Raw genomic sequence first — 144,179 nt, forward strand, 5'->3', positions numbered from 1 at the left:
ATACACCACCACCCGCCATACATGCGTCACCAGCAGAACTTTGATTCGCTCATCCCTTAAATGACCACTTACCAAACCCTACAAAATTTCGCCACGAATGGTTGGAACTCGCCAACATGTGTGAGAGGGCAATCAACCAGTGGTTCATAAACAACACCAAACATACTGAGAACAAGCAACAGCTTGACCCATTAAGTGTTGGGGAACACATATCTATTCAAAATCAACACAGACACAAACCTCTGCATTGGGACAACACTGACACAGTTGTTGAAACTCATCCTGCATATAATACCTTATATTAGTTGATGGCAGCTGAAGAACTACACTCTGAAACCACCATTTTCTCCACAGGATAAACATGAAACCTGCAACATGCCTTATGAAAACACCTTACCAGACAACAAGATGAACAACCATGTCCCACAATCGCTTGTCCTACCCAAGCCAATACACCTAGAAAGTCAACACTCTAAAACACAAATAACACTGACACCGTCTACCACACCAAAAACACCAATAGGGAAGAAACATCTGCAAATGACAGAGCAATACAAAACAAAGAACTAGAGACTAGGTCTAGACCCACCCGTAACAAATGACTACTGACTAGGTTCAAGGACTTCCAACTTGGATGACATTTTTCTTTCTTTTTTTTTTTCTTTTTTTTAAAATAATATAATATAATATGTTAATATAATTCCTGAGTTATGTGCTCTTGACACTTTTGCATTGGGGTAACTACTCCACACAGAGGTTCACTGTTATGGCGACCTAACAAAAGCATTATTTTAAGTTAATATCAAAATGTAGAGTCCTGTTGTCATTCCCACACATATAATATTTCATATTATAACCGAATCTGATTGTAACCTTAGATATAATTATACACTAAGTTTCGTATTAACCACTCCAGGTGGTGAAGAGAGGGTTAGAGCTTCAAAAAATCAAGTTTTCAGAAATCAAGGGGCCCACTACCTGGAGCTAACACTTAAACTCTATATGAGATACATAGATATTCGAATGTTCCATTAAATTTCTTTATCTCTCAAACACTGAGTTAGTAAAGAAATTGAGAACATAATTTTCCTCTCCCCAATTAACCATTTTTATACGTTGTAGTATATCTTTTGTTTTGATCTCTTGGTTTTACTGGATTTCAGAACGAGATTTTATCTAGTCTGGTGGAGTATCCAGCTGTGTGCTGTTAATTGAGATAACATCACTTGGAGAACGTGCACCATTCCTTGTAAAAACTAATGTGAGTTAATCATCGTGAGATCTTATTTGGGCAGCGAATACGAAATGTGATTTTTAATATTTGGTCAGAGTTTATTTCTATGGAAAAGTATTCTCATGTCAGGTTGTTCTGGCGAACCCCTGTACAGAGAGACCTTAGACAATCGAGGATAGTGTCTAGCAGAGATTCACACAAGCTTGCTACTTTAATCCATCTTCTTTCAAAAACTATGAGATGTAACCTTTCCTATCACGTCTGATCTTGACCTTCAATTGGTGTTCGAAGAACATAATCAAATCCTGGTCAGTAAAAGATTCAACCTCTTGGTTCTCATTCAGATGTTACGTCCACACCACCATTCTCACTACGGCCAGGATTACAAGAAACACCGTTTCTCCCTGTTCCACAGCAGCCAGTTGTGGATAATATAGAATAAATTGATTGGGCAAGGATACTGAGAATCGAAACGAGCCATCACTTCACTGACATACCCCCAGTACCTCTGGAGTTTACTACATTCAAAGACAGTGTGTTCTGGCGTTTCTTTTGCTGGGCTTCCACAACGGGGACACCCGGGCGAATTCACTAATTCCAAACCAATCGTCAGGTCAAGAAAAAGTCAGAGTTGTTGAGATGACTCGAACTTCGTGCACAACTCTACTGGGAGCGGACAACTGCTCCGATAGCCCCAACTGCTCGACAAATGGATCATCGGAAACCTCCCTCACTAATCTCTATGGAGTTCTTTTCTCAAAGCCAGAGAAAGATCGTTGGAACTTGGAAGCTTCTTAAGTGCAGTTCGGCACTCTTTCAATCCTCAATCTACAATAACAGGCTGCAGTCGATCCATATCTGTAAATTATTCTGATAAAAAATTATGTAACCAGTAGAAAAGGGTGAAGCTAAAATTGTCTGGAAGTCTCGTCTAACTGCAGTCATAGGATAGATCAGACATGGTATTAGTAGTATAAAGACCATGTAAAAATGTAGAACTCACATATATTCAAGCCCAAGCATCAATTTCGAAGCACACACACACACACATATATTATATATGCACACACATAATATTATATATACACACACACATTACTAGTGCAGGCCTCCTTTGTATTTAAAAATTATAGAATTCATATCCTCTTAATGCAGTTATAATTCAAGGGAAATAACTTGAATGTGGTTCAATAGAAATAACTCTGAATATACTGAGTCGTCAGTTCCATGTAATCTTTGAAAAAAATTTACTTGTTAGAAATTTGCTACAAGCGCTGCAAGAAAGAAAATAAAGAAAAATAATTAGCATATCTTAGTTCATTTCTCTTCCTTTATTTTTCAGTTAAGAACATATTTTTCTGAATATAACATTATTTACTTTTACGATGTGTTAATGAGTCATTTTTCATATTTCTATGTCCAATCAAAATTGCTATGAATGCAATCGATATAAATTTGTTAGCATGTTTCACATGCTAACAAATTGAGCCACCAAATCAATTCTCTAATTGAATTAAAATGACTTTGAGATTAATGAATTCATACGATACAGTCGACCTACATGTTGATTCCTTTTTATATCTATTCTTGGCTCAATGAGAAATCCTTCCGACTGAGGAAGTCATTGGCTGTCAGTTTCCGATGTCCTGTGAACTTAAGCCCCGAGTTCTAACGGGAATATAAGCACTTTAGCCTATACTCAACTCTGTATCATATGAGGATCTCTTTCCCCATAGGCCAAACATTTGATGGGTGGCTCATTTCCAATAGTGAACTTCCCTGCCCTTGACCAAGCTGAAACAGAGTGAAACTATACCTAAATCTTAGTGGTGGGATTGGGGTTAATCCAGAATATTTGAGACTGGATTGGAGATGTAATAAAATGCATGTAACAAAAAAGGCCTCGGCCAGGAGGATAACAACAAATGGGCCGACGTATATGTTCCAAGATATGACCTTACATAAAAGCTTTGGAGTCGCCCACACATTGATCTTAAATTATTAAGGACATATATGACACATATTTTTCAAGGTTCGGTGAATTAAAAGATTTTTTTTTTATTTTTTAATGAAAGAAATCAGTTAAAAAAAAAAGATACATGATGAAACATAGGACTGTATAGTATGCAGCGAGAATGTTCAACTTTGACAATTCTTTAAATTTTAAAAAGGTCGACTCTGGCTCCTAATGAAATGCTAACTTTAAACTCTGGTTGTAATAAAACAATAGTAAACAGGCCTGTTTTTACTTTAGGGTGGCAAAATAAGAGGGATAAATTATCTCAATAATGATGAAATATAGGGAAACTTCAATAGACTTCATTTTCCATTAGTTTTGGTATATAGAAGGACATACAAAAACAGCTACCAACGAAAAATAAAAGATGAGTCGAACCTTTAATCTTGACTAGAGTGAATTTATGGTCTACAATATATTCCTTAATCTAAAGTCTGAATTTTTAACCAATGAAATCATTTTAGTGTTGTTTTCCTTTAATTAGTCAATGAAATATTTTGGAAATTTTCATTTAAGAACAAATAAAACAATCATTGTTGTTTTTTGTAAGTAAAAATAAAGTGACAAAAAATGTAAAAATAAGTTGAGATAAGCAAACAACCAATTATAATTGAAAACATTTCAAAGCAAAGATTATTTTCGATTACCTCTACAATTTACTGAACTGTTTACACAAACAACATTGTACCAGATTGCCCGCTAAAAGTAGAAAATAAACTTTGGACTTAAGTTCAGAGAAGTTATACATTTTATCATTGATCAATTCGAGTTTCTTATTCTTATCTGTTTCATGCAAAATAAAATATTTAAGTACTAAGAGGAACCCCAGCATTGCTTGGAAACATACAAAAGGAAAGGAAAATGTTTAAGAAAGACAAAACTAATAAGGCGTAGTAAAAAATGATTTTTTTTTAATTTGCCCTCCTCCCACACGCACAAAAACTGTTAATCAATGTTTGGCAAAACATTATTCTTCATAAAATTTATAGTAAGATTGAGACCTGATTCATAGTAGTCTAACACTAAAATACAATGGCTTGAATAACTACCATATGATTTCCATTTCATTTCCAAAAGCAAATTAGTTTTCACAGGAACGTGATTACTCAAAATATTTCCATCTAATGGAAGTTTTAAACTCCAAATCTAGCAAACCTATGTTAAATTAACTAACTCTATAAAAATGTGACTCATTTTTAGGGCTGATAGGATTGCCCCAGTTCTCTCCAAATTCTACAACAAATGTCTTGCTTTCCTGTAGTTTTTTTTTTTTTTTTGTAGTACTATAACATGGCCGTTACTTTTTATCTGTGTCGTTACTCTTCAAACCTCTCAGACCCACATATTGTATGGTACCGCTGAAAAAGAACAAGCAAATAAAACAAAAAAAATAAATAAATAAATAAAAACCCAACTCAGCATTTTTTTAAAAAGTGCAAATCAAACACATTTATTCATGGTTCTTCCAAAATAACGCATTTCGTTATTTTTCCAAAGTCTTTTCACACATGGGCTTTTTAAAAGTCTCTGTCCTATAACCATTTTTTAAAAAAGTTTCTCTCTCCTCACTACTTTCTAACCAGCGCTTTCTCATCCTTGACTTTATACATCCATCTTGCCTGACATGCAACTTGCTTCTCTCTCGACCATGTGAAGTATTTTTCTTTCCTTTTCTTGTGATACAAGCTCGTACACACTTGCTAATTTGCATACGTGTTTTAACAGCTGCTGCTATTTTTATTAGGCAGCTATCCTTCAGCTGCAGCTGATATTTTCACATGCACCCATACACGCTCTTTTACAGTGCCAGTTTACAAGAATTCTGGTGAAAGAATTGACCCACTAAACTATCACCATATTAGCCCCTCTTCACCAGAATGAGATAAATAATGTGTATAGGCGAGATTTTTTTTATGTCTTATTTTTTAAGAAACTTCTGATTATTATATTTACCTTCTTTATTTTTTGCAAGCTATGCCATGAATCAGCACAGCTTGTGTCCAACATGAGAGGTAAACTACGCAATTTGAAGTTTGTCGTAGGAGAGTCTAGTGTCCGATATTCAGTGATTCCCCCTCATCAGATAATTTGAATTTCACAGCTTTCTTAAGAGATTCAAATTTTGTTCGTAAAGCTGCTCCTGTTAAAATCTAAATTATTGGGCAAGGCAGTTGACCTTTTTGCCAACTTTGACATGAACCCTGAAAATCACGATCAAGCGTTGTCTTATTTAAAAGAGAAATTTCTTAAACCTTACTTGATTAAAAATAGAAATTTTGAGGAAATTATTCCTCAGTCAGAATGTGTTACTTCGTTAACAAACCTTAGAACAATGCTTGAGCATGTCAAACTAGACTTATGTGAAATGGATAAATCATTTAGCATGGACTTCTTTTTAGAGAATTCTACATCTGGAGCTATAATAGCACATATTTTATTTGTGAAATTCCCAAACAGTGTATATAGAGAATTAATGAACGTTTTCCTTCACTTTCCTCTATAATGTCATATAGTATCGACATTTTGGAAATGTTAATGGCAGCTCCATTAGGCGCCACAAGGTGGAAAATAGCCTGTCTAAAATAATAGTTTCTCCTTCATTAGAAGCTAAGTCCAATATGGCAACCAAGTCCTTTTCCAAATCCATTAATATTAAGAAGAGTATGAATACCTTCAAAATGCTCATTAATAATAGCGAAACTAATAAAATTAGCAAATTATGCAAGAGTACAGACCACTTTGTAAAGGACTGTCCCAAATATTTGAATTTTGACAATAAATTTCAAAGGGATAAGGAATTAAAATTATGTGTCAGGTGACTTGGTGGGCACTCCGGAATTAATTGCAAGGGCATTAAGGGTTTTCCTTATCCTTGTGCTGTTTGTAGACTAAAGAACCACTATTCTATGATGTGTCCTAAAAGTCCCAAATCTTTTGAGGGATGTACCTCTTTAACGGGACAGGGAAATTGCATTTTTCCCATAATTAAAATCTCGATGAGGCTAAGGGGCTATCCTGTTTATTTATATTTCCTGTTATATACGGGCAGTCAGAGGTCATTCTTTTCACAGGCAGTTTTAAACCATTTAAGTCCTCCCCAAAAATTAAAGTCAAGGACGGTTGAGATGCCTGTAAACACTCTTATTGGGTGTAATTATTTGAAACTTAAGGCAGTTGAAGTCTCTCTTAAATTTGGATATCAAAAACTCTTCCTATTTTCTGTCTTATTTGTAAACAACCTAAAGCTGAAATTTCACATTCAAATCACGTCAAAATTGACTAATGAGGGTTTCCATCTTTGTCCAAGATACACTGAATTAAATGGCTTATTAGGTTGAATTTTGGGAGTTAGAATCAGTAATGATTGAAGTTGGCTGATCCTTGCGTGACCTCATGATGCATTTCTGGATATGGATCCGTTTGGACATGTCACCTGGGAGGACGCTGGGGAGGGGGGGCGCATGGCTAGCTCGCTGTAGTTTTTTATTAGTAACCATCTATAAGGAGACAGATCAATTATGTTGGAATTGAGGTCATTGTCGGCATGAGCCTGTGTGTGTCACACGTAGAGAGAAGTTTATTATGGGAACGTGTTTTGAAAAATCGAAAGTGTTATAAGGGACATAATTACATATCGAACCGAATACGAAACAGGATATAAAAGAAGTACCATTTTAAGGTGGGTGTGTCTTGTCTTGTTTGCAGTCTAGTCTTACGTTTTAGTCTTGCAGTCTTGCCCTGCAGCCTTGTGTCATACCAGTCTCGTGTCTTACACTCTACAAGTGTACTCCAGTTAACCAAGCTTCCCAGGGACGAGCATTTAGCTCTCACACCCTAAGTTCCTTTTTCTTTACCTTCACTTACATTTATCTAACTTCAAAAGTAAGTAGCCATTTTATATTTGTATCATTGCAAAGTACTAATAAACCTTTTTGTTACGCATTCCACTCAGCATATTTTCTCATATTATTATGTACCGTTGAAACCGGATATAACAGAAAGGAATGCGATGAACTCAGGGGCATATCTAGCCCCTGTAGTTTTTTTTATTTGGTCAACCATCCATGAGAGTACGGATTAATTCTATTGAGAGTGAATTGGTTGTTTAAACAGCCTGTGACAAAAGGTACTTAACTTTTTGTAAATAGTTGTGTACTGATAGAAGGGATTTTCCTCGCTTTATTCCGGGGATGGGTGTGATCAAGCTGGTGTATCTGTGGAGACCAGGAGAGATGGTCTGATAGTGGAGCAGCGAAAGGTAGCTGGCAGGAGGAGGGAGCTGTATAATGCAACGTGGACCCGGATGTGGGCAGAATCGCGAATTGTTGACCCTTGGTGGCCTTGAGCACTACGTTTGCTTTGCTTGTGGTTAGGAAAAATACCATTGATGAACACTCCGCATGGAGGACAGTCGGATAGATCGATGGCTGTCAGTCATGGCTGCGTTAATGAATATAAGAGATATTTGGGGGAGTGGAATAGTATATAAAATATTAGTGTTTGTGTCTGTACCCGTCTGGGATTGAGGAACCAAGTACAAGGTTTATCAAGTTATTACTCCACCCGTTCCCTATCCACTAGACACACCCAAGTTGGGGTTGGTAGCCAGTTATAGAGTGAAGTCGAAATATGTAGCATTTAATATGGCAAGGGATAGATTCATGCTATTGAATCAGCGAGAGGCAGGAAAATGGTCTTGGAATTTGCCGGTTACAGAGTCCGTTATATGTAACTGGAGATCATGAGTTGTGTGTGTTATTTCAAGGGGATGAGCAATTAATAAATTGCGTCTGCAAGGTTGAGGTGGCAAGTGAAGGTCTTTTGCCACTGGCTGTAAGAGTAGCTGAAGGCACCTGGTTGGTATCCACTCAACAGAAGATGGAATTGTCCAAAGTATGCGGTAACACGACTGCTGGGATAATTAAGGTGAGTCTGCCTTTAACTATGGTAGAACTGGACAGGGGATGTGAAGCTCGGGGAAAGGGCATAGGGTTACCTGCGTATTATCAGGTTGAGGAACGGTATTTATTAAAAGCTCCTGAAGTAAAGTGTCCAATTGAATAACCTTACTAACCTATGGGACCGCCTGATCCGTCGTTCACTGCTGCATACTTGACTTAGGTTACCAAAAGCTATGGGAGGAGTTAGACGAATAGATTTGAGTGAATTGCAGGCCTGATTAAACGGTCTGGAGAATATGGAATCTAGGGATGGACTTCATAAAGTAGTAATAAAGTAAATAGTGAGCATCCTGGTAATGGTATGTTGTTATTGGCGATTGTATGGTGTATGAAAAGGACGAATGCGAGGAGGAAGCGAGGTGATAAGTATCTCGAGGTTGATTGCACAAATGGCAAGGGAGACTTTGGTTTGAACTTGCTGGTGATTCTGGAAAATGCGACTGTTGGTGCTGACGAAACTGAAGTGCATCCTGAGAACCTCCCTGGTGCTGAAATCCAAAGGAACTCAAGACGACTTGAAGATTCTCTTCCTTTCCTTTCTTTTCTCTCTGTTTTATCAAAATTCTTGCAAGATGCTGAAGCTGAGAATCGTCGAAAGAAGATTCCCAACGATAACCTGAATGGCCATCTATTGAGGTGAGAAGAAGTCCTCAATTCAGCAAGATGCTTATAAAGAACCTGAACTGTAAATCAAAAGGTGAAATTTCAACTACGACTGCTTAAGATGAGAAAGATTCACCCTAGTTTAATAAAAAGCGGATCCTTTGAGTACCCTGATTAGGGCTGTATACCCTCTATTTGAAAGACTGTGTTATTAATATCAAAGTGGAAAAAGTCTTGTAAATTGTGACTGAAACTCTGTGAAAAAAATTTTTTTTTATGAATTGTGACTGAATTTGTGAAAAAAAAAAATGGAAAAAAGGGGAATAACTCTTATAAAACCCTTGAAAAAAAGATTGAGTAACTTTTTTTTAGTAAAAACAAAACTTTGTTAACAGGGGAAATAACTCTTATGCATTGAAAAAAATGAACTTTTGCAATTATTAAGTGACATTTCTAAATGGTGATTTTGTTTTGAGTTATTGTTATAGATTGTGAAAAAAAAAACCCCAAAAAAAACGGGAACCAACAAAAACTTGCATGTGAAAAGAAAAACAGAATTGATTACCTGATGATGAACTGCATTTTATTATTCTTATGAACTTATAAACTTTTGAGTTTCCTTAAACCAATGAACTTTCTTTCTTATGAACATTTGTATGGAAAAAGGGGGAGAACACTGATTGAAGGGTGCTTACTAGACTGTGTATATGCTATCTTTTCTTGACAGGTAAATTGATGATGGAGACAGGGAGTGTGAAAAAAATTCTGATGTCGAACTGTGGAAAGGATGGAGCGGTGTTTTGAGGAATAAGAATCCATTAGTTCTATCGAAGCAAGGGAGTCTAAGGGAGCGAGTGTAACATGATCGACCTGAGGAAGACTGGGTAAATATGCTAAAATTGTTAAATTAATCATGGACGACAGTGGATATCGAAAAGACTTGAATTGAAAGATATAGATATATTTTGTTTTATCCTTTGAAAAATCAGATATATATTTTGTGTTATTGTCAAACTCAGAGATATAATTGTTATTTTGTGTAAGATAACAGGAAATGCCAGACAATGTAGAAACAAGAGTGTAATTGCTGGCCTGAAGAACCACAGGCCAGGTGTTCTGACTGACAGCTGTCGACCTCTAAGGGTCGTGGGAAGGGATATCATTTTGGGTCTCAGATTTCAAAACTGGTAATATTGACTGAACTGCACACACACAATTTAAGATTGGAAATCCCCAAACACGTGGCGTGCTCTGATTGGTTGAGCAGATCGTCTCCTCAATGCCTGACCTTACTATATAAACCAAGCACCCAAGTTTTCTAACCAGATTCCATATTGGCGCAGAATCTCGAGATAATAATATCTCTCCCTGAAAACATGACCACCTCCCCTCTCCATTTCGCCTGAGTGCCATCTCCGAAGAAGAAGAATAATTGTGAATCGAAAACGGACTAAGAACTTGAAGTGTATATATATATATATATATATATATATATATATATACATATATGTATGTAAAAAGACTGTAAATCTTTTGTGAAATTAATTTTAGTAGAATAGAATTTCAATTGTCTGTTTTCCTTCTGACCTATGCGAGCTTCATCTTTCTGCTTCCAGAGAATTTGTTTTCAGCATACCTGGATTTCATGTAATAGCCTTTCAAAGAACCAGACATCACAAACAGAAGTTTTTCATAAACGATCAGGGGTCCTTGCGTGACCTCACCAAGAAAGGCGGGGTCACATATTGGTAGCCGCGATGAGCACGGGTGCCATATGGTGTCAATTTAACAGCTCAAGTATTACTAGCCTTCAGAAAAAACAATTATGTTCTTCTAGGCGATTTGCATATGGCCTTTCTTCAGATTTGTCTAAAATCTATTCAAGACAAGAATAGATTTTATTTTTTTATTAGTTGGACGATAAATTGTACACCTTTAGATACAATACTATTATATTTGGCTTCAATGCCAGGCTTTTTATTTCGAGTTTTATTCTCAAATTCCATGCTGAAAAATATAAGGCTGATTTGGCCTATTATACTATTTCCAACAAGTTTTATGCTGACAATTAGGTCACCACTAGTTGTGATTGTGATTCCTTGCTTTCAGAATATAGCAATGTCTGTGACAGGTTAAGTGAAGCAGGGTTCGAGCTTTGGTCCTGTAATTCCAACTGCGTGAACTTGCAAGTTAAAATGTTGGAAGAGGATTCTATTAGATCCCCACTTCCACCCATGAAAAGGTGTTGAATTATCAATATCCCCCTCAATCATGATTCCTTTAAACTTACTTTCTCAGCTATGGATGATAATGTCAAAACTAAACGTGGGATACTATCACAGATTTTGAGTGTATACAACCCATTATTGTTGCTTCTCCATTACTATTCAGGGGAAGATTTTAGTCAGTCAAATACAATTTATCTTGACATCAGCAGATCCCTGAAAGTTTTCTTACTTTGTGGCAACTGTATGCCAAAGAATTAAATAAATTATGGGACTTTGAGTGCACGCCTGTGGAATTCTCTTCCATTTGCCTGTTTCCCACCTGACTACAACTTGGACGTCTTCAAGTCCAACATAAACAAATTCCTGATTAATTGCCCCCTTAAGTAAGACACTTTATCAAATCTCCAATACCAACTATTACTACGATATTATCCCATTGATTATTGTACACAAAATAACCCTTATCCCCGAGTGGCTTACGGGCCTTGATAAGTGGTGATCCCCATATAAAAAAAAAAGTCTACATCTCCCGCTCCGGATGCTCGATCTGAAACCTGTCGACAAGACCGCATCTAGCCATCAGATCAGCCAGGCTGGACTCGCACCTCTCCGACTCTCTAGCTTTGCCTCCTACCTTATCTATCTCAGGGTGTAAGATAGCGTTGCAATCCCCCATTAGCACTACCCGCTTCCGACAATCTACAAACACGCCGAGCTGACCGAAGAATGAGACCCTCTCACGAGCGGTGCTGGGCGCATGAACCGCAATCACCCAAAACACAGAATCTTTTATGGCAACATCGGCCATGATCAGGCTGCTCTCCACATCCCTATGAACAACATCGACCGTCGCGGACAGGGTACTTTTAACTAACAAGGAGATTCCCTTCCCTCGTGGGCTGCCATATGCTGAGAAGACCTCAACATCGGTGGATATATGTACTAGCAGAATATACAGTGTTGCCCGGGATAGGATGAAATAGGTGGAATGTTTCCTAGCAGAATACCTGGCGTTGCTGGGGATTGGGTAAAATAAGTGGATATATATACTATTGAATGATATAGGTGGATATATGTACTAGCAGAATAACCGGCTATGCTCGGTATTAGATGACATAGGTGGATATATGTACTAGCAGAATACCCGGCGTCACCCGGGATTGGATGAAATAGGTGGGATGTTTCCTAGCAGAATACCCAGCATTGACAGAGATTGGATAAGATAGGTGAAATGTTTCCTAGCAGATTAACCGGCGTCACCTGGGATCTGACAAGAAAGGTGGATATATGTATTAGCAAAATACCTGGCGTCACCTGGTATTTGGATGACATAGGAAAGGTGGATATATGTACTAGCAGAATATCCGGTGTCGCCCAGGATTAAATGAGAGAGGTCGATATATGTACTAGCAGAATACCCCGCATCGCCCTGGATCGGATGAAATAGGTGGATATATATACTAACAGAATACCCGCCGTTGCCCAGGATCGAGAGAGATAGGTATATATATGTACTAGCAGAATACCCGGCGTTGCTCGGGATTAGATGAAATAGGTAGATATGTATACTAGCAGAATACCCAGTGTTGCTCGGGATTGGATGGCATAGGTGCATATATGTACTAGCAAAATTTCAATGCGCCTAGGGGTCATGTACCTTCTTTGAGCTCACCAAAGAAAACTGTTTTTGGTAGTCTATTGTCTGATGCTGTATGACATGCGTGTGACATGTCCATCTCAGTTGGTTTGTTATGATTATTTCTTCAGCACTGGGCATTTTAACCTTTTCTAGTACTGTGGCCTGACTCCTGTGTTGAGGTCAAGCAACTGATCTCTGATCGTCTTCGGAAACTGTGGCTCGGGATGTCTAGTTTTCCGAGAGTCTCCACATGAAATTCTAAACGTCTCTGTGTTGAATTCTTCTGAAAGCACACAGTGAAGCTCATATACTTAGTAAAGAAGAAAAAAGACAGACAAGATTCTATCTACTAAAAATTAATTTAACAAAAATTACAGTCTTTTTACATATACATACACGTTCAGTTCTTAAACATTTTAAATTCACAAATCTCTCTAGGCAGATGGAAGGGGAGGGGTCAGGAGTTCAGAGCTGGTTCCTCTTGAGGTTGGCACAAATGTCTCTGGCTAAAAAAAACTAGGCACTTGGTTTTATATTCAGGTACGTGTTGGAGTGTGATGGTCCATTCAACCAATCAGAGCCAGCCACGTATCTGGGGAAACCCCGGATACAATTGCGCATGTGCACTTTAGCAATATTTAGTCAACCTTTTCTAGAACCCTTCCCAGATTGGGGCAGGCAGTGCACCTCTCAATAGAGCTGCCTGGTTACCGGAGCTGATGCCTTGCAATGCTGTCACTCTTCAGCAAGAGCACGATCACCATACTCCAATCGCCTGAGTGCAGAGATCACGCTGCGGCTTCCAGTCCATCAAACCAGCCGGTATGCCCTCCCTCCATCGCCACAGGACTTTCACCTCTCCCCCAGCCTAGATAAAGTAGGAATAAGCAGCTTGCCCAGTACTGCTAGCACCCTCTCCGCTGAAAGCAAAAGTACAGAGGCAAGTATGGACCAGGACAGTCTGTACACATGCAATCAGCCGCATCCGATGGCTGAGGCAGACCCGAGTCGAGTTGTACATCACCCTTGTTGACCACGTCGGCACTGCGGTGCTGGTTCATCTGCTGCGCAAGTTGTTGGGATTCCTTTTCATCCGCCAAGAGCATCGTTGACCAGGCTTGGATTTTTGTGACCCTAAATAGGGGGGCTAGTGGGTACTACACCTTGCCCAAGGATGACACAGCACTGCAACGACTAAGGGGTAGTGACATTCTCTCCAAAACATTGGAGCTCCTACACCAGGGCCTTGTTGACGGATGTAGTTTTACGTCATACCCAGGACTAATATGGGTGGATATATGTACTAGCAGAATATCCGACTAAGCTGGAGATTTGATGAATTAGGTGGAATGTTTCCTAGCAGAATACCAGGCGTCATCTGGGATCAGAAAAATAGTTGGATATATGTACTAGCAAAATATCTGGCGTCACCCGGGATTGGATGACGTAGGTGGATATATGTACTAGCAAAATACCCAGAATCGCTCGGGATTGGATGACATAGGTGGATATATGTACTAGCAAAATACCCGGCGTTGCCCAGGATTCGATGACATAGGTGCATATATGTACTAGCAGAATACCCAGCTACATCCAGGATTGGATGAAATCGGTGGAATTTTTCATTACAGAATATCCGGCATCACCTGGGATTAAATAAAATAGGTGGATATTTGTACTAGTAGAATGCCCTGCGTCGCATAGGATTGTATGATGTAGGTGGATATATATACTACCAAATGTCCGGCGTTGCTCGGGACTGGGTCACATATGTAGATATTTGTACTAGCAGAATACCCGGCGTTGTCCGAGATTGGATGAGAGACATGTATATATGTATTAGCAGAATACCCGGCATCACCCTGGATTGGATGAGATAGGTGGATATATGTACTAGCAGAGTACCTGGCGGTGTCCTGGATTGGATGTGATAGGTGGATATATGTACTAGCAGAACACCCGCCGTTGCCCAGGATCGGATAAGATAGGTGGATATATGTACTAGCAGAATATTCGGCTTGGGATTGGATGAAATAGGTGGATATACATTCTAGCAGAATACCCGGCACCACCTGGGATTAAATGTCATCGGTGATTATATGTACTAGCAGAATACCCGGCCACACCTGGAATTGGATGACATACATGGATATATGTGCAAGCAGAATACCTGGCGCCGCCCAGGATTGGATGAAATAGGTGGAATGCTTCCTAGCAGAATACACAGTGTCACCTGGAATTGGATGACATAGGTGGATATATGTACTAGCAGAATACCCGGTTTTGCCAAGGATTGGATTAGATAGGTTGATATATGTAATAGAAGAATACCCGGTATCGCTCAGGATTTGATGAATTAGATGGAATGTTTCCTAGCACAATACCCGGCACAACCTGGGTTTGGAAAAGTTAGGTCGATATATATACTAGCAGAATGCCCGAGTCACCCGGGATTGTATGAGATAGGTGGATATATGTACTAGCAAAATACCTTGCATCATCCAGGATTGGATGACATAGGCAGATATATGTACTAGCAGAATACCTAGCATCGCCTGGGATTGTATGAGATAGGTGGATATATATACTAGTGGAATGCCTGGCGCCATCTGGTATTGGAGGACATAGGTTGATATGTTTACTAGCAGAATACCTGGCATTGCATGGATTGGATAAAATAGGTGGATATATATACTAGCAGGATACCTGGCATCGCCCGGGATTGAATGAAATAGGTGGATATATGTACTAGCAGAATACCTGGCTTCACCTGGAATTGGATGACACAGGTGGATATATGTACTAGCAAAATATCCGCCGTCGCCCAGGATTAGATGACATAGGTGGATATATGTACTAGCAGAATACCCGGCTACACCCAGGATTGGATGAAATAGGTGGAATGTTTCCGAGCAGAATACCCGGCATCGCCTGGGATCGGAAAAGATAGGTGGATATATGTACTAGCATAATACCTGACGTCACTTAGGATTGGGTGACATAGGTAGATATATGTATGAGCAAAATACCCAGCATCGCCCAGGATTGGATGATATAGGTGGGTATATGTACTAGCAAAATACTGGGTGTTGCCCGGGATTGGATGAAATAGGTGGAATGTTTGCTAGCAGAATACCGGATGTCGCCTAGTATTGGATAAAATATGTGGATATTTATACTATCAGAATGCCCGGCATTGCACAGGTTAGTATGAGATAGGTGGATATGTGTACTATCAAAATGCCTGGCGTTGCCTGCGACTAGATGATGTAGGTCGATATTTGTACTAGCAGAATACCCGGCTACGCCCGAGATTGGATGAGATAGGTGGATATATGTACTAGAAGAATACCCAGCGTCATCCAGGATTGAATGAGATATGTGGATATATGAACTAGCAGAATACTTGGCGTTGCCCAGGATTGGATGAGAGAAGGGAATAAATGTACTAGCGGAATACCCGGCGTCGCTCTGGATTAGATAAGATAGGTAGATATATGTATTAGCACAATACCAGGCGTCGTTCTGGTTCAGATAAGATAGGTGGATATATGTACTAGCAAAATACTCGGCGTTGCTTGTGATTCGATGACATAGATTGATATATATACTAGCAAAATACCCGGGGTCGCCCAGGATTGGATTACATAGGTTGAATATACTAGCAGAATACCTAGTTATGCCCGGGATTGGATGAAATAGGTGGAATGTTTCCTAGCAGAATACCCGGCGTTGCCCAGGATTGGATTGCATTGGTGGATATTTTCAAAGTACCCGGTGTCGCCCGAGATTGGAGTACATAGGTCGATATTTGTACTAGCAGAATACCCGGCGTTGCCCGGGATGGGATGGGATAGTTTGATATATGTACTAGCAGAATACCTGTCATTGCCAAGGATTGGATTTGAAAGGTTGATATATGTACTAGCAGAATACCCGGTGTCACCCAGGATTGGATGATATAGGTGGAATGCTTCCTAGCACAATACACTGTATTGCCTGGGATTGGATAAGATAGGTGGAATGTTTCCTAGCAGAATACCCGGTGCAATCTAGGATCGGATGAGATAGGTTCATATATGTACTAGCATAATACCATGCATCGCCAGGGATTGTATTATATAGATGGATAAAAGTACTAGCAAAATACACAGCGTTGCCTGGGATTGGATGACATAGGTAGATATATGTACTAGCAGAATACCCGGCGTGGCCCGGGATTTGATGAAATAGGTTGAATGTTTCCTAGCAGAATACCCTGCGTCGCCTGGGATCAGATAAGATGGGATAAGATCGGACGAGATATGTACTAAGATCGGGTAACATTGGATAAGATATGTACTAGCAGAATACCCAGCTTTACCTGAGATTCTATGAGATTAGGTGGATATATGTACTAGCAACATACTCAGAGTCGCCCGAGATTGTATGATGTAGGTGGATATATGTACTAGCAGAATACCCAGCTTCCCCGGGATTGGATGACATAGGTGGATATATGTACTAACAGAATACCCACCATTGCTCAAGATTGGATGGAATAGGTGGAATGTTTCCTAGCAGAATACACAGCATAGCCTGGGATTGGATAACATAGGCAGATATTTGTACTAGCAGAATACCCAGTGTCGCCCGAGATTGTGTGAGATAGGTGGATATATGTACTAACCAAATATCCGGCGTTGCCTGGGTTTGGATGAGATAGGATGATATATGTACTAGCAGAATACCCGCCATTGCCCGGAATTGGATGAGATAGGTGGATATATGTACTAGCGGAATACCCTGTGTGCCTGGATGAGATAGGTGGAAATATGTACTAGCAGAATACCTGGTGTCGGCCGGGATTAGATGAAATAGGTGTATACATGTACCAGCAGAATATTCGGCATTGCCCAGGATTGGATGAGATAGGTGGGATATATATACTAGCAGAATAACAGACGTTTACCGGGATTGGATGAAATATGTGGAAATATGTACTAGTAGTATACCCTGTGCTACCTGGGATTGGATGAGATAGGTGAAAATATGGACTAGCAGAATACCCAGTGTTGCTTGCATTTGGATTAGATAGGTGGAAATGTATATTAACAGAATACCTGGCATCACCTTGTATTGTATTACATATGATGAAATATATACAAACAGAATACCCAATGTTGCCCAGGATTGAATGAGATAGGTGGAATTATACTAGCAGAATACCTGGCGCTGCACAGGATTGAATAAGCCAGGTGTTAATACATACTAACAGAATACCCAGAATCGCTCTTGAATGGATTAAATAGGTGGAAATATATAATAGAAGAGTATGTGGTATGGCCTGGGATTGAATAACCTTGCTGGAAATATATATTAGCAGAATGTATCAAAGTTATTATTTTGATAAAGTGGGTCGATAATGTAGGTTAAATCATTTAAAATGATTGTCGAAATCAGTAACATTTCACTATTTTGAAAAATAATGAAATGTGAGTTATTTTATTGGTGTGTTTGTGTGTTTGTAATGAAATAACCAGTCTAGACAATGTTTCAAAGTTATTATTTTAGTAAGGGGGGAGGCGATAATGTGAAAAATAATTGTCGAAATTAGTAACATATCCAAGAATTATGAAAAATGATGGAATATGAGTTATTTGATTGGTGTGTTTTTACTGAAAAACCAGCCCAGACAATATTTCAAATTATTATTTTAGTAATGGGGGGGGGGGATCATGTGTGTTAAATCATGAAAAATGATTGTGTAAATTCGTAACATATCCAAGAATTATGAAAAATTATTAGATGTGAGCTATTTGGTTAGTGTGTTAATAATGAAATAAACAGTCAAGACAATGTATCAAAGTTATTATTTTAGTAAGGGGGGGCGGTAATGTGGGTTAAATTATGATAAATGATTTTCGAAATTAATAACATATCAAAGAATTATGGGATTCAATGAGATACGTCAAAATATATACTAGAAGATTACCCGGAGGCACTCAGAATTGAATAAGATACATGCAAATGTATGCAAGCAGAATACACAGGTGCCTGGGATCCAATGAGATAGATGCAAATATATACTAGCAGAATACCTGGCGTTGCCTTGGATTGAATGAAATTGATTGAAATATATACTAACAGAATATCTAGCATTGCCCAGGATGTAATGAGATTGATTGAGATATATACTAACCGAATACCCGGCATTTCCTGGGATTGAATGAAGTAGGTGAGAATATATACTAGCAAAATTCCCAGCGTCGCTTGGGATTGAATGAGATAGGTGGAAATATATATTAGCAGAATACCCTGCATTGCCCCAGATTGAATTATATTGGTGGAAATATATAGAAGCAGAATACCAGGCATTGCCGGGATTCACTAATGTAGGTGCAAATAAATACTAACAGAATACCTGGCAGTGCCTGGGGATGAATGAGATAGGAACAAATACAGAATAGACGAATACTTGATGTTGCCCCGGATTGTATTATATAGCTGCACATATACACTAGCAGAATACCCCGTGTTGCGCAAGATTGAATGAGATAGGTGGGAAAATTTACTAGCAATATCCTCAGTCTCGCCTGGAATTGAAGGAAATTAATGGAAATATATATTAGCAAAATTCCTGGCATTGCTTGGGATTGAATGAGATAGAGGCAAATATATACTAGCAGAATAATCAGCATCGCTCTAAATTAAATGAAGGTGGCAAAATATAAAGTCTGTACCGTAAATGGTTTAAACAATGTTTTATCTTAAAATTACTTCATTTGTGAAGTCGATTCCGGATATGGTTTAAACAGTTTACAATCTCAAAATTAGATTAATACATATATATTGTTGGTTTTCTAGGCCAGTTTCTTTAGGGGGTAATCTATATTTTTTGAATTTTTTATATTATTATCCGGGAATGATGTGATAGTTGTAGTGGTAGGTAGAAAGAAGCATGATTACGTTAATTTTAAACGTGCTCTTGCGTTTTCTTTTGGAGGTTGGGTTGGAGAGAGTAATGTCCGTTTTAAGGTAAAAAAAAGTATGTGAAATTGTTTCATATATGTATTTAAATTACCCATCTTAGTATAGGTAAAATTATTTTAAGTATGTGTTGTATATTACCCGTCCTTGCAAAAATAAAATTATTTCATATACATGCTGTAAATTACCTACCCTAGTAAGATACAATTATTTCATATGTGTAATACCCGTCCTAGGTAGGTAAAATATTCTTTTGCTTGAAATAGCAAATGATACATAGACATTAAAAATTCCTCTCTCCTAAGAATAAAAAATATATTCAAAATCAAATTCAATTTTTTCATTGTTTATATGGTCCCGAGCAACGCCGGGTAGCCCCACTAGTTTTACATATTTCTTTTCCAAAGGACCATTTGAATACATTGATTTAAAGTTAAAGTGCTTCAGCTTAGTGTCTAATTAATAATCTGATTAAAAACAAAAGTAAACAGAAACGAAAAGAAAAGATAAATTCAAGTTATACAATATATTTTCGTGGCGAAATACTTTTCTTTTACACGCAAATTCATTCAACATTACAGAAACAAAGCATAAGCGCAACTGAAAATTTTTTTTATAATTACTAGGTACGGGCAAAAATTCAGGTAATTTCGACTGCATAATTTAAAAACTAACATTGTAATTTATTAGGATTGACGAAAAAAATCAGTAGAAACCACTGTTTTTTCTCTGAAAGCTCCATTTATTAACTACAAAATTTTATTCTGATAGTGTAGAAGCGCCTCCTTATTTCGTTTTTTTTGTTTTTGTTTAACGTTTGAAACAATATAAATAGAACTTTTTTTTATAATTTTAAACAATATAAACCTTTTTTTTAATTTTTTTTATTTAATTTTCACGAATATAAACATATTTTTTTTGTATTTTTTATGTTTAATTTTTAACAACATAAATAGAACTTTGGTGCCTATGTATTTTTGGTACCGCACTATTTTAAAATAGTTTTTTTCAGGCTAAATTCAAATTTCACAATATCTTTTATATTATCATTAAATTATTAGGTAGAAGCAAAGAATAGTTACAAAACACCCACTCCCTCCCTATGTTAAGAATTGCTTTCGAAATAATGTTATAGCATGGTACCATGAATACATAAGTTCTGTACTTTTCATAATTTTACATGGTAAATTTTTATTTGGTTGTCATCTTAACATTTTCCTGTTCATTTACAACTTTGATAGGTTTTCGGATATGCTGAAAACGAATATTGCATTTAAATTTTCAGCAAATAAGTAGTTTTATAAATATTGAGCAATATAATATTTTTTTGTTAAAAGTGGTGGCCATAGTTTTTAACTTTTAATTTTACACAACAGAAGTAGATTTTTTTTTTTTTAATTTTGAAAGAAATATTGTTCACAAACGTTTTTCAATATTAATTTTTAATAAACAATATACCAAAGCTTTTTACATTTAAATTTTGAAAAAAGGAAAAACTAATAAATTTCAATTTTTTTTTTTTTTTTTTTTTTCCAAAAAAATTGAAAATAATTAAAAGATAGGTACGGGCAAAAATGGACGGACAAAAATGGCGGACCTAGTTTTGAAAGCCGATTTATCATAATTTTTTGTAGGTTTCCGACTACTTTTTGATTGTATTTGAAAGATTAAGGACGAAACTTAATTTCCTAAAAGGAAAAAATATTTGTACACGTGAAAAAAAAAAAAAAGTTATAAAAATGTTTTCACGGCGAGCTACCCAATTCAGCTAAATTTTGAAGTTAAATAAATTCATTGTAAAAAATCCTTTAAAAGATAAATATTAGTTTTCTGGATCTATTTCAAAGATAATTAGTAAAGTCCTAAGATACTGAATTAAATTAAAAAACAAAACAAAAACACCTTGTTTGTACAAAACATAAATTAATTGGCCCAAAACCGAGTGATTCTGGCGTTCGCAAAACGCAACAAACTAAAATTTTGTAAACACGAGAATTACAAAGGCCCAAAATTTCAGGCAGTCGAAAGACTGTGAAAATGACGTCATGTAATTAAAAGTGAGGAAGTTCTTTATTTTGTCCCAGTCACGCATCCATACATTCCTTTCTTGAACGTTTGTATTAATTTTTGCATTTTTTAATTTAATTGTTTTTCTATGTTTCTATTTTTAAATTAATTTTTCTTAATTATTATATAAAAAATATGTTACGCCGAAAGTTTCACATTCTTGCGAGCAAGGAAATTATTAAAATCTTGCATATAAAAATTATGCGAAACCCGTAAAAAAAAAAAGTAGAAATATTTTTTGCAATTCTAATTTTTTTTGTGTGAAAATATTAAATAAGCAATGATTAATTCAATGGTAATATCGGTAGTTCGAGAAATTCATTTTCCTTCGAGTTATATAGAATTCATTAATACGGATTTATAGGTATCTCCAAAACAATGTGAAAAACGGAGCGTATGTTCCCGTGACGTCAGAATTATGTTAACTATACGAACTATGAAAAAGCAGAAGCGTCTTAATGATTTTTTAAAACCTTTGTTTATCTTCTTCAAACTGCAATTAATAATTAATCTTTGTTATAATTTTGTTAGGTTTTAAGATTTACAGAGTTTAATGATTAATAATATAAATATTTGTATATTAAATATGAAATACGGTTTTACTGAATATTCTTTTGGTTACTTACGGGCTTCTATATTTTGTTCGGTAAAAAGAGACGAAGAAAATATGAGGGGGGGGACTACAAAATGCTTAATATTTGTGCAATAATATTTTCAAATCTGTTTAAATCTGGCGATAAAATAGCTGACACGACCCATGTTTATGTAAAAACTTAATATTAAAAAAAAAAAAAAATTAAACACAATTAATTAAAAATCTGTGTTGTAACGGAACATTGTGAAATAATGGAATTTTAATCGTTTTAATCTTTTAAAAATTAAGTAATGGGTAAATTTATACAAACACCGTGACAGCGAATTAACCCTAACCCTAACCCCTAACCCTAACCCTAAACCCAACGCTGTCACGGTGTTTGTATAATAATACCAAGTAATGTTTACGAAGTTTCTTTTTCTTGGCAATTCAATCGATTTAATTCGAAAAAACGCTATTTAAAAAAAAAAACAATAATATGAAATTTATATCATTTTTTTAATTGCAACTTCCAGGTAAATTTTTGTTCAATACGTGTAGTTACACTTTTAAAAAATAAATATTTTTTACTCATTTGAACTCTTATGTTTCATAATAAATAGAAATTTCAATAGATTTAAATATATTTTGGTCGAATTTCGAAAAAAAAAAAAAATATGGGGGGGGGGACACGCACTAAAAAAAAAAAATTCCCCTCGTATATTTTACAGAAACTGGATTTTATATGTAATTTCATTCTAAAATGGATAAGTATCGAACATTTCACGAAAATCTGACCATTAGTTGATTTTTGCTAAATTTATTAAACACGGGTATGTTTTCACGTTCGGAATGTCTACTACATGGGAACGTTATTTTAAAGCGCCAATTATGTAAACACGATGTTCGTTTCGCAATTTCATTATTTTCGTTCGATCAAAAAATTAAAAACATTATTACTGGTTTATTTTGCCCTTCTTGTTTTAAATGGTACAAAAGTTATACTGATAATATTAATTTATAATAAAGTTACATCGTGTTAGGGTGGGGCATTTAAGAACTTTTTTCGTAATGTTCCTATAAAAATGATTTTATTTTATTTTTATTGTTACAAATTACGATGCTTTATTTATATAAAAGAAGCAAAAATAAAGTCTTGCGTTTTTTATTTCTACTGAAAACCATAACTTTAGTAAAGGCATTTTTTGTTTAAACAAAATAATACATTCGGATTTAAATAAAAATAATTAGTTCATTATAATCTGCGATCATCATTTGATAAATACTGAAAATTTCATTAAAATTGGTTAATTTCCTGATTTTTGGTGATTTTTTTTTAGTAAAGCGAGGGGTCAAAATGTTTATATATTTTGAGCATCGCCATTCATTTTACACAACAGTTTAAATTTAAATCACTGTATACAAACAAAAAGAAATATGGATTTAGCTAAATCATTCAGCTAAATCCATAACAAGCGCCACTTGGTTTATTTTATGGACTTTCTCGGTGGTCGTGACACTACACGTGACTAAAATTTTAGCAGACGAAAAATTGGGAGTCAAAAGAGTCACAGATTCCAAATTAGCATACGCACTATTAAATTTTTAGGCACTTTGTACAGTTTAATCAAGACATAAAAAAAATGAAAATATCGACAAAAGGTTATATTGTACGTATCCGTTTTGAACTGAAGATCTAAGAAAAAAAATTTCGCTTCGAGTAGATTTTTTTACAGTACGTTGTTGCACGTTGCAGGTAGACATCTTTGAATTTTTTAAATTTTTGTTTGGATTTTGAGAACACGCCACGGGGCGATAACTCAATTTAAAGCGCCAATACTCCATCCCCATCTTTAATACTAGCTTTTCTTCCTAAATGTCTTGATTAAACTGTACAAGTACAAGTTTTTATGTTTAATTTGACAAAAGTTACTTCGGTTCAAATTCTGTAGAAGTACCTAACAAAGTTTTAAATTTATTTTTTTCTTTCTCTTCAGTGCTTCACACATAAACAAATCAAGTTTGTTAAAAGTAAACATTGGCAAAAAGATATATGTATTGTTTATGAATTTAAATTCCGTAATATTGTTATGTGGTTTGGAATTTTCATAATTTGCTTACATCGCTAACTCAAGTCCTGATGAAAGAAAAACATCGACCTACATTTTGACCAGATCGAATGGAGAAATATTTTAGTCCGCAGCAAATAAAAATTCTGATTCATAGTTTCGCAGACAATTTATAAAATAATTTCGAAAATATGCATAAGCAATTTATACCAATAATGATTAAAAATGAAAGATTAAAAAATAAAATCGAATAAAAAAAAAACAACGCATAAATTACGTAACATTATTTGTACATTTAACCTTTGATCTAGACAAAATCAAAAATTACTTCATTTCCCATTTCGTTGTGGTCCGGATCGTGTCTGCAATACCAACACATTATGGCGAGTTTATTTTCACAGGTGAGATATTTAATTATAAGTGATCTTATAACATTATCAAAATACATTACAAACTAGAAATCGTATGTAACACTTAATAAAGCTGTCCATATATCTTATTTGTTTATACACGTTTCTTTAATTAACTCGACTTCAAAGTTGTTTACACATTATCCCGTTCAATTAAAACGAACAATTTATTTTCGAAAAATTTTTAAACGCTTTTTCACTGGCAAAAACATTAAATTGAATATTTTTAATGCAATTCCTTGAATTTTTGGAGGTTGCTATTTTATCTACTGGATCATTTTAAAAATATATAATTGCTAGTTCTGAAATTTATTATATATTTTAATTTCAAACAGCTAACTGCATCCTCTGCTATAAATCTAACCAGGTTGTGCATTTTGGGTTTGTATTACTGTACACATAGATTCGAAAAAGTTGTCAAAAAACAAATATATAACAAATAAATGTTATCAAAGGCAAGATAAGTTACTTTTCTGCCAAACTGGATGTATTTTTTGTGTTTTTATTCAATGTAACATATTTATTCAGCTCGAAAAACATAGTGTTTACCGATGTATTGGAAAATTCAAGATGGCGTCTCACACCCTCTTTAACACCGTAAGTTTGGGAAAAGGTGTTATAAATAAAAAACTATACAAAATACTATTAAAAACCCGCCGAATATATGTCAACCTATGTCACGGTAACATATATTGAGCGAGTTTTTAACAGTATTTTATCCGGTTTTTTATTTATAACACCTTTTCCCAAACTTACCGTGTTAAAGAGAGAATCAGACGCCATCTTGAATGTTCCAATACATCGGTAAACACTATGGTTTTCGAGCTGAATAAACATGTTACATTGAATTAAAACACGAAAAATATATCCAGTTTGGTAGAAAAGTAACTTATCTTGTTTTTGATAACATTTATTTGTTATATATTTGTTTTTTGACAACTTTTTCGAATCTATGTGTACAGTAATACAAACCCAAAATAATACATTCGCACTAGGATTTAAATAAAAATGATGGGTTAATTATATTCCGTGATCATTATTTGATGAATAGTGAAAATTTCATTAAAATTGGTTAATTTCCTGATTTTTGGTGGATTTTTAAGTGAAGGGAAGGAAGGGTAAAAATGTTTATTCGGTACTTGTACAGTTTAATCATTAAAAAATGAAAATATCGAAAAAAGGGTAAATATGAAGAATTACTCGAAAATTCCTTTAAAATTAACCACTCTTAGAGGTTTTTGGGGTCGCTGAAAAAACGAAAATAACGTTTAAAATTACGGCAAATGAGTAGTTTCCAAGATATGAAGAAATGTTAGTTTTAAAAAAGTGGGGGATCACTTTTCTATATTAATTTAACGTAAAATGAGCACCCTGTTTGTGGTCACGATTTTTTTGCTTCTTTCCACCCTCGGAAAATCCTTTTAAAATTCCACGAAACAAGTAGTTTCCAAGATATGAAGAAATGCACTCACTTTATGGTCACCTTTTTTTTATTTACTTATTTATTTTTTTTTTAGTGGTGGGGGGGGGACTGCCGGTTTGTTTTTCGTTCTATTTTTGGAGGGGGATATTCAATTATAGAACTTGTATAGTTTTTTTAACAGGTGCTTATGCAGTTTAATTAACTGTTTTGAGCAGAAGAACTGTTTAATATTTTACAGAAATTCTGTTTTAGATTTGGTGGGAGGCGGTGGAGGGGCGCCACAACACCCCCGCCCCTCCAACCAAATGTAAACAGAATTTGTGTGAAATATTAAACAGATCTTCTGCTCAAAACAGTTAATTAAACTGCATAAGCACCTGTTAAAAAAACTATACAAGTTCTATAATTGAATATCCCCCTCCAAAAATAGAATAATAAATAAAACTTTTCTCTCTGAGTATTTTAAATATTTTAAAGTAAGCATTTTTTTTTTTTTTTTTTGTTATACGGTTGGTGAATTATCAATATTATCACGGGGCGTAATTCATTTCTTTGAAATATATTTAAAACTTCAATTTTTTGTTTTTTATAACATTTTAACTGTAAATAATTTACATAACGAGTTTGTTTTCTGTACACATAGATTCGAAAAAGTTGTCAAAAAACAAATATAACAAATAAATGTTATCAAAGGCAAGATAAGTTACAAACATGCCGATATTTTTCTTTTTAAAATATATTGATAAACATTGAATGATTTTCGAAGCGATTAAACGTTTTAAAGTGAGTAAAACCACTAAAAACCTTCCCAGATAGGTAGAAGAGTAACTTATCTTGCCTTTGATAACATTTATTTGTGATATATTGTTTTTTGACAACTTTTTCGAATCTGTGTACAGTAATACAAACCTAAAATTTAATTTAACTTGAAAATAATATTTAAAATACACGTGCATACACTGCACAAGCACCCTTATTATTATCATAATAATAATAGTAATAATAATAAAAAAATTGGTCTGGTGTAGATGACATCGACTGGCGCCACACCACACCAACTAGTTTTTTTTTTTTTTTACACAGTGATCACCACTTATCAAGGCCCGGAAGCCACTCAGGGATAAGGGTTATTGCAAGTACATTACGTTTGTGTGGAGATTTGATGAAGTGTTTAATTAGGGGGGCGGTTCATTAGGAATTTGTTAACATTGGACTTGAAGACATCCAAGTTGTAGTCCGGTGTTCCACAGCCGTGCAGTTCTAAGAAAGAAGCTTTGTTCATGGAATCTGCGTTTTGATTTAGGCACAGATATAGAGTGGGGGAAATTTTTCACAGTGGATTCAGCTAGACGGGTGTTTTTCGTGAAAGATTGGCGAGGGGTGACCAGGGATTGAAGTTCAGATGAGCACCTGCCATGAAAATAACGATAAAACAAGGATAGGCTTGCAACGTCTCTTCTGTGGGAGAGAGGTTGCAGGGTAGAGAAAAGGGCATCCCCCACTAAACCACGAAGTCTATTTTGTACTCTGTCAAGGCATGATAGGCTGTTTTTGGCCGCTCCTGCCAGATATGGCAACAGTATTCCATCCTAGTTGTGAAGGGTCAGGGAGGATGGAAAGATCGAGGTGAGAGAGTACTGACCAAATCTCCACTGGAAGTGTGCAGTTCAAATCTGGTACCTTGGGGAGGCATTTTGTCACCCAAACCCCAGGAAACACCAATGGAAATCAGTGACAACAGCTGTTGCGATAACATGCAATCATCTGCACAAGTGGTCAAAAGGTGGCGAACACTGGAAATCTGGGGAGACTTGTCACTTCGTCTCCAGGGAACACCACAGGTTACTGCCAGTGAGCAATCACTGATGATGGCTTTTGAGACAACTAATATGCTACACATTTTGATGAAAAACATGGGGAAAAAATGGACATAGAAGAACAGAAAACCAAAACTTTAAATATAATTTCTGTATTTAAAGTAATAGTTATTTAAATATTTCAACATATAATCTTGTGGAGAAAATCCAGCTTCCCAATAAGGGGCACTCTGGATAGGAACAAAAATAATCTCAATTATGAAAGATTTCTCGTCCACCGACTGAAGACAGAAAAGGTCAAGTGTAGCATCAAAACAGATACTACACTGATCTGGTTCCGAAGGCCAAAAAATATTTGTTTAATGTTTCTTTAATTGTTTGTTCCCTAAATTCATAATTCAGTTTTATCAGTATCAAATTGTATATTGCTTTAAAATTTACTTAATTTTACGTAGATAATATTTATATTGAATAAAGTTCAGTTTCAGTATTAATCGAACTGTGTTCCTTTTTCTTTTTAAAAATGTTTTATTGCTCTTTTTCAAATGGCCCTCATATAGTACTGACAGTCTGATAAATCTTACCTACATTGCCTGAGATATTTTTCAGTTAACAGGGCTTCTTCTTACTCTCTGTAGCCGTGCTTCAATGCGCTCTCATAAAAACATGTTTTTCCGCTGTAAAAAAAACCCCAAAAAACAAAAAATCTAATCGATCAAAGTGAAATTTTTTTTCGGAGATCTTCAGTTCAGAACGGATATATACAATATAACGATTTTTCGATATTTTCATTTTTTAATGTCTTGATTAAACTGTACAAGTGCCGTTTATTCCTTATTTTGCATGTAGTTTTTGTTCAGTTTAAAACTTTTTTAGTCATTTTGGATAATTTAACAGATTTTTTTGTAGTTTAAACATAATTATCTTTCTTGGCCTTCGGGACAAGATCATAGTATCTGTTCTTCAGATGCTGCACTTCAATTTTTTGTTCTCTGTCAGTGGAGAAGAAATCCTTCACGACTGAGACAATTTTTATTTTTGTTTCTTTTCTCCACGTTAAAAAACGACCCTGGTGTCTAACTGTCCCATGGGGAGGCATTGTAAATAGGAACATATGTTGTATGAAGGATGCTCTTGGCCTTCGAGCCATTGTGATCAAATTTGTTCTTCAGATACTGCAGTTTGCTGCACTTCAATTATTTGTTCTCTCTCAGTGGAGGAGAAATCCTTCACGACTGAGACAATTTTTACTTTTTATTCTTTTTCTCCACATTAAAAAAAACGATGCAAGACTAGAGTTTAGGTGGAAAAATAATCTCGAACCCTTTATTACTTGAAATTCCCTAATCACTGTTAAGTTTACTTTGTCAACAATATAAAAGCCATAATATCGGTATTTCAGAAGTTATCAGTTTTAAATAAGCAGAACTTCTTTTTTTAAAAATAAACATTATGAAACAACTTTTTTTAAGGAATAACACTTATTTTTAACAATATATATACAGAACTTTTTAAATTTTTAACTATTTTAAAACTATTCTAAACAGAACTTTTTTGGACGCTTCTACACTATCAGAACGAAATTTTAGAACTGAATTTTACATGAAAACAATGGTATCTACGTTTTCCTTGTATTAAGATAATTATACACCACACCAAAATTACGCAAATCGACAAGGTGGAAAATTATTTATTAAATAAAATAAAATAGAATTTCAAGAAAACTATCGTATTTGCTCATATAAGACACAGGAGAGTTCAAAAAGGAGGTAATTTTCCGTATCGATTTAAAAAAAATGGCTGCAATTTTTCACCTACTTACATGATTACAGTTGTTTAGTTTAATAATTCAGTAATATTCAGGTAATTTCGACTGCATAATTTGGAAACTAACATTGTAATTTATTAGGATTGACGAAAAAAATCAGTAGAAACCACTGTTTTTTCTCTGAAAGCTCCATTTATTGACTACAAAATTTTATTCTGATAGTGTAGAAGCGCCCCCTTATTTCGTTTTTTTTTTGTTTAACGTTTGAAACAATATAAATAGAACTTTTTTTTATAATTTTAAACAATATAAACCTTTTTTTTAATTTAATTTTCACGAATATAAACATATTTTTTTTGTATCTTTTATGTTTAATTTTTAACAACATAAATAGAACTTTGGTGCCTATGTATTTTTGGTACCGCACTATTTTAAAATAGTTTTTTTCAGGTTAAATTCAAATTTCACAAATTCTTTTTTATTATTAAATTGTTAGGTAGAAGCAAAGAATAGTTACAAAACACCCACTCCCTCCCTATGTTAAGAATTGCTTTCGAAATAATAACGTTAAATACATAAGTACTGAACTTTTCATAATTTTACATGGTAAATTTTTACTTGGTTGTCATCTTAACATTTTCCTTTTCATTTACAACTTTGATAGGGTTTCAGATATGCTGAAAACGAATATTGCATTTAAATTTTCAGCAAATAAGTAGTTTTATAAATATTGAGCAATATAATATTTTTTTGTTAAAAGTGGTGGCCATAGTTTTTAACTTTTAATTTTACACAACAGAAGTAGATTTTTTTTTTTAATTTTGAAAGAAATATTGTTCACAAACGTTTTTCAATATTAATTTTTAATAAACAATATACCAAAGCTTTTTACATTTAAATTTTGAAAAAAGGAAAAACTAATAAATTTCAATTTTTTTTTTTTTTTTTTTTTTTTTCCAAAAAAATTGAAAATAATTAAAAGATAGGTACGGGCAAAAATGGACGGACAAAAATGGCGGACCTAGTTTTGAAAGCCGATTTATCATAATTTTTTTGAAGGTTTTCAACTACTTTTTGATTGTATTTGAAAGATTAAGGACTAGACTTAATTTCCAAAAGGAAAAAAATATTTGTACATGTAAAAAAAAAGTTATAAAAATGTTTTCACAGCGAGCTACTCAATTCAGCTAAATTTTGAAGTTAAATAAATTCATTGTAAAAAATCCTTTAAAAGATAAATATTAGTTTTCTGGATCTATTTCAAAAATATTTAGTAAAGTCCTAAGATATTGAATTAAATAAAATAAAATTTAAAAACACCTTGTTTGTACAAAACATACATTAATTGGCCCAAAACCGAGTGAGTGGCGTTCGCAAAACACAACAAACTAAACTTTTGTAAACACGAAAATTACGAAGGCCCAAAATTACAAGCAGTTGAAAGACTGTAAAAATGACGTCATGTAATTAAAAGTGAGGAAGCTTCTTTTTTTTTTTCTTTTTTTTCCCCTCGTTGCGCATTTGTACATTCCTTTTTTGAACCATTGTATTAATTTTTGCATTTTTTAATTTAATTATTTTTCTATGTTCCTATTTTTAAATTAATTTTTTCTTAATTATTGTTCAATATTATATAAAAAATGTGTTATGCCGAAAGGTTCACATTCTTGCAAGCAAGGAAATTATTAAAATCTTGCATATAAAAATTATGCGAAACCTGTAATTTAGAAAAAAAAAAGTAGAAATATTTTTTGCAATTCTAATTTTTTTTTGTGTGAAAATATTAAATAAGCAATGCTTAATTCAATGGTAATATTGGTAGTTCGAGAAATTCATTTTTCTTCGAGTTATATAGAATTCATTAATACGGATTTAGGGGCCTTTTTCATAATGTTCCTATAAAAATTATTATATTTAGTAAATGTATTTTTTGTTTAAACAAAAAATACATTTCCACTCGAATTTAAATAAAAATAATTAGTTCATTATATTCTGCGATCATCATTTGATAAATACTGAAAATTTCATTAAAATTGGTTAATCTCCTGATTTTTTGGTGATTTTTTTTTTTTTTTTTTTTTTTTTTTTTTTTCTTAAGTAAAGGGAGGGGTCAAAATGTTTATACATTTTGAGCATCGCTATTCATTTTGCCCGTACCTATTAAAAGAGAATACACATGGAAATTAATAAATTGCAATAGAATATGTGTGTTTAAACTAAACTACTCGTGATTTAATAATAATCACATGATTCAATTTTGAATTAAAAATTTTTTACATTACTTAAAATTCTAAATAGTTCTATTTATATTGTTTAAACTTAAACTTAAAAAAAGTTCTTCATAGTTTAAAATTAGAAAAAAGTTCTTCATAGTTTAAAATTAGAAAAAAGTTCTATTTATATTGCTTTTAATTAAAATAAAAAAAAGGTTTTCATAGGTTACAATTATAAAAAGTTCTATTCATATTTAAATGTTTTATATGTTCCGATAATTTAATATTTCTATTAATATTTTTTATCATTATAAAAAAGGTATTCATTCTTTAAAATTATTAAAAAAATTGATTACATGGTAACGTAAAGGTGACTACAGTAATTTTGTTCCTTTTATGCCATAAAGGGTTCGAGATTATTTTTCCACCGAAACTCGTCTTGCCAAAAACGACCTGGGTGTCTCTGTCCCGTGGGGAAGCATTGTAAATAGATACTATCACCAAGAAACCCTCTTTCTCTGCGGGGCCATGTCATGACCATTGTATTACGATAGTTGTGGCCATATCCTCCAAAAACCTAGAGTTGTCATCTGCTTCTCGAGCCTTCTGATTAGCTAAGCACTTTGGCATCTCTTAGCTGTTAATGTAAACAGCCTTTTGACCAAACATGCCAAACAAATTTTTTATTCTCTTTTTCCCACTACTTACGTAATGTCGGCAAAAGTTTGTTTTGTATGATTATGTATAATAATAAAAATAGCGTTGGGGTTATTTTTTCTTTGGGAGAATAATCGGTGGCAAAAAAAAAAACAAAAAAAAAAACAGGAAGAGAAAAATACCCCCACCCAGTGTTTTTTTTTTTTTTTTTTTTTCTTGAGGAAAAACAGAAAACAAAATATGTATGTTAAAACAGTAAATCGTGTTTGCACGTTTTATTTTAGTGTGACAAAAATAAGTACCCACACCCCCCTCTTAAGAGAAAAAGATAAGCCTTAGTAACCACTCCCATCTTGCACCTCATTCCCCTCCAAATATTGTAAAAAAAAAAAAAAAAAAAAAAAAAAAAATGGGCGTGGGGGGGGGGTTATATGCTTTTAACTGAATCTGTAGTGGTAGCTCATTTTATGTTAAATTTATGGCAGTCTTGCAGTTAATTCCCGGTAAAGTTCGACAACTCTAGAAGGGTCACATCAGTATTTTACTCTGTCAAATCACGAATATTACGAATTATTAGTTTTAAAATAAAAAAATATTTTAATATTGGAAGTAAATAACGTAAACGAACGACATATACATTTTAGGGTTCATGCTTTTAGGGTACAACCTAAGAAAATAAATAATTCAACACAAGCTTCTGAAATGACGAACATAACAACTTCAATAAATGTAACAAAGAAAAGGTTTATTCAGGCGAATGTTCACAGGGTGATATATTCCTGGTCAAAAACTGGATTCTGTCCATCTGTTGCTATCGCGGTAGTTATTCCCAGTGGGAATCGTTGATGAAATAGCACAAAGGTGGAGAGAGAGCGAGGAAAAGGGTCCATTCTGTTTGCCATCTCTCTCGGTAAGAAAGAGTTTTTTTTCCTTCAAACCAGAAGCTGTCCAATTTCCTTAGGGGAGAGAAAGGATCAATGCAACGCACCCCTCATTGGTCAGTATATGGCCAAATAACACAGGGGAGAGGCATTGACTTGCGAAAGAAAAGTTCTATTTGTTTCTGCTACATAACCCCCTGCTTAGGCTGAAAGCCAACAGAGAAAAAGGTAGCATAACAAATAGCGAAAAATAAAATATCTTACTTTTCTGTGAAAAGTTGGGGAATATTTGCATCATTTTTTTTTTTTTTTTTTTTTTTTTGTAATAGAACGTTCTTTTTTTTTTGTTTTTTTTGGAAAGAAGGGAAAACAAGGAAAAAATTTTTTTTTTTTCTTAACAGAAATACAAAGTCTCTTCGGCCAATGTACCCGTCGACCACTATTTGTAGTAGTGACATAATTGTCTTCACTTGGAGCATTTACTTCAGTTGTATGCATATTTTGATGCTGTGTGTAAGTAGGGAGAATGTGTGGCTCGTGTGCTTTTATGTGAAGAAAGTCTTTTTTTACTCTATCAATAGAGACGGTTTCTCTTTTACCACTGATATTGAAGGTAAAAAGTTTATCAGTATAAGGTGAAGTTACGGGGGGGGGGGCTTTCACAGCGTCATTTCTAAGAAAAACAGGAGTCCAAGATGAAATATCCTTTGGGACCGAAGATCTAATGGTCTGTTCCCTAGTGTGCATCGGTGGGAGCTTACTAAAATAAGCTCGCAGTCTGTCAACATACAGAGCTAAATCAGTTGTTGTTAACTCTATCGGGCTCAGCATTTGGCCTGGCAACGATAAAGGTAATCCATAGACAAGTTCGGCTGGAGAGTATCCCAGGTCCTCTTTGATAGCAGCGTGACAGCCAAGAAGGACAACCGGTACATAATCGCTCCATCGCACGTAATGCTGCTTTCAATTGACGATGGAAGCGTTCTACCATCCTGTTAGAAGCAGGGTGATAACTTGTAGTATGAATACATTGGGTCCCTAGAATCCGAGAAAGTTCCTGGAAGAGGTGGGATTCAAACTGTACGCCACAATCAGTGGTGATGGTGGTGGGAAATCCGTAATGCGATATCCAGCCTGCTATAAGGGGTCATGCTACGACTTAGCCGAAATGTCTGTGAGGGGAATGGCCTCAGGCCACCGTGCGAAATGGTCTATACAGGTCAGGAAATAAGTAAATCTCTGATTGACCAGCTAGGGTCCAACCAGGTCGATGTGAGCATGGCTAAACCAAGCATCTGGGGTGGTGAATGTTCCAAGGGGTACACGGATATGCTTGTGCACCTTTGACTTTTGGCAGGATACACAGGAACGTGTCCAGGCAGTGATATCATGCCTCATATTTGGCCAGAAAAATCTAGCTGTAATCAGCTTCACTGTGGCTTTGTATCTGGGGTGTGCCAAATTGTGTAGGGTGTCAAAAACAACTCTATGATGAGTCAATGGAACAAATGGTCAAGGTGAATCCATTGAAGTGTCATAAATGATATGAGGTAGGCACGGGCATGTATGCGAATTTGCAAGTTGCAAATTCAGATGACGACGTATCTAACGTGTCCAGACTTGGCTGGTCTAAGGCCATCTGATGTAAGTTGATATCCGATGGTGAGGACAGAGAATTAATGGGAAGGCAGGACAAAGCGTCTGCCGCTGCATTCTGCTCACCTGAGATATGTCGGATATCGATTGTAAATTGCGAAACAAAATCCAAGTGGCACGTTTCGCAGGGAGAGTATTTGTTCGGCTTAGAACGCAGTGTGTATGTAAGCGGACGGTGATCAGTGTAGATCACAAATTGACGGCCTTCGAGTGAATGTTGGAAGTGTTTCACCGCGAGATACATTGCTAGGAGTCCACGGCCAAACGTGCTGTAACGTTGTTCTGCCGGTTTCAGCTGTCTCGAAAAGTATGCAAGAGGTTGTAACTGTTGTTGGTGCTGCTGTTGCAACACTGCACCTACAGCTGTGCCTGATGTGTCAACGACCAGTGAAAACTGGGCATCAGGTACATGATGTGCAAGTAGAGATGTTGTTGCCAGTTTTATTTTCACTTCACTAAAAGCTTTAAGCTGAATCTCATAAAGTGAGATTTGTTCATTTTTCTTCTTCCTGTTACGTAACAGGTCGGAAAGAGGAGCTAGGAGATCCGTACAGTGTGGGATAAAGCATCTGTAATAGTTTAACAGACCAAGAAGTGCCTTAGTTGGTGAAGTCAAGTGGGTGGTCGAAGGTCTTGTAGAGCCTTTACCTTTTCCGGTAATGGAGATATACCATCTGGGCTGATAATGTGGCCCAAGAAAACTAGTGATGAAGCACCGAAAACACATTTACCAGGGTTAATCCTCACCTGGTATCGCTGAAATCGTTCGAATAGTAGGCGGAGATGAGCGAGATGTTCCTCAGGTGAGGCACTTGCCACGAGAATGTCGTCTATATAGTTATAGACAAAGTCCAAGTCACGCACTACTTCGTCCATGAAGCACTGAAAGGTACTAGCCGTGTTTTGTAAACCAAAGGGCATAGTTAAAAATTCAAACGCTCCAAACGGGGTTGTTACTGCAGTCTTGGGTATGTCGGCCGGATTCACTGGAATCTGATGGTAAGCCTTAACTAGGTCTAATTTGGAGAAGGTCTTACAACCATGCAGAGTCTTGTATATGTGGGATTGGGTAACGATCAGGTACTGTCATGGCATTGAGTCATCAGTAGTACCCAGTCAGACGACAATCTCCGTCTCGTTTTGGGACCATATGCAAAGGGGGAAGCCCATGGACTGGACAAGGGGCATATTATCGTGGCTACCGTAATATGATGGCCTAGCGACGACTATAATTTAGTCTGGTGACGTCATGAACATCAGTCTGTTGAAATTTGGTCATGTGTCTCATGACTAAACCGGAAGTTGGTTTAAAGTTTTAAACATGTCGTCGAGATGTATAGTTCCAAAATGCCGAGGTAACTACAAAAATGGACCAAAAGTTACCGTGTTTTTATTTCCCCCCAAAAAAGGAAATAATTTACCAGTCGATTAATGCAATAAAAAGAAAGGATTTTACTCCATCTAAATATAGCAGAGTAAGTGTTAAAATGTTTGAGATATTTAAAAAAGAAAACAAAAACAAAAAAAAACGCATCTTTTTTTATTTATTTATTTTTTAGAACGTATTTTAAAATAAAAATGAAAGTATGTATATAAAAAATGAATTTTATATGTAATTTAAGTTATGTGCTGAAATAATAAATTATTATTTAGAAACTTATTTAACATGGGGAGTATGGTTAAAATATTATGTACTTTCACCTAACAATTTAATAAAAGCGATATCGTAAAAACGGAATTCCTTGTTTAAATAATTCTAAATAAGAAAAATCATTTATCTTTTTAGTTCAACTATTTTACTGTGCAATATTTATATCAGCGTGAAATAGATTAAATTTTTTTTTAAGTTTATGACCGTTTTTGTTATCCCAAAAGCTTATTAATTATTTGTGGTAAATGTTGTGGCACTGTAGGTGTCAGAATTTTGGAGAATATACTTCCAAAATAAACTATTAAAATTGTTTAAAAAAAATAATAGAAATATTATTTTTTATTTAAGAAAAAGTGTTTACAAAATGCTGGCAATAAAAAAATAATATTTCTATTATTTTTTAAACAATTTTAATAGTTTATTTTGGAAGTATATTCCATAAAGAAAATAAACAACCTACTTTAAATGGAGAAATTACAAGTTTTGTATATGTTATTCGCAGTTTTGTGTTAGGGTTGTCAAAAATTCCCACCAAATTCTGATACTGCTAGTGGCGCTGTAAATGAAAATAATGTTTAAAATTACGGCAAACGAGCAGTTTCCAAGATATGAAGAAATGTTAATTTTAAAAAATGGGGGATCACATTTTTATAAAAATGTAACGTAAAATGAGCACCCACCTTATGGCCATCATTTTTTTTTCTTTTAGGGCGCTTTCTTTTTAACAAATAAAAGCGAAGAAAAATGAGTATGGTCACCTTTATGTTGGGAGTTGGGAGTCAACGTACAATGAACACAGTTTAACATAAAATGAGCACCTCCTTTCAAAAAGTGTAAACAGAATTTTTGTCGGGGAGAGCGGGTCAACTGTAGGTGCTCATTTTACGTTTAGTTGTGTTCATTCCTACATCAAAGAGGCACTTTGTCTTGTTTGAGGCGAAAATGTAATTTAAAATATTTTTTTTTTTTTTTTTTTTTTAAACTAACCTCTCTTTATATCTTGGAAACTACTAGTTTGCCGTAATTTTAAACTTTATTTTCGTTTTCAGCGCCCCCGAAAACCTATAAAAGTGGTAATTTAAAAGGATTTTTTGAGGGTGGACTAATTCTGCACATTTACCTTATTATTTTATCGTTTTTTTATCATTTAATTTTCTTTCTTTTTTTTTGTATTAAGTCAAACATGGTATGATTTTCTTTTAAATTATTTCTTTAGGTATGTGAACTTCATTTTCGACCTGAAGATATACAGCAAGAGGCATCAGCATTTGATGAAAGGACTGGAAAGACAATTGGTGTTAAATTAAAAAATCCCTATCTTAAGGATGGTGCTATTCCTCGAATATTACCAAACTGTCCCTCCTATTTATCATCATCAACCAGTTTTAGAGAGTTTCCTAACGCAGAGAAAATGCATTTAGAAAATTCTGTTCTTATGTAGCATTATTTGAAAGTGTTGCTGACGAGTTAGTTACGGAAACATAAAGCTTTCCATAATATTGATGATTTAGAAAAAAAATTAACGTTTATAGATAAAATTATTGGCCTTCTATTAGGCAAGACAATACCATCATTATATGCCATATAAAGAGATGCCCATGCCCAAAAATAAAAATGTCTATGGTGATTGAACCAGACTTGGCCGTTAAAGTATTCTGTAGTGATGTGGAAATGAGTGCTATAGGGGAGTATAGAATTCCTAAACATGTAACAGAGGAAAATACTCTGCAGATTTTGATGGAAAACATGAAAAAAATGGACACCGAAGAACAGGAAATGAAAACTTCTAATATAAGTTCTTTATTAAAATTAATCTTATCATTTTTGCTATTAGTGCAATATTTTAATGCCATTAAGTTCATATATGAACAAATTAAAGATGGCTTCCCGTGTGGCAGGAATATCTCTAGACAAGATCCTAATTTACCCTATATGTGCTTCTGGGTTGCACTTGCTTACACCACTGCATTTATATTTGCCCTTTATCGGCCCCATAACAGCGGAGTTACTATCTTTAAGAGTATATCTGAGAAAATAGACCAGATTCTGTCTGCACATTCCTCGCTTAGCATCCACATCTGTGGTGACTTCAACGTCCATAATGTGGAATGCTGACCCACTCAAATAAGACAGACAATGAGGAAAGGTTTTGTCATGATTTCGCCATTGCTTATGACCGCACTCAGATTGTTTGCGAGCCCACCCGTGTGCCCGATATTACAGGTCAATATGCAAGCCTCCTAGATCTTTTTCTCTCAACTTCCCCGAGCTATGTTCATGTTCCGTTAATTCTCCTCTAGGATCCTCCAACCACTCCGTCGTATCAGTTAAGATAAAAATGAAATGTAATAAGTCCCCAGACCTACCCCTCCACCGTACTGTATATCGATACTCCATGACTGACTGGGATAGCTTCCGTACATTCATATCTGATCTACCTCTGCATTCCATGTTTAAAAAGGATCTGTCCTCTATAGTATCAGATCTGACCGAATGGTTAATTGTAGGCATAGACCGATTCATATCATCTAAAAAATTTCAACAAAAACCTAACAGCCAGCCATGGTTCTCCCCAGAATGTGCTGCTGCTATCGTGCACAGAAATCACTTTTTCCATAACTACCAACGTAATAGACTAAAGCTGCTTTCAGGAACGCCAGCAACCACTGTAAAAGAGTAATAAGAAAATGCAAGAGAGCTATATGCCCAGTCTGTTAAATTCAAAGTAGCTGATCAGCGGCTTGGTTCCCACCAGTTTTGGTAAATAACAAATAGGATCCTGAACAGAACTGTGCGTTCTATCCCAACCATTATCAATGGACCAGAGGTCATCTCATCAGCATCAGACAAGGCCAAACTATTTGCCAAGAACTTTGCAGCTAATTCTACCCTATACGATGAAGGCCATCAACTCCCCATATTTCCTCCAATAACACAGAATACGCTAGGTAACATACAAATATCTGTGCATGAGGCCGCCAAGCTAATCAAGAACCTTGATTCCAGTAAAGTAACTGGCCCTGACGGCATCCCAATTATAGTGTTAAAAAAGCTTCAACCTGAACTTGCTCCTATACTTACAAAACTGTTTAAGCGTTGCCTTAAGGAGAAGTGCTTTCCAACTCCCTGGAAAACCTCATCAGTTTGCCATGTATTTAAGAACTCCGGTGATAAGTCTTCTCTCTCTCAGTACAGACCAATAAGTCTCCTGTGTGTTATGATTAAGTTGCTGGAATCCATATTAAATAGAGAAATAGTCAACCACCTCAGCAGAAATAACCTTCTTAGTGACACACAATATGGTTTCCGTTCTGCAAGATCTACCGCAGATGTGCTAACGGTTATATCTCATAGGATTAGTGAATCTCTTGACAAAGGCTTCCTTTCTAGGGTAATTGATCTTGACATATCGAAGGTCTTTGACAAGGTATGGCATAAGGGCCTACTTCACAAGATTTCCAGCTACGGTATAACTGGAAATGTTCTCTATCATTAAATCATTTCTCTCTGATAGGCTCATAAGAGTAGTGGTCGATGGACAAAAATCAGAGGCCTGCAGTATTAATGCTGGAGTCCGTCAAGGGTCAATCTTGGGCCCAACTCTCTTCCTGATCTACATCAATGATCTCCCTAAACACATGCTTAAATTATTCATTGACATCTATGCTGATGACACGACCATCTACGGCAACACATTAAAGGCTGTAAATGACAAAGTTCTCTCTGATTCTCTCTCCTCTGATTTCGAGCGCATGGTTCAGTGGGGGAAGACGTAGCTGGTTACCTTTTAATGCATCTAAAACCAAACACCTATCTTTACATCATCAACGCTCTGATCCCCATCTGGCATCAATTGAAATGGATGGCTCTCGTCTAGGAGAAGCCCAATGTTTTGACAAGCTTCTGGGCTTGACCTTTACTCCTGATCTGAAATGGAACACTTACATCAAGTCTGTTGCCAAGGTCGCTGGAAAGATGGTGGGATCCTTCTACCGCTCCAGAAGATATCTCACTATTGATGCAATTCTCTATCTATATAAAAGTCAAGTACGTCCAAGGATGGAATATTGCTGCCATATCTGGGCAGGAGCTGCTAAAAACAGCCTATCCTGCCTTGACAGAGTACAAAATAGACTTCGTGGCTTAGTAGGGGATGCTCTTTTCTCTTCCCTGCAACCTCTCTCCCACAGAAGAGTCATAGCAAGCCTATCTTTGTTTTATCGTTATTTCCATGGCAGGTGCTCTTCTGAACTCCAATCTCTGGTCACCCCTCGCCAATCTTTCACGAAAAACACCCGTCTAGCTGAATCCACTGTCAAAAATTTTCCCCACTCTTTATCTGTGCCTAAATCAAAACATAGATTCCATGAACAAAGCTTCTTTCTTAGAACTGCACACCTGTGGAACTCTGTTCCGTCTGCCTGCTTCCCACCTGACTATAACCTGGATGTTTTCAAGTCCAATATAAACAAATTCCTGATGAACTGCCCCCTTAAGTAAACACTTCATTAAATCTCCACACTAACATACTGTACTTGCAATAACCCTTATCCCTGAGTGGCTTCTGGACCTTAATAAGTGGTGACCACCGTGTAAAAAAAAAAACAAAACAATGACAATGAATAAGGTTAATTATTCGAGTGAAATGATGGTATTTTCTTCCTTATCATATAACTGCTCCCCTAGAGGGTACAGACTGTTAAGAGACACTAAAAATGTAATTTTATCATGCTATTCAACCATTCGAAGATTAACCTTATCAACTTCTTTGAATCCTGTCATTGACCAACACAATAACAATTTTCACATGTATATTAAAAGTAAGTTCAAGTTACTAATGCAGAATGACATCACAGTATCTTTGCTTGTTGATGAAATACATCTCAAACCTTATCTTGATTATAAAGGTGGTAATATTGTTGGCTTAGCTAACAACAGCAATGAACCTGCCACAAGTGCATTTGCTTTTATGCTTAGCAGTGTATTCTCACAATATAAGGATGTTGTGCATGTTATGCCAACTAAATGTCTTCTAGCTGAGAACTTATTTGACATAATTAAACGTGTAATAATTGGCTTAGAAGATATAGGGTTTAAGGTATTATTTGTTATAACAGATAATAATGCAATAAATAAAAAAGCTATGTCTTTCTTTTGTAGCCCATCAAAGCTTTCAATTGTATATCCCCATCCAGTTAGAACGTCTAGCCCTCTTTTCTTCTTATTCAACTCAGTGCATATATTAAAATGCATTAGAAACAATTGGCTTGACCAAAAAGATGAACGTAAATGTATGATGTTCTCAAAGTTTTGTTATAATGGAAATCATGAATTAGATAACATCCAAAGTGCTCCATTTTCTAGTTTACATAAACTTTATGCCCTAGAATCTCAATCACTTTTGAAATATTGCTATAAGTTGACTTCAAAAGCTCTTTCTCCGACTACTTCTGAAAGGCAAAATGTTAATTTGGTTTTGCAAATTTTCAATGAATATACTATTCAAGGTTTGCTAACCTTAGGAAAACAGGAATGCTTGCCAAATTATGCAGAAATCGCAGAATACATTAAAATATTTTATATTTGGTGGACAATACTGAATGTGAAAACACCATATAAAGGTTGTCGACTTCGTAATAAATATGCTAATCCACTTATATTAAATAGTGATTATAGTTTCCTAAATGTGTTCTGTGACTTGTTAGAAACTTGGAATAGCATTCCTGGAAGAACTGGTAATTTAACAAAGGAAACATATACTGCTTTGCACCATACTACTTACGCAATTTTAGAATTGACTAAATATTGTATAAATGTACTGAACATGGTGTATATATTACCAGGAAAGTTTTAGACAGATAACCTTGAGGCAAGGTTTGGCCAGTATTGACAACTTAGTGGAGATCAGTATAATATATCGATACATCAGGTGTATGAATGTGAAAAAAAAAAAACTCAGAATGTTGTCAGTTTTAAAATTGAGCTTACCAATTAATAATTGAACTATTGAATTGAAAAATTTAAAAGAAACTAACTGGGATGAAATGACAAGGGAGCAAGAGTGACATGTTTATAAATTTAACATAGATGTAACAGTAGATGATGTTAATCAATGCAAGGAAGTATTTCCTGTTATAATATACTCAGCAGGTTATTGCGGTCATACAGTTTTCAAAAACCTGAAATGCAATAGCTGCAAAAATTTAATACCGGGAGAGAGGCTGTTGAAGAAATAGCGGAATTAAACAGCTACTTTCAGGGTATTAACAGAGGTTCTCTGCTATACCCAAATGATATTACTAATAATTTTGTCTTATATAATTATATAGTTATAAACAAACTTACAAAATGCAATTCTTTTTTACATTCGATTCATCAGAGAAAATTAGCCATGTACATAACTTTAAATATTTTGGCTGATCAAAATCGATTATTTCATGTTGACTCTTGTGATTAGGGTCACACTATTCAGCAAATTGAAAAAAATGCTGATATGGAGTTCATCGAATTCCCTTATAAACAATTTTTGTCATAAAGAGAATGACAATATTAGTAAAAAAAAATATCAGAAAAAGAAATATTCAAACTTTTAATTAAATTCTACAACAGATTTTTGAAAAGTTTTAATATTCAATGTTTGAAATATTTCTGCCTTAGTAACTTTGTTTATACTAACATTTGTTTGAATTTAATTTTTAACTTATTGTTTGTTATTCAGTTAAACTAATTGTTCATTTTTCAGTTAAACTAATCTCTTGTTCGTATTTCAGTTAAACTAATCTCTTGTTCGTATTTCAGTTAAACTAATTTATTGTTCGTTTTTCAGTTTTGATTTTTAAAATATTGTTTTTTTGGTTTAAAAAATATTTATTGTTCATTTTTATTTATTTCTGTTGAATAAACTTCAGTTTCATACAAATCAAATCGTATTCCTTTCCTTTTTAAACTTTTTAACAACTTTTCTCCCTTTCAATTAGTTTTTTTATTAGTAATATTTTATTATTAATATTGGATGAGTTTCAGTACAAAGTATCACATTTATCTTTTTTAATCCAATTTTGAAGTTTTCTAACGCTTTCTGTAAAAAATGTCTGCTCATTATCGACAGTCTGTGTTCCACTTATCTTGCTTGTTAGGACCTATGGCGATGACATCATTTTTCAGCTGACAGGCAATCTATGACGATGGTCACAATATTATTCCTAGCTGCAGCATATGGTTGAATTCTGCCTTCGCTGCCTAGTTTATCAGCAGGGAGGCGGCGAGGGCATGAGAAAACAGGAGCACCTGTGGTCTCGATGTGGTGTGCGTGGCTTCACTTACCACAAAATTTCACTTTGTCAACTCAGGGTAGGAGTGTAAGGCAGTCTGATACGGGTTATCGGAAGTGGCAATAAAGAATACTGGGCTGATAGAGGAGGTGTTTGTTTTCACACCAGAGACGGAAAGTTCTGTATTTGCATCTATCAGCCGACGTCTGCGTATATCCACTATCAAGTTGAAGTGGTGCAGGAATCTGCGCCTAGTATGGGGTAGGGTAAATCCGCTATAGTAAAAACCCATGTAAAATCTCTCCGTAATTACAAGTCCAAAGAATGAGAAATTTGACCGTACATGGGGATGGGAGAGTGATTTACGCTTGCAGTGTGTCTGGGGAGCTGAGTATGGTAGGCTCTCCACAGGATATTTACAACAACTGTGCCTATTTTATCACAGACTACCTATCCCAAGCACGTTGCTTGGTTGATACCAGAGTTGCTTGCAGTATCTGGCCACTGAAGTTTTTTGGTGAAAAGTTTCAGTAGCCAGTTGTGACATCATTGTGAAGGCTCGCAGCAACTATTTTATATATATATATAAAGTGACAACAGACCAAAACAAAATTAATTATCCGAAATACAGACAGGATATTGTTGAAGGACTATGTGGGGAAAAAGGGGAAATATTTAGCATGAGACAAAAATAGGAGAGAAAATACTTAAGAGACGAAAAAGAAAAGATTTTACAATAAAATAAAATAGAAAAATATACTTTAAAAAGGAAAGGAAGTGGTAAAAGAGTTAATACATGTGTGCGTGTATATATATTTTTTGTGTGTGTATGTAAAACCTGAAGTTGAATGAATCTTTTTAAAGAGTACTTAGGTTTTTGGCCGAGGACGAAGAGAAATGATGTATACATATTTTTTTTTTTTTTTTTGAAAAGTTATTTTTTCTATTTCGGTTGTGTGACGACTAGAACTTGACTGTCTCTTGCTTGAATGGTGTGTATGTGTACACACGTGCGTGCTTGTATCCTTTTTAGCATATAAGAGAAAAAACTTTAAGTCACTTTTTAATGAATGCTTTCGAAGTTTGTCGTTTACGGACTGCTATCTGGTGTGTCAGCGTGCGTTTTCTTCCAAGTGGATATATCAACCACGTATGTCAAAAGATGTGGCACTGACCCCTTTAAATATATTTATGTATATACTTATTCTTGGGTTAAGAAAATGGCAAAGGTTTAGTGCAGAACAAGGAAATAGCGTCTTTTTATTTTTTTTTTTTTTATAGAAAATGCCCTGTCCGAATCGCGTTATGCTTTTCTTGATAAGTGTTTCCTGGTGTTGCTTTTCAGGTCCAATTTTTTTTTGCTCACTGGCTTTTCTTTGCTGTATCCGGTTTTACAAAAAATGAAGAAGGCTCACCATTCAGAAATGCTTGTGTATCACGTGGGGGGGGGTCACCATTTTGGGGTTTGTGCTTTTAGGGCACAACCTAATAAAATAAATAATTCGACACAAGCTTCTGAAATGACAAACACAACAACTTCAATAAATGTAACAAAGAAAAGGTTTATTCAGACGAGTGTTCACAGTGATATATTACTGGTCAAAAACTGGACTTTGGCCACCTGGTGCTATCACTGTAATTATTCCCAGTGGGAATCATCGATACCGGATGAAATAGCACAGAGGTGGAGAGAGAGCGAAGAAAAGGGTCCATTCTGCTTGGCGTCTCTCGGTAAGAAAGAGTTTTTTCCTTCAAACCGGAAGCTGTCCGATTTCCTTAGGGGAGAGAAAAGATCAATGCGATGGTCAGTATATGGCCAAATAACACAGGGGAGAGACATTGACTTGCGAAAGAAAAAAGTTCCATTTGTTTCTGCTACAACATTTTTATATATTTATAACTATTTAACAGAAAATGAAACAATTCTTAGAAAATGTATTATTGTCTTAACAGAACAAAATAAAATCTGAAGTAATGAACTGGAACCGTGTAACAAAATATAAATTTATACAAAATAAAACAACTATGAAAGTTAAACATTTTCTTAAAAAGTGTATTGTTGTCTTATGCTTTTAATAATTTGTGGAAATGCGTGTCCTTTCTCACGCCGTCTCCACAACTCTTCCATTAGATGGGAATGGAACAAATGTTCATATTTTTTTATATTATATAATTAATATAACTTAACTGCAAGACTGCCAAATTTATATAAGAAAATGATCTTCACTTTAAAATTTTAAATATTCAATTCATTTAAAAAAAATTTTTTTTATATGTAATCGCCCCCTAAAAAGTAAAATCTGTTTTTTATTTTTTATATCAACTTTGATGAGTCTGACAGAAAAAAAACAACTTTTTACACAAAATTGAACCAGAAATTTATATATAAAAAGTGTGTTCTATTCAGAGATTGTGATTTTTATTAAACAAAATTGAATAATACTTATTTTAATTTTTAACTTTTTAACAAAACTAATGTTAAATTAATGGAAATGATATTTAAATATAGGCTGACATTTAAGCCAATAATACTATCAATCAGTTTAGTACTTGTCTCATTTATTGACACCGATTTTGTTTTTGTCCTACATGCATGACCACCGATATACTAGAGCTTAAAAAAAAAAAAAATGAAAACCTCTGACCTGAATTAAAAACTGATAAGCTTTTAAACAAATATTACAATCATTTAAAATGTGTCATGCCAAAATACTACTACTACACTACTACTACTACTACTAACTCGTGAGCCACTCTTCAAAACATTTTTTCTCCTTGATCTTTTATTTCCCCCACCCAAACAAAACCATGACTAGATCTAATATTTGTGGTCCCAGGCCAAACATTCTCAAACCTGCTCTTAAAATATCATGTTATATATATATATATATATATATATATATATATATATATATATATAAACGGCTGCCAATTATTGTACAGGCCTTTGTAAAAGAATTGAGCTCTCTAGACAACCTATAATGCAAATGTAAGCATATAGAAAGAACTTTCACTGCTGACCATATAGGCTGTTCGAATTTTAGTGTGAACACTTGTGCATGGACAAAAACTCAAGAGTTGTGATACCTACCCGGCATTACCCTGAATGAAGTCATCTTATTTTTTTGTTTGCATATTTTTTAAAATTTACAGAGAAATAGAAAGAAAATGTTAGTTGTAAGAAAACATATTATTCAATAAAAAATATGAGTTATTCTTTTGCTAAATTTGTTCAGTCATAATTAAAACAAACTGTTTACATGTCAGATGTCTGGGTAAGATTACGTAATTCTTTAAATAAAATGTAGCAAAATATATTATTATAGTGCCAATAAGAAGGGATAACAAATTAAAATTTGTTAGTCAGAATACTATTTCCTGAAAAAAAAGATTCATTTTGATAATAAAATGTTCCTTTTACCCTTGAATGAGTTCCTTCAATAGAAGGAAATCATGTTCTAGTTGGGGAAACGATAATAAAATTAATTACACAATGAATAGCAAAAACTGGTTTGTTTTAGAATAGACATCAAACTGAAAAAGTTGTAAAGAAACAACTATATCAACAAGTGTTATCAAAGGCAAGATAAGTTACTTTTCTACCTAGTTGAACAAGGTTTTTGTGTTTTTAATTGATTTTTATGAAATGTTGGTAGTGCTGAATGCTTAAATTAAAAATGGTGCTATGATGCTCTCTCCTCTGGAGTCCCCAGAACCTGTCAAAAAGTTGAAAATAAATAACAGAAATCCACCCAATATGACATTTATTGTGCAATTTTTCTGTTTTTATTTATTACCAACTTTTTTAGCAATTCTCTAGACTCCGAAGAAGAGAGCAACATGGTGCCATCTTTGTTTTAGTTGATTTGCAACTTTATTTTTCAGAAAATCAACACAGCACTGGTGATGATAGCTGATTTGATAAAAACAGATATGAACAATAAGATTCCTATTTTGAAATATAAATTGAGCATTTAATTTGAAAAATCTTTAATTTTCATAGCATTTTACTAGAAACTAACTGTGAAATTTCACTATTTTAGTAATAAATTAAGTTAAAATTGATATATTTATGAAATACATTGAAAGAAAAATATATATATGAATTATAATTTTACTTATGAATCACAACTAGAAAAATTTCTGCATTGATTAAACCGAAACTAAAATTGGCTAATTAGCAACTAAGTATTTTAAAATATACAATTCAAAAAGATATGGTAAGAATTATTACACAAAAAACTTGATAATTTGGTGGTACAATGACTTTGCAATAATGTGTCTCTCTTGATTCCTGCCCATATACATACAACCTGTGATGCTTCTGTTAATTTTGCAGCCCTTTCAACCCCTTGTGAATGGGCAGGTAATTTAAGAAGTTCTAGTTTAATTCTTTTCATTGACGATTTCTTAAGTTCTTCATTTGTAAATGCAGGTTTACAAATTTGACAAGTGTGTGACTGCAAAATTGGTAACAATTTTTTTTTTTTTTTTTTTGTGGTTTACTATTTCTGAAAAAAAAAAAAACCAAAAAAAAACAACAACAAAAATAAACAATTATTTAAAAACTTACTATTTTTTACATTTTTGTGATGTAATTTGAATAAAACTATTATTTGGGTAAATTGAGATTTAATGTACAGAATCTTATTAGTGGTCTCTTCCCTCAAATTCAATTTATCTGAGTTTATCATCGATATTATATTTTCTGAAAGTAGTGCAAAAGCACTATATTTTAAACTGTTAAAAAATAGTATTTTGGATTTCAGTTGACTGTTGTTTTGTCCTCCGAATCAAAGATTTTCAGTTATTGGTTAAAAAAAATTTATCAATTTTGATCTTAAACCAACTTATTGCATACACTTGAATGATAAATTTGACCAGAGTGTTTAATTTATTATAGTGTTTGAGGATAGACACCTCTGCTCCATAAACACATTAACCATGCTAACCATCTTGCTTTATTCTAGAGCAAAATTTTCCAAGCTGCATATCTTGGGTTAACTTCTCCTTGTGAAATGCTAACAGCATACTCAAAAAGTAACCTCTGGTCCCTACTTAAGTGATTTGTTTCTTCTGTCATCAGATAATGATGATCTAGAGGGCCACTGCATTTTTAAAATTCTACTTGAGGAAAATCTTGATAATTATTGATACAAAGTTTCCTTAAAGAACTAATAAATATTGTTGGGCTTATTTTTCTGTCAATTAATTTAAAAATTGTTTGAAATGGCAGTTCATAATGGCCAATAGTATGTAATTTTGTTTCAAAAGCTGTATTAAGTCTTGCTTCACAGCCAGTGTTTGTACTGATATTGTCCACCAAAATTGTTTTAACAATATCTCACACTGTTATATTCTGTTAAAACTGCAGCAACATCTTCAGCTAAGAGAACACAAGTTGCCTCCACTATAAGTATTTGCTCTCTGATCCTGTTTCTCTGGTGAAAGTTAAATGACGCAGTGTTCCTTTGTTTTTCACTGTCCTTTTCCCCACCATTTTCATCTACAACTTTGTATTGTAAAATGTCCTTATCAACTCTACAAACTAAATCCTCATTTTGATGGGCATGCTTCATATGGCTGGATAGTTTTATTCTATACTTTTCTCACACAATTTTTTATTTATCTAAAATTATGGACTTTAAATTTAACTTATGATAAAAAAGGCCCATACGTTTTAAGTGCAACAGAAAAGTTTTAGCTAGGCAAGCATTGGAAGATATATCACCTCTAATGAGTACCGTAGAATATCTTTGGATTTTTAAAAGGCTGTAAGTTTTTTCGGCCATCTTTCTGGGACCTAGTTATCAGTTGTTCCTTCACTAGAAGGAACAACTGTATTGAAATACTTTGGGGAAGCTTGTTCCTGTCTTTCACTCTACCTCTCCAGTCTCTCCACTTTAGCAGATTTTCTTTTGTATTTTTTATAGCACCTTTGATAGGTCCCAGTTGATAACTACCTTTTGGCTCTGTTTTTTGGTGTTCTGACAAAGGAGGGATTGGACTTAGTAATTCATTCCTGTTCGTTCTGATTTTATACAATTGTTTACTGTAGTCAGATTTTCATCTTCACTGTCCTCTTGATGATCAGAGGGGATAAACGTTGGTAGAGGAAAGTTCAATTCAAGCAGGCCGAAGAGTTATTGCCCTTTGATAATTTAAGAAATTAAACTCTATTCACAGTACGTTCCCTTTATTAATCCCAATAATGATTTTAACTCTTCAATAATGGTTGAGAATGTGGAGATCGAGTTTGAGACACTAAATTCAACATTGCTTCATAATTTAAATGTAGCGGTTAAGACTAAGTTCACATTGTCATCCTCAATAATAATGATGCTGATGATGTTTTAGACAACTTTTAAGAATGGACTTCAAAATTAACTTATCTCTGAATGATGAACATGATATGGTTGAAAATGATGACTGGAATGAACAAAATTTTACTTATGATGATGGTTTATGATTAGTGTTTGTTGACATTGAATTTGAGTTTGTAGTTTGCAAGGAAGCGATCCTGTTGTAATGTGTTCCACACATTGTAAGTTTTTTTTAAATAAACTCTGTAGAATTTTCATTTGATGTTAGCTTCACAGACGAAGAAATGGATAATCATTTAGAGTTGTTTGAAAGATGAGTTCTTGCTATGAATGTGTTACATGAAGGAACATGAAGGTTAGAACTTTTTTTTCTGTGAGGAAGTGATGAGGATGAATTTGGAAGATGAATGAAGAGCTGTTGAGAAGTCCATTTCTAAACAGCATCCAGCAGATGCCAATACGGAAAACATTCATCTTAATGTAGTGATTTTTTTTTTTTTTTTTTTTTTTTACACTAATTTTAAAAACTTTTAGTAAATTTTTACTTTCTTTCCACCCCAAAACTCACCTTTGACGATTTTTATAGGTTTTCGGGTTTGCTGAAAACTAATATCACATTTAAATCTGGGATAGGCAAGTATTTTTTATTTTTTTTGTTACAAAGTGATACATTGTCACCATATTTTCTTTCCTTTGCAAACTTCAGGTAAAGGTATACAATCTGTGTAAACAAAACCATGAAAAACAAATCAAATGACATCAGCAATTTTTTTCCAACTGAACAAGTACTTTACTTTTATTATCAAACTATCATAAAAAAAATTTTTTTTTCACTTAATTATTTAGATCAATTTATCATCAACACAAAATATTTCATTCAAAAAAGTTACCTTTTCAATTTTTTATTTCATCAATTTTTATTTATTTCCAAATATTCAAATGTAAATACCACAAATTCTTGTGAAATGTGTCACTGTAAGTACTTTTTGACAATTGTAGAATTTATGCAGAAAGAAGACAATAGCTGGGTTTTTCTATGATGTCATGGTCTCTTACCCAGAATTATTGATTGTCCAAATGTGAAAAACTGTTCCTATTTAGTGATGCACAAGCTACTGTGTAGAAACAAAGAAGAAAGTACTGCTCCTTCATTGTCGATGTAAAGGGAATAATACTAGAACAAACAATCATGGTATGTTGGAAATTCTGTTTGATAACCATTTTCTGAGCCACCTGTGGTGGTCACAAGATTGTGATAGACAATTTGGATATTTCCAGCAGTTCCACTGTTAACTGGTGATCTTTTGCTCCCAAATCTGTGAAAATTGGTTGCAAAACCAAGACCCAATGGTCTTAGTTTTGCAACCAATTTTCACAGATTTGGGAGCAAAATGAAGTGATCGATGTCAAATTTGATGAAATTTTGATTGTTTGGTGAATATATAACTGAAGAAGAATTCACATCTAAATTTGTCTTTTTTGTGGCATAGAAAAAATTTTGAAACATAGTTTCATGCTTGCTCTGACAGGTCAAGACAACTGGAGACATGAGGAGACGTTACTTTCTTTAATAAAGGTGTTCTATCAGTGATCTATAGTGATTCTTGGAAGGCACACCGCCATCTCCACCACCACTTTATACATTACATTGGTGAACCAAGTGCAAAAGAGATCCAGGCAATTGCACTTAAGGGAACAATGAGGATACTAAAGAGCTCTCAGTTGGTTTCAATAAAAAGCAGGGTAATGTTTGCTGCCCCATACCCAGTGTTATAATCTTCAAAGGAAGAAAATGAAAAAAGAAAATTTTGTGGACTGGGAAGACCCCAGTATACATACATGAAACAAAGCACTTGTGGCCAAATATTAAACAGTGGGTGAAGGGGCCCAGCATTCTGTCACGTTTATACACCAGTACTTGGCCAGGTATCTCTTCATCAAAAGCAGGATTGACAAGCCAAAACTGCAGCATAAGTTGATCTCTCAAACGGCTAAATTATATAGGCATAGATCAGAGAAGCAAGAGCCATAAAGCAACCTCGTTTCATTTTTAAATTTGTTAATGTTATTAAATTGTAATTTTTATGTTCTTTTCTTTTCTTGTTAAACAAACATTACTTTTCTTATAATTTTTTTGTGTTTTTAAAAAATCTAATCTTATGTTCTCTCTTTATTTTATTTTGTTTTATTTTTATTTTTTCATTGAAACAAAATTGCAGTAACCACTGAAATTCATTAAGTAATACATTGGAGAAAAAAACAATGTCTTAATATCAGGAAAACTACTTGTTAGCCAAGATTTAAATGTGATATTTGTTTTCAGCATACCGAAAATCTATAAAAGTTGTCATTTTAAAAAGGTGAGTGTTGAAGTGGAAAGAAAGTAAAAATTTACCAAACTTACTTTTATCTACTCACTTCTGTATTTTCATTATTTAATAGAATCAGTAACACATGTGATTAGTTACAAAATTTAAAATGGTCACTAATATAAATATATATAAAATAAGATTATAATGTGTATATATTTATCCTGACATTATTTTTAGTCATCTTAGCCTTCTCCTTGCCACTGAACTCAAGAACAGGACAGTTGATGACAAGTGGTGCAAAACTGTTCTGTTTGGGGAATATATTTTACCTATTCTACGATGGGTATACTAGTATGTGTGTGAGACAGAGGACAACTCTCAACCTATATACTCAACAAATTTTTTATCTACAGACTTGAAATTTGGTATATAAGGCATGTGGAAAATATAGACTTGTGGAAAATTTTTTAATTGGTTTTCATTTAAAAAAAAAAAAAAAAAAAAAGGGGGCCTACTAAGGGGTCAAAATGAAAAAAATTGTTACTTGGGAGTCATTCGATTTTTATCTGTTTGTCAACTGTTTCACAATCGTTCACATGACAGCTTCCTTATGTTAAGAATAAGGGCATTTGAAAACACTTTAAAGATCATGTCAAGCCGGCCTAATGGTTATTGTACTTCACTCGCTGGCTTTAGATTTTGGTTTCGATCTCCGCTTGAGTACTTTTTTTTTTTTTTTTACTTACTAGAAGTGAATTGTTTAGAAAAAACAATCGTATGCACGTGTCTCAGTTTCTTTATTTTTGCTTTTTTTTACTTAATTTTTTTTTTTTTTTTTTTTTTTTTTCAAAGGAATTTAATGTTACGTTTAATACTGGGCAAATCTGTGAGTATGTATGTGTGCATATATATATATATATATATATATATATAATTAGAACCCTGAGATACGGCATTAAAAATTAGTAACAAAATACAGTACCATATATAAATATAATGCACATAACATTATAAATAACACTGTAAGGTGGGACAAAGACTGTAACCAAGGGTGGGAAAAAACATTTTATTCCACATCGTAATCTGAAAAAAACGTATCCTAGGGCCACCATATCCTGGAGTTCTACTGTATATAATGATAAAATGGTTAATTTTATCAAAACATAGATCGATCTATGTAGGATCCCTTTTTTTTTTTTCTTTTTTTTTTTAAATTTTTTTTTTATATAATGTTACTTCCCTCTCTCTCTCTCTCTCTCTCTCTCTCTCTCTCTCTCTCTTACATATTAATATAATTAAAATACTTGGCCTAGAACAGATAAAATAAACCACTTTTATGTGCATTTATGGAGATTAAAATCAAAATGCATGTTATGTTTAAAATCCTTATTATAATTTTGATACAAATCCATTACATGATTTTCATTCTAAAATATATTTAAAATTTAAGACTTAAGCTTAAGGTATTTTAAGAAGAAATTGAAATCCAGGAAATCTTGCTTAAACGGTGTCCAAAATGAATATGAATCAAATTCATTGAAAACTGGAAATATTTGAATTTACAAAAATGAGGAATTTTTTAAAATTATTTTTTTAAAAATTCAAACAAGGCACAATGCTACTTTGAAGTAGGGGGCTACTATCAGGGACATAAGTTGCAGGGATATTAAAGGAGATGAGCAGCAAGATATTTGTTCACATGTAAACTTCTGCATGTCAGTGTAGTTGGGAAAGCAGAATCCCGGAAGGGAGTTCCAAAGTCTAGCAGTTCTGGGGAATAAACTATTAGAGTAGAAGGCTTTCTTACATCTAGGGATCTCTACTGTGTAGGGATGGGATTTAGCTGCTTGTTGGGTTTGTCGGGAGTATTTATGTTGAGGAGGTACAAATGCTTGTAGTTCGTCAGAGCATTCACCATTGAAATACTTGTAGAATAGGCAAAGGGATACAATATTTTGTTGCTGGGAGAGAGGCTGAAGCTTAGATAACATTTCAGGACCTATCAGGTTGGCAACTCTCTTTTGAATCCTGTCCAGGAGTGAGAGACGAGAAGCAGATGCACCAGCCCAAATGTGACAACAGTGCTCCATACATGGGCGAATGGTGACCTTATAGAGGTACAGGATACTTTCAGGCGTAAGTAGCTTTCTAGCATGGTAGAGAGAGCCCACCTTCGCAGCAGCTTTGGCTCTCAATGTATCTGTTCCAGCTCATGTTCCCTGTGAAATTTAGGCTTAGGAGTTTAAAAGCAGTACTTTAAGGTAATGTATTTTTGGCCATTGCTATTGGTGGTAGAAGAAGGTTTCTTGTAATTATTGACGGAAACCAGTTTAATCTTGGCAGCATTGAATGTGACCATCCATTTTTGTGTCCATTCCACTACAGATTGAAGGTCTTCCTCTAGTGTTTCTGCCATTTCCTTAGATATGTGCTCATTTGTTTTCCCTTCGTGCCTGTTATAGAGTGTGGTGTCAGCAAATATACCCATCTCAGAGACTATTTTATCAAGGAGGTCATTTATGAATCTTAGGAATAATAAAGGTTCAAGGATAGACCTCTGAGGTACACCCACATTTATATCATATTGTTTAGATGTACGACCGTCGAAGACAACCTGAATTTTTATCTTACTTAAGAAGGATTTAATTACATTATGTATTCTCTCAGTGATACCATATGATCTGATTTTCCTGAGAAAACCATCTTGCCATATTCTGTCAAAAGCCTTAGATATATCTAGGGCTACCACTCTACCCTCTCCTGTTTTATCCAGTGAATGGTGTCTACATTCAGAGATTACAGTTAGGATATCTGCTGTGGAATGGGCTTGTCTAAATCCATATTGTTGGTCAGTCAGAAGGTGTAAGGTGATGAACTAGAGCTTGATTAATTATGGACTCAAATATTTTGGCAAAAAGTGGGAGGAGGCTAATCGGGTGGTAATTTAATGAGTCAGTTCTTTTGCCAGAATTCTTGAAAACCGGTACCACAGTAGCAGTTTTGAAGCAGTCATGAAAGCGAGGTTCGTTAAGGCATTTGTTGTAAAATTTGGAGAAAACTGGAGCAACCTCGGCAGAGCATTTTTTTAATAGCACAGCCGGGATGAGATTGAATCCACATGCTTTCGAGATGTCTAGGTTTTTAACTATTTCTCTCCTTAGGCAGCAATCTGAGAGTCCAGTGGCAAGGAGAATTTTAGGATGACTAGAAACAATGTCAGGATAAATATATGCACATACTTTGTGTGTGTGTGTGCGCACATATATACACGCCCTGTTTATTATAATGTACTAATGTTTTATCCTGAATTTTTATCAAGTAAAATAACTGGCAAGAATCGTTTTGATTAGATCTTTCCAACATTTCATAAACTAATTGTTGGCAACGTTTGCTCTTTTTTTTCTTCTTCTAGATTATTCGACGAAAATGCCATTTCTTGAAACAGTATGTACGTCATAGTTCAGCAGCTGCGGCAAGCCCAGGGCTTAACTTCAGTAAGTGTATTCTTCCTGTTGATCATTTTAAAAGGTTATTTTGTTTGAACAAATGGCTGTAACATTAAAAACAAATAGACTTGAATTGAATAAGAAAAGTGCCACCCAAGTTTGAAATATAATCCCGTCTTCTCTACAATATAAATCAATCTTTAACAGGAACATTTTAACATGTACGGTAAGTTAGATTGACATACGTGTATTATGGTAGAAAGGCATTCTAGAGTTGGAGTAGAGCCGATTCCCATCTGTATTGATGAAGTGAGTGAAAATGCCACAATCGTCTGCATTGATATCTTAACCTGAACTGTCGTATTTAGTGCATGTCTAGCTTGGCACAGAAATTAAATAAAACTGCGAGTGTATATGCGCAATGACATATTGTGTACCAATATGTGAGTTTAGATGGACTGGTTTTCACCAACCAAATCACGGCTATGCAATAGATTGCTTGTACATAAAAGAAAAAAGGAATCTTTCATAATAATTACATTATTTTTTGCTTATACTTTTAGCAAATAAAATCAATAGATTTTTTATTGATTGTAGCTGCACATGAGAATAAATTTTGAATGACATGCAAAGTAAAAAAAATTAGAATAAAAAATTGTTCATTTCAATCTGAAATGATTGTTTTTTGCTGAAAAGTAAAGAATGTTCTTTTGCTGAAAAGTGAAAACTTCCAAGTAGCTTTGGCCACTCAGTGGATGTCTTTAAATTGTGTCTGAGTATTGTCTGTGGAATGACATGATAAAAAGGGAGGATTCAGATAGTAAATTCAATCTCATGTTCAGCTTGAAGATTCTAACTGAAATAAGTTTCACTGTGGGTGAAATTCTGGAGTGATCCAATTCATGTAAAGAAAAATAGACCGTTTTGTGATGATTTTCATGACTGCAGGGGTGAGGTGAATTCAAAGTAGTCTCCCAGAAAATCTGTTTATTTGCTGTAGGGCTGAGAATTTACTGTTATTTGTAGGCAGGTAATTTTGAAGTTGATGATTCAAAGCCATTTGATGAAGGTTATTGTTCTCCAATAGACAAATAGCCTTCAAGTACATTCAACAAGGTTTATATCCTGATAATATATTGTTGCAAATGCTAAGAAAGAAGAAAGGGATATACGAAGGTATTGCTAACTTAGAATGTAACTTTACCAGTTTATGTCTACGCATAAAGAAAATGAAAAAGAATATTAGCAACAATGAATATTGGACATGGGGGAGTGGTTCATAGGTAGACTAAGGTTGAAGTATACATGTAATTATGTGTGGAATACATATTAGTCTGTACTGTTGCAAACATGGAGTATAAATCTGACTGTACTGTCCCCTTGTGGAGAAGTAGAAGTTAGTCTATATTATGATGCATAGATGGAAGTGTGTGTTTGTACTGTTGTCTATGACTCCATCTTACCTCCACTAACTTCCATTAAATAAGAGTTTGTACTTAACTCGGCAGTGACATGAAGAAATAATGCCACAGTGTTGGAAAGGATTCTCAGTAAGGTTTACGATACGTGGGGCATAAGGGAAGGTATAAATATGTAAATTATTACCAAAAACAGAATATTACAAACTAAAAAAATCTAAACCTTCATAAAACCACATTATTAAAATTAATAACAATGGCAAGAAATTTGATAGTTTGTTTTCTTTTCTGGCTTAAAATTGTAAAAAAAATTTTATAAAATATTTCTGATAAGTGATGTACGAATAAAGCTGATAAGTTATTTAATTGTCGTGTGTGTGTGAGGGGGACATAATAGAAAAATACTTATATATACATTGTTTAATATAAGAAATTCTTTTGACACATCTTATTTTTTTTTTTTTAGTGCAAAAAATCGAAAATTGTCATATTGTTTTAGAAATGCAAATGACAGGCAAGAGTTAGGGCAAAATGCTGCTGATATTGACTCTGAATAATGTGATTCCAACAAGCAGATCTCAAAAGCAACATTTGAATGCGATAAGGTGTTTATTAAGTTAAAAAATCAAAGTGTAAACGAAAAACATGAATTTCATAAGAAACAAATTTCCCTTAAACTAAAAATCTTTTTATTTTTGTGTTTTTTTTTTATAATGGTTTCCAAATAAGCCACTATCCTGAGCGATAGAAAAATATTTATTCTGGCACAAAAGGATTTGAGCACCACAAACTTTGAAAGCTGCCATTTTTGCTTTAACAAAATGTGGGGACAGGAGGAGACAGGAAAAAAATATTCAACATCGGCTGACTTTTTTAATTTGAAAAAAGCTTTTAGAGTTGTTGTTGGGCATAAATGTTTTTTTGCTATTAATATCCAATTATTTTCTTTTTGACAGGCATAAAAAAAAGTAAATGTATTTGTTTTATTTGGCCATATTTTTTTTTAAGTACTCTTAAATGAAACTTTATTTTATACATTTAACATCAAAGTAAAGATTTGTTGACATGCATTTTTTGTATCGTAGGTTGCTGATATTTTTGTATCGTAGGTTGCTGATATTTTTTAGATCACCAGTTTGGGGGACAGAAAGTTGCGGCAAAACATTATTTTTGTATATTTTTTTTTACATGAGTGCCTCTTTAAACTGCCAAATAAGACATAAAGTTCTTGTTGCATATTATTTGTTTTTTAGATTTATCAGTTTCCAGATGTTGATATCAGGAGATTTGCTTGTTTCATAACATGTTATGGTCACCAGTGTGTAAAGTGGAAGAGCTTCTGTAATTTATGCGAAAGAAATCCTGTTTGTTGGGAGAACAGAGTTGTAACATTCACAAGAAATATATAATGTGGCTTCTCTTTCATAAATAATGAACTTTATTTAACTGGAAAATTTAAAGCAAGTTGGCTCGGCGTGCATGTATTATAGTAGGAAGTTGAGTGAGTGGCATTTCCTGTTGCCTCTCAAAGTGATGAGAAGCAATAGGAAATGCCACACGTCTATATTGATGTTTCATATTTGATGCATATCATCTTTGGGCAGAAATACAGGCTGCGGTTATGTTTGTATTTTATTTAGGATTCATTTTATTTTAAGATGTATAATATACAGTTACTTTCTTCGTCTTTTTATCTTCCATAGAGTAATTTGATTTGATTTCTTCCTTCCCGAGCACAATCATAACACTATGTATACATTAGTTCAAAGGGAGGTAATTCCTTCAAACTCGATGTAGTATTAATACAACTTTCATTATGAACCAAGACGTTGTAGACAAATTATATTTATCCAAGTTAATTTAATTACAAATAGTGTAGTAAAGCCTGGCCATTGAGGATGTACTGCATAGAAAAAAATGATATGAACATAATGTGAATATATAGAAATGATATGAAGATAATGTGAATATATAGAAATGATCTGAACATAATGTGAATATATAGAAATGGTATGAACCTAATGTGAATATATAGAAATGATATGAACATAATGTGAATATATAGAAATGGTATGAACCTAATGTGAATATATAGAAATGGTATGAACCTAATGTGAATATATAGAAATGATATGAACATAATGTGAATATATAGAAATGGTATGAACCTAATGTGAATATATAGAAATGATATGAACATAATGTGAATATATAGAAATGGTATGAACCTAATGTGAATATATAGAAATGATATGAACATAATGTGAATATATAGAAATGGTATGAACCTAATGTGAATATATAGAAATGATATGAACATAATGTGAATATATAGAAATGGTATGAACCTAATGTGAATATATAGAAATGATATGAACATAATGTGAATATATAGAAATGGTATGAACCTAATGTGAATATATAGAAATGATATGAACATAATGTGAATATATAGAAATGATATGAACATAATGTGAATATATAGAAATGGTATGAACCTAATGTGAATATATAGAAATGATATGAACATAATGTGAATATATAGAAATGATATGAACATAATGTGAATATATAGAAATGGTATGAACATAATGTGAATATATAGAAATGATATGAACATAATGTGAATATATAGAAATGGTATGAACATAATGTGAATATATAGAAATGGTATGAACATAATGTGAATATATAGAAATGGTATGAACATAATGTGAATATATAGAAATGGTATGAACATAATGTGAATATATAGAAATGGTATGAACATAATGTGAATATATAGAAATGGTATGAACATAATGTGAATATATAGAAATGGTATGAACATAATGTGAATATATAGAAATGACATGAACATAATGTGAATATATAGAAATGACATGATCATAATGTGAATATATAGAAATGGTATGAACATAATGTGAATATATAGAAATGGTATGAACATAATGTGAATATATAGAAATGGTATGAACCTAATGTGAATATATAGAAATGATATGAACATAATGTGAATATATAGAAATGGTATGAACATAATGTGAATATATAGAAATGATATGAACATAATGTGAATCTTAAAGATAAGTTTAAACCTGATAACTTCAGAGGAAGATTACATTTGCAAAGTATAGGTAGGTGTGTGCAGAACAGAAGACTTTGTTGGTGTGGTCACATTGAGAGAATGGATGAGTTCTTTGGTTAGTAAATATAGAAAAGTTAAGATACCATATCCAGTTCCCAGGGAAACATTGGAGGAATTGATAAAATAAATCTGAGAGAAAGGTTGGTAAATAAAGATTTGGTCAGAGATATCAATATCAACAAAGAGTCTTCTATCATCTAGTCGATCTTCCTCTGTAGGTATAAGTTTCTTTTAAGGAAAAGAAAACAATCAAATTTTTTTTTTAAATAAAAAAAAATGTCATCTAGCATTGTACCCTGTGTTAATTCTCCTAAAAATAAATAAAAAGTAGACATTAAAAAGAAAAAAAAAACATTTTAGATATTAGAAAAGAGGATCATTTTTGCAAATAAATTTAATTTAAATGATCACCCACTTCCAGACCACATCCGGCAGTAATAATTATATATTTCTGAATGAGAAAGTTTAAAATGTTTTGTTTTTTAATTTCTGATTTGCTACTTAGTAAGTTTTCAGATTGTTTACATATAATCATCTAAAGCAAAAAAGAAAAAAGGAATATTTTTTGTTTTTATGAATTAATTTTTAAATCACAATTTAAAAACAAAAAACAAAAGTAAGTTCGCTTTCTGAATATGTCATTTTGATTTTTATAAAATATATTGTTTGTATGTTTTTTTTAATTTAGCTTTTACAGAACAGCAGGAAGAATTTCGTCAGTTGGCACGTAAATTTGCCCAAGAAGAGATGATCCCTGTGGCACCACATTATGACAAGACTGGCGAGGTAGATTGGATCTTTTATCTCATAAAAACTAATATTTTTGGCACTACATTTGACATTAGGTTTGAGAAATTATTCTACAAGATTATAAATTTAAGCAAAGCAGCAAAAGTTACAATTATAATCTTTTCTATAAAATCATGAAATCCCTTTAAATTCTATTGGTGTCGCATAACGCGGTCATTGTCAAGATGACCCTACATTAATATTTTGATCAAAATCATATGTTGGCTTGCTAGCATCATTATTTGTGCATGTGCTGTCTGATGATAACTTTATTACAATTCTGGATTTTTTAGATGAGAGCTTGTTTTCATCACACTATTGTTCTTGTCATCTTTAGTGTTATTTGCGCAACGTTTCGGTCAGTGTAGCTTCTGACCTTTCTTAGCCATCTTGGAGTAAAAAGGAGAAAAGTTACTGGCTCTGTAGATGGTTTCATGTTCTTGGAGTTGTTTTTTTTTTCTTTGCTGTGGTTTCGTGTGTGTGTAAAAAAAAAAAAAAAAAAAAAAAAAAAAGAAAAATTGGTTGAGAAGGGGAGGTAAAAGTTTGACTGGATTGTTTCCCTTTAACGATTGAAATTTTAAGGAGGGGTTGTACAATTTTTATTTATATATATGCTTGATCTGCTTTAGTAATTTTTTCTTTCTTTCCTTTTTTTTTTTTTTTTTTAAGCATATGTGTCACTTTTAATCGTCTAATTTTCCATCTTGTATCCCTGTTAAATATTTTGATCTTGTTTCATAAAGGGAAGTGTATTCTTTTTTCTTTCAGATCATATAATCAGCTAGTCCTGAGTTTTCAACCCATGTCCCCCCCCCCGTGTCACAGTGTTATGGTGTTCTTCTAGCCTTATCTGTAGGAAGCGACTTGTCTCATCTCGAAACCATCTACAAAGCCAGTAACTTTTCTCCTTTCTTTTCCAAGATACCTAACGAGGTCGGAGGCTACACCGACCGCAACGTTGCACAAATAACACTCAAGATGCAAACAATAGTCTGATCAAAATAAGTAATAATTTTATTGCAATAAAATGCCACCTGACCCGTTTCCCATTGAGTTAATTCAATTTTAAGACGATCTTAAAAGATCAGCGATTTATTTGTCCTGATATCCAGTTACTTGATCATTTCCCATCTGCCTTGTTTCACTGAGGTTTCTACAAAGAGTCTTACAATATTGTATCTTCTCCAAAAAATGTTGTCAACCCAAGAAAAGATGACACTATGTTCACTTGCTTCATCAACTTCTAGCTCCCATGATTCTGCAGGATCAATCATTTGACCATTTTTCTGAAATTCTGAAATATTTTCCGTTTACAACATACCACCAAATTTATCTGAGCAAACATACTTTAGCTAATGTTTTTACTGTTAAATACCCAGGCCATGTGTACTGAAGTCATTTTGACAAGAAAGGCACCTGGCAATCGGATGCAAGAAACAACTTATGATATATGGTCAAGAGATAAAATAATTGTCAAATGTTCCAAAAGGTTATTTGAATTGAAATAATGCACTCGGCATCATGGAACCACTTGCACAGGAAGAAACAACATAATATAATCAATTGTCAAAAGATAAAATAATTGTTGAATGTACAAAAAGGCTATTTTACAAAAAATGCTCCTGTCATATGGAATCGACATGTAAATAGATCATAACAGTTAATACTACTAAGACTAAACTTCTTTCCTTTTACAATTCCAATAAACCTTCTTTACTATCATATTTCCCTTGAAGAGTTCGCAATTAAAGGATACTCTAACTTAACTTCTAAATCTGACCGCCAAGATCGCCATTATATGTGCCTATATTAAAGATGGCTTTCCATGTGGTAGGGACATTTCCAGAGAAGATCCTAACTTACTCTATATGTGCTTCCAGGTTGCATTAGCTCACACTACTGCATTTATATTTACTCTATATCGCCCCCACAACAGCGGAGTTACTATCTTTAAAGGCATATCTGAAAATTGACCAAGTCCTATCTGCTTATCCTTCAGCTAACATTCACGTATGTGGAGACTTCAATGTTTACAATGTGGAATGGTTAACCCACTCAAACAAGACTGATGAGGGGAGGTTCTGTCATGATTTCTCCATTGCTTATGACCTCACTCAGATTGTTCACGAACCCACCCGTGTGCCCAACACTGATGACCAGTATGCGAGTCTCCTAGACCTTTTTCTTACAACTTGCCCTGGACTATGTTCAGTTTCCGTTCTGTCTCTTCTTGGATCTTCCGACCACTCTGTTGTATCAATTAAGATAAAAATGAAATGTAATAAGTCCTCAGACATACCTCTCTCTCGTACAATATATCGATACATTATGGCTTACTGGGATAGCTTTGGTACATTTATATGAGATCTACCTCTGCGTTCCATGTTTAAAAAGGATGTGTCATCTATAGTATCAGACCTGACAGAATGGTTAATTATAGGTATAGACTGTTTCATATCCTCGAAAAAGTTCCAGCAAAAACCTAACAGCTAGCCATGGTTCTCTCCAGAATGTGCTGCTGCCATTGTGCACAGAAATCACTTTTTCCACTGCTTCCAACGTAATAGATGTATGGAAACTAAAGCCGCTTTCAGGACTGCCAGCAACCATTGTAAGAAAGTAATAAAGAACGCAAGAGAGTTGTATGCTCAGTCCGTCAAGTCCAAAGTAGCTGAGCAGCAGCTTGGTTCCCACCAGTTTTGGCAAATAGCAAACAAAATCTTGAACAGAAGCGTGTGCTCTATCCCAACTATCATCAATGGACCTGAGGTAATCTCGTCAGCATCGGACAAAGCCAAACTCTTTGCCAAAAACTTTGTAGCTAATTCTACCCTTTGCGACCAAGGCCACCAACCCCCAATATTTCCTCCTGTATCAGAAAACACGCTATGTGATATACAAATATCTGTTCGTGATGTTGCCAAGCTAATCAAAAACTTTGATTCCAGTAAAGCAACCGGCCCTGACGGTATTTCAATTATAGTACTCAAAAAACTTCAACCAGAACTAGCGCCGATACTTACAAAACTGTTTAAACGTTGTCTTAAGAAGAATTGCTTCCCATCATCCTGGAAAATCTCATCAGTATGTCCTGTACTTAAGAATTCAGGTGATCGCTCATCTTCCTCTCTGTACAAGCCAATAAGTCTCCTGTGCGTCATGAGTAAGTTGCTGGAATCTCTGTTAAATAGAGAAGTAATCAACCGTCTCAACAAAAATAACCTTCTTAGTGAAATGCAATATGGTTTCCGTTCTGCTAGATCTACAGCAGATGTGCTTACAGTTATATCTCATAGGATTAGCAAATCTCTCGACGGAGGCAACATTTCTAGGGCAATTGCTCTTGACATATCAAAGGCCTTTGATAGGGTATGGCATAAAGGTTTACTTCACAAGATCTCCAGCTATGGTATAGCTGGAAATGTCTTAATTATTAAATCATTTCTCTCTGATAGGTTCATAAGAGTAGTAGTTGATGGACAAAAATCAGAAGCTCACAGTATTAATGCTGGAGTCCCTCAGGGTTCCATCCTGGGCCCAACTCTCTGCCTGATTTACATTAATGATCTTCTAAATCACATCCTTACATCATTTGTAGACATTTATGCTGATGACACTACCATCTATGGTAGCACATCTAAGTCAGTAAACGACCAAGTTCTCTCTGATTCTCTCTCCTCTGATCTTGAGCACGTAGTACAATGGGGAAAGGAGTGGCTGGTTACTTTTAATGCATCTAAAACTAAGCTTCTCTCTTTACATCATCAACGTTCTGATCCCCATTTGGCATCAATTGAAATGAATGGCTCTCGTCTTGGAGACCATGTTTTGACAAGCTTCTGATCTTAAATGGAACACGTACATTAAATCTGTTGCTAAGGCCGCTGGAAAAATGGTGGGATCCTTCTATCGATACAGTAGATATCTCACTGCTGATGCAATTCTCTCTCTATATAAGAGCCAGGTACGTCCAAGAATGGAGTACTGTTGCCATATTTGGGCAGGAGTTGCTAGAAAGGACTTACCTTACCTTGATAGAGTTCAAAATGGACTCCGTTTTCCTGCTTTCCAGCTGACTACAATCTGATTATCTTCAAGTCCAACGTAAACAAGTTAACAAATTTACCGAATTTTCATTACTAACAATTACTATATTGTTCAATTGACTACTGTACACTTGTAACACCCTCTCTTATGAAGTTACATAAGGACCCCTAATCTTCGAAAACTTCGTAAAACTCGGCTCGTATCGTCTGGTACTTCAATAGGCATCACATTGAATCTGGTATGCTGAAAAATAACAAAACTCACGCAGGCAAGAAGGACAACAGATGCTTGAATTCTATTCTACTTCACAAAATATATTACAGATTTTTTTACAAATATATGGTTCAGTTCTTAGTAAGTTTTTAAGAGTCTCTCTTCGGAGATAGTCTCAGACAGGTTGGAGGAGGGGTGTGGCGGTCACATCTCAGAGAGCGGTATTGTTACTTCGAGTTTCGCACACACTCTCTGGCTGGAAACTGACTAATTTTGCGCGATACTAGCATTAGGTATCGGTGTGTGTTCGGGGTGGAACATCTCCAAGCCAATCAAATTACTCCACGAAATTGGAGAAAACCCCAAATTTTGCGGGTGTACAATTCGGCCATATCACTAATTTTGCAATCTGGGCTCAAAGTCAACATCTAATTCGCATGACCCCAGGGGTCATCAGCTGTCAGTCAGAACCCCCTGGCACTGACTCGTCAGGCCAGACAATATCAAGCCATTGTTCTAACATTTCCTGTTGTCAATTTTGAATAACAAAATATATATCTCTGACTTCCAAACAATAAAACAATTGTATATATTTTTACAATGAAATAAAATATATATTTATATCTTCTACTTTAAGTCTTTGGGATATCTTCTGTTGCCCGGGATCTATTAAAGCTATCTTAGCATACCCAGCTCCTAAATGAGGGGCAATTCGCTCCATCAAGTCGATCATGTTACACACTTTTAACCCTTATCCTCAAGTGGTCTTTGGGCCTTGATAAGTGGTGATGCTTATGTAAAAAAAAACAAAAAAAAACTAATAATATGCTGCTTGAGAGTCTTTGTTCAAATGCATTGATGTAGTATTCACAGATAACATGAGTTGGAATGAATACTTTGAAGACATTGCCAGGGCTGCTGCAATGAATGTGTACTCTCTCTACTGTGCTAGAAAATTACTCATACCTGACAGTATCTTGTACCTTTATAAAGCCACCATTCACCCATGCATAGAGTATTGTTACCACATGCAGGCTCTCCCTCTTAGACATGTTCAAAAAAGTCTCCAACCTAATAGGTCCTGCATTATCCATTGCCGCAATGTTGCATCCTTGTGCATGTTTTACAAATATTTTGATAGAATGTGCTTTGACGAACTCATAGCGTTTGTGCTCCCTTGATGTAAATACTAACCTGACAAGTGGCAAAATTTCACGACTTGAGTTTAGGTCTTTTAGATGCTGGAAAGCATTCTACTTAAATGTTTTTTTTTTTTTTCTTGGGCTGCTAGACTTTGTAATTTTCTCCCAGTCTCCTACTTCTCTCACTGTACTAACATGCAGAAATTTAAATTTGAACAGACATTGTACATTGTGCCCCTGTAGATATGGCCTCAAATAGTAACTTATGTTCACTTGGCAATATACTTTGCGCAGGTTAAATAAGAAGTAAAAAAAAAAATACATGCAGCTAAAATCCAGATGCACTGTGAGAAGGAAAACAAAATTGTCGTTCATTGAAACCACTGTCAACAAATGAAATAGTTAAGAGGGGAGGGCATAGCTATTTAGACAATGTCATCGCATGGGGGTGCTTGAGATGATCACAAATTGTTATATACGAGTAATAGCAATTCGGAATTAAGATTGGAAATTGGTTGACAATTTGGACCTGAAAAGAATCAACTTCTCACAGAAGAGATGTTGCGAGCCTGTCTCTGCTGTATCGTTATTTTCATGGCAAGTGCTCATCTGAGTCCCAATCTATGGTCCCCTCCTTGTCAAACATTCATGAGAAACACTCGTCTAGATGGAAACACTATCAATAATTTCCCCCACTCTTTATCTGTGCCTAAACCTAAACGTAGATTCTATGAACAAAGCTTTTTTTCTTAGAACTGCACACCTGTGGAATTCTCTTCCAATTGCCTGCTTTCCTGCTGACTACAATATGGTCATCTTCAAGTCCAATGTAAATAACTTTTTGATGAACTGTTTCCCTTAAGTAATCTAATTTACCAAATTTACACTTCCAACAATTACTATGATGATATCCCTTTGACTACTGTACACTCTTTAACCCTTATCCATGAGTGGCCTCTGGGCCTTGATAAATGGTAATTCCTTTAAAAAAAGAAAAAAACTATCAAATTCTTGTGTGTGTCTTAACAACCCACCATCCCTCAGCATCATCGACAATAAAAGTATATTTTCTGTGTTGTTAGTGTTGTGCTTAAAGAATGACAACAACAAAACAATATTAGCAAATACAAACCACACCATAGTTGATTAGAAAAATAACATTGATACTAGCACACATACTCATAAATATTTAGCATTTGTAAGACAACTGATTTCTGTTTGTGTATAATGTATTCCTAAAAAAATTGTGCATCTTAAATTCCCATCATGATTGGTTTAAGATCCATTTTTACATGCTGAAATGCATCGGGCACCTTTTAAAAATTGATTTCTAAACTAATCTATTTCTGGATAGGTCTTTATTTAACCCTCTTTCTTTCAAATCCATCCTTATTACTTCCATCCAGTTTTCCTTGACCTTGTCTTGTGAACTAATCTTGCTACTTCAACTGCTCTACACCCAAGTACTCTCATCCATTCTTTTAATGTGATTATACTAATAGTCTCCTGTTCTTCACATACATACCTATATTGTCCAGGTTTAATCTTCTGAGGTAATCTGGATCTAAGCCTTTCTTTAAGATTCATATTGCACATGAAAAGCAATATAACCAACCACTTCAGCTAAAATGAATTTGGAGAACTCTGGTAAATACAATAGTCATACTGTTTTTAATCAGGTTAAAAACCCTGGATGAAACCAGGAAAAAAAAAAGCTATCATGCACACCATTAAACAAATCAGATTACCAAATAATGCTTCTATCTACATAGTTGAATTACAAGCTATAAAAATGACACTATAATGATCAAGTGACCAAGGAAGGGAAATCTATATAATTATAAAACTCAAATGACCTTGTAATGAGTGTTGTAACCACACATCCGGTTTACGACTTCCGGTTGTGCATGCGTAAATAAACATAAACCCATAACAGCGTAAAAAAAATAAACACAAATTGCTACTTTTGCAGAATTTACCTGCGGACTAAAATATTAGCGTTATTATTTAGAAATTATTATTTAACATGGGAAGGGTGGAGATGTTTTGCAACTAATCTGTATTACAACTATACTGTTGCAATTTTCTTACAAATAAATCAACTTTGACCCGTTGACAACCATAAGAACAATTTACAACAGTGATTTCCCCACCACCTTCCTTTTTTTTTTTTTTTTAATTTATTCTCCATTTTTTAATACAACTTTCTTAAAAACATTCATTGTCTTTATTAGTTTTATTGACCTTATTATTAACATAAATTAAATATTTGACCCAATGGGTCATGAATGTTTGTTTAAAATAAATGAAAAGAGTTACATTTTATTTTCATTTTCTATTTAAAAAGCCATTCTTAACATGGGGAGAGTGTTTTTAACTATTCTGTACTTTCAACTAACAATTTCATTTAAAAAAGATATATAAAAATTTGAATTTAACTTGAAGTATTATGAGGGGCGTGCAATAAGCAATGCCCCTGACCTACTTCCCATAGCAGTAGAGCAACGAAACTTGGCACAGTTATTAGTCTTTCTCTACATAGGAACCACCCAGAGTTATGCATTTCTCCCATCGTTTGATGCAGCTCTGGAGACCGTTTTTGTAGAACACCCCAGGTTGGTCCTCCAACCACGACGTGACTTCAGAAATCAAGGCTGCATCATCTGGGAAACGCTTTCCTTTCAAAAACAACTTCATGGCTGGGAAGAGGTGAAAGTTAGAGGGTGCAAGGTCAGGAGAGTAGGGAGGATGAGGAGATTTCATAACTCTCACATGCTTCTGATCTGGTGACATGCGAGTTGTGGACCGGAGCATTGTTCTGCAGAAGGAGGGTACCTTTGCTGATCTTGCCCCGCCTTTTGATTTTGATAGCTTCCCTTAATTTCCTCAAAAGTGAAGCATAATAGGCACCTGTAATTGTGGTACCCATTGCCAGGAAATCTATCATCACTACTCCGCCCTGGTCCCAGAAGACTGAACATGACCTTGCCAGCGGAGGGCTGCTCTCTTGCCTTCTTTGTAGGTGGTGAGTCAAAGTGCTTCCACTGCATTGACTGGGCTTTGGATCATAGTGATGGACCCAGGTTTCATCCTGTGTAATCAGTCTTTTGAAAAACTTTCACTCATCTTCTTGGCACATCTCCAAATTCATCCTCGAGCACTTGACGCGTTCTCGCTTCTGGAATGGTGTGAGCAACATGGGAATCCATCTAACAGACACCTTATGCATATGCAAATGGTCATGAATGATAGTTTCCACAGACCCTGTACTAATCTTGACATCTTGGGCTATTTGGCAAATAGTAATACGTCGATCTTCCAAAATGGCAGCCTCAACTTGATGGACAGATGCCTCATCAATGGCAGAAGGGGGGGGGGGCAACCAGGTCTGGGAGCTGTTTCCACAGACTTCCGGCCATGTTTGAATTCACGATGCCAGCATTTTACAAGGTCATAGGTCATATGATGGGGCATTATCACCATAAGTTTCTTTCATTTCATCAATAGTCCTGTGGTGTGCGTCCTTTCAAATACAAAAACCCGGGTCACTGCTCAACATTCAACAGGCTCCATTTCACACCTGACTCAGTTCAAACACCTGTAAAACAGAAACCACAATTAGTTCAGAGCTGTAATTTGTCACATAACCCGTAGAGATATAAATCATTGCACATGCAAAATTTCAGCTAAATCAGACAACTGGAAGTGGGTCAGGGGCATTACGTATTGCACGCCCCTCGTATGGTATCTGTTCAGTGCACATTTACTTATAAATATGGCAAACCACTTATAATTCAATGGTTGTAATTTTTTTTCAAAAAAATAAACAATTATAAACAGAACTACTCATAGAAATCTATCTATATTCTTTTTTCATTTAAATATACTTTCATAGAAATGTTTCTGTTATGTCACAAAAACTATTTTCTTTAAGTGTCACGCTCATGCATTAATTCCATAGCTAATCTAAAATATTGACCCAATGGGTCACGGGTAGTCTAGTAAATTATATTCTCAGACTCTTTGTCTAGGCTGACAGCGATTGAGAGAGGAAACGGAAGTCATTTAATGTTTAAAAAGTAATAACTCTATCTGTAAGTCATCTTGCTTGATGAAAACATTTTAGACAGCAGAGTTGCGTACCCTTGAATTTTGGAACCAACAAATATGAAATATTTAATGGACATTCGTGCAGTAACAGCCAATTAAATACATCTTTATTTTAAAGTAATTTCTTTTCATTTGTAATCAAATATAATTATTATTTATTTATTTATTTATTTTTTTTACACAGTGATCACCACTTATCAAGGCCTGGAAGCCACTCAGGGATAAGGGTTATTGCAAGTACATTACGTTAGTGTGGAGATTTGATGAAGTGTTTACTTAAGGGGGTGGTTCATTAGGAATTTGTTAACATTGGACTTGAACACATCCAAGTTGTAGTCCGGTGGGAAGCAGGCAGACGGAACAGAGTTCCACAGGCGTGCAGTTCTAAGAAAGAAGCTTTGTTCATGGAATCCGCATTTTGATTTAGGCACAGATATAGAGTGGGGGAAATTTTTCACAGTGGATTCAGCTAGACGGGTGTTTTTCGTGAAAGATTGGCGAGGGGGGACCAGAGATTGGAGTTCAGACGAGCACCTGCCATGGAAATAACGATAAAACAAGGATAGGCTCGCAACGTCTCTTCTGTGGGAGAGAGGTTGCAGGGTAGAGAAAAGGGCATCCCCCACTAAGCCACGAAGTCTATTTTGTACTCTGTCAAGGCAGGATAGGCTGTTTTTAGCAGCTCCTGCCCAGATATGGCAACAGTATTCCATCCTTGGACGTACTTGGCTTTTATATAGATAAGCATTTAGCAAATTACCATGATTTCACACCTCAAACAAAGCACACTGTCACTGAGATACTGTGAATTAGGAGCCAGATTTATAGTAAGGGGCATCCTAGGTTCAGGAAGTTCTGTAGCGAGATATGTATTTACATTACATTTAAATTTCTGCATGTTGATATAGTTAAGGAAATAGAGCAGGGATGAAATTCTAAAGGTAAGCAGCTTGAGGAAAGAAACGATTGTTAGAAAGTTTTCTGACATCTCTGAATTTCTCCAGTGAAGGGATGGGATTTTTCCGCTTATCAATTTGGTTGGGTTTTCTTACAGTGATAAGGTACAAGTGCGTTAAGTTCATCGGAGCACATTTCATAAGACAAGCACAGGAATGCAACATTGTAGTTATGAGACTTGAGTTTGGTATACAATGCGGTCTCTATTAGGTTATGATTTTTTTGATTTTTTAGTTCTTGAGTTACTAGATGTAGACCAGTTGAAGTAACAGGAATAGTTCACAAGGACGAGAAAAACGTGGATGGAAGTGATAAGGATGAATTTGACAGAAACTGACTTTGTAGAAATATAGGATACTGGCAGATGTGAGAAGTTTTCTAGCCTGGTAGAGAGAGCCCATCTTGGCAGTATTTTCTATATATTTATTTCAATTGATATTTTACCTGTGGATTTTAGTCTGAGGAGTTTGAAAATTAGACTCAGAAGGCTCGTCTATATGACACCACCATCATGTTCTAGTTTATAAGTTGGGGGAAGGGATAATATATGTAACAAATGGACTTGGATAAACTTATTAATAAGTTTATTAAAAGAAAATCTACTAACATGTAATTAATTTGTATTAAGTAGGTATCACAACCCAGTCAAATTTAGAGTGTGAAAATAGGCCAATATATTGTAATTCCTTTTTTTTAATATCTTTACTTTTTGTGTTACTTTGATAAAAAATTGGATGTAAAAAAAAATTATCTTTTTGCTTTTATAAATATAGTTCTTTCTCTTGTGTTAAGTGTTTGTTATTATTTCAAGTAAAGTCACTATTTTCAATGACAATAATTATTCTGCAACATAATTCTCTCTGGTAGCTGAAAGTCATGTTTGTAGAAGACGTGGATACATTGAATCCGTATGTAAAATCCTGATATTTATAGACTTAGATAAATGTGGCATTATATTACAAAACAAAATATTTCAGGTGGTTATGGTCTCGACACATCTCATGAGCTAATATTGTGAGAAAGGAAATTAATATTTAATTGGATATTATGTCAGACAATAGAGTGTAGCAGGCTCAATGCTAGTTTAAACAATATAGACCATTTGCATTTTTTTTCACTATTTCTTTTCATTATCAATATTTTCTTTTATTTATATTTAGTATCCATGGCCTATTATCCATAAAGCATTTGAATTGGGTCTTATCAACACTCATATTCCTGAAAAATATGGTAGGTTTTTTTTTTGTTTTTTTTACTTCATACATCTTCTCACATTTACATTAAGTAGATCATGAATGTGTTTGAGTTGAATCTGAGGTACATCCCACCTGCCTTTTCATTTTCTCTGGAAATGGCAATTCACAGCTATAGAATAAAATTGTCAGATCAAATATTGGTGAAATATATCATCTATATATTAATACAATAGCGTGTGTGTGTTATTTTGTGTGTCGCACTTACATCTTTTTTCTTCTGAGTGACTATTTCTATACCACACCATTTCTTGTAATAAATAATTTTGCCAAGAATTCTTCATAAGTTTTGGTTTCAGTTTCAATTACAGCTGAAGGAACTAAATTATCTTTTTTTTTCTTCATAAGTCTCGGTTTCAGCTTCAATTCAAGCTGATGCACCTAAATCACGTGGACATATTTTTTAATTTTTGAAATCACAACTTTATAATATATAAGAATCGATAAAAAAAAATTGACTTTATAAAAATTTATACGAAATCTGCATAAATTATCATAATTAAGCATATTTTATGACCAGACTACACCGGGCGTCCATGCTAGGTTAGATAAATACTTTTGTACATATCAGAATTATGTTTTTAAGTACATTCAACTAATTAGCATAATTAAGTTTAATTTTAACAGCTTCAAGTAGAAGCATCATAAAAATAGTTTTAAAAAAAAAAAATGGGAGGTAAGGCTTTATCATCAAGCGAAATATCATTCTGATTGACATTATCATTTGTCATCATTACACTGTGAAAAATCCAAGATGGCAACTACGACACAATTCAAAGAAATAATTAACTAATTATGGCTTGTAGCATATGAAATGAAAGGAAATTTTGTACAGATTACAATTATGTTTTCAAATACATTAAACTAATTAGGATAATTAAATTTCATTTTAACCGCTTCAAATTACTATTTTGTCATTGTGGAGATTTCAAGAGACTTTGCGGCCATGTTTTTTGAACAGAATAAACATTTACAATACTAAAAATTTATTGAGGTAAGTAGAAAAGTAATTTGTCTTTGGTAACATTTATTTGTTATATATTTGTTTTTTGACCACTTTTTCATACCTCTGTGAATTGTAAAACAAACCCAATGAAAGTTATTCTTTTATTTAACTAGATAAGTGGCTTGTGCGTTTTAACTCATTTAAAAGCATTGTTGGTCATTCTTTTTCAAAAAATTTATTTTTAAAAAATCTTCTTTTCCTTTCCATAATTAAAAACTTATGTTTTCTAAATAACAAAAATAAAATGAATACTTTGTAAGTTAGTTGACAAAGCGTCAACTGTGAGAGATTCTAACTTTTAACTGGAAAGACATGTGTTGTGTTCAAATTCTGTAGCAAAGACAATTCTTTTCTCTGATTAGCTAAAACAACTAGAAACGTCGTTGACGGGTACAACTTCTGCTTCAAGTATTTATGTGACCAAACCCTAACCATTTATTTGCAAAAAGTAATCTACCTAAATAAAATATGCTATGCTGGCATGTTTCATTAATAGTCGGATTTAAATAGCAATTTCTTCAACTATACAAATCACAATAAAAATATTAAAATACCATTTTTAAGTAAATTTTATTGTGAATCCAGTTATATAAGTTTTATTTTGATGGAGGTAGGAGAAATGTACTTATTACTGATTTAAAGACTATGAGTGTCAAATTAAATAGCAGTGTACACCTTATCCAGTGCTGAACGTTATAGTGTCTGGTATTGCGAATTCTATCATTATTTTCATGATGGGTGTTTTACTGACCGACAATCCCTGCCTATGAAATGAAACCTTCACAGTAAGTTATTTTATTTATTGCGGACTATTATCCTCCTCTTTCTTAGTTGTTTCATGACGTTTCGGCCAACTATTACTCTGGCCTTCGTCAGGTGGTAACCGCGACTGGATAGGAACTCTGAACCTCCTAACTGCATTTCAGCAATTACTGCCATCCATAGTTGTTGTCGTCTCACCACGTTTTGGCCAAGTAAGCCTCTGCCCAGCTTTTGGTAGGATTGAAACCACTATCTTCATTCGGTACGGACGCGGCCATGGAAGATCAGGTAATAAACGTGGATTTATAAGACCAAAAAATCCAACCTTGATCGCCCCTTCGAGGCCCATGGCGCAGTGGATAGACGAATTTCTACGGTCCCAGGTGAGAATGTCTGAAGATAGCAGTTTCAATTACCTTTATTTTGCAGACTCCACCATAGCTCGGAATTAATGCAAAAACAAAAGCAGATACAATTATTTTTGAGAATTAACAATTGTTAAAATTTTTCTTATTGTTTCTCTCTGCTTGTTTTTAGGTGGATTAAATTTGGGTATTTTGGATGCTTGTCTGATGACAGAAGAACTTGCTTATGCCTGCTCAGGTATGCAAACAGCCATTGAAGCTAATTCTCTCGGGGTAAGTATGGCAAATATTTTAATAATCGTATTTTGAAATTTTTGAGATAGGATTGATAATTTGCATTATTGTTCTCATCTTGGATTTTATTCTTACATTTCAGCTGATATAATCTCCGACCTTCTTCAGATGTATCTAGAATCTGTATAGAATTTTAAATGGAATCCTTTATTTAATTGATAACAGTATTTTTATTCTATTCTTCATGGTCATGATTTCTACCTAGTCATAGCTGATAGAATGAGAACAAATTACCTTCATGGATTAAATAAAAAGCTCTATTTGAAATTCTATAGATTCCTCAAGTTAAACAAAGATTCCAGAGTTTGACACAACATACCTGAAGAAGGTTAGAGGTTACATTCCATAATCTAATATTTTAGATTATTCAAAAACCGCCTGAAAATGCTTTGAGTAATTTTTGATTAGAACAAATTCATTTGATTTTTTTTTTTTTATGTTTTCCTTTTGAGACTGAGAGCAAGATGTCAGCATCTGCCTCTTTCTCGAACAACATCTAGATGAGTTACTGCCTATCATTCGTATATATAACAATGGAACGCTGCAATCCACATTCCTTGACTCTGATTGTTCCCAGGCAAGTGTTGAAAAAAGATTTTTTAACACTTAAATGAGGAAGATTATGTTCCTCACCAAATAAAACATAGATGGTAAATATGCAAGTTTTAATGAATGCTTCTCAAAGAAACACTAGGTCTTTGATGTAATCCAGATTTTTATGTTGGCAACTAACTTCTTCAGCTCATTGTAGACTTTGACTATCTGAGGAATTTTAATAACTTATCTACATGGTGGTTTATGAATTGTCTTGTTATTGGACTAGGGCAGTAATGGATTTATTCACATAAATTATAAATTAAACAATAATTTTGCATGGTCCTTCTTTAATACATGTTGCATATATTTTTGTATAATTTTTTGGTTTTTAGCAAATGCCTGTAATTTTATCTGGCAATGATGAGCAAAAGAAAAAATACCTTGGCCGAATGACAGAAGAACCTTTAATGTGTGTAAGTATAAAAAAACTTATCAGTTTTTATTTTGCAAAAATCTTTTTTGCCCAAGACTTTTTATTTTATTTTTTTTTTTTTAGTATTTTTTTTAAGCAGAACTAATTCACTTGTTTCTTCTTTTTTAATACTTCTGAACTTAACAATGAAAAACTTTGTTTTAAATGTATAGAAGTTTATAAATTCTTAAAGATGCAGTTAGCTAAAAAATGTTAATTTTTATGTAAAGTCTGTAAATATTTCAGTTGTGTAAACCTTTTCATTCGAATTTTTAGGTTTAGGAGTTTTCATTAGTTGTATTGTTATTCAAACTTATTCTCCTTACAGTTGCTAATTTTTGTTTTGACTACATTTAGGTCGATTTTTTTTTTTTTTTTTTTTTTTTTTTTACTGTACTAGCAGTTCAGCCTTGCTTTGTTCGGGCCTTATGTACTGTTCATAACTTTATGTGCATATGTGTATGTATTAAAAAGTTTGATTCATATCCAGGTAACCTACATCTAAAATTTGAAGTGTTTAGACCCAAAATTGGTGGAAGAGTTTGGTAGAATCTGCAAAGGTCAATTTTTCAACTTTGTCCTCTTGCCAGTCAAATTTTTGCTCAAAAACTGATTAAAAGACTTGCTGCATGTCTGAATACTCTTTACATAATATTTCAAATGTTTAGACCCAAAATTGGCTGAATAGTTTGCTGGAGACCGAATAGGTCAGATCTTTTGAACTTTGACCCCTTGGCAGCCAAACTTTTAGCCAAAAAACCGATTAAAAAGCTTGCCCTATGTCTGAATACACTTTATATAAAATTTCAAATGTTTAGACCAAAAATAAACTGTGGAGGTCAATTTTTTTGTATTTTGACCCGAATTTTGACCCCTTAACATTTATTGCTTTGGGCTCAAATCAAATTAAAAAGTTTGATCTATGTCCAAGTAACCTACAACTAAGATTTCAAGTGCTTAGATCCAAAATTGTTGGAGGAATTTGATAGTTTTCAAAGGTCAAATCGTTGAATTTTGATCACTTGACAGCCAAATTTCTGAACAAAAACCGATTAAAAAGATTTTCCCAAATCTCAATACCCCTTATGTCAAATTGTGAGTCTGTAGACTGAAAATGTACAGAGTAGTTTGGTAGGGAAATATACACACACACAATTTCACTTTTATAGATATACTAGCATTTCAGCCCGGCGTTGCCTAGGTGTTTGGATGTGTCTGTTGAGCAAAACAAAAGTGTGTATCTGTCTGTGTACATTTCTCTACGCAATAACTCTGTCAATTTTCAGTCTACAGACTCGAAATTTGATATACAAGGTAGTGAAATTTGGGAAAAATCTTTGTAATCGTTTTTCGGCCAGAAATTTGGCTGTTAAGGGGTTAAAGTTCAATGATTTGACCTTTGAGAACTCTACTAAACTCCTCCGCTAATTTTGGGTATAAACAATTGAAATTTTAGATATGGGTTCCTTGGACATGGATCTAACTTAATAACTTGATTTGAGCCCAAAACAATAAATGTTAAGGGGTCAGAATAGGGGTCAAAGTTTAAAAAAATTTGACCTCTGTGGTCTCTACCAAATTACTCAGACAATTTCTGGTCTAAACATTTGAAATTTTACATAAAAGGTATTCAGAGATAGGGCAAGCTTTTTAATCTGTTTGGGTAAAAAATTTGAGCTACCAATATATAAATGTATGTATGTATGTTTGCATGTCTGCCTAAAACTTTCGACAGTCGACGGATTTTCTCAAGATCAGTATCGTTTTGAAACTCAACCCTTCAGACGACAAATACCGAAAAATTGGCTAAAAACATTAATTTCTTCACCCTCAACTGGGCACTTTTTTACAGGGAGGGGTGCTTTTTTTCGCCGATATTTTCAAAAGTCTTCCTCTCTTTTCGATTATCTAGCCTTAATTTAAACCTACATCACTTCCAGTTTGATGGTGGTCATAATAGCAAAGACGTCACGTTTTTTTTCACGTTTTTTTCATGTTCTTTTCCTCCTTAGCAGTACGGGTTCAAGCCTGCCTTCCTACTATCACTTTTTTGTTTTGCTCAACACACACCTCCAAACACCCGGGCAACACCAGGCACTCATGCTAGTTATAAAATAAAATAGTCAATTTGAAACCGCAACAGACAGCCATGTTTTTTTTTTTTAATTTTTGGAGAAGAAATGGTTTTAATGATTTTTAATTAATAAAGAGCGACTATAAAGGAAGGTATTTGTTTCTCATTAATTAATGCTTGTAAATGATTTTTTTTTTGTAACACTGGACGTACGGACAAGTAAATTAATATTTAGATATTTGTTTCTCTCCTCCATGTTATTGACATAATAGATTGTTTATTTTAACATTAACATTGTTTCTCTCCTCCATGTTATTGACATAATAGATTGTTTATTTTAACATTAACACATGAACATTTTCATGAAATTGTATTTTTTGTAAATCTAAATGCAAAAATGAGTACAAAAAGGATTTCAAAGGTCAAATGATTATATGCGGATTGCATGTACGGAAAAGAACAGACCAAAAGACAGTATTTTGTGCTTTGTTCTCCGATGTCAAACAAATCAGAAATTAAAAACCAGCACTCTACAGTTTAGACTTTATATGAACCCAAACTGAAGATAAGGCAATAAAAAATGACTTCATTTTTCTAATGATTTTCATGAATGTTGTTTGTCTTTCATGAGAATAAGAAAATGAAGCTGTTCTCTTAATTTTTTTTTTTTAATCTCTTGTATTTGGTGATGATAGAGATTAATACTTACTAGATCAGAAGCATCAACAGTGTCTTGCTTTTCAAGTGGCCATTTACAAGAGGGAAGAAGTGCATGTTCAGAGTTATGGGTTTTTGTAGGTGTTTGCATGTCTCGACACTGATCCGTTTTAAAAGACAAGGTACAATGAGAGTGCATGAGAGATTGATGCATTGATAAAACCATTTACTTAGTTTTATTCCAATGTTTAAACATTGCTATGCAACAAACGATTCCTTAGTTTTTATATTTTCATAAAGGAAATTTCAACAATTATTAGAATGTTAATTCCATTTAATTCACCTTAACTAATGGATTTCCATTCCCTTAACTAGAAATTGCTACTGGCTGAACCATTGCCAAAGTTATGTTTCTGAATTTTTTAGATAAAATTGAATAATCGTATTGCCACGAGTCTTTGTGATATAGTCGATGAAACTCTTCTAGAGGTGAAGGTACAATCCTTAGATTGACACTCGAAATACAACTGCAAATTACTTTTTATTTTTACTCCGTCAGATGCATGCTACTCACATGGATTAAATAAATTGAAATTCTGTGCGAATTCCCAAGTTTGACAAAGATCCACCTGAAGGTCAGTGATTACATTGACCAAAACGTGAAAATAACACTCAAGATGAGAACAGTAATCGGAAGAATGCTAATAATTCAAGAATCTAAGTGTTAAAGTTTGAATACTTTACGTTACATGACTACATCTGCTTTATCTTCTATTATATGTTGGACGCTAATACTCTTGATAAAGGCATCCTCTGTCCTTCTAGGGTTAAAATAGCAACTTATGTTCAATTGATCATATGCATTAAATTGCTTACAATATGAATTGTTATTGCTGCAAGGATGTTCATTATTAATGATACATCACATGATAAAAGATGGCAATAAATAATACTTATGGAAATTAAAAATATCACCTAAATATTATGACGTTTATAGTGGGAGTAAAAGTTTCATACATTTCTTAACTTTCCCAGACAATTTTGGTATATGTATCGTCATAGTATACAAGAAAGTCATTTATAGGAGATATTGTTTTGACATTCAATGATTCTAAAACGGTTGCTATACTGTAAAACAAGCCAAAATAAAAATTTCATAAGTCTCACTTCAGTCATATGATTTACTTGATTCGAAAAGAATGATGTTCTATGTACATATATATCTACACTCAAGTTTATTGCTACTAATTATGTTTTTGATAAAATTTAGGATTTAATCATATTTTAACTGCAGTCAAAGGATTGGCTGACAGCATGAAATTTTCCCAGCATAGAGGTTGTCCTAAGGATTAATCAGCTCTGCTGGTACAATCATATGGAGCATTCATCTGCCTGGATAAACTATTGCAAAAGGATATATGTCTTGGATCACCGGAAGTTTGGCCGGTCAAGGAAACTTGGCAACAAGTGATTAGACATGACGATGCGGTGTAGACAAATTGAAGTGCGAGCTTGCAAAATATGGAGGAAAAAACATCTAACCCTAAGACAAACTAAAAGTGACATTAATGAAAATTCAAAATATTTTACTTTTTGAATCTGGAGAAAAATATTTAAATTATTTTTAATTTCTTATTTTTGCTGACAGGCGTACTGTGTGACTGAACCTGGTGCTGGATCCGATGTGGCTGGAATCAAAACACGGGCTGTGAAAAAGGGGAATAATTATGTGATTAATGGACAGAAAATGTGGATTACAAATGGAGGCGTGGCTAATTGGTATTTCCTTCTGGCTAGGTCGGATCCTGATCCAAAATGTTCAGCAGGAAAAGCTTTCACTGGTTTTATAATCGATGCTGATTCACCTGGCATTACGATTGGTAGAAAAGTGAGTATTAAACTCGTTTAACGATCAATAACAAAATTAATGTAAACCCGGCATCTCTTAAGCATGCTCCTAGTGTCAAAAGCATGAAAGCAAGTGTTCAGAATGAGCAGGTGGATTTTCAGTTCAACAGGGTTACAGACTTGAAAAGTCTTTGACTTTTGCCCTTTGCCTTGAAAAGGCCTTATTTCTATTATTACCTTGAAAAATCCTTGAAAATAAGGAAAATGTCTTGAAAAGAAAAGCCTTGAAAATTGTATTCTTTATGTCCAGTAAAAATTTTTGTCGAAATAGTAAAAAAAAAAAAAATTTAAATAAATCTCCCTTTATTTTTGTTTTCATTTATAATTTAATTTTTTGCGGGGAGAGGAGTAGTGGCTGCTGCCATAAATAAAAATGATTGCCCCCCCCCCCCCTCTAAAAATATTTCCTTCTGCAGATAGGACTCGCCAATGGTAAATAATCTGTGATAACCTAAAATGACAGGCCGAATAAAATGGTTGGTTGGTTGTTTTTGTTTTACGGCATATCAACCCTTTTCAGGTCATTTAATGCCGAATCCAGTTATTTTGAAGAATTTTTTTTTTTAATAGAATATATATTTTTTTCAAGTCGGTTTCTATTTAACCCATAGTTGGGACCCTAACAGGTACTACCACTCCGAGTCAGAGTGAACCTGGGAGCAATGGCAATTAAAGGGTGGCTCCACATTCCCTAAAGCCCGCAAGCTGGAGCCTCATCATCGGATATAGTTTAAGGTCATATTCAGGACCCCGAATAAAATGGACAAGACGGTAGCGATGTTGGTTGGAAAACTAAAAACCATAAAGAGTTAATATTTGAGATGAAATAAAAAGCATTTAAAACTACTTAAAAACACCAAAAAATGATGCAGGTTACAAAGTAACTTTTATTGCCTGTGGTAACATTTATTTGTTGTATATTTGATTTTTTACCATCTTTTTTTTTTTTTTTTTTTTTTTTTTTTTTTTCAAATTGCTGTGGATTTTAAAACAAACCCCAAATTGTTTTGATAACTTGAATTTTGTCTGGAGAAGGCTTTGAAAAGTCTTAAAAAGGGACTGAAAATCTGTAGAAAGCTTGTTCAAATATTGGCGAATCTGTTCCGATTACTCAGAGATTTACTATTTGTCTGTCCCTCTGAAACTACAGTTATACTATTACATCTATTAATTATACTATAGGTAAATTGCCAAGTTGGCTTTCAATTTTAAAAGTTTAGCCAATCACTGAGATTCAAAATCTAGACTCTGATTTCATTGTGTACCAAGGCTCTTCAGATTCAAATTAATTTTAAGTTGCATTATTTTCTTTGTTACTCATTATCACATGATTTTTATCGCAAAATAGAATGTGTATCTGTTTGGTTAGTTTTGTTTTATGACATTTCAACCATTGTTGTGTTGTATTCTGAAAACAAGTTTTGTTTAGATATAATTTATAACTTTCTTTTCTAAGCAGATAATTAATAGTCCCTAAGTAAATAGATGAAGCGATGCTTGAATCGTGTTCTCCATTATAATTAAAGTTGTAATAGAAAGTCTGACTGCAAAGATGAATAACAACAGGTGACTTTCAAATTTATATTGAAATTTTTATTTGGGATTTGCTGAAAAGTAATTAAAACGAGTCAAAGTTCACCCCACATCTAAGTAGATTTGTCATGTCGTTGGCGAGTTGAGAAAAATAACATATCTTGATGTCTTCACTCTAACAGGTTAAGCAATGGCAACCACTTGCATAGGTATTATTAGAAATGATTAGAAAATTCCAACATTTCTATGCCAAGACCTTTAATGGGTCAATTCAGTACATCTTTACATCAAATCAAAATAGTAGCTAAAAATATGACTGCAATAGATGGAACCGTGGCAAATTCTATGATTATGGATTAGAATAAATCTACAAGTAATGGTAACAGAGGTGACTCCACACTCCTCAAAGTACCTCGTTTGGGGGCTCTCTGCTGGATGTATTTTTGTGTCCTATCAGGACAGTTGTTATGGTTAGGGTTACTGACATGGATAGAGAGCAAGGCATATCCAACTTCCATTAGGTTTATTAATTTAATTGTTTTGTTTTATGGCATATCAACCCTTTCAGGATTATTTAAAATCATTTTTTTTATCAAAGTCATTTTGATTGCTTGGCTGTTGTTCCACAATATCTTAAAACTGTTTATGCTGAAACCTTGTGTAAGTTTTGTATGTGATTGTAGATTAATTCACTTTGTCAGCAGATATTTTGCAAATCTGATATTCTATTTAACCTATAAATGCCAGCTATTACCATTCTATATGATATATAAGGCATGACCCCACAAACCCCAAAGCTCTTTACAGCGGGACCTTACCACCAGATAGTTTTGTATCATACCCAGAATATCTTGGTCCATTAAGTTTTAATTCTATATTTTCCACTTCCAGGAATGGAATATGGGTCAACGGGCATCGGACACAAGAGGTATCACTTTTGAAGATGTTGTTGTTCCAGCAGAAGTAAGTCCATCTACTTCTTTTGGCTTTTTATTTTTTTGCTTGTTTAATTTATTTGTTTAATATAAACTATTATTTGTTTAATACATACTATTATGGTTACTAGTTTTATTTTACCCCCATGATTTAATAATTCATATTTTATCAAAAATAAGATTTTCTATTTTTTTCTGTAAAATCTCCTTATATATAAAGATTTTAACTTTTATCTATTTTTTAAATTTTCAGAATGTTCTTGGTGCAGAAGGAATAGGCTTTAAAATTGCAATGGGTGCTTTTGATAAAACACGTCCTCCCGTGAGTTCATTTAAAAATTCTTTTTATAATTGAAACAAATTTTACCTCAATATGTCTAATATGTGCAAGGGGTGTTCAATGCGCTTGACCATCTCCCAGTTCTATTGGCTTCCTGAGACGAAATGCACCTACATTGATTTGTTTTTGTTTTCTATTCTCTTTTGTAAAACCTAATTATGTTCTACGAAAAACAAAAACAAAAACAACAACCCTCCTTCCCTCCTCCCCTCCTTTCTTTTTCCTTCCCTACTTCCCGGTTGACTCTGTCGGTGGGGCATTAGAATATGCCGACTGCCCCCCTGCAGAGGGTATAAGTCCCTCAATGGGGCCACCTGTTGACCGTGGGTGGCATCCCGTAAGGCTTACGAACGGAATCCTGGTGGTTGAGTAGATCATGTCCAGGATATTTTAAGGACATGAGATGCAACACACCTCTTTGGCCCTTACTTAAGCTAAGACGGGCGGTTGGATAGGCCCGATCCAATCAAGCGGTTGGTCACGCCTAGCCCTAAATCAGACAGACATAACAAGAAAATATGCTTGCACTTCCCACACTATACAATAAACTGATTTAGTAAGCGGTGGCTGGAGGGCCAATCAACTTGCTGAATAATGGACTAAACACAACTGAAAAACTGAAATTCTTACTGAAAACGAGGCCTTCAGAAAGAAATTGAAGAACCACAGGTGCTTGAATCCACCAGCAAGAAGAGTATACTTTTCCTGTATCCCTGTTGGGTTGGGGCGAATGGGTATCCCCCCCAACACTTCCCATATAGGACTCCGAGGTGGGTGGGGAGCATGAAAAATGAAACAAACTAAATATATTAATGGAATCCAGAAAGCCTCAAAAAAGAAACCACGTCGAAGTATCTGATGCCAGTAGTTCTGACACTGAAACAGAGCTTCATCAAAAAAACCAGAATGTTCCCCGCTTCATAGTTATAGAAGCAACTGAAGAAATATCCCCATTCAAAAATTGAAAAGATTCTATCTAGCATCAAACCTAAAATGGTTAAAAAACAAAATAATGGTACATTACTTCTCGAAGTAGAAAACCAAAAATATGCTGTTGAAATTTCCAAATGGAAACGTTTTAACAATCAAAATGTTAAAATTTACCCTCACAAATCTCTGAACATTAGCAAAGGCGTAATCAGGAGTACTGAATTATCACTGTGCCCCTTGGAAGAAATTCAGACTAACCTACAAAAACAAAACGTCACTGACGTTAAGAGTCCAAATTAATAAACTTGGCGAAATAATAAAAACAAATACTTACATTTTAACATTCAATACTCACCAAATTCCAAACAAAATTAAAATAGGGTATGAAATGGTAAACGTTGAACACTACATACCAAACCCACTCAGGTGTTACAATTGCCAGAGATACGGACACCATCGAGACCGGTGTACCCGCCCTCCAATATGTATAAGGTGCGGAGATAATGAACCTCATACAGATTGTAAAAAAGAACCAAAATGCATCAATTGTCAAAAAGGCCATAGCGCCAATTCAAAAGAATGCGACAAATGGAAGAGTGAAAAAGAAATCAACAAAATAAAATATACAAAAAATATTACCTTCCAAGAAGCTCGCAAACTATCAGAAAATGCAAAATATTCTGAAATAACAAAAAAAAATATACAGCAAACTACCGAACCAAATAAACAAACAAAAATAAATTCACTCAACATTAAATCCGAGGACATTATTAAATTACTTAATGAAATGAAGGAACTTATGGAAGAATTTAAAAAAATTATAAAACAATTCAACAATGAAAAAAAAGTTCCTATAACTGAACAAACCTCTCAAGCTAAAACTAAATCAAATAAACCTATAAAACCCCAAAATACAATACCCATAGAAACATCTCCACTTACAGAGGGGAAAAAACAGACACCAAAATATGCCCATGAAGAGAAAAGAAATAAACCTCCACTCAAAAAAGAAACTAAAACAAAACTAGACAGATCACGCTCAAGTTCCAGACCAAGAATCCCTACACAAAACAGATTTGAAGAAATGGACATAGAAGACCGAAGATCTGATACCAATGACTAACAAAAAACAAAAAATAATCCAGTGGAACTGTCGCGGTTTAAAAACAAACATGAATGAACTGCTTCTGCTACTAGTGCAGGAGCGCCCTGCAGTGGTGTCTTCAAGAAACTTTTCTGAAACCAGGAGACAAAATTAATATTAAGCAATATGAAATTTTTAATTTTACTCATAACTTTGGGGGCAGGGCCTCCGGGGGAGTAACAATTCTAATCAGAAACGATATACCCCATAGCAAAATAAACATAACAACCAATATCCAAGCAATTGCTATTAATGCCACACTACATAAACCAATGACAGTATGTTCACTATATATACCTCCAAACGATGACATAGATAAAAACGAGATTAAAAAATTGATTGATCAATTACCCAAACCTTTCACCCTATTAGGAGATTTCAATAGTCATAACATACTATGGGGATGTAAAGACACCAATAAAAAGGGCAAAACGTTGGAAGAATTTATCAATGAAAACGATATATGCTTCCTCAACGATGGAACACCTACACACATCAACCCAACTGGTGGAAACCATTCAGCCATTGACCTTAGCTTGTGTGATCCATCACTATATATGGACTTAACCTGGAAAGTATATGATGACACTTGCTGCAGTGACCATTTTCCATTAGTGATAGAAATTCCAGAATTCAACAGTGAAAAACTTCCCAGATGGAAGCTAAATAAGGCCAACTGGCAATTATACAAAGAAAAATGTCGACATAAGTTGAATGATTCAGAGACAAACAACACTGTAGAATTTTTTACAGAAACACTAGTAGAAATTGCAAATGAATGCATCCCTAAAACTTCAGCATCTAATCGGTACAACAGACCCTGGTTTGACAATAAATGTCGGGAATCCATCAAATTGCGAAAAATTGCACTGAAGAAATTTCAGAAACAACCCACAACTTCAAATTTGATAGAATACAAATTAAATAGAGCTAAAGCTCGTAGGGTAATAAAAGCAGCTAAAAAAAGAGAGTTGGGAAAAGTATGTCAATAAACTAAATTCCTCTACAGAACCGAGAGTAGTATGGGAGATGATTAGAAAAATTTCAGGTAAACATCAATCAACACCAATTAAACACCTGCTCAAAAACAACATCAGAGTAACCGATGAAAAGAATATAGCAGACCTACTAGCCGAAACTTTTTCTCAAAACTCATCTAACCAAAACCATAACTTTAAATTTATAACAATTAAACAAAATATCGAACAATACAAACTAAACTTTAAATCAAAAAACCTAGAAGATTATAATAAACTACTAACATTAACTGAATTAGAAGATTCTATTAAAAGATCCCACAACACAGCCGTAGGACCTGATGAAATCCATTACGAATTCCTGCGACAACTCCCTTTGGAATCATTGAAGTTGCTACTAAAAATTTACAACAAATTATGGACAGAAGGTGAATTTCCTGACTCGTGGAGGCAAACCACAATAATAGCAATACCAAAACCAGGAAAAGACCATTCGAATCCACAAAACTACAGACCAATCTCACTGACTAGCTGCTTGTGCAAAATAATGGAGAGAATGATAAATGATAGATTGGTTTCGTACCTAGAAACCAACAACCTTATCTCCAACCTACAATGTGGATTCCGTAATAAGAGAAGCACAACAGATTACTTGGTTGGATTGGAAACAGCCATAAGGGAAGCCTTTATTAGAAATGAGCACCTATCAGCAGTATTTTTTGATCTGGAGAAGGCCTACGACACTACGTGGAAATATGGAATTATGAGAGACTTGCACGAATTTGAACTAAAAGGCAGACTCCCACAATTTATAAAAGGATTTTTATCTGACCGAAAGTTTAGAGTCCGCATTGGAACTACTTACTCAGACACCACAAATCAAGAGGAAGGAGTACCTCAAGGTAGCATTTTATCTGTGACACTGTTCAATATTAAAATGAACAGCATAGTGAAATGTTTGGACCCTGGTGTTGAGGGATCTTTATATGTAGATGACCTACTGGTGTTCTGCAGATCAAAGTATATATGCACCATCGAACGCAAACTCCAACACTGCTTAAATAAATTAGACAAATGGGCAATGGAAAATGGATATAAATTTTCCCAATCAAAAACCAAATGCGTTCATTTCTGCCACATGAGAAAACTTCATAATGATCCTACATTGAAGCTTGGAAGAACAATAATCCCCACCGTAGAAGAACACAAATTCCTGGGCCTTATATTTGACAAAAAAACTGTCATTCATCCCCCACCTGAAGAATCTAAGAAATAGTTGAAACAAAAGACTGCAACTACTACGGGTAATAGCCCATACAGAATGGGGAGCCGATCAAGAAACACTAATGAAATTATATAGGACTTTGATAAGATCAAAACTCGACTATGGTAGTTTTATATACCAATCAGCCAGAAAGTCCTACCTAAAGATTTTAGATCCAATCTGCCATGGAGGACTGAGGTTAGCTCTCGGTGCTTTTAGAACATCCCCAGTTGAAAGCCTCCATGCAGAGGCCAACGAAATCCCTATAAATATAAGGAGTCAAAAACTGGGTGCACAATATTACACTAAATTAAAAGCACAACGAAATAATCCAGCATATGAAGCTACATTCAATCCGAGATATAAAGAGGCATTTGAAGCAAAAAGAAAGGCCATAAAGCCCTTTAGTCTTAGAATGAAAGCAATACTGCAGGAATCAGAAATGACTGTAGAAAATATCCAAGAACATATACTACCTAAAACCCCACCTTGGATATTTAAAAAACCAAAAGTAATCTTAAACTTGAATGAACTCCCAAAAGCGAAATCCCACCCTAATATCTACCACGAAAAAGCCTATGATATTCTCCTAAAATATCCAGACCATCTACCTATTTTCACCGATGGCTCTAAAGACCATAATAGAGTGGCATGTGCTGCAGTGTCGAATGAAAAAAACTCTTAAAAAAGCTCTTCCAACAGAAAGCTCTATTTTTACTGCCGAAATATGTGCCATCGACCTCGCACTCAGCATTATAGAAAAAGATGAACATAGGAAATTCCTAATTTTTTCAGATTCACTTTCCGTTTTGACATCTCTGAATAACAAAAAACTTGAAAACCCACTAATCATTAAACTAACAAATAGAATTGATTCATTATCCGAACACAAAGAAATATTTATATGTTGGATCCCAAGTCACATTGGGATAAGAGGAAATGAAAGAGCCGACTTAGCGGCCAAATCAGCTCTAACCTTAAAACCAGATACAATAAACATACCATATACTGACTTCAAACCCAAAATTAATCAATTAATTCATGCAAAATGGCAACGACAATGGAATAACAACACAAATAACAAATTATACCAAATCAAACCCATACTGGAAAAATGGAGACAAACTCCCCCCAAATCCAGAAAAGAACAAGTCGTTATAACTAGAATACATATTGGCCATACAAAACTCACACACTCCTTCATTCTAAAACAAAAACAACAACCACAATGCCCATTCTGCCAGAAAACTTGCACCATTAAACATCTTTTTGTGGAATGTAGAGCTCTAGATAAAGATAGAAAAAAATACCTCAAACACAACAGCATGAAGAAACTTTTCGAAAACAACTGTCTAGAGGAAATATTATCCTTTTTAAGAGTAACAAGGATCTTTACAAAAATATAAATCATTCTCTGAATCAACCCAACTAAACCTTATGAATGAATATATGAGGATATATAAAACTTAAAAAAAAAAAAAAAAAAAAGATCGTTAGATATTAAAACAAACAAAACTATTGAACTATACAGAATTGATTGATACTCGACGTCATAAAGTTCTTTGAATACATAATTTTTTTTTTTTTTTTTAATCCTGAGTTTGGCATTGAATAACCTGAAAAGGGTTGATATGCCGTTAAACCAAAACAAAACCAAAACCAAACCAAACCATCTCCCAGTTGTTTGATATAGCAAAAATTTTGTATGTGCAATGATTTATATCTCTATGGATTATGTGGCAAATTGCAGCTCTGAAGTACTTTCTAATTTACAAGTGTTTTAACTGAGTCAGGTGTGAAATTGAGGCTATTGAGTGTTGTGCAGTGATCCGGTTTTTGTATTTTCAAGGACGCACATCACAGGAGACTCTGGATGAAATGAAAGAAATGTATGGTAATGATGCCTCATCATATGACCTTGTAAAATGCTGGCATCATAAATTCAAACATGGTCGGAAATCTGTAGAAACAACTCCCAGATCTTTTGCCACAGATGAGGCATCTGTCAGTCCAGTTGAAGCAGCCATTTTAGAAGATCGACGCATGAATATTTGCTGAATAGCCCAAGAGGTCAAGATTAGTACAGAATTTGTGAAAACTATCATTCATGATCATTTGCTTCTGCATAAGGCATCTGCGAGATAGATTTCCAGGTTCCTGACAGCATTTAGAAGTGAAAATGTGTCTATTGCTCAAGGATGAATTTGGAGATGTGCCAAGATGAGTCAAAGTTTTTCAGAAGACTGATTTTACAGGATGAAAACTGGGTGTATCACTATGATTCAGTCAATGCAGTGGACTCACCACATCCTAAAAAAGCAAGGGTGCAGCCCTCAGTAGGCAAAGTCATGTTCAGTTTTCTGGGACCAAAATGGAGTAGTGATGACAAATTTCTTGGCAGAGGGTAACACAATTATAGAAGCCTATTATGCTTCAGTTTGGAGGAAATTAAAAGAAGCTATCAAAATCAGAAGACTGAGCAAAATCAACTCATGTATCCTCCTCCTGCAAAACAATGCTCTAGTTCACAACGTGCACATTGTCAGATCAAGTGTGTGTGTGTGGCAATGAATCCTCCCCTGTTCCTTCTACTCTTCTGACCTTGAACTTTGACTTTTACCTCTTCCAGTCATGAAATGTTTCCCAAATGATGCAGTCTTGGTTTCCAAAGTCACATTGTGATTGGAGGATCAACCTGTGATGTTCTACAAAGACAGTCTCCAGAGCTGCATTAAATGATAGAAATGTGTGACTCCGGGTGGTTCCTATGTAGAAAAAGACTGTTAAGTTTCATGACTACTACTATGAGAAGTTGGCCAGGGGCATTACTCATTGAATGCTCCTCATATTACCAACAAAAGCTCATTTCTGAGTATCCAATCATTGGTATTGGAGGGCATGATGGATTTTTTTGATATCTAATAAGCTTATTCCTACTTTAAAGAGTGCAGTAATGACACTGACACATTGTAGGTGCAGGATCAGTTTTTATAATTCGCCTCCCTCTCTCCTATTGTTCAATCCTGAAAACATTTTGTTTCCATGTTGTGTTTTGTTGTTGAGCTGTTATTTTCTGGGAATTGGGATTTTCTATCATTTTTATTTCAGTTTATATGACCCTAACACGAGCAAGCATTGATGAGTAGTTAATCAGAATGCCTATGTATTCCTGTCCTCCCCTGGAAGATCTTGTATTATCATTTTTTTTTTTTTTTTTTTTAATTTTTACGGTTTCAAAATAAAATAAAGTAAAACACTGTCTCTGCTGTTTATAGATACACAAACTTGGTTATGAGAAAGAAAATGATTTTTCTTTTTCTTGTAATAGGTTGCAGCAGGAGCTTGTGGATTGGCACAAAGGGCCTTGGATGAAGCAACAAAATATTCCTTTGAAAGGAAAACCATGGGTAAACCAATTTGTACAGTAAGTTTTGTTTTTTCTTCATTAAAATTTTGGTCATTCCTTCCTCAAAGACACAATGTCTACATTAGTATATCCAGTGTGTACCAACACTCAGTGCAAGAAAAGACTAGCACGATTCTTTTTAGTTACACAAAAGATATTCAGTATTTTACATGTGATATAGATAATGATTTATGAAGTTTAAAGTAAACCATTGGACAAACACTTCAGCCTCAGCTTAGAAAGGATGAGCAAGCTCAGCAGAGCATTTCTTTATCACTGTAACAGGGATAAAATCTGGTCTACACGTTTTGGAGCTGTCAAGGTTTTTTATGATTATCTAGGACATGGAAATAGGTGATGATTCGATCATCTAATGTGGTTTTCCGTTCATGATAGAAAATAAAGGATAATAATTTATGAAGTCCAAAATCTGGGCAGGCAGTTTGGTCTAACCTATTGCCATTTAAATGATATTGTGGTGGTTAGATAGTGCATAACTAGTTACTTTTATACTAGTTTCATATTTTATAAACTATCTGAACTAGAACAAATTCTAAATACTGAGACCCACAGTAGTTCGAACCTTTTAATAAATGTAGGACCCCCCCCCTCCTCAATATTTGAAAAAGCAATCAAAAACATTTTGATTTTTTTCGTGTAAACTGTGAAAATAGATATTGTTGTAGAAAGTTTGTTGAATTAATTTCTCATCGATTTGCTTTACATTTGATTCAGGAATGGGGGGGGAGGTCGTGCTTCCTCAAAGGTTTCCAAATATTACTATAGAATAAATCACATTTACATGGCTAAACTGTAAAACTGTGCTAAAATCAAAATAGATTTTGTTTTATTTAATGTTTTTAAAAAGAGAGCTAAAATGATAGTTATTGGTTGAGAAATTTCAATTATGAATCGAGTCTTCATTTGATTACCACCTAACTCCAATAAAAAAAAGGAATCAAAATGCCTAAAAAATTGCCTATATGTTTGTGAAATTCCAGAGACAAGCAATTAATCTTGCTTGTTGAGATGTTTCTTATTCTTAACCAAGTATCTATATAACATCCCTTTTTTTTATCATAGCATCAAGCTGTCGCATTTATGTTGGCTGACATGGCAATCGGTATTGAGTCTGCCCGTCTTGCAATGTACAAGGCTGCTTGGGAGATTGATGCAGGTAAAAGGAACACCTATTTTGCATCAATTGCCAAATGTTTGGCAGGTGATGTTGCAAATAAATGTGCAGCTGATGCTGTCCAGGTAAGTAGATTTTCTTTCCTCATCCTCATCTTTTCTTAGAATTTAAAATTTCTCTAAACTACTGAAACTTAAGTGAATATTATAAAATAACTGCTCAATTCGTAAGCACACATAGAATAAGGCAAAAGTTTATAAAAAAAAAAAAATTGATTAAAACTTTTGTACACATGCAGAATAGTCATCAAAGAATTTAACAGATATCAAGTTTTACAGAATTTGCCAAGACATGTAAACAAATTTTGGAGACAAATATTTTGAAAATCTGATCTTTTGACAGTTTATTTTTTGCAGATTTCTGATTTGTGCCTATTCTCAAATAAATAACATCAGCCCACCCCCCCTTTGTCTATTCAGTTCGCTACATGTTTAGTTACATAAGTCATGACTTGGAAATCTTCATAAATTCTGGAATTTGTAGGTGACCCTTCTACATAAGGACTTCATTTGTTAGTCCTTATCAAATGTTTAGAATGAATTCAGATTGATTTGAAACTTTGTAAGAATTTAGTTTTCATCCTAATGATTTTGAAGTAGATTGTGGAAAGCTAATTTGAAACAGTTTGAATTTCATCGAAAAAATAAACTTCTATGGAAAGCAAATAAATACAAAGAGAGAAAACTAATCCAGATGCGAATAAATCCAAAATAAATCTAACTTTTCATTTTCTATTTTATAGTTTTATCCTTGTAGCAAAAATATAATTTATAGATTAACTATAAGAAACTCTACAAAAAGAATTTATAAGAATATAAGCACAGGTGCCACACACAAATCCAAAATAGTGATGTTAGCTATCACTACCTGCTGGATGTTTTCTGCAAATTTTCAATCAGTGTAATTCAAATTCATACATTCTTACATTTTTGAGCTGTCAAAGCAAGTCCTACTTACAAGTGATAGGAGGATAATTTACTTGGTCATTATGTCCTTTCACTCTCCCAGTGTACACTGTTAAAAATATTTAGTGTTCATTTATTACACATGTCCGTCATTAGTTCATTTTATCATTTTGTGTTCTTAACATTCCTCTAACTCTTATTTAGTATGTAAATGATCACCTTTCTTCTGATTATGAATTTTTTTCTTCCATTAATTTGATTGACTGCTGAGATTCATTCTATTTGTTTGACAGACTGCATTTTATGAACATTTTTCAAATCAGTTTTGTAAAATTAAACATGGCATCCATCCATACATTCACTTTGATAAAAGCATCAAAAAACGTTATCACACATACAATACTATGAAACAAATTTTCAAACTGCTTAATGCGAACACTACATAGTTTTAAGAGCTTCTTCAAAACATAAAATACTAAACTGTCCATTTATTGACCTTCACTTCTAGTGAATACTTAACTCTTTAGCTGAAGACATCATTTTGTAATGCCATACACTACATCTTTCACTCATTTGAACTCTGGATTGATGATCATATACATTAACAGTTGATATTTCTATTTCACTTGAATATTATTCTGCTGGCTTATGTTAGGTTGTGTCTGGAGACAGACTACTAACCTCAACATCTGCTGTTTGCTTACATTCCATTCCACAATTTAATTATTTTTTTTTATGAACGTGTCTTAATATTTTCACCATTTGATTTGCTCTCTAAATCATTTACATTGACAACATACGTTTCACATATGAATTTACATTGACAACATACGTTTCACATATGAATTTACATTGACAACATACGTTTCACATATGAATTTACATTGACAACATACGTTTCACATATGAATTTACATTGACAACATACGTTTCACATATGAATTTACATTGACAACATACGTTTCACATATGAATTTACATTGACAACATACGTTTCACATATGAATTTACATTGACAACATACGTTTCACATATGAATTTACATTGACAACATACGTTTCACATATGAATTTACATTGACAACATACGTTTCACATATGAATTTACATTGACAACATACGTTTCACATATGAATTTACATTGACAACATACGTTTCACATATGAATTTACATTGACAACATACGTTTCACATATGAATTTACATTGACAACATACGTTTCACATATGAATTTACATTGACAACATACGTTTCACATATGAATTTACATTGACAACATACGTTTCACATATGAATTTACATTGACAACATACGTTTCACATATGAATTTATCCTAAACTTTATTAGCCATATCGCAACAAAAAAATAAGCACTGGAATTTTTTTTTTTTTTTTGTAGAATGAAATCTATAAAAATGTTTTCTATTCATTTTAGTGAGGGTGAAGGGTCAATAATGATTCGTACCTTTGTGTGATCGATAGAGACCTCCAATTCTAACCACAGAATTATTGACATCATCATTTTGTGCATACATTACAAAACAAGCAATTCTTTATTTGTTATTTCAATAATTGAAGTTAACATTTCTAGGAATTTAGTTTACAGTCAAATAGTTTATTTAAAGATTAACTTATCAAACAGCGAAAAAATATTTATCAGTATCTTGAGAAATAAGTAAATAAAATCTATTTTTTCCAGCTGGTGTTGGTTTACATACAGAATAAAAATTTTATATGATGTTTTCAATATCTACAGATGGATAAAAATCATAAAATATGAATGTTGACTACTGACAGAAGTAGTTTAACAAGGGAACTTATACAGCCAATGTATTAATTTTGTAAATTATGAGCTCCCATAATTTATTTTGGCCGGAAGAGTGGAATTTAAATCATTTTAATCTTTTAAAAATTAATTATTTTTGAGAATTTAAAAAAAAATGTTGCTATTAAAGAGATTATGGATATATTAATAAGAAAAATATTTTACAAAACAGAATATTGAATTTATTTCTATTTTTATTTTTGAATTTTTACAAATCATGGTAAACGGCGAAAGAATAGATTGATTGAATATAAAAAAAATATTATGTGCTTCATAAACTCTTCGTTTGTACTTCCATCAATTAGAACATATTTTGCTCAGATTTCATAAAATTATGTGGGGGATCATGTACAAAAAAAATTTCTGTTCACATATTTTTCGAAAACTTAATTTTTAAGATAAATTAATCCAAAAGTAATTAAATATCCAAAAATTTGTGAAAATCTTACCATAAGTTGATTTTTACTATATTTATTAAACACATCACGAAGGAATGTTTCAAAAGTAATGCCTCTTTTATTTCGCCCGAATGGATCAGAGGGGATTGCAAATTTCATTGTTATGATGCATTCATGATCTGAAAGTTTCATCTCTCTATTGCAGATATTGATGATGTGAGACTTTAAGAAAGCAATCCTTGCCATGGACATGCGTCGTAAGCAGAGATGTATCATTGAATTTTTTGATGCAGAAAAAATCGAACCAATTAATATTCACTGGCAACTGTTGACTGTTTATGAAACTGATGCAGTTCATATGACAATACAGCACAATTAGGAGGTGGATTTGTCAATTTCAGAGTGGTAACAGAAATGTGATTGACAAAGCATACTCTGGATTTTTATGACAAAGGCATCAACAGATACTGGCAGAAATGCATTGGGTATGGTGTTGATTATGTAGAAAAATATATTGTGGAGCACAAAACATCACTTGTTTTAATGGTACCACTCCCATCTTTGTAGCTCTTCAACATTTTAGTTTTTGAGTTAAAAAAATAGGAGGCCTCACTTTTGGAACGATTCTAGTATATACGCAGCTTAAAGATGGCTACTACATAGGAATGTTGTTTTAAGATGTCAATAATGTAAACACAATATTAGTCTTGTATTTTTGTTATTTTTATATGCTGAAAAATATTTTAAAATATCATTACCAGTTTATTTTAGGTTTTTTATTTTGAATGGTTTTTATTTTGAAAAGTACAAAAGTTTTGATAATTTAACTTAGTTACATCGTCTTACATATAAGGGAGGTAATTCTGTGATACCTAGTGACCGACCTAATCTCACAATGTAACAGAGCACGTAGCATGCGAAAAAATCAGTAACTGTAGGATAGCTGGCTTGCAACAATATTAGCAGCAGCAACAGCAAATTAGCAAGTGTGTACGCGCTTGTGTCACAAGAAAATGTGAGAAAAATACAGTACGTGCTTGAACAAAAAAGAAGCAAAATGTATACTGTGGATGTGGAAAGCAAGAAAATGCTAGCTATGGCTGGCATCAGGTGGCGGAGAGAGAGACTTTTAAAAAGCACATGTGTGTGTGAAAAGACTTTTTCAAAATAATGAAATGCATTGTTTGGGAAGAACCACGAATAAATGCATATCATTTGCACTTTTAAAAATACTGCAAAATTCAATTTATTATTTCTTTTTTTTTTTTGTTTGATCTTTTGCAACTATGTCAGATGGTGTGTGGGTCCGAGAGCTCTGAACTGTCACAACACTTAAAAAGTAACAGTCACGTTATAACAATAAGGGTCATTCAAACAAATTCATAATTGCCTCAGTCTAGGAGGAATTCTCAAAAGAAAGAGTAGAGACAACAAAAACATAGTTTCAACATTCTAAAATACTTATTCCATAAGATTTACTCTTTTATGGAAAATAAAATTTTTAATGAAAAACTTGGCGGCTGGCAGTTTGTTTTCATCAACTAAATAATATTTCATATTGTACAATTTTTTCATTTATTTCATGAGAGGGTTTCTTAATTCTTAACTGACCATGTCATTAATTACATTAATTGATGAGATAAAAATAGCAATTACATCTTTCGGCCACTGGAATAGTGCACAAATTATATTAAATGCTTCCAGTTCACATGTAGTAAACACAAAAATGCATATCTCAATTTTTAACAAAATTATCTCGGTCTATAATTTCTCCTTTTAGAACTAATTGCTTAAGCATTTTTCAATATTCTTCATAGACATTTAATCTTTCTTTTGTGATGGTAGGGGAGAATTCTCATTTTTATACAGGCTTTACCTTATGTTCTACAAAAAAAAAACATTCTTTGTTTCTTTTTCTCTCTTAGTTTCCCCTCTCTGTCCTGCTCTAAGTAAATCTGACGACCTAGTCCACAAATTCCAAAATTCCATCATGACAAGTTTCAAGAAAAAATACACTTCCAACACAGACCCCTACTACCATGTCTCCTTCTCCAACATCAGGGGTCTACATTCTAACGTTCCAGAGATTGAAACCCAATTGCAGGAGACTAAACCAGACCTTTTATTTTTAAGCAAAACTGGCATTGGACAGGTTATTTCCATAGAAGAGTTCGCAATTAAAGGATACTCTAACTAAACTTCTAAATCTGACCGCCAAGATCGCCATGGCCATGGAATATGTGCCTATATAAAAGATGGCTTTCCATGTGGTAGGGACATTTCCAGAGAAGATCCTAATTTACTCTATATGTGCTTCCGGGTTGCATTAGCTCACACTTCTGCATTTATATTTACTCTCTATCGCCCCCACAACAGCGGAGTTACTATCTTTAAAAGCATATCTGAGAAAATTGACCAAGTCCTATCTGCTTATCCTTCAGCTAACATTCACGTATGTGGAGACTTCAATGTTCACAACGTGGAATGGTTGACCCACTCAAACAAGACAGATGATGAGGGGAGGTTCTGTCATGATTTCTCCATTGCTTATGACCTCACTCAGATTGTTCACGAACCCACCCGTGTGCCTGACAATGACGGCCCGTATGCGAGTCTACTGTATCAATTAAGATAAAAATGCAATGTAATAAGTCCCCAGACGTACCTCTCCATCATACAGTATATCGATACACTATGGCTGACTGGGATAGCTTCCGTACATTTATATCGGATCTACCTCTGCATTCCATGTTTAAAAAGGATGTGTCCTCTGTATCAGACCTGACGGAATGGTTAATTGTAGATATAAACCGTTTCATACCCTCGAAAAAGTTCCAGCAAAAACCTAACTGCCAGCTATGGTTCTCTCCAGAATGTGCTGCTACCATTGCGCACAGAAATCACTTTTTCCACTGCTTTCAACGTAATAGATGTATGGAAACTAAAGCCGCTTTCAGGACTGCCAGCAACCATTGTAAGAAAGTAATAAAGAACGCAAGAGAGTTGTATGCTCAATCCGTCAAGTCCAAAGTAGCTGAGCAGCAGTTTGGTTCCCACCAGTTTTGGCAAATAGCAAACAAAATCTTGAACAGAAGCGTGTGCTCTATCCCAACTATCATCAATGGATCTGAGATAATCTCGTCAGCATCAGACAAAGCTAAACTCTTTGCCAAGAATTTTGCAGCTAATTCTACCCTTTGCGACCAAGGCCACCAACCCCCAATATTTCCTCCTTTATCAGAAAACATGCTATGTGATACACATATATATGTACGTGATGTTGCTAAGCTAATCAAAACTCTCCAGTAAAGCAACCAGCCCTGACGGTATTCCAATTATAGTACTCAAAAAACTTCAACCAGAACTAGCACCCATACTTACAAAACTGTTTAAACGTTGTCTTAAGGTGAATAGCTTCCCATCACCCTGGAAAATCTCATCAGTATGCCCTGTATTTAAGAATTCAGGTGATCGCTCATCCCCCTCTCAGTACAGACCAATAAGTCTCCTGTGTGTCATGAGTAAGTTGCTGGAATCTGTGTTAAATAGAGAAGTAATCAACCATCTCAACAAAAATAACCTTCTTAGTGACACTCAATATGGTTTCCATTCTGCTAGATCTACAGCAGATGTGCTTACAGTTATATCTCGTAGGATTAGCAAATCTCTCGACGGAGGCAACATTTCTAGGGCAATTACTCTTGACATATCTAATGCCTTTGATAGGGTATGGTATAAAGGTTTACCTCACAAGATCTCTAGCTATGGTATAGCTGGAAATGTCTTCTCAATTATTAAATCATTTCTTTCTGATAGGTTCATAAGAGTAGTAGTTGATGGACGAAAATCAGAAGCTCACAGTATTAATGCTGGAGTTCCTCAGGGTTCTATCCTGGGCCTAACTCTTTTCCTGATCTACATTAATGATCTTCCAAATCACATCTTTACATCATTTGTAGACATTTATGCTGATGACACTACCATTTATGGTGGCACATCTAAGACAGTAAACGACCAAGTTCTCTCCGATTCTCTCTCCTCTGATCTTGAGCATGTGGTACAATGGGGAAAGGAGTGTCTGGTTACTTTTAATGCATTTAAAACCAAGCTTCTCTCTTTACATCATTAACATTCTGATCCACATCTGGCATCAATTGAAATGAATGGCTCTCGTCTTCAGGAGGCCTCAAGTTTTGACAAGCTTCTGGGCTTGACCGTTACTCCTGATCTTAAATGGAATACGTACATCAAATCTGTTGCCAAGGCCGCTGGAAAAATGGTGGGATCTTTCTATCGATCTAGTAGATATCTCACTGCTGATGCAATTCTCTATCTATATAAGAGCCAAGTACGTCCAAGGATGGAATACTGTTGCCACATCTGGGTAGTAGCTGCTAGAAAGGACTTGTCCTACCTTGATAGAGTTCAAAATAGACTTCGTAGCCTCGTAGGAGATGTCCTTTTCTCTTCCTTGCAACCTCTATCCCACAGAAGAGATGTTGCGAGTTTGTCTCTGATGTATCGTTATTTTCATGGAAAGTGTTTGACTGAGCTTCAATCTATGGTCCCTCCCCTTGCCAAACTTTCACAAGAAACACTCGTCTAGCTGAAAACACTATCAATAATTCCCCCCACTCTTTATCTGTGCCTAAACCTAAACGTAGATTCCATGAACAAAGCTTCTTTCTTAGAACTGCACGCCTGTGGAATTGTCTTCCTGCTTTCCGGCTGACTACAATATGGTTGTCTTCAAGTCTAACGTAAACAAGTTCTTGATGAGCCGTTCCATATAAGTTAACAAATTTACCGAATTTCCATTACTAATGATTACTTTATTGTTCAATTTCTACTGTACACGCTTTAACCCTTATCCTCGAGTGGCCTCTTGGCCTTGATAATGTGATGATGCCTGTGTAAAAAAAAAAAAAAAAAACCAACTTTAGTGCAGGCACATCATCAACCATTTCGTTTTTAACTATTTATAATATGTATGAAAGTACTGTTCGGTTTATGAAGTGGGGGTGGTGGTAAATTCTTAATTTACCTACCAGCCTCACTTCATAAAACAAAACAATTACGATTTCATTAATTAATGAATCTAATGTAGGAAATGCATATTTTTTTCTTTTTTTTTTTTCTTTTACCGTACTGAAATAATGCATATAAATTGTGTGAAATGTTTCCAATTCACATGTTCATGTGAACACAAAATAAGTTTCCCGGTGAATATTGGTATATTTATCATCAATTAGTATATTTATTATCAATTAGTATATTTATTATCAATTCAAGAAGAATATTTAATATTTTTTTCTCTCCCTAAGTTGTAAAAGTAATTTTTTAATCCAATAATTGTTTTAATATAATTAAATAGTTGGTGATTTAAATTTATAGAAAATAGTAATTTTAATAGTGAATTCTTGTTTTTAAAGGAAAACATTATTTTATTTCAATAATTTACTTTGTACTTATTTTCTGATTATAGTTCTTTGGAAATTCTAATTGGAAAATAGGAAGAGAATTTTATGTTTTAATTAAACAAATGTTACAAACAAACTATAAAAAAATTAAAAATATGCCACAGTTCATATTAATATGATTTCTTTTTCTTTTTGGATGATAAAGAATATTATGCAGAAACCTATAATTATTCCAGATTTTATTTAATTAAATTCTTGGATTAAATATATTTATAGATTAAGTACAAATGTAAAATATTAAAGAAAATTATTTCTATTTATATAGAGAAATAAAAACCAAAAAAAACTGATTTTGATTACTGAAATAAAAAAAAAAAACTATTTAGATTAGGGATCCATTATTTCATGGTTTGTAGATTGAAAGAGAAGTCGTTTCTTAACATTTATAATTGAAGTTATTTTTCATTAATTTTTCTTTCTTCCAAATATGTCTATAAAAAAAATTTGAAAACCATACCATACATGTTCACTAGAAAATTTATTAACAAACATTTTGTTGAATTTTTAATCATTTAATATTTGTAATATTTTCACATTTGAAAGCTAATAATTCAAAATAGATTTAGCTCAAAATGTAAAAAAAAAAATATTGACTTTTTGTTCTAGATATTTGGAGGCAATGGATTTAATAGTGATTATCCAGTTGAAAAATTGATGAGAGATGCAAAAATTTATCAGGTGAGAAAAAAATTTATGGATTAATTTTATTTTTATCATAGAAATAAAATGAAAAGATCTTTTAAAAAAATTTCTTTTTGTAAGATATTTTGCTAATTGCTTACAATTATACTCCCCTGAAAAAATAAAGGTCAAATATTGTGCTAGATACTCCAATAAACATAAACTCCAAGAATCTTGGAACACTTTGATAGCAAATAATTATTTTAAATTATTTTGTATTTCATGTGTTGAAATTTTAATATCTTCCCGTATTTGGCTTAAAATTAAGATTCATGAAAATTTGATAGCACAAAAAACATGATTTAATATTCTGGTACGTATTTAGAATTCGACTTAATTAAAAAAAAAAAAATATATAGAAAAATCTTTATGTACATACGCGTCAGAAAACAAAGATGTTTTATTCCAAAAATGATGTGAATTGATAAAGTAGTTTTTTTTTTTTTTTTTGTTTTTTTAGAGTAAGTTGTACAAGGCTGATTTTGACCTCAATCGGTCGAATTGAAAAAATGGATTAAAAACTAGCAGCTTGCTTTGTAATAAAATTTGATTCTTTTAAAAAAATTACTTGATAAATTTACATAATTTTTGGAACATAACATGTTTTCGTATAGCTATGTATATAAAGATGTCTGCATTTTTTTTGTATGTTTGTTTTTTAATTAAGTCAAATTCTAAATAAGAAATCATGTTCTTGGGGGGGGGGGCGACTTTTCAATTTTAAAGAAATGGAATCTAAAATATTTTTTTACCAATATTGGTACGTTTTTTATTTAAAATATTTTTGTTTTACATTTATTTTTTTTATACTTTCAGATTTATGAAGGAACTGCACAAATCCAGAGGTTGATTATTTCCCGGGAACATTTAACCAAAGCCAAAGAAAATATGTGAAAATTAAACAGAAATAAACATTAAAATTTAACATTTATCTTTTTCTAAACATAAAATAGTTTTTCAATCACATCATATTTCAGCAATATTTTTCTTTCGATCGCTCAGGTTTTTATTAAAAAAGTGAAAACATTTTTTTTAATTTTTCCAAATTATCAGCAAATAATATGACTAAAATACAACTAAACACTAAGTATTTTCAATTTAACAATTGCAATGAAAAAAGAATCGGAAAAAAATTGTTGAAATATATATTATCTCGCATTTTAATTTATTCTTTTTCATATTTTTCATTCATTAATGAAATATTTTTAATATGGAAAGTGACAGTAAAAATATTTTTAATATGGAAAATGACAGTAAAAATATTTTTAATATGGGAAAATAATGAAAACAGAAGATTTTTAAATTCTTGAGAACTGAATTGCTAATAAATTTGTAATTTTAATATTTGTTATTGAAAATAAAATTATATTTTTCTAAAAGTGACAAAAACAAAATCAGTTGATTGTTTGTTTTGGGTTAGTTGTTCTCCAATCGTGTCATTGATGTACATGGATAAGCCGCAAGATCTTCAAAACATGGCCAAATAAATTTGAAGCTCTTTTCTCACATCTATATATATATATATATATATATAAGTGAAAGTGTCTGTGTGTGTGTCTGTGTATATTTCCCTACGCAATAACTCTGTCAATTTTAAGCCCACAGATTCGAAATTTGATATAGAGGGTACTGAGATTTGGGAAAATCGATGTGATTGGTTTTCGGACAGAAATTTGGCGATTAAGGAGTCAAAGTTCAACGATTTGACCTTTGAGAACTCTACCAAACTCCTCCTACAATTTTCGGTCTAAACACATGAAATTTTAGATATAGATTCCTTGGACATGCATCTAACTTAATAACTTTATTTGAGCCCTAAACAATAAATTTTAAGGGGTCATAATAGGGGTCAAAGTTAAAAAATTGACCTTTTTTTTTTGCTCAGCATACACCTCAAAACACCCGGGTAACGGCAGGCACCCATGCTAGTATATAAAATTTTCTTTTTCATTTAATGTCTTTTGCACATTCAATGTGGCAGTACAAACTAATTTTCTCTCTGAAACTTTACAATTTAAACTGGTTATAATGTGCCATTGATTGGAGATCATCTTTGAGTGATTCCAAGTTTTTACATTTTCTTTGCTTACCTTCCACTGAGTTATGTGTACATCTATTCACCTAACCAGAGCTTTGTTGAACATGTCCATACCACAGTAAGCAGCTGCAACACAGTTGATTCCACTCTGGGAAATTTAAGTAGGGAAGAAGTAAAAAATGCATGCTACAAATCCACTGAACCCTAGCATGTTATTCCTCTATATTCTTAGAAGAAACAAATTAGTGAGAGTCCAACATTCACTTGCATATAACATGACAATATGGACATTTATTATATAAAAACTGTTATCAAAGATGATGAATAATGCAACCAAACAATATATTTCTTACTTTCTATAATGGAGAGTATCTATTAACTTTTCTCCTTAAAAACAACCTACAATGCATGAATATCCTTTTCAGAAAACACCTGGTAAGCTCTGAACCCATCAATCCCCAAATGGAAATAAGACACAACTGGACTATCTTTTTATGAATAAGTGGATCAATAGCTGTCATAACTGGGAAGCTTTCAGCAGTTTCTATGGTATGTCTACTGATCATAGGATTGTAACCTCTAAGTTGAAGATAAGTCTATAGGCGAACAAAATTAAAAAAAATCATCTAGACAACCCTACAACTGGTCAACAGTGTCACACGACAATCAGATCAAACAGATTCATATTCGAATTGTGAAACAGATTTGACACTCTCCAAGCTCAAGAGCAGGAACCAACTGCTAATACCACCTATGAAAACTTTGTTTGATTGCACCAAGGAGCAGCAAAGAAGTGTATACCACTGAAGCCCAAGGTAAAGGGAAAAGTACCGTGGGAAAATGACAAAATAATATCAAAACGAGAAGAGTTAAAAAACATAAACAAGAAGCAACATAAATACTTACTCGACAGAATACAAAACTAAGAAAGCTTAGTATGTTGTACCTATCAGAACAACAGAAGTATGTTCAAAAACAAATAGATCGAATCCAGAATGCTGTGGATAACAAACTAGCAAGTAATAGATGAGATATCTGGGCGCAAACGACCTGCCAAAGTTAAGTTAAAGGCAAACCCCCTGGCAAATGCATGTTCAAAATGGAAAGCACATTTTGAAAAGCTACTTGAAAATAAACCAGAAGTGACAGACCAACCAATTCAGCCGATTGTTGTACAGGAACTTGATATTGAGAAGGGTGATTTTACAATGAAAGAACTTTTAACTGTAACTGAATACCAAGAATCGTAAAGCTGCAGGTTTAGATAACATACCTCCTGAAGTATGGAAGACATGTGGCTTCAATGACATCCTTCTTAATTCATGCAATTCTGTATATAATAAAAAAATTATTAATATATGGAGGGAAGGATGCATACTTCCCTTCCCCAAGAAGGGTAACCTAAGCATACAAAGCAACTACAGAGGAATAACACTCACTCCAATTGCAGCAAAAATCTACAATGCCATGCTTCTCAACCGTATCCAACCAAAGATCGAAGAAGTGCTCAGGAAGAACCAGAATGGATTTAGAAAGAATCGTTCTACTACGAGTCAAATACTTACTGTTAGGAGATTAATCGAAGGAGTTAAAGCCAAAAACATTGAGGCAGTCATGCTCTTTGTAGTTTTCTCTAAAGCGTTTGACTCCATACATAGAGGAAAAAAGACCAGCATATAAAAAGCATATGGCATACCAAATGAAGTCATTAATGCTATCATGATGCTATATGAGCACACTCCAGCAATGGTCAGGTCGCCAGATGAGTACACTGAATTTTTCGACATCCGCATCGGGGTTCTACAAGGAGATACTCTGGCCCCCTTTTCTTTTCATTGTCTGTCTTGACTTTGTACTTTGCACCTCTGTTGATATACACAACACGCTAGGCTTCACTCTAAATGAATCCAAAACAGACGTCATGACTCAGTACACATAACTCATAACGGATGCAGACGATCTTGCTTTATTCGCGAATAACACTGCTGATGCACAAACACTGTTACGCAAGCTAGAAAAATCTGCAGATGACCTTGATCACAGGAATGCAGATAAGACAAAGGTTATGACTGTCAATGGTCAAGGAGAGATTAGGGCTCAGGTTGGAACAACGCTGAAAGAAGTCGCTGAGTTTACGTATCTGGGCAGCAACATTGTTTCCACAGAGAGAGATATCGAAATCCGCATCTCAAAAGCATGGACTGCATTGGATGAGCTGCGTTCAGTATGGACTTCAAGGCTAACTGACAAACAGCTAACATACTTAATTTCCAGCATAGGGCTACCGGAAGTGGTGACAAGGCAAATCAGTTCCTTCGTTTAAATTGTTCGTCAGTATTTATATTGTGAAACAACTTACTGAAATAAAATAGAAGAAAATTGAAAATTATTGAAAATTATTGAAAATTATACAAATAAAAACAAAATTATAAAAATAATACAATTAGTTTTTATTTGCACATTTGATAAAGAAATTTTAAAAAATAAGCCCCCTGGTATCATGTTCCATAGATGGAAAGAAACTTTGCTCATGAAGTTTCTGTTTAATTTCATGCACAGAGAGGAAAAAAAAAATTATTGACTGTGGTTGTAATTAGATGAGTTTTTGCTATGAATGATTTACAGGGTGGAACCATAGATTGAAGCTCAGTCAAGTAGAGAAAGACTATTAACCTCTGTTCTGTAATAAAGAAGACATCCCCTCTACATTAAAAAAAAAAAAAAAAATTTTTTTATTCAATTTTGACAAAATGGACATTTATGATGTAATAAAAATAAAACAAGAAGAACTTTAAGAGCATATCTGAGAAAATAGACCACATACTGTCTTCACATCCCTCGGCTAACATCCACATCTGTGGTGACTTCAACGTCCATAACGTGGAATGGCTGACCCATTCAAATAAGACAGATGATGAGGGGAGGTTTTGTCATGATTTTGCCATTGCTTATGACCTCACTCAGATTGTTCGCGAACCCACTCGTGTGCCCAATACACCCGGTCAATATGCAAGCCTCTTAGACCTTTTTCTCTCAACTTCCCCTGAGCTATGTTCATGTTCCGTTCATTCTCCTCTAGGGTTCTCCGACCACTCCGTCGTATCAGTTAAGATAAAAACGAAATGTAAGAAGACTCCAGACGTACCCCTCCACCGTACTGTATACCGATACTCTATGGCTGACTGGGATAGCTTCCATACATTCATATCTGATTACCTCTGCACTCCATGTTTAAAAAGGAAGTGTCCTCTATAGTATCAGATCTGACCGAATGGTTAATTGTAGGCATAGACCAATTCATACCATCTAAAAAATTCCAACAAAAACCTAACAGCCAGCCATGGTTCTCCCCAGAATGTGCTGCTGCTATCTCGCACAGAAATCACTTTTTCCATAGCTACCAACGTAATAGATGCACTGAGACTAAAGCTGCTTTCAGGACTGCCAGCAACCACTGTAAAAGAGTAATAAAAAATGCAAGAGAGCTATATGCCCAGCCTGTTAAATCCAAGGTAGCTGATCAGTGGCTTGGATCCCACCAGTTTTGGTAAATAACAAATAGGATCCTGAACAGAAGTGTGCGTTCTATCCCAACCATTATCAATGGACCAGAGGTCATCTCGTCAGCGTCAGACAAGGCCAAACTATTTGCAAAGAACTTTGCAGCTAATTCTACCCTATGCGACAAAGGCCATCAACTCCCCATATTTCCTCCTATAACACAGAACAAGCTAGGTAACATACAAATATCCGTGCATGAGGTCGCCAAGCTAATCAAGAACCTAGATTCCAGTAAAGCAACTGGCCCTGATGGCATCCCAATTATAGTGTTAAAAAAGCTTCAACCAGAACTTGCTCCCATACTTACAAAACTATTTAAGCGCTGCCTTAAGGAGAAGTGCTTTCCGACTCCCTGGAAGACCTCATCGATTTGCCCTGTATTTAAGAATTTAGGTGATAAGTCATCTCCCTCTCAGTACAGACCTATGTCTCCTGTGTGTTATGAGTAAGTTGCAGGAATCCATATTAAATAGAGAAATAGTCAACCACCTCAGCAGGAATAAGCTTCTTAGTGATACACAATATGGTTTCCGCTCTGCAAGATCTACTGCAGATGTGCTGACGGTTATATCCCACAGGATTAGTGAATCTCTTGACAAAGGCTTCCTTTCTAGGGCAATTGCTCTTGACATATCAAAGGCCTTCGACAAGGTATCGCATAAGGGTCTACTTCACAAGATTTCCAGCTACGGTATAACTGGAAATGTTTTCTCAATCATTAAATCATTTCTCTCCGATAGGCTCATAAGAGTAGTGGTAGATGGACAAAAATCGGAGGCCTGCAATATAAATGCTGGGGTCAATCCTGGGCCCAACTCTCTTCCTGATCTACATCAATGACCTCCCTAAACACATACTTAAATCATTCGTTGACATCTGTGCTGATGACACGACCATCTACGGCAAAACATCAAAGGCTGTAAATGACAAAGTTCTCTGATTCTCTCTCCTCTGATCTCGAGCGCGTGGTTCAGTGGGGGAAGACGTGGCTGGTTACCTTTAATGCATCCAAAACCAAACTCCTATCCTTACATCATCAACGCTCTGATCCCCAGCTGGCATCAATTGTGATGGATGGCTCTCGTCTGGGTGAGGCCCTGTGTTTTGACAAGCTTCTGGGTTTGACCTTTACTCCTGATCTGAAATGGAACACGTACATAAAGTCTGTTGCCAAGGTCGCTGGAAAGATGAAGGGATCCTTCTACCGCTCCAGAAGATATCTCACTACTGATGCAATTCTCTATCTATATAAAAGCCAAGTACGTCCAAGGATGGAATACTGTTGTCATATCTGGGCAGGAGCTGCTAAAAACAGCCTATCCTGCCTTGACAGAGTACAAAATAGACTTCGTGGCTTAGTGGGGGATGCCCTTTTCTCTACCCTGCAACCTCTCTCCCACAGAAGAGACGTTGCGAGCCTATCCTTGTTTTATCGTTATTTCCATGGCAGGTGCTCGTCTGAACTCCAATCTCTGGTCCCCCCTCGCCAATCTTTCACGAAAAACACCCGTCTTGCTGAATCCACTGTCAAAAGTTTCCCCCACTCTTTATTTGTGCCTAAATCAAAACGCGGATTCCATGAACAAAGCTTCTTTCTTAGAACTGCACACCTGTGGAACTCTGTTCCGTCTGCCTGCTTCCCACCGGACTACAACTTGGATGTGTTCAAGTCCAATGTTAACAAATTCTTAATGAACCGCCCCCTTAAGTAAACACTTCATCAAATCTCCACACTAACGTAATGTACTTGCTATAACCCTTATCCCTGAGTGGCTTCCGGGCCTTGATAAGTGGTGATCACTGTGTAAAAAAAAAAAAAAAAAAAAAAGCTGATAGAAATTAACACACGAGGATACAAAAATAATAAGATAATAGAACCCAGCAGAGATCCTTGAGGAACACCCTTACAAGCATCCATCTGTGTAGATGCGATGAGTTTATGTAAAAGTAAACGATGATTGAAAGTCTAAGGCTTTGGCAAAATTCAAAAAGGTAATGTCAGCAGCATCTCCATCATCTATTCTAAACCTCTTCTTCATCACAAGTAAATTTGTGAGAGATGAACGTTTTGGAATGAAACCATGTTTTGATAGATGGTAGGAGTAGATGGTAGGAGTAGATGGTAGGAGTAGATGGTAGGAGTAGATGCAAGATGAACCTTAATTGCTCGTTTGAGTAAAATATTTTTGAGATGATAGAGGTGAGGCTCACTGGTCTCTAATTCATCCTCTTTGTCATCTTTTTTAAAGATAGTGTGATAAAGACTGTGGACTGGACAACGTCGTTGGGTTGTCTTGTTTGTTGCGACAAGAAGCTAAGTTCTCTTGGGTGGTCCTTTTAACACGAATCCAGATTTCCCATTGTTGAAGGTAACAGTGATGATGATGATGGTGATGATGATAAAAAGAATAAATCTGTTTCCTTAATAGATAATCAAAATGCCCCCCCCCCCGCAAGCTGGACCTCAGTTGGGATCATAAAATAAAGAAGATTGTGAATCTGGAAATGACCACTTTGAGGGACCACCAGAACAGCAAGTCAAGTAGATAAATGGTCAAGTGGTTTTAATAATTGGATTGACCATGAAATCACTTTGGAAAGAGGTTAACTATGATGACCGATTCACTTATCCCACCTTATACATATGGTCTTTGGGAAACCCCTCCCACGAGTAATGGTAAAGGGTATAGAGATAGACAGAGGGGGAGAGACAGACAGACAGAGGCAGAGATTGAGAGAGAGAGAGAGAGAGAAAGAAAGACAAAGCCCCAAATAGAAAGGGGGCATAAAGTAGAAATTATAGAGATAATATAAAGACGTCTTTTAGCCAGTTTGGCAGAATTCGTTGGTGAGGTAAGTCCGTTGACAGACCGTTGGACATCTCGTCCAATGGCCTGGGTGGAAAAAACTTAATTTAAACCATTATAATCCTGCACCCAGAAGTCAGTCTGATTTACCAAGCTTATAAAGGCTCCTAGTTCATGTCTTTACTGAGACTATACCTGTAACAACGTTGAATAATTAATGTTACTAAAAATACAGCCTTTGTGATTTCTTTTGTTGTAAGTAGAAAAGCGATGAGTTTCAGCAACCAGCAAGCGTCTGGCATAGATATTAAGGACCTAACCACTAGACGAAGAAAAGATGAAGACAAAGATAAAAGCTAGATGATCAAGCCACGACAAGGAGTTATGAATAAGTCTTCGCAAGGAGTTGGAGAGTTAAATGTTTTCGAAGGCTTTTGAAAAGTTCTGAAGAAGATTAAAAGTCGGTGGAAACTTGAAGGGACCAGACGCAAAGTTATTGAATTTTATTTGACAAGTTTATTGAATTTTATTTTATTTTGTTTTTAAAAATGTAACCCCGAGCCATCGGGAGTGGGGTTACCTTTAAGGTGTGGCCCAACTCTGCTCCCGGCGACGGGCAACACAGCCCATAGGGTTATATAGGGCAGACTGTGTCCACCCAATAATCAACAAGTACAACTCCAGTAGTTAGTAACAGGTTGAAAAGGGATGTTAAAGGTTCAGATAGTTCAGGTGCAACAGCCTGTAGAATTGCTGGATGTAACCTTGTCCCTTATTCATATCTAATGGCAAAAGCTGCATCTTGACTTCATCCTAAGTGATGGTAACCCTAACCACACTGTCAGTGTAATCATGTGTATCACTGCGGGTTCTATGCCGTCGTCAATTTTGAAAATATTTGCAAAAATATCAGCAAAGAGAAATGCTTGTTAATTGGAGTGCTCAATTTTTTATCCTTCAGAATTATATAGTTACAATTTAATTGTTCCATTTTTTTTTTCTTTGCACATGAGCGTCAAAACACTTTTGGCTACAACTGGCATCAAAAGCTGTTTCTCAAATTTTGTCTACTTATGCTGCAGATGTGTTCAACATGATTACATTGTTTTCTGTAGACCTTTAAAGCCATTGTTTCAGACATTGTTAGTAATGCCCTCCTCAATTTTTGTTCACAAAGTAAACCATAGTAATCCATACGTTGGTCTTTTTAAAAAGAAATAATTTGCTAAGATTTTATTCGTCTCGGATGAATTTTTGTACAAAACATATCTGTCATACATATAAATTATCTTTGTGTGAAATTTGCAAAGAATAAGCTCAGCCGTTTGGGAACGTATAAGGAACTCTCACACATACACTCACACACACACTTACACACACACACGCACAATAATAATAGAGTTGGAGATAATCTTTATTTTTCTTATTAAAAGATGAAATGAGATTATTGTTAATCAATAAGCTCATCCCAACTTTTCAAAAGTGAATGCGTTGAAGACAAACTAATTATGCCAACCATTGGATTGTACACAAATGGTTGGCATAATGAATGACTTATTTCGAAAATGTATTTAACTCTAAACACGTTTTCAGATAAATGTGTCCTTTTGCGATGATGAAGAAGAGAAAAAGATAAATATTTACCGCTTGACTCTATATTCTTCAAACAAATAAATCGACAATTGAAAATCGATAGAGTTATCGTCGACAAACAATCGGTGGAAAACAACTTTACTTGATCACAGGTTAAAACAACTTAACTTGCAACCGACAGGTGGAGACTACATCTTTCACTCTCTATTTCGCTCTCTTTTTCACTCTCTTTTTCACTTTCTCTTGTTTACTTATTCTTTTCTTTTAGATTATCTCTTCTTTTTCTACCTCTTTTTCATCTAACCTCATTCTACCTATGTTTCCATGACTCTCTCTTCTGTTTTTCTTCTTTCTTTCATTTCAGAAAGCGGTTTTCTTTCCTTATCATTTTCATTCTTGTCTCTCCTTCACTTAAATTTTATTATCGATCTGTTACCTTTGTAGTAAAAATCCAACTGACTATTTAGTTTATACGAGAACATGTAGTGTTTAAACAATTAAATTGTTACAATTTTAAATAAGTAGCAGACATATTTGTTTTACTTATTTAAAGAATATTTCACTGATGATAGCAATTATATTTATGGAAGAAGTCATTTTTAATAGTATTTAACCTGACAAGCATTTATTCTTTTCAAAAGGAATATTATTAGGCTGGTGCAAAAATAATGTCGTTTTTCATCGTAATTTAATGTAAGAAAACGACACTATTTTTGCACCAACCTAATATTATAAACAGTAAATTATTGATAGAAAAAACAACGTGAAATTTCCATGCAGTGACACTAGTTTATATTTATGGGCGTGAACCATTTTCAGGAAGAAATTGAAAAGTTAAAGTCTAGAGGTTTTCTTGTTAAGGTTGCTGGTAAGAACTTTTATATTGAAATGCCTGAAGAATATAACAACAAATAGATCAGAGACATTTCAGAATGGTCAGCATTCCATTAACCTTGACTGTGTACCCAGCAAATATTCTCTTCAACACTTTACTCAAATTGAAAGAATATCCAGTGCCTTTCGGTGCAAAATTTTACTTTTCCCATATTTCAACAGCAAATCCAAGACCGTACATAATCCATAGCATGAAGAAAAAAAAAATTTTTTCACACATCTATAAACCTTGTGACATCCTGGCAAGTGTGCTTCTTTCAAACTAGTCCAGGAACGATTTGTCGGACTCACAATAGTAAATGATATTGCATTTTGAATTGTGACAAAACTGGCATGTGAGAAAAACTAAATGCAATTCCAAATAACTTATGGGTATTTTCAATATATACAGACTCTCATTTAAATGTGTTTTTAGGAGGATTGACTATCGACTATTAACACCCCTAACAAAATAATTAATTGTTAATCGAATACGGAGCACTGAATAAATAACAAAACTTAAAAAAAAACAAAAAAAAAACAATAAAGGATTCAGAAAGTCAAAGGTTGGGTTGAGAAAAGAAAGAATAGAAAGTTCTTTATATAGTTCCGGTTTGGCCAGCAGTTATCTTTCGTCTCAATGGACGGGGACAAGAGGAAGTAGGTGTCTGTTTTTGCTGCTTGCTGTGTTCTCTCTGCTTCCTAACCGGACGGTTTCAAAAAGGGCTAAAAGAAGTCCCTTAGAGGATATGAATCAATGCACCTTATCAGCTGATCGATCAGGTTAGGAGAAGGGGGTATTGGTTCACAAGAGAAAATAAATCTTTATTTGTGACTGCTACATGTCCGTGCAAATATAGTACGATTTATACTTAACTGTAAAAAGACAATTATATACTCGATATTCTTGATAGACTTTCATTATGAAAATGGCTGTTAAATTTATCATACATGAATGAATATTTAATTTCAATGTACCTGATATCGTCGCAACAAAGGATATCAATTCAGATTCACAGAATTTATTGATTTTATTTGTTATGTAATTTATCCACCAAAAATAAAAGCATCTTTAAGATTGCTGTCAGAGTTGTCGTTTCCAATAATACTTCCCACCGGTTGACTGTGTGTTTTGCATCCTAAAATAACGAGCTGTCTACTTTCGGTTTCTCATTTTGATTGTTTTTAGCACATTATAAAATAAAATAACAAAGTAAAAATATGAACAAAACTGAAATTATTATTAACATTAAATTGAATTACTTTTTATTAATTTTGTGAATTTGGAAAACATATTTTTTTATGTTGGGAAATGAAAAAAAAAAATTTACATTGCTTTGTGATCCACTTTTTCACAGCCCATTTGTCTAAATCTTAAAGGAAAATCAAAATCCTAGAGAATGATGAAATTATTGAAGTTGTTCAGAAGTTTTGTCTTGGTGATATTATCGGAGCACTAAGAGGAGGTGGTGCTTGTGTGATTGCAAGAATTAAGCGCAAAATGGAGCAATAGAGAGAATTAATGAAATTAATAAGCACCAAGGAATAGTTTATCAGTTTAATGTGTATGAAGTGTGATTATGTATGGAAGTGAAACCTGGCCAGTTAGGGTTAAAGATATGCGATGATATTAGGATGATATGATGAATGTAATATAATGTGAATCTTAAAGACGGCTTAGATCTGATGAGTTCATAAAGAAATTTAATCTGGACAGTACAAATAGATGTGTACACAGCAGAAGAATTCGATGGTATGGCCACATTAAAAGAATGGATGAGAGTTTTTGGTTCAGTAGATGTAGACCAGTTGAGGTAGCAGGATCAGTTCACAGAGGAAGGACAAGGAAAAACATGGGTGGAGGTGATTAGAGGATGATGGGATAGATAAATTTCTACAATCCATCCAATGCTAGCATGTAAAATTGACGTTAAACTGATGATGATGATGAATCACAATTTTACGAATCTTCACACAAATAGCCAGAAGCACTGTATCTCGACTTCTAACCATAAAAGCAAATACAATAACTTAATTATCACTTTATCAAAATCATGATATGGCAATGCTCTAGTAGTCAGGCTATAATCCTAAAAGATGCTAACTTTATTACAAGTTGGGTTTCAACCATTCAAAGATTCAACATGCAACAATTCAATAATTCAAAAATTCAACATGCAACCATTCAAAAATTCAACATGCAACAATTCAATAATTCAAAAATTTAACATGCAACCATTCAAAAATTCAACATGCAACAATTCAATAATTCAAAAATTCAACATGCAACAATTCAATAATTCAAAAATTCAACATGCAACAATTCAATTATTCAAAAATTCAACATGCAACAATTCAAAAATTCAACATGCAACAATTCAATAATTCAAAAATTCAACATGCAACCATTCAAAAATTCAACATGCAACAATTCAATAATTCAAAAATTCAACATGCAACAATTCAAAAACTCAACATGCAACAATTCAAAAATTCAACATGCAACAATTCAATAATTCAAAAATTCAACATGCAACCATTCAATAATTCAAAAATTCAACATGCAACAATTCAAAAACTCAACATGCAACAATTCAAAAATTCAACATGCAACAATTCAATAATTCAAAAATTCAACATGCAACAATTATCTAAAAATTCAATGACTTTGTCCCAGACTGGCTGAGCTTGTTCTATTGGATATTCTTGCTAAAGAGTAAGTTTTCACTCCAATTGGATTGAGGAATAAAAAAGCTGAATTTCACACACCAACCCAAACAAGATAAAAAAAAAACGCAGATGTTGACCTGTCTCAAGAGATGTAAGGGTGAGGATGTTTTATTTTGCTTTTGTCATTATTTTTGCATGAAGTATATATAATATCTGTATTCGCCTGTTCCCTTTAGAAAGAAAGGTTTAAGAAACTAAAATCTACCAGGGTAGACAACGGAGGTGGTCCGAATCTAAAAGACAGAGACAGAACCTTCTTTAAAACTTCTTACTTCGATGAAATTTAAATCATATGTATAAAATTTTCTAAGGGAGATAATGGAAGTAGTCCCAAATCTCTATATGCTTCTAAATGTACTGAATCTCTATGGGAGTAGGACACTCTTCAAGCGTCAAAGATGCATATCCAATTTTATGAAATTTAAATCATATGTATAAAATTTTCTAAGGGAGATAATGGAAGTGGTCCCAAATCTCTATATGCTTCTAAATTTACTGAATCTCTATGGGAGTAGGACACTCTTCAAGCGTCAAAGATGCATATCCAATTTTATGAAATTTAAATCATATGTATAAAATTTTCTAAGGGAGATAATGGAAGTGGTCCCAAATCTCTATATGCTTCTAAATGTACTGAATCTCTATGGGAGTAGGACACTCTTCAAGCGTCAAAGATGCATATCCAATTTTATGAAATTTAAATCATATGTATAAAATTTTCTAAGGGAGATAATGGAAGTAGTCCCAAATCTCTATATGCTTCTAAATTTACTGAATCTCTATGGGAGTAGGACACTCTTCAAGCGTCAAAGATGCATATCCAATTTTATGAAATTTAAATCATATGTATAAAATTTTCTAAGGGAGATAATGGAAGTGGTCCCAAATCTCTATATGCTTCTAAATGTACTGAATCTCTATGGGAGTAGGACACTCTTCAAGCGTCAAAGATGCATATCCAATTTTATGAAATTTAAATCATTTATATGACACTAATACAGAAATTTTTCTAAAATTTAATTTGCTTCTTCTTTCTTCTTAGGGAGCGAAATCGAGGGGGAGAGCCTTAAAAAAAAAAGTTGTTGGTGTTATGCGTATAATGAAAAAGAACAATTCAGTCTCGAGTAACGTCGAGTCTTCATGCTATAAAATAAAAAAAAGAACTATACTTATTTAAACGAAAAAAAAAAATGGCTGCAAACATTAATCTGTTACAGAGTGAAACAGCCAACACAGAATTGACACCAGATAACCTAGCGACATTTTGTTGTCACATAAACCAGTCATCACAAATGCTTTAACTTTTAATAACATGTTTGGCCACTTTGGATCAGGTATATTTTCAGCACTCCTAATTATGTTAGCAGTTGAAAGTATTGGGTTTAGCACAACCAATCCGACTAGCAGTAAAATCCTTCCCCTTCACTGTAGAGGTCTCTAGATGCTGGGAAATTATCTGAATAGCTCCCTTCCTCAGACTGCTTGCCTTTGAAATTGCATTCCATACAAACATGTATCATTTCAGCAGTTAAATATGAAGTGGGTTCAGCCAGCTTTTTCCAAAGGAGGGAGTTTTCAGGAAACATTAAATTCAAAGCAGTCCCCATTCACATGTATATCCCGGTCAGGAGAGATGTTAGGTTTTGCAGTTCTTGCAGGTAGGTGTTAATGTCCTCCAACATATAGTGCCTGATATTCACAAATGGTCACCCATCTGGTACTAACCAGACTCAACGTTGCTTAACTTTGGTGATCTAGCAAGAACTGGTGTGAACATTTTTATGGCATACTACCACTGAAATAGTCCTTTGTTGGAGCTCTTTTCTCGTACTTCTCTCATGATATTGCTCTCTGAATATTTTGTGTATGCGTATATTATACATATGACCTACATGTTATGATCAGACATTATCTGTGTCCGTGGTTTTAATGTTGCCCCTTCCAAACTTCCATTATTATCCAACTGGAATTTACTTTATGGCATTGCCGCATTTTGCCCATGTTCGTTGTGATGTCTTTCAGCTTTCTGAGCTGATTAGTGTTTCCAGGTGTTGCTATGTATGTGTGTAATAAATGGCTCACTCCAACCTCTTGGATGGCTTGGTTTAGTAGTCCTCATGGCAGAGCCCACAGCTCCCTTCATGGAGAGTGAAGTAGCCCCTCCCTTCACAACTTCTAGGGATGTTTTGGAGTGAAGAATATGAGTTTATGCCCGTCAATGAGCAGCTGATATCGTTGTGAAGCAAATAAACAAAAAGAACATCAGTCTCCCTACCAAAGATGGAGAACTATGTAGTATTCCTCCTTGCTCAGAATGAAGTGATGCTGAGAACAGCACTTTCTGCTTGGCCTGAGATGCTACCACGCATAGTCTCACCTTGCTCAAATAAGGATGCTACTGGCTGCAGCAGTCAGATGTATTATTTGATGCAGCATTTACAAGTGATAGCACTTTTAGAGACTGAAGTGCTGATGAGTTCAGTATCTCTCTTGTCTCTTCTATGAGATATGGTGTCAGTAGTGCTCGCTGTGAAAGAAGCTGAAGAGCTACTAGTAGCTCTTTAAGACATTTTGGAAATATCTCAAGTGACACTTCCAACTGATTCCATTACATTAACGTATCCCATAAAATACTTTTTTGGATACGTTAATGGCATCAAATGTCCAGGAACACATTCATTATGTGGATTGGAGCCTGGTGATTCCAGCAATTCTAGATTGTTGCGTAATCTCTTCAGAAATGTGTGATCCAAATCAGATCCTGAAAAAGGTTCAAGATCAAAAGGAAGAGCAGGTTATTTGAAAAAGGAAAGTTTTAATTTGAAGCACAGATGCCCTCTTTGTGACTTACTGGACGAATAAGTTAAAATAAATGTCACTAAGCTAAGGATGTCTCCTTTGTGACTAACTGGAAGCACCAAGAAAAAATGTTAGTATGGGTTGGATCAAGGGTGATGTAATGAACAACCAGAGGAACTTTGCCAAGTTGACAACTAGACAAGTTTGTTTTTGTATGTTTGCCAAATTTCAACAAGTTTGTTTTTGTATGTTTGCCAAATTTCAACAAGTGTGCGACAAGAAAAAAGGAGCTGGTATCTAAGGAGCCAACGTTTCTGGAACAAAAACAGTGACAAGACACAAACACCACACTTGGATCATGTGTGAAAGGTCACATGACTAACAAATATTCACAAGATAATGACAAGTATTAATCGAGTGAGGTGGGTGTTAAAAGGAGTCCCTTTTATAAACCGCAACCAAGTTCATTTTATTCATGCAATATGTTGCAAAAAAAAAAAAAAAAAAAAAAAAAACGACACATCTATTTATCACTTTGCATTCTTGCCTCTCCAAATGAGGGAAAAGTTGGACACAAGATCTATTTTTAATGAGATGCATATCTAGCACCACCAAACGGGACACTAGATCTGGGGGGGGGGGAAAAAATAAAGATTGCTCCAGTTGAGAAGGATTTCTCTTCCTCTAAGAACAGAACAGATATTTTACTTTGAACAAAGTCCGAAGGTCGACCGGAACGTGTTTGTCTTATGTAGTTTCTTTTCCTTTTAAAAATAGCTTCTTTTTAAAAGACTGTATGAGTTTCTTTTATTTTTTTTTATATCTAATGTATCTTCTTCATGGTTAGGTATCGTTTATTATTATAGAAAAGTCATGACTACAATCTGTTTAAGCATTTAACACGCCGAAAGACATGAAAATGACTTGTGATAAGTAGAATAATGGCAACACTATACAACAAGGTGTTAGGGTTAGGGTTAGGGGTGGAAGGACCGACTGGTAGCAGACAGGGTTGTTCAAGGATCCACCCATCCCCGCAGGCCCATGCCCTTCAATGTCCCCATGCAGTTGTATACCCTCGATAGGCACGTTGTTTAAACATGTTGTTACGTTTAGTCAGATGCAGGCGGTAGGGGTTCCCACGGAAATCAATCGTGTTTAATGCCCCAGAGCTGGTACCAGCACGATTGGCATTGGGGTGAGGGGAGTGAGTGGCGGGTGATCATCTTTGAGCAAACGGTGGTTTAACTCAAACTGTGTAGGTAATTATTCTTACGATCATATATCTAGTGTTCAGAGAGAGAGAGAGAGAGAGAGAGAGAGAGAGAGAGAGAGAGAGAGAGAGAGAGAGAGAGAGAGAGAGAGAGAGAGAGAGAGAGAGAGATCCAAATAATAAACGTTTATTGAGACATATCTCCAAAAGTCTATTTTTGAGAGCACAATCAACCTATTCACACATTTTTATTTATGTTATCAATTGTTATGATAGCGAACCCATGGTACGTGTGTCAGCAATGGCACATCATATGGTTTATAGTCACAACTTAAAATAATTCTTGGTTCGTTAGTTATTCATAAAACGATATTTCTACATTACCAATTTAATTGAAATTTTCAGACAGTCTATCCTTAGAGTCGAGAGATGTTTTTATGTTATTAAAATAAATTAAAATTGCAAATTATAAACTTAATTAAAACAAAAATATTTTTCCTAAGTCCATTCTGCGAGACGATTCTCGGTTTTACTTCCGGTAATTTCCGTTTCAACGACTCTCGAATTACAAGATAACTAAAAAAACAACATCCCTTTTTTTTTTTTTAATTTAAATTCATTTGTTTATCTTCCCAATTTTTAAATGTTAAATTCATTTGTTTATCTTAAACACCCATCAAATATTACATTTTAATTGTTTAGTTTCTTTCACGGCATTGTTTACATAAAAAAATACCCAAAAATGTTTGTTTCATCTTTTCTAAACTATAAAAAAATAAGAAAGTTGCTATTTAATTTTTACGACTTGCCCAAGGATATTATAAACACTCTAACCTCCGCATGTTAAAAACGGCTTTCGGATTAAACCCCCCTCCCAACCTCGAAAGCTGTTCTTACCATGGGGAGGTGAGGGGGTTTACTTCGAAAGCCGTTTTTAACATGGGGGAGGTTGGGGTGTTTATAATATGCTGGGGCAAGTCGTAAAAATTAACAAAGTTGCTATTATTTATTGCAAAAATTGCTTAAAATTTATTTATTTGACAAAAAAAAAATGATATTTTCTACAAACATTTAATAAGAAATACACATGAACGGTAGGGTTTTTTGGGTTTTTTTCCTGTTTTTTTTTTTTTTTTTCTGCTGATGTTTCTACGTTTAAAATTTTATTTTACTTTTCCTAGCGTTAAGCCGAGCCGAACGCTGAGAAAATAATTCATTGTGGATTTATTCAAACAGTCCTTTGGAAAAAAATATTTAAAATAAAGTGGCGCTGATGCACTTATGCACTTATGTTATTTTTTACAATAGTATTTTCACGTTAAATCCAAGTTTTACAATATCTTTTTGTTTATTAAATTGTAAGGTGAAAGTACAAATAACCCAGTCGGTTTCTAATGTGTGGAAAATCTTGCTCCCGAAAAAAAAAAACAACTACTACTGGGTAGTAACAAAAATAAAAATTGCCGCAGTCTCGAAGGATTTCGCCTCTATTGATCGAGGAAAAAAACGTTGAAGTGTAGCTCACTTTCTGTTTCTCTCCCCCTCTCCCTCTTTTCCTCTCTTAATATCTCTCTCTATCCATCTCTCCCTCTCTCTCAATCTATCTTTCTCTCTATATCACCCTCTTCATCTGTCTTTGAGCCCTTTTCTCTCTCTAACTCCATCTTTCCTCCCCTTCTCTCCTTTTCTCTGTCTCGCTCCTTCTCTGTTTCTAACTCTCCCTTCTCTCTGTCTATCTCAATCCCTTTATCTCACTCTATCTCCTTCTCTTTCTCTATTTCCCTTTCACTTTCTCTTTTCTATCTATATATCTTCCTCTCTATCTGTCCATCTCTAATCCCTCATCCTATTTTAGTCTCGTAAGACATTGTCAAAACATGGATAAATCCTATTTTAGTCACCTAATTTACTTACTGTGAGAATAGAAGTTATTTGGAAATTACTGCTACCTTGAACAGCACCAGGGGTAACTGGTAAAACCTTTCTAATTAAATTGATTTTGGCAGCCATTTGGTGACAAAATGACATAGCCTTAGCCCTTGCTGCATGTGGAATGCCTGCGATCTTGCTACAAAGTAGAAGAACTATTTATTCTACTTTGAAACACTCAATTTTTCAAAAATCTCATGTTCAACATCTCCAAAACATCTAGTATGGGGAAAATATTGCAGAAATGCAAACTTATTGTTTGGGATGAATGCATAATAGTATGCAAAAAATCACTTGAGGCTCTTGGTCGATCCTTGTAAGATTTGCATGGCAATATCAGACCATTTGGGAATGCAGTAATATTGCTTGCAGGAGATTTCAGACAAATGTTACCTGTAATTCCTCAAGCAACACCAGCAAATGAAATATATGCGTGCCATGTGAAGACATTAAACTTAACTCAAAATATGTATGTCCAGTTGCAGACTGCTCGATCCTCACAGAAACTTTTGCATCACTTGTGGGAAATCGGGTACGGAAAAGTGCCAGCTGATGTGAGTTAAGGGCGAAATTCTTACTTCTGTAATTTTATTACATCAAAAGAAGAGTTCGTTTAAAAGGTTTTTGCAGATATTCAAATTAATTATATCAATTTCACTTGCAGCTCAATACAAAGACGTCCATGAACTTAACGCTATTAGTCAATGTAAAATTCCAAATGAGGTAGTCAAATCCAAATCCATCGACATTGTTGTGGAAGCAGATAAAGTGGTTAATTATCCAACAGCTAAATTTGCCAGGGATGCCACCGCGTGTACTGCAACTGAAAATTGGCATACTAATTATCATGTTGTGAAATATAAACCAATCCAAGCTTTGCAATGGCACATGGCTTGCAGTAAAAATAAAATTTACAAACAATATCATAGAAACAACAACCTTAACAGGACCTTTCACAGGTGAATATATCTTCATTCCACGCGTTCCTATGCTTCCACTGGATGCACCATTAAACTTTAGGAAATTACACTTTCCAATTTTATTGTCGTTTGCAATAACTACCAACAAAGCTCAGGGAACAATCTTTACAATTGTGTGGCTTACAGTTACACACTGACAGTTTTTTCACAAGGACAATTTATGTTACATGTTCAAGGGTCAACAAACCAAAAAATCTCTATATCAGCTAAGAAAATGGAACAACAAAAACTGTGTACCCATACGAAATGGGAAATTAAACCTATAAGAAACATGCTTTTTTTATTTTGGAACTTTTTCCATTGCACCAATTTGAGCCACAGCAATGCGTGGCAGGATACAGCTAATATATATATATATATATATATATATATATATATATATATATATATAAAATTTATCTTTTAAAAGTATGTGCGGATTGAGATGGTTGCTGGACAAGTTCGATGGTCCATAACAAGAATCTGTTGACATTAGATTTAAAAACGACCATGTTGCAACCCATGGGAATGCAGTCCCGTGGCTATGTGTTTTACAGACGGCAATCCTCTGTGAAGAAACTTTTGTTGTAGTAATTCCATCTGACAATAGGCACACGGGGAGAAGAAAGGAAAGTTTTTATCTATTGTGGTAGAAAATGAGTTCTTGCTGCGAATGTTTCACATGATAAATCAAAGATAGAGACTCATCGTGGCACATTCTATGGAAATAATGATGGAGTAATGAACCACTAGATTTCAAAGTCGATTTTGAACAGATTGAATTTTAATATGACTCTTATGAGTTAATGTTAGTTCAAATGTCATTTTCTTTCAATTGCTTTCAATATGATCTGGTTATGTGGGCTGGTTTCCGCGCTCTAGGCTTTCATCAGTTTTGTGGTTTGCATAATGTCAATCCTTCATCTGATTCTAATTTCTTCTTATCTTTATGCCACACATTTAGGAACTATTCCAAACATAAAGAAATGAAATAATTCTTAGAATACGTTTGTACAATGGCCACCCGATCACTGTAGAATGCTACATGGTTGCAGGTGGAATATGTTTCCAAAACTTTTTGTTCTTTTGTATATTTTTTTATTCGTTCAACGCTTTTTTCTTTATTTCTCCTTGTTTTACAGCAGTATGTTTTTTATTAGCCCCAACTTTTAAATCGTTTTTTTTTTTTACCATGCCCTCAAAAGGTTCAACAAATTTCTGTATTACTCTAGACCGTCCACATGATTAAAAATAATAATTGGGTTAAAAAAAACAAACCCAAAACAAAGATCAGAATGTACCTATTTACTTCATGCTTCTCTGCTTAAAGTTAATTTTTAATTCAGCAAACGATTTGAGATAAAAAATTAAAATTGCCCCAGATGAGAACGATTTCTCCTTCTCGAACTAAAGTCAGAATAGATATTACATTTTGATTCAAGCCCAAAGACTTGTCATCTATTTTTTTTTTTTACATTTAAAGAAAGAAAGAAAAAGTAAAATAAAAACAAATATAAAAATATTCCCAGGCAACATCAGGTTACAAGATCGTTGCGTTTTTTAACAGTCTCAGTTCCTTTGGGTCCATGTTAAGTCTTTTCATCAATTTTTTGTCGTATTTATGGAGTATTATTCTATTTCAAGTTACATGTGGTTGATCTGTATTATCTCATTATGCAGGGTGGCATCTGCACACAAGGATTTTTATAATATGTTCACTGTTTTCATCAGTGCTGAGTTTTGTATGGTGTCAATATCCCTTTGATTCCAATTTCTCCATGGTTTTTTTTTTCCTGCTTTAACAGTTTATTGTGCTCCTACAATTATTTCTTCATGATCTTTATCTCTTTAGATTTATGACAAGCTTCATGCATTTGCTTAGTGTTTCTGCTTCGTTGATCTGCTGAGACAGCAAAATTTGCTTTCTGGCAGGTTTTTCCCCTTATTGTTGACAATTATTGTTGACAATTATTGTTGACAATTATCATGTCCGGTCTTCTTGTTGGAGTGTTTTATGTTTTTCATTTTCCAGTATTCTCTCCATTTAATGTCTTCATGTTCAAAATATAGTCGTTTGCACAATTCCCAGTCATATCTGCTTTTATACACATACTCCTTTTGTGCCAGTTTGCTGCGTTCACTTATGAAGTGGTTTATCATTTCGTCTCTTTATCCACAGAGTCTACATTTACTATCCTAAACCTTGTATATCAGGAGTTTATGTTGTTAATTCTAATCGCATTGTTTTGTGCAGCTGTCAGTAGCAATTTTGTTTCTCTTTCCATGCATTCTTTCTGTAGATATGTGTACATGTTTTTAATTGTAATGTTTATCAAATTCCCTCACCACTTTTTAGAGAAAGTCAATATCAGAAAGAATGAGAAATTCTATACAAAATAATGAATTTTTCTTAACAACGAAAGATAAAGAGTTTGTAGCATATAAAAGTTCAGAGAATCCAAGGAACGTTTTCACGAAAGAGGAATTGTCTTGTATGTAAAAAGAAATTAAATGCACATACGCATTTATGTGTGTGTAAATAAGATAGGCTTTAAATAATGTGCCTTTATTTTGTTAGTGAGACAATGTGTGTGTGTGTATGTATGTGTGCGTGTGTGTGTCTATGAACTTTCGTTCGTTGCATAGCGTTTGTGCGTTTTGTTTGACGTGCGGTAGTTTTAATGTTTGGTATTTCTTGTTTAAAGGAGTATATATTATTAAGAATGACACTATCGTCGAGTAATGGACTAGAATTTGGGAGTAGCATAAACATAGTACAGAAATAGAAGCAAAAAGTATAAAACAGTTGGAATTTGTGGCGAGGTATTTTAAGTGAGAAAAGTTTTTATCCGTCATGATATCATGCAATCGAGATTACTCTCTGAGGTATCGTCATGGCTGCTACGATATACGTTTTATAATGTTTAATGCTTTCTTCACCTATGATACATTTTAATGGTTACAGGGTCTGTTTGCCTGAAACATATGTAATCCTCATGATAAAACATATGAAGAGTCACATTTCTACAATAAAATATTTGGATTATTCAGACTACTTTGAATGTTATTTTCACCATTTTTCGGCTGATGTTGTTAGTTACATAAATCCAGTCATGGACAGACGCCATCTTCATTCTCTCAGTCAAATAACCACCACCATCATCAACAACAAGATAGATTACCGTGAAAAGTTATCACAAAGGAACAGAACTATAAGGGAGATAACACAAAAAAGAAATAAATAAAACAATGAAAATAAGACACTTCATCATTGCAACAAGTCTAAGAGTTTCAGAAGAGGCTCCTGTTTTTGTCAGACAATCTGCGACCTGTTCTTGGCCATTTAGTTTAGATCTCCATCTTCATCATTATTTCCTTCACTCTGATCCCATCAACTATCAGATGCTGGTCATTCACAAGATTTGATGACTTTAAAAAGACACATTGTCCATTTTACAATGAACCTCAGGCAATCTCTGTAGTTTGAATATTTCTTGAAAGATGGTGGTTATCAATATGTCAACATCAGTTGCAACAGCAAGAATCTTTTTGTTACATCGTTATATATATTTTTTTTTGGATGACCAGCATATAGGAACCATTATGTTTATCTTGCTACAAACAAGGATGATAAAAACACCCTGTGAAGATCCATCCTTTGAACCAGCGTGAGTGGCATCTGAATAATAAACAATATTCAAATCAGAAAGTTTCTCATTTGTCCCCAATTTTAATTTTATTAATGACTAGCGGGGGTACCCGGAGTTGCCCGGGTGTTTGTAGGTGTGTGTGGTGTTAAATAAAAAAGAAACCGGGGGGGGGGGGGTAGGATCGAACTCGAAGCCCTGAGGCGAAGTTTGAAAATAAAATCGGCCAGCCAGAATGAGTTACTGAAAGATGCTTGAATTTATTTAAGTAAGAACCAAATTGACAGGTGCGCGCACGGAAGTCGTAGAGCGTTACGACGATGACGACGACGACGTCAATGACCAGGTTTGTTTGTTATAAGCGAAGTAAAAAAAGAAAACAACGTTAAAACTTAAGCGGGGGGCGTAATCAAAACATCGAAAAAAAAAACACACACAAAAAAAACTAATGTAAGGCAAACGAACGATGAAAGCAGAAACGAACACGTGAAAATGGCTTAAATAAGCCTGTTTCAATATTAAAATTAAAAAAATCGGTGGGTACCCGGGTGTTTTTTGTGTGCGGTCTGGGGTGAATAAGCGATGTAAAAAAAAAAAAAAAAAAAAAAAAAAATAGTTACGTGAAAATGGCTTAAATAACACTGGTTCAATATTTAAATTTTAAAAATCGAAAAAAAAAGACATCTCCCACCACGATTCTAACCCAAAACGTTTAGATAACGAACCAACACGCTAACCAACTGAGCTAACGCGACGTACATAAAATTTAGTCAGTTTTTCAACTATTTAAAGTAAATCAGGTCATGATGTCATCTGGCGCATGCGTAGAACCGGTCATCGTCACAAGAATACCGTTTTTGTTGACCCCCCCCCTGTCGAAAATTGTCGATTTCGGGGTGAAAAAAATAAACGTTTTGGCCAATTTTTCGATATTTTTCGTGCGAAGGATAGAGCTTCAATATGATACCGAGTTTGTGAATTTTTGTCGTGTCTGTCGAAAGTTTTTAGCAGACACACAAACATACACACATACATACATACATACATTTTCGCTTATATATAGATAGATATGTTTGCTTTGAAAAGTAACTTCACTTTTGGAGATTTTCCAATATTACTCATTCTACACACATCAAATGATACACCTGATCGTCAATCTCTAGCTTTTTCTTGATTCAATTCATCGTGTTTTTTCTTAATGACCTTTATTGGGATATAGCATATAGACTTTCATCTAAAATGATCCCATTTTTTGTTTGGTTAACATTTAATTCCCCAAATTGAAATGTCATCCATGGCATTATAACAAAGAAACCGTGCATTGCTGTAAGCAATCACCATTCCTTTCAGGTGAGTTTCAAGCATGATTAACTCACATCTCAACCATAAATGCATCTTTTTAACTTTCATACCTGTGATTGTGGACACACATCAGATGGTGGTCTAAGAAATACCTCTCTTTCCAGCAATTAAGAGTCTTCACCTACCACAACATAACTGAAGCTGCTAACAATACAAGACATATAGCCTCATGGCAGCAATTTGGAGAATATTTATAAGTTATAAAAATTTTCTGTTATCTTTCGCTTTCTTTCTACTCGTGTTACAATTGCTATTATATTGTCCTTTCTTTCTACTCGTGTTACAATTGTTATTATATTGTGCTTCATTTTCCTCCTCTAAAGTTTTAGCACGTCCACTCTATCCTTTGCAATTTGTAGATACTGCCACCCGTCACATATCCTTCATCCGCATAAGTCCTTACATTATACCTAAAAACTTTCTGAATTGAAGATTTTTCCACTGTATGTAGCGCATTTCAATTTGTCTAATCATATCATTGGTTGTTGCAGTTTTCAATGCAGATAACTGATCATTCTAAACTGAGGGAGTGTTAATATTTAATCCAAATAGAAGTTCATTTGGAAATGATTCTGAAGAGATTTTTTGCTAATAACAGCTCAAGCTAAAGCTATTTTACATTTTTCATCATCTAATGTCTTTTCCATTGCTTCAATAACTATTAAATTGTGACGTTCCATAGGATCATTGCTGAATAGACTTATTGTATCTGTTGTGAATGTTTCAATATTCAGCTTTTCATTTATCGCTCAGTAGCTTTCATTATCAATCTCTCCTCCATTTTCACTTAAAAACCGCTGACAGCTTTAAAATAAGATGTCCACATTAAAAGTATGTTGTGAATAATTTCATTGCTTTTTCTGGTCTTAATTTATTTGCATGCAGACTATTTAGTAGATATATTTAGTAGGTGCATTCGTTATATCCATGTTCCTTTAAATTCAAATATAGTGCCATTAAACTTATTACTAAGAGCCAATCCTACAACTGGTCTAAGAAGTAGGGGGTCTTAAAAAAGACATGTGGCAAACGTAACAAAAATTACAAGCATGTTTGATCTAATCTAGAAATTCCTTATCATAAAATGTCTCTAAATTCCCTTTAGATACATGACCAAATTTTTATGTAATTTCTTAGCTTTCACCTTTTTCTACGCGAAAGCATATTTTTTAAGTTTCATAATTTAACATTACACTTGGTGCATTTTTAAAGCCCAAAAGCATATTAATAGTAGACTATAATGTTTAGAAGTCGTGGTTTGCAATTTCGTTCAAAAATGTGACACGTATTTTTTAAAATCTAGTGGTATTCTAACAGTTTTCATTGAGTTATGATTTAATAACAAGAGTAAATCATGTTAATGAAGTCAGCCTCAATATAACCTTTGACACCTTTAATACTTTCTATTGTTATTGAGAATTTAACTGTTTTAATAGATTTTACCTCCACTTCATCTCCAAAACAAAATATTCTGTTAGACCTAACAATTTCCACCAACCGCTTATCGCGGTCATTCAATGTATCAAGGAATATGTTAAATCAAAGTTCTCCAGCAACTGATTGTGAACAAACAGAACCTAATATTGCCATACCCAATATTTCTTTCACATAATTGAACATTTTAACATTAGAATCAAATGGTCTGAATTCACAACAGTATTGATATAATTTCTAGAATTGAAACTCATACAAGCCTGGACAAAATGTTAAGTCGAATTTCATTTAAGACAACACAGTAGCTTGACTGTCGGGTTAGGATCTATTCTATATCCGCAGAAATATTGCTGTTCCTTAATACTTATGTATTGTAATTTACTGTTTCAACTTCTTTGATAGCAGGGAAGGTTTTATGTCCCATTGATGAAATATCAGAAAACACTTTCTTCAATGTATTTTTCATTGATGCATATACAAATCGGAGGAAAAAGAAAAATTAGCAAAAATCACGTGTTCAAGTTTGGCATATGCAACAATGAAAGATACATTGTAGAAAATGTTTTCTAATATTTCATCAACAGAACGTAAAATCGATAAAATGTGAGTGAAAGTCATTAACTTTGTCATGGGAAACAGAACCAAATGAGAGCATGTCTTCACTGCATACGCTTAATCTTGTTAACCCCCAACCTGGTTATGGTTAGAGAGTGTCTCTCAACTAATTGAGTAATTAAGTCATATACTCCTTTTTTATCAGACAATTCCAAACTCCTGTTACTAACAATTGATTTCATCTTGAAAGGATACTACTTATCTCGGGTCGCTACCAGAATCTTAAGAACTAACTACAATTTTAAGAGCAGCTCGCTTGTTTTCAGTCTTAAACCGAGAAACTGAACATTCTTCATTCATAATCCGTCTCATTTATTTTGTTATATTTCTTTTTGGCTAGTTTTTATTGCCTTCTCTATCATCACAAATGCTAGCAGCATTCAGCATGGGTGCGTTGAACCGACTTCCCCTCGGACTAGGAAGTTTCATGGGAATACGAAGTTCACAAGTGGTCTACAGTCGCCAGAATTTCCAAATGGTCACCCCTCTGGTACTGTCAAGGATCATCGTTGCTTAACTTCGGTGATCTAATGAGAACCGATGTGTCAACGTGATTATGCCGTATATATACAAACGATAAGTGTGTGATGGACGATTATTGAAAGGTATATTTTTGACAGAAATGAGCCATGATGAAGATTCGGATAGTTAGTAGATGACAGCCAACCCTTAATCCTCAAAACTACAATACTTCATACTGAATTGTGAAAAAGCTAATTTAGATCAACGAAAATACATTTTTATTTGAAACTGACCAAAGTGATGTCGAAGGGCCAAACTCCCCCAAATGAAAACAACTTTGTGTCACATCTTGTCTTCGTATAGAGTTGAATACTCACACGCATATGCACAGGTGTGTGTGTGTGTACAAGTGTAGAAATGTGTATGATGGGCTTCGTGTATGATGAAAATTAATATTGAAAATTAATATTGAATGGCTGCTGTTTTCCTTGTCTTCTTCGTGTACAAGTGGAATAGTTAAAGATCTGAAAAGCCAGATATAAAACGCCTTGGATACCAAGTAAAAAGAGAAAAATAACAGCTAGTAAGCACGTCTTTTTTTTAATATAAGAAGAACGTAACAGAAGGTAATATGGGATGTGGGTGTAGAAGGAGGAGAAGAGATGACGTACATGTCTTTCGCGCCACTGCGATACAGCGCCACCTACAATAGGAGGATCACGTGTCACAGTTCAGAGTTGAACAATAATTTTCTCTCTTTTTTTCTCTTTTATCATCACTTTTCGGCGTTTTCTTGATAAAATTAAAAAATAAAAGAACCAGTCAAACAAACACGAACAGAACGAAAAGATTGAATCAGGGGAGGGTAGGTTGATCAAATAATAATAATAAAGTATATATAAAAGATAATAAAGAAAATAAAGTAAACATCAGATCTTTTTATTATGAAAAAAAAAACAAAAAAAAAACCCCGAATATTTTTAAGGTGTGCATTAATAATTAGCTTGACAGACCAACGCAGCTCAGGTTTGCAATAGCATTTTCGTTATTTCGTAACACGCCAGGTTGTACATCGCTATATTAAAGTTTGAAATACTATTTTCTTTTTTCAGTCATGATTAAGTTTGTTTGACACATTCAGATTTTAAATAGCATTTTCCGTTTTTTTCTTGAGTGTGACAGACAAAATGGAAATGCGATTAAAAACTTAAGCGTGATGGAAAAGAGAAAATTTTATTTGGAACTTTAAAACGGAAATGCTATTTAATTTGTAAGCCTGACAGACTACCGAAAATGCTATTTTAAACTTTAGTGTGAGAGACTTGTAGGATTCACTATGGAGTCACTACTTGTAAGGGTGTAAGGGTGTAAGGGTGTAAGGGTGTAAGTTAGTGTTCACCTTGTAAGAATAGTAGTTCGAAATAAAATTGTTTAAAGGAGAGTTAAATTCTCGTTGAATGTGGTAACTTTCCATGATGGGTATTTTTTCGTCTGTAGCACGCGTAATGTCCACGATGAGTGATTCAACATCTCAAAAACGGAGTTTCTTTGGCACATGTCAGACTGGAGAAATATGGAGAGAAAGAAGTTTGATTTTTCGCGAGTAAATCTTTATATACAGATGTTCTCAAACGTTCCAATCTATTTACTGTATTTCTACGCGAGGAAACGTAGCATAGTTCCTTTGTTTTATGTGTGCATTCGTCGCATCACAACATTGTGTACTTACGCGTTCTTCATACGCGTGGGCGTTGAAAATGGTGATCTCTATGAAAATGTTCCTGTCGGGAATTTGTTCCGGCCGTATGTAGCGGTCACTACAGACTAACGAAAATGCTATTTTAACTTAATATAACAAATAACGAAAATGTTACTTAAAACTCAAAAGTGGCAAACAATTGATGGACAGAGCTCGTTATAGACATGTTTGGACGCATCTAAAATAAGTTGTGTCCGTTCAATCTATGCGTTTTATTTCAAACTTGAACGTTACAGATTAACAAAACTCATTTGAAACATTGAACAGTAAAAAGAATCTATATGAACATAAATAGAAAAGTATGTAATCAATACATATAATATACTAGACTATGCGTGATCCGTTGGGTCAGTGCATGTTATAACTAGTTATGGAATAGCGAGTATATTAATTATAACTAGTTATGGAATAGCGAGTTAATTATGCCAAAAATATGCGTGCTTGTGCATACAATGATGGCCACCACTTTTAACATAAAGAATTACATTGCTTAATATCCGTAAAACTACTTATTTGTAGAAATCTAATGCGATATTCGTTTACAGCATACCTGAAAACTTTTATAGTCGTTTTTTTTAATAGAAAACGTTGCGGTGGAAACCAAGTTAAAATTTACCAAAGCTTTTATTTTTATATTTGCTTAAAAAAAGCTACATTATATATTGCATACATCATCTATGTCTTAAACTTTGTCTGACGTCACTTTCGCCGAATGGTTTTGTAAACAAAGAAGTGCGACTCTTAACGAAAGCGAGTATGGCATAAATCACTTAAGTTAACGGCTATAAATTTTGCCCGTTTTAACTTTTTAGTCCATTGTTTGCATAATATTAAAAGTAATAATACACATTTGCAAGTAATTGTAACGTCTTTAAACTGCCGATTACGAAATCTAATCTAATAAAAAAGACTTAAAAATAGGTTAAATTGTAAAAAAAAGTGCTTGTCTATAATTGTGCCTAAAAAATTTTTTACAAGAAAAATTTGCAAAAACTCTTTATAATGTACGTACTTGTCACTGCATGAAGATATCATATTCCAAAAATCACGTAAATCGATCAAGTAGTTTTTTTTTATTTAAGAAAATCAAATATTATCACGCATTTTAGCAAAGAATTGCTTCACACCATCTTGTTTGAGACTGATACGCTACTAACGACACCTGTCGGAAATATAGGATCAACAAGGGCAGATAATCGACTTGGAAACAAAAATAGCAAAACCCTTTATATTTTTTCTTAAATGTCCCAAACACTTTTTTTATAATACAAATACAAAATAATAAATTAACATAACGACTTCTTTTCCTTGCGGCTTGCCATTTTTGTTTCCAAGTCGATTGTCTGCCCTTGTTGATCCTATATTTCCGACAGGTGTCGTTAGTAGCGTATCAGTCTCAAACAAGATGGCGCGAAGCAATTCTTCGCTAAAATGTGTGATAATTTTGATTTTCTTAAATAAAAAAAACTACTTGATTGATTTACGTGATTTATGGAGTATGATATCTTCATGCAGTGACAAGTACGTACATTATAAAGATTTTTTGCAGATTGTAAAAAAAATTTTAGGCCCAATTATAGACAAGCACAAAAAAAAAACTGAAGTGTCGGAATTTTATCTTGCTTCCAGATAAACTCGACGCTAAAGTAACTAACCTGAACAAAACAAAAAACAGAATGAAACAAAAGAGGGGGAGAGGGTAAAGAATAAAATATAAAGGTCTTGATTTGAAACGAAGAAGATATTTTATTTACAATAAGTTGCAAATTTTTCCCTTTGAAACGCCAAAGTAACATATTATAAAAAAAAAACAACAACACTGGTTCTTATAAAGATGTGTGTATCCATTAACGAATTCAATAATAATATTCAAAATAGTATCTCCTAATCACACTCGCATATGGAACAAATTTTAGGAGCGTATTCACAAATTGAAAGCCAGTCAGGCACGTGCCTCTTTCTTTTTTTTTTGTTTAAAGTCCTTTTAGAAATTTCTCTCCTTCCAAGCTTGCGTGTAAACCGTAGATACACAGATGAATTTCAGAAGCAAGATCTCGTCGCTTGTCCGAATAGGAAATTCCAAAATTCCTTGTCACGTAAAACAAAGGTATTTTCTTTAAAATAATTTCACTCCTTCTAAAATAATTGCAAAACCGTAGTCACGTAAATAGTTTCCAGAAGTACGTCTCGTCACGTTTCCGGGTATTAATTTCTTGCTGGGTTTTCTTCTTTGAAGGAAGCTCGTCAAAATTCCATTTTCAGCGCCGGACAATGAACAACACGTTCAATCTCCACATCAGCAGAATTTCAAAAGAGGAAGAATCTCGCGCTGGGCTCGTGACGTCATCACAGAGCTAGCATTTCCATTTTCTCAAATTAAAGGGAGTTTCGTACAAATCCAAAATATACGAAACTAAAAATCATAAAGGATACGAAATACAAAAAATCATAACCAGATAAAAAATAATAAATGTAAACAGGGGGAATGCACCATTATTGGTACAAAAAAAATTCCAACATTCTCCCCCAACAGGAAATGGCAGTCAACCTACAGTTGGATGAAACCTGTAAAATTTACAATACAAAAATTTTTTTCTTTATATATACATATACCACAATGTATGGTCAGAAGAACTCCAGGAAACACATATCAGAACAAAAAAGCAGAAAAATTCAAATAGGCTTATAAAAATTCACACGAAAACCTTCATGTTTTAGGTTAGAACAGAGGAGTACATAACCAAATTCACAAATTTAAACTAATGCTACGATGCTAGGTCACAACAGAAGTTTGAACTGAGAATATTATGGCAGGTAATTAACTATTTGCATATAAGAGTATAAAGGCTTGAGAAGTTCACTTACCATCCACCCTCCTCATCCTTCTATTATCTCTGGCGAACACCAAAATATCTCAGCTCCCTCGTAACCACAAGAGCCCAGTGAGATCAACACCGGTGCTACAAGAGGGACGAATCCAAGCAACCCTATGCTTTGATAAGTTCTTCAACTTGGTGGAATGAAATAAAACTGAAATGCAAATTCTGCACAAATTATTCAAGGCAATTACAGCTTTAAACGTTTGTATAGCCATATATATGTAGCCAAACAAACAAAGTTGAATATAGGTGTCAGAAACACCTAGGCAGCTGGAGATGTAAGACTTATGGAAGAATCCTATCAAGAAGAGATCCAATCTTGTGTTCAGCACTGAAACAAACATCTCAGCATCAGAAAGCTCACTCCCAACTAAGTACAAGATGCTTCTGAGCGGCTAAGAAACACCCCTAGACAAATCAAGTTTGACTTCGAAAGCTCTTGCAATACTGCAGTAGGCTACGTCAAGGCAGATATTCACAAAACATTTAAAAACAATGACATCTGCATGTGACTTCCAAGCAGGAACCGTTCTACTTAAAGGAGCCACTTCATAGAATGAAGGTTTTGCAAGCGATCTCTGAACAACATATCCTACATTCTCGTAGGAATGAGGAGAAACTGAACTACACACCATGTAGTCAGCAAATTCGATAGGATCCCTCATGGGATTCTTCATCGAGTTACACTCAACCTGAATCTGGACGCCCCAGTCACGTAACTCTTCAAAAACCATTCTCTTCTTGGTTTTTACACCTTCACAGGTGGATATAGTACTTTTTGCCCTATACCCTTGATGGAGAATTTCTCTCCCAGTGCTAACATTAGCACTTAAAGAAGTGCACAAAGCTTGCACTTTCACACAGGATAGACTCCTGTCCTTTAACCACTGACCATTGTCAGAACCACATGACTGGAGTAATATCCCACCGTCATGATTAAGTTCCTCCGTATTCTGACAAGGTTGTGGAAGATAACCACGCATGCGAGTTTTCGAACTCACATGGTTAGAGGGCAAAACAATTCCAACATCCCATGGAAATCCTTCCATGAATTCCACAATATTCATGACCACGCTTAACAAGTCGTGGACACGAGTGGTATCATTCATGATACCTGGGAATCTCACTCCCAATACATTTTTCTTTAAAATACTACCGGCAAACTGCCCGCCAGAAAAATCAAACTTCAGCGCCTGACTACGCAGATCCTCTGAAGTGGCACTTGCAACACTGCTTTCAGACCGTGATACAACATTTTTCAAGCCAAACTTGCCAGCACTCAGCAAACAGTTTTCAGAGTCTGGACATTCGGGCTTAGTAGTCGGTAACTCGCCAAGCATATCCCCAGGGGTTTCGAATATCTCAGGGTTGCATAGGGAATCACACTATACACCATCTGCCAACCTCGAAAGAATGAATCGAACCTGGGACGAGAACACTACAACATTAACAGCATCCGCTTCTACTAGCGAACAGTCCACGTCCTCACGCAAGGAACGATCACCCAACAATTCTGTTATATTATCTACCGATGACAACCATTCATCGACATCGGCCTTCATTGTCATAAAATACGGTTTAGGTAATTCCTTCTGCAATCGCAATAAATCCAAGACGGCGATAATCTTCCCTAAATAAAACTTTCGTTTCCTTACAAGGAATCCGGAAGAACGAGTAACCAACATCGTGCAGCATTTTCTTTTCAAAAATATGGAATAAATCCAAACAAATACAAAAAATAGGCGTTCAAATATTATACACAAAAAAAAAATGCACACACAAAGGTTACAAAGGTATTTGCATAAAATTCCTTCCTCATAGCACAAACAAAACAAGACCAATAATAAAGCATATTGAGCTGTGAAAATATCAAGGGATACAATCCCCAGTTACAAATTAGAAGGGTCACTATGGCTTAAAATTAAAATTAAGTGGCTTTCAAATTCAAACTTCTATATGGAAGTTAATTCACTGGAAATGAAGAATAACGTTTAACACTCTTTATAGCAGTATCCTCACTGAAATACAACCTAGGAAAAAAGTGGGAACATAGTTTAAATAAACAACTACGTCGGGGGAGGGTACATGCCACCAATGTCACATGTGTATCTTCAAAGGAATCCAAATAACCAAATGCAAATACGGACCAAGGCGAAGAAAAGGAAACTCGTCTTTTCACAAATTCTCAGAATAACACAGTCCACAAGACAAATGGGTATAAACTCGCTATAGAAAATTATAATAAATATCTTCAACGTGTAATACAATATTTCTAATAATATTGTCTGGTGAATTCACAACCCAGAAACATTTAACACATGTGAGAGAACGCACGTGTTCATTAAATCAAAATATACTTATTCCTTTATTTTCCTAATATATTGAGGAAAATACGTACATACAACTAACACCGGCTTCGGACACAGCGTCTCTATTTACTAAGCTCCCCACGAGGGTATAGTTAGATAAAAAGTCGTTTCTTAAAGTGGGGAAACTCCAGCTTCCAAAAAATATCGGACATGCTGAATTAGGACGAAAAATAAAATTACCTCAGTCTAGTAGGATTTCTTATTCGCTGACTAGGGACAGAAAATGCGAAATTCGGGAATTTTTGTTAAGCGAATGTCGAACGTTGGAAACACTAAATTACATTACACGTTTTCTAAATTCAGGGCGTAGCAGTCGTCGAATGTTTTAGGGGGACGTTTTGATACACTCCAATTTACATCTTAAGAGGGGAGGGAATTTAGCAGCTGAAATATCTGTACGGGCCGTGGGGTGCGGGGAGGTTACAGAAAGAGTCAACAAGTGGGCCAGAGATAGGAGTGTATTTAACCCTAGCTAAGTAACGCGTTGACAGCATGAGAATAAAACGGGTCTCGAAATAGAGAGGGGAGGGGACACGCTTCGTATCATACAAGGCGTATAGTAATTTAGTTCGTTAAATTATTTGAAATAACAGACCACTTAATTTTGAAAAGTACTCTGAAATAAAAAATATGAATTTACATAATGCCTTCAAATAAAAGCAGTAAACTTACAAAATGCTTCTAAATAAGGGAAAATAAATGTGAAAAATGCCTTTAAATAATGGAAGAAATTCACAGTAGTCGAACGAATATAAGAGACAAGTTAATAGTGTCAGGCAGTGGAGGTAACAAAGATTTCAAGAGGTTAAATTTTAATCCTAACTTGAAAGTAAAGGAATTAAGACGTATCTCGATTGGAAAAGCGTACACTTAATTTTCAAAATGTCCCAAATAAGGGACGAAAAATTGCTAAATGTATTTAATATAGAGACAAAGTTTGCAAAATGCATTTACCGAAAGAAAATTAACGTATCTCGATAAAAAAAAGAATACACTTTATTTTCAAAGAGTTCCGAAAAAGGGAATAAAAAATTTGCCTAATGCATTTAAATAAAAGCAGAAATTTTCAGACTACTTTTACATAAATGGGAGAAATTTGCAAATTGTCGGAAGACAATTTGAAAAATGCTCTTAAATAAAAGCAGAAATTTCCCAAACTACTTTTACGCAAAGAAAATTTTGCAAAATGTCGGAATTTTATCTTGCTTCCAGATAAACTCGACGCTAAAGTAACTAACCTGAAAAAATAAACAGTATGAAACAAAAGAGGGGGAGGAGGTAAAGAATAAAATATAAAGGTCTTGATTTGAAACGAAGAAGATATTTTATTTACAATAATAAGTTGCAAATTTTTCCCTTTGCGGGCATTAAACTTATGAAACGCCAAAGTAACATATTATGAAAAAAACAACAACACTGGTTCTTATAAAGATGTGTGTATCCATTAACGAATTCAATAATAATATTCAAAATAGTATCTCCTAATCACACTCGCATATGGAACAAATTTTAGGAGCGTATTCACAAATTGAAAGCCAGTCAGGCACGTGCCTCTTTCTTTTTTTTTTTGTTTAAAGTCCTTTTAGAATTTTCTCTCCTTCCAAGCTTGCGTGTAAACCGTAGATACACAGATGAATTTCAGAAGCAAGATCTCGTCGCTTGTCCGAATAGGAAATTCCAAAATTCCTTGTCACGTAAAACAAAGGTATTTTTTTAAAAATAATTTCACTCCTTCTAAAATAATTGCAAAACCGTAGTCACGTAAATAGTTTCCAGAAGTACGTCTCGTCACGTTTCCGGGTATTAATTTCTTGCTGGGTTTTCTTCTTTGAAGGAGGCTCGTCAAAATTCCATTTTCAGCGCCGGACAATGAACAACACGTTCAATCTCCACATCAGCAAAATTTCAAAAGAGGAAGAATCTCGCGCTGGGCTCGTGACGTCATCACAGAGCTAGCATTTCCATTTTCTCAAATTAAAGGGAGTTTCGTACAAAAAAAAATTCCAACAAAAGCAAATACGTAAGAAATGTAACTGCTATTGCGTTTGGTTAAGTTACAGTGAGAAATAGAATTTACTGGTTAAATGGTTTTAATTTCTGCGTTTTTTTCTTAAGCAACTTAAGGTAACTATGAGATATCACTTTGGTAACAGTTACTTATTGTACGCCTTTTTGTTATGTTGCATTTATAAAACGTTTGATGTTATTATGTGTTGATAGTTCAGTATTTCCTTTTTATTAACATGGTTTCAATGACTTGACAAGCTGAACTAAGTCATTTTAGCACCTTTAAACTGTCAAATACAGAATATATAAAATACTTTAAAATAGATAATCGTAAACATATTGGTTTTGTTTTTGTTTGAAAACGATTTCAACTTGCAATAAAAATACAAATAAAATTTGTAAAATGCCAATGTAAATAAAAGCAAAACAGAATTACAGTTTTATTTTTATTTACATTTTTTAAACGCGAAAAATATGTATTTTTTAACATTACTTTATTATTCCGTGTTTTGATTTCAAAACATTATTACAATGATCTAAATATAATACCTTTTTATATGAAAAATCAAAACACGGAATAATAAAATAATGTTAAAAATTACATAGCAATTGTTGTTGACCTTTCTTATTTAAATATACATTTTTCTCTCGTTGGAATCTCTCAATCAATTATATATATATATATATATATATATATATATATATATATATATATATATATATATATATATATATCTGTAGAAATATTTTTTGTTATGATATATACCAATCCTTATTAAAAAAGCTCAACGTAATTACAGAACAATATTGTGAATAAATGACACAAACTATATTCCAAAGTTCATCATGTTGACCACCTTATAATTTATTCCTTTAATTCAGTTGACATTGAAATGAAAGAATTGTAAATGTCAACTGAATTATAGGAATAAATTGTAAGATGGTCAATATCATGAATTTTGTAATATAGTTTTTGACATTTATTCACTATATATATATATATATATATATATATATATATATATATATATATATATATATATATAAATGTAAATTTGGTTCGTTAAAAGTGAATAAAACCATATTTCTATGTTACCAATTTATTTGAAATTTTCAGACAACTCATCTTTAAAGTCGAGGCATGTTTTTATGCCATTAAAATAAATTTACCTCGCGAATTATTAAAATATTAAATAAAATATAAATATTTTTCGAAGTCGTTTCTGCGAGACTTGTCCGATTTTATTTCTGGTAACTTCCGTTTCAACTACTACAAAGTAAGTAAGTAAAAAAAAATGTACTTATGCAGAGAGTGATCCGTGCTGAAATAATAACGTTATTATTTAAAAAGCCATTCTTAACATGAGGAAGGGAGGGTGTTTTGTACCTATTCTGTACTTTAACCTTACAATTGAATAAAAACATATCATAAAACTTTAATTAACGTGGAAATACGATTAAAAAAAAAATAGCGCGGATCACTCTCTGCATTCGCAAAAAAAAAAAAAAAAAAATCCCATATTTTAAAAATTTAAATTCATTTATGTACTTACCAATTTTATGTTAAGGCTTTTCAATCATGAAACATTACGTTTTAATTGTTTAGTTTCTTTTCACGGCATTGTTTACATAAAAAAGTTTGTTTAAACTTTTTCTAAACTGTTTCATTTTTACGACATGCCTCAACGTATTATAAAAACCCTAACCTCCCCATATTAAAAAAAACGCCCTTCCATAAATCTCGAAAGCCGTTCTTAATATGGGGAGGTTGGGGGTGTTCATTCCGAAAGCCGTTTTAACATGGGGAAGTTAGGGTGTTTATAATAAGCTGGGGCGAGTCGTAAAATTAACGAAGTTGCTATCTATTATTTATTGCAAAAATTGCTTGAAATTTATTTATTTGACAAAAAAAAATTACATTTTGGTACTCCTTGGGCGTTGAGTTCATGGTGACCAGCAGAAAAAATAATAGTCGCTCCCTTAGTCCCCCACCCCACCCCGCACGTAACATATTTTATTTACTAACGTTGCCGTAACTAAACGATTATTTGTCACATTTACAAACATTTATTTATTTATTTATTTTGAAAAAAGTTTTACTTTTTATGAATATTAAAAGAAAAATGGGTACTCATGCAGAGAGTGATCCATGCTGAAATAATAACGTTATTATTTAAAAAGCCATTCTTAACATGGGGAGGGTGTTTTGTACATATTCTGTACTTTAACCTTGCAATCGAATAAAAAAAAAAACACGATTTAAAAAATAGCGCGGATCACTCTCTGCATTAGCACCGAAAAATGTTACTAAACATTTATTAATAATTTCTCACTTTTACAAACATTTGATTTTAAATTTCTTTTTAAATGACGACTTTTATCGACTTTTTTTTTTTTAAATATCCCCCCCCCCCCAATGGTGTTTATTCCGAAATCCGTTGTTAACATGGAGAGGTTCAGGGTGTTTATCCTGAAAGCCGTTCTTAACATTTGTGGAGGTCGAACTAATTTAAAAAAAAAAATGAATAAATAAATTTAAAAAAAAAATCATTTACTGATAACTTCTCACTTTTACAAATATTTTTTAATTTACATGCTCGGATGAACAAATTGTTGAATAGTGCGAAAACAAAACGTTTTTGTAATAAACTTCGAGATAATTTTTTGGGTAAATATTTACATTTAGGTCCACCTCCACAATTTTCTTGTTTAAATGACGACTTTTATTGATAAATAAATTTACTTCTCCGCAACTTTTATTGATAAATAAATCTACTTCTCTGCCACGGGCACTGAACCCCTCCTTTTTTTTAGTAGTATTTTCGGGTGGGTATGCTGACAACAAATATCAGTTAAATTTTGCAAATAGCCCCCCCCTCCAAAAGTGGTGTTTATTCCGGAAGCTGTTCTTAAGATGAGGATATTGGGGGGGGGGGGGTGATTATAAGGTGGACCTGATCTAAAAAAAACAAAACAAAAACAAGTTTTTTATCCGCACATAAGCAACTATTTTTATTAACTTTTTTTTTTTTACTTTTTATTTAAAAATTAGTAAATTTCAATGAATCATTTATCATTAATATGTGTTTTTGGTTTTGTGTTTAATGAAACTTTTTTTTTTCATTACAACAATAATAAACCAATTTAAATCTTCCGGCATGCGTTTAAGGGTTACGAAATTATCAATAAATCGTTTAGTTACTAAGCCAACATCAGTAAATAAAAAAATGTTATGTGCGCATGCATTAGCCTTGACTAGGGGGGGCTAAGGGAGCGACCATTAAATAATTATGCTGGTCGCCATGGAACTCAACGCCCAAGAAGTACCTAAAGTGGCACTTATGCACTTATGTTATCGTGCTATTTTTTAAAATAGTATTTTCATGTTAAATTCAAATTTTCCAATATGTTTTGTTTTTATTAATTTGTTAAGTGAAAGTACAGATAACCCGGTCGGTTTCTAATGTGAGGGAAATCTAGCCCCCCCCCAAAAAAAAAGGGGTACTCTGGATAATAACAAAACATTAAAATTGCCTCAGTCTCGAAAGATTTCTTCTCTACTGAACGAGGAAAAAAACGGTGAAGTGTAGTTCACCTTCTGTTTCTCTCCCCCCTCTCTTCCTCTCTTAATATCTCTCTCTATCCATCTCTCCCTTTCCCTCTCTCAATCTATCTTTCTCTCTATATCACCCTCTCCATCTCTCTTTGAGACCCTTTCTCTCTCTACCTCCCTCTATCTCTCTCCTTTCCTCTGTCTCATCCCTCTCTGTTTCTAACTCTCCCCCTCTCTCTGTCAATCCCTTTATCTCTCTATCTCCTTCTCTTTCTCTATTTTCCTCTCACTTTCTCTTTTCTATCTATATACCTTCCTCTCTATCTGTCCATCTCTAATCCCTCATCCTATTTTAGTCTCCTAAATTAATTACAGTGAATAACGCATTGTAAAAACATGGATAAATCCTATTTTAGTCACCTAATTTACTGACTGTGAGAATAGAAGTTATTTGGAAATTACTGCTACCTTGAACAGCACCAGAAGTAACTGGTAAAACCTTTCTAATTAAATTGATTTTGGCAGCCATTTAGTAACAAAATCACATAGCCTTAGCCCTTGCTCTATGAGGAATACTTGCGACCTTGCTGCCAAGTAGAAGAATTATTTATTCTACTTTAAAACATTCAATTTTTCAAAAATCTCATGTTCGACATCTCCAAAACATCCAATATGGGGAAAAATATTGCAAAAATGCAAACTTATTGTTTAGGATGAATGCACAATGGAACGCAAAATATCACTTGAGGCTCTTGGTCGATCCTTGCAAGATTTGCATGGCAATGTCAGACCATTTGGGAATGCAGTAATATTGTTTGCAGGAGATTTCAGACAAATGTTACCTGTAATTCTTCAATCAACACCAGCAGATGAAATAAATGCTTGCCTCAAATACTCTACTTTTTTGTTCCATGTGAAGACATTAAACTTAACTCAAAATATGTATGTCCAGTTGCAGACTGTTCGATCCGCACAAAAACTTTTGCATCACTTGTGGGAAATTGGGTACGAAAAAATGCCAGCTGATCAGAGTTAAGGGCAAAATTCTTTGACTTTTAACTTCTGTAATTTCTGTAATTTTATTTCATCAAAAGAATAGTTTAAAAGGTTTTTGCAGATATTCAAATTATAAGAATTCCATTTGACTGAGTGGATGAGCTATTCTTGCAGGTCAATACAAAGATGCCCACGAACTTAACGCTATTATTCAATGTAAAATTCCAAGTGAGGTAGTCAAA

At 34.2% G+C, this 144,179-nt stretch overlaps 1 protein-coding gene across 2 annotated transcripts; it reads left to right on the top strand.

The window, feature by feature from the left end:
- The first annotated feature begins 24,607 nt into the window (after positions 1-24,607).
- On the top strand, positions 24,608-103,749 carry LOC145247899 (medium-chain specific acyl-CoA dehydrogenase, mitochondrial-like). 2 transcript variants are annotated; one of them, XM_080109522.1, is made up of 13 exons: positions 24,608-24,762; positions 56,156-56,237; positions 61,444-61,541; positions 73,174-73,243; positions 75,572-75,672; positions 76,623-76,703; positions 81,082-81,321; positions 83,766-83,837; positions 84,063-84,131; positions 91,793-91,888; positions 92,954-93,130; positions 102,278-102,349; positions 103,169-103,749. In XM_080109522.1, exons 1-13 carry the CDS (start codon positions 24,742-24,744, stop codon positions 103,244-103,246), a joined length of 1,257 nt encoding a protein of 418 aa, XP_079965648.1. In that variant the 5' UTR covers positions 24,608-24,741; the 3' UTR covers positions 103,247-103,749. The 2 variants fall into 2 exon arrangements, with proteins under 2 accessions (XP_079965648.1, XP_079965649.1); XM_080109523.1 differs by lacking the exon at positions 24,608-24,762 and adding an exon at positions 51,605-51,623.
- Positions 103,750-144,179: the final 40,430 nt, after the last annotated feature.

The sequence above is a fragment of the Euprymna scolopes genome, chromosome 26 (assembly GCF_053919585.1).
Source record: "Euprymna scolopes isolate OS-2025 chromosome 26, ASM5391958v1, whole genome shotgun sequence".
NCBI lineage: Eukaryota > Metazoa > Mollusca > Cephalopoda > Sepiida > Sepiolidae > Euprymna > Euprymna scolopes.

Coding starts and splice junctions, on each gene's coding strand:
- LOC145247899 (XM_080109522.1), top strand. CDS start 24,742: ATGGCGAGTTTATTTTCACAG. Junction 76,704..81,081: donor CAGAAGAACCTTTAATGTGT/GTAAGTATAAAA, acceptor TTTTGCTGACAG/GCGTACTGTGTGACTGAACC. Junction 81,322..83,765: donor GCATTACGATTGGTAGAAAA/GTGAGTATTAAA, acceptor TTCCACTTCCAG/GAATGGAATATGGGTCAACG.